The 102,160-nt window shown below is 35.8% G+C and overlaps 2 protein-coding genes and 1 long non-coding RNA gene across 3 annotated transcripts; 2 read left to right on the top strand and 1 right to left on the bottom strand.

Annotated features, from left to right (window-relative positions):
• Positions 1 to 1,995: 1,995 nt before the first annotated feature.
• On the bottom strand, positions 1,996 to 33,726 carry LOC123545944 (ubiquitin carboxyl-terminal hydrolase isozyme L5-like). Its single transcript, XM_053524664.1, has 12 exons — positions 33,578 to 33,726; positions 23,941 to 24,004; positions 21,319 to 21,424; positions 20,095 to 20,220; positions 19,295 to 19,356; positions 18,905 to 19,035; positions 15,432 to 15,498; positions 13,621 to 13,720; positions 11,194 to 11,286; positions 9,039 to 9,137; positions 6,740 to 6,821; positions 1,996 to 3,533 (listed from the first exon to the last, which is right to left on the bottom strand). Exons 1-11 carry the CDS (start codon positions 33,648 to 33,650, stop codon positions 6,771 to 6,773), a joined length of 972 nt encoding a protein of 323 aa, XP_053380639.1. The 5' UTR covers positions 33,651 to 33,726; the 3' UTR covers positions 1,996 to 3,533; positions 6,740 to 6,770.
• Positions 33,727 to 43,737: 10,011 nt separating this feature from the next.
• Positions 43,738 to 44,189, top strand: LOC128548678 (uncharacterized). Its single transcript, XR_008367224.1, has 2 exons — positions 43,738 to 43,891; positions 44,011 to 44,189. It is a non-coding gene; the product is annotated as an uncharacterized LOC128548678 (long non-coding RNA).
• A 1,216-nt stretch (positions 44,190 to 45,405) lies between these two features.
• Positions 45,406 to 53,898, top strand: LOC128548936 (ral guanine nucleotide dissociation stimulator-like 1). Its single transcript, XM_053524663.1, has 4 exons — positions 45,406 to 45,538; positions 46,518 to 46,661; positions 47,418 to 47,526; positions 48,576 to 53,898. Exons 1-4 carry the CDS (start codon positions 45,407 to 45,409, stop codon positions 48,722 to 48,724), a joined length of 534 nt encoding a protein of 177 aa, XP_053380638.1. The 5' UTR covers position 45,406; the 3' UTR covers positions 48,725 to 53,898.
• Positions 53,899 to 102,160: the final 48,262 nt, after the last annotated feature.

Genomic DNA, 102,160 nt, shown 5'->3' with positions numbered 1-102,160 from the left:
ATTTAAGGGGCCATAATTGTAGAACCCAGGATGGGATCTGGCTAGGTTTTTTAAAACAGAGATATTATGCCAATATATGTTGTGTTCAAGTACGATCAAGATTGATTGCAAAATGTGGTCTCTATCGTGTTCACAAAAAATTGTTGATGGACACAGACGATGGGCGATCACAAAAACCGACCTAAAAAGCAATCTACATACCTAGATTGCTGACAATAGTTATCCCAAACCATTTTTAACAAGAGGATCATGATGGTCCTGAATCGCTCACTTCTTCCCACATGACCCAGTTTTGAGTATGACGTCGTTTTTTCTATTATTTGACATAGTGACCTAGTTTTTGAGCTCATGTGACCCAGTTTTGAACTTGACCTAGATATTATCAAGAATTCTGACCAATTTTCATCAAGATCCATTGAAAAATATGGTCTCTAGGGAGGTCACAAGGTTTTTCTATTATTTGACCTATTGACCTAGTTTTCGAAGGTACATGACCCTGTTTTGAACTTTACCTAGATATCATCAAGGTGAACATTCTCACTAATTTTCATGAAGATCTCATAAAAAATATGGCCTCTACAGAGGTCACAAGGTTTTTCAATTTTTATACCTACTGGCCTAGTTTTTGACCGCACGTGACCCAGTTTCGAAACTGACTTGATATCATCAAGGTGAACATTCAGATCAATTTTCATGAAGATCTCATGAAATATATGGCCTCTAGAGAGGTCACAAGGTTTTTCTATTTTTAGACCTACTGACCTAGTTTTTGACCGCACGTGACCCACTTTCGAACTTGACCTAGATATCATCAAGATGAACATTCAGACCAACTTTCATACAGACCCCATGAAAAATATGGCCTTTAGAAAGTCACAAGGTTTTTCTATTATTTGACCTACTGACCTAGTTTTTGAAGGCACATGACCCAGTTTCGAACTTGATCTAGATATCATCACGGTGAATGTTCTGACCAATTTTCATGAAGATCTTGTGAAATATATGGCCTCTAGAGAGGTCACAAGGTTTTTCTATTTTCAGACCAACTGACTTAGTTTTTGAAGGCACGTGACCCAGTTTCGAACTTGACCTAGATATCATCAAGATGAACATTCTGACCAACTTTCATAAAGATCCAATGAAAAATGTGACCTCTAGAGTGGTCACAAGCAAAAGTTTACGGACGCACGGACGGACGACGGACACCATCCGATCACAAAAGCTCACCTTGTCACTTTGTGACAGGTGAGGTAATAACAGTGACCCAAACTTTCATCAAAAGATTATTCTTCAGATACTTGCTATAAACCAGAAACCACTTTTTGATTATCCCAGTGATAAATATTCTATTTTTAGTAACTGTGACCTTGACCTTGACCCAAAGGCATTAACTGACTTTTTATCACAAAAAAGTTCGACCCAGATTGGGATTTAAACCACATATCCATTCCACAGCACACATACTAGCTTTGGTCCAAAGCTCCAGAACAATGGAATTTTCTAAGTAGGTAGATTTATTAAAATATGTCGACTTTAAACTTGACCCCACTGACCCCATATACACTAGGCCACATTAAATTTCAATACATCAATGCAAACTAAAGTTACTGAACAGACACTGTTTTTTTTTCTACTTTTCACAATCGTGACTTTAACCCTAGTGACCTCGTATGATGCCTGCAGTCCAGTGACATTCCCTAATCTAATAACCAGTTACCTTGAAATATAACTACCAAGTCCCATTAAATTCTCTTCAATAGTTTTAGATTTGCATAAGTTCAAGGGAGACAATTTTGCATAAACAAGAGACCAAACTTGGCCAGAATACTCCTCTGATGATGACTGTGACCGTTTCACCTTGCTTCTGACCAAGTTTGGTGAACATCCTTTAAGCAGTTCATTAAAAGAAAGTTGTTTCTAACTTTCGAATAATGGTCCTAAAATAGGTAACCATTACAGAAAAAAAAACTGACTGAAAATAAAACAACACAAAAATAGTACATAAAAAATTTTATTTTAATTTTTTCTTGCCTACAGTTTCTGACAACAAATGTGGATCATGTACTTACAACATTTTACATGCTCTGTAAATGTTTCTAACACTCGTAACATGCTGTAGTGCATGATTTTGCCGAACTTAAAACAGTTCTATCAAAAATGATACCGCATCTCATCAAAACAGAATAATTTACTTTATAAGAAATAGAAACATGCAAAGAAATCTTTTCTCTGCTCAATACAACATCTGACAACTTTTGAACACAATCTGGCAAAAATGGGGTCCTCAGCTGATGAAATAAAAAACATATTTTTATAAGAGGGTATATCTGGAATATTTTTGTTACCATAACAAAGCTAAGTTTAAAGATAAAATGAGCCATGCCATGAGAAAACCAACATAATGGGTTTGCGACCAGCATGGATCCAGACCAGCCTTCGCATCCGCGCAGTCTGGTCAGGATCCATGCTGTTCGCTAACAGTTTCTCTAATTGCAATAGGCTTTGAAAGCAAACAGCATGGATCCAGACCAGCCTGCACGGATGTCTGGATCCATGCTGGTTGCAAACCCACTATGTTGGTTTTCTCATGGCATGGCTCAAATGTGAAATGACAGATCACATTCCTAAGCACTACACTTTTCTTTACTTTTTGTATTAGAACTTGAATTGATTTTTGATAAATCACGGAAAAACAATGCTATAATAATAAATTAAAAACAGAAAACAATGCTAATTAAAATTATTCTTAAGTTTACTGTTTGTGTTCCAAATGCAAAATGAGAATATGATAATACAGAACAGTGAACATAAGTTTTATAATATACTGTAAAATCATTTAATTTCGTGGGAATGAATTTTCATGGTTTTGGTCAAAACGGCGATTTCGTGGGGATATGAATTCGTGGATTTCAACTTTTGAACATAGAATTAATGGGAATTTTACATTTTCTTTGGAATTAAATTTCAACCACAAAATCCACGAAAATTGGTCCCCCACAAATATTAATGATTTCACAGTAATCTAGCACAATGACAATAGTCACAAGGTAAAATATGATCACAAATTCACAGTAAGGTTCAAATTCCCTTTGGCTGTACAGGACAATAATGAGAACCAGAATAGAACAGCATCAGTTTCTGATTAAGTTTCCTTAACGAAAAACTATGCTCCAAACCCTAACAGGAAACCTCACCCCTGGTATAATAAACCACACAATTCTATGTCTGAAACCTCGTAAACATAAGATGGAATCAGACTGACAAATTGCCAGCATCAGATCTGAGATCATATTTCAACACCATTTTTACATTTGTACCAATTGCCATGATAAACATTTGTATTTCATTTGAAAAATCTTTCCTGCAAGTTATCCTCTGCTATAAATATCCCTGAATTATAGAATTTAAAAATTCAATTGCAGAAAGTAAAATTGATTCATCTGTGAATCCATTTAACAAGATATAACTTAACAAAAGACTGAGACGCCATTTTCAAACCTGCTCATCATGGCATTATCTTGTTCCCTGTAAATCTGAAAAAGAAATATTTATAAATATATATAGAGAGAGAGAGAATGAGAAAATATATGTTCAAACAGTGTTAAAAGTTTAATTACAAACCAAAGCGCTTTCAGTTTTTTAACTGAGTTAGCATCTATATAGAACTATACTATCATACAGGCGGAATTTACCCCATTTTTATTGTATTGTTTTTAATTATGCTATCCTTGATAAAGGCTTTTTTAACAAGAGGACCATGATGGTCCTGAATCGCTCACTTCTTCCCACATGACCCAGTTTTGAGTATGACGTCGTTTTTTCTATTATTTGACATAGTGACCTAGTTTTTGAGCTCATGTGACCCAGTTTTCAACTTGACCTAGATATTATCAAGATAAAAATTCTGACCAATTTTCATGAAGATCCATTGAAAAATATGGTCTCTAGAGAGGTCACAAGGTTTTTCTATTATTTGACCTATTGACCTAGTTTTCGAAGGTACGTGACCCTGTTTTGAACTTTACCTAGATATCATCAAGGTGAACATTCTCACTAATTTTCATGAAGATCTGATGAAAAATATGGCCTCTACAGAGGTCACAAGGTTTTTCTATTTTTATACCTACTGGCCTAATTTTTGACCACACGTGACCCAGTTTCGAAACTGACCTAGATATCATCAAGGTGAACATTCAGATCAATTTTCATGAAGATCCATTGAAAAATATGGCTTCTAGAGAGGTCAAAAGATTTTTCTAATTTTAGACCTACTGACCTAGTTTTTGACCACAGTTGACCCAGTTTCAAACTTGACTTAGATATCATCAAAATGAACATTCAGACTAACAGATCCCATGAAAAGTATGGCCTCTACAGAGGTCACAAGGTTTTTTTTATCATTTGACCTACTGACCTAGTTTTTTAGGGCACATGACCCAGTTTCAAACTTGACCTAGATATCATCAAGGTGAACATTCTGACCAATTTTCATGAAGATCCATTCAAGGGTATGGCCTCTAGAGAGGTCACAAGGTTTTCCTATTTCAAAACCTACTGACCAAGTTTTTGATCGCAGTTGACCCAGTTTCAAACTTTAACTATATATCATCAAGATAAACATTCAGACCAACTTTCATACAGATCCCATGAAAAATATGACCTCTTGAGAGGTCACAATGTTTTTTCATTATTTGACCTACTGACCTACTTTTTGAGGGCACGTGAACCACTTTTGAACTTGACCTAGATATCATCAAGGTGAACATTCTGACCAATTTTCATGAAGATCCATTCAATGGTATGGCCTCTAGAGAGGTCACAAGGTTTTTCTATTTCAAAACTTACTGACCTAGTTTTTGACCGCACATGACCCTGTTTCGAACTCGACCTAGATATCATCAAGATGAACATTCAGACCAACTTTCATACAGTTCCCATGAAAAATATGGCCTTTAGAGAGGTCACAAGGTTTTTCTATTATTTGACCTACTGACCGAGTTTTTGATGGCACGTGACCCACTTTCGAACTTGACCTAGATATCATCAAGATGAACATTTAGACCAACTTTCATACAGATCCCATGAAAAATATGGCCTCTAGAGAGGTCACAAGGTTTTCTATTATTTGACCTACTGACCTAGTTTTTGATGGCACGTGATCCACTTTCAAACTTGACCTAGATATCATCAAGGTGAACATTCTGACCAATTTTCATAAGATCTCATGATATATATGGCCTCTAGAGAGGTCACAAGGTTTTTCTATTTTTAGACCTACTGACCTAGTTTTTGACCGCACATGACCCAGTTTCGAATTTGATCTAGATATCATCAAGATGAACATTCAGACCAACTTTCAAATAGATCCCATGAAAAATATCGCCTTTAGAGAGATCACAAGGTTTTTCTATTATTTGACCTACTGACCTAGTTTTTATTGGCACGTGACCCAGTTTCGAACCTGATCTAGATATCATCAAGGTGAACGTTCTCACCAATTTTCATAAAGATCTTTTGAAATATATGGCCTCTAGAGAGGCCACAAGGTTTTTCTATTTTTAGACCTACTTACCTAGTTTTTGATAGCAAGTGATCCAGTTTCGAACTTGATCTAGATATCATCAAAGTGAACATTCTGACCAATTTTCATGAAGATCTTGTGAAATATATGGCCTCTAGAGAGGTCACAAGGTTTCTCTATTTTTAGACCTACTGACCTAGTTTTTGACGGCATGTGACCCAGTTTCGAACTTGACCTAGATATCATCAAGATGAACATTCTGACCAACTTTCATAAAGATCCCACAAAAATGTGACCTTTAGAGTGGTCACAAGGAAAAGTTTACGGACGCACGGACGACGCGCGATCACAAAAGCTCACCTTGTCACTTTGTGACAGGTGAGCTAAAAAGCCGAAAGCACTCTGGTTTATAATCTATCTTTTGACACTGTTTGAACAACTGTGGATATTTTTTCACACCTATAATTCTATTTTTATGTTCTAAAACTTCTTGTATCCATTTGGAATCCAGTGTGTTTGAAAGGCATTCCACTGATTTTTTTTTTCTCACTTGTTACAAGACAGCCTCCTATATATAAAATACTATGTAACTTGGTGAAGAGTTATTTACCCTTCCTCTTACAGCAGAATCTAAAGTTTCTAAATCAAGTCAAGCTTCATTTAAGAAATAATAAGTTCCCAAAGGTAGTTTATCGTAGAATAACCCGAGTTTTGAGTTCATATGCGTAAGAATATATCACGAAGGCCATAGGCCTGAGTGATTTACTGTTTCGCATAAGAACGAAAAACTCGAGTTATTCAACGATAAATATCACTTGGGAACTTATTTCGATTCTAACAAGACATATTAGTATCAACATGATCAACAGTGTTAGAAAAAATGGTAACTACTTTTTACGACCATCGGATGTCATTGCACGCGAGTGGTTTATTGCAGAATAACCCAAGATAGATTTTGCTCTACATGTATGTAGGTTACTTGCTGGTCGTGTTAGAATACTCTCTAATGCAAGTATTGATACTCTTACAAGCCTTATAATTAATAACAACTATTTTCAACGTATTTTTATCGAGTAATCAAGTCATTCGGCCAAGAAAAACATTAAGCAAGGGCCATGGTAATAACTCTAACTAAACCTGGTAAATTTCTCTTCTTATCTCAAGCTGACATTTAGTAAGAAAATAATTATATCAAATATAATTAAGAAAATTTTTTACCTTAATATCTATTTGTAAACTGTATCAGGTTTTATTTTGTTTTTCCCTTTTCTTCTTTCCGCTTTTCTGCCTTTTCTTTGGCCTGTAATGAATAAAATATCACACCATTTTTGTCTAACAAATTATTTTTCACATCTATATAAAAATGTACCATCTTAAAGTGTGTACAATCAAACAGAACATGTGACCTGCGGTGACATTTCACAAAATGCAGACAATAAATAAATTCAGCAGAATTAACCAGATTTAGGTTTCTGCACTGTGCAGATGGAATACAAAATTAAACTGATGATGAAACATTTCATCAATGACAGTATGTACCTTAGTTAAGCTCTCAGTACTTGAGTACATGTATCAACTGTGCACACCAGGTAAACTCAATCCATTCCCATTACAGGGTACTGAGATACCAGCTTACATAGAAAATCTTTATCAAAAACAGCTAAGTCAAACAAGAGGGTCAGGATGACCCTGAATCGCTCACCTAAGTAATACTAGCCACATGTTTAAAATGGCACACTGATGCTAAAATATCAGAAAGTAGGTCTTTAGGTCACATTCATGGTCACTGAAAGTCAGTTTTAAGATCGGTGTGCAAAACTGTATGTGTCATCCAAATTTCAAGGCTGTATCTTACAAAACAAGAAAGTAGGTCAGTAGGTCAAAGTCACTGTCAAGTGACCTCTTATCGATTGGGGTTATCAGGTTATTTAATTAAACAGTCCAGGAAATACGATCTGGTAATCTTTTAAGTATATATTCCTATATAACAAGTGACCCCCCTGGGGCCTCTTTCCCCCAAGAGGCATAATTTGAACAATCTTGTTTCAGATCCACTAGGCAATGCTGCATACCAAATATCAAAGATTTGTATTTTTCCCCTATATAATTCTATGTTAAATTTTGGACCCCCAGGACAGGGCCTCTATTCATCCCAGGGGCATAATTTGAGATTTTGGTAGAGGACCACAAGGCAATGCAACATACCAAATACCAAAAGCCTAGGCCTTCCAGTTTCAGACTAGAAGATTTTTAACGTTTTTTTCCTATATAAGTCTATGTAAAATTTGATACCTCCGGGGCAGGGCCTCTTTTCACCCCAGGGTTATAATTTGAACAATTTTGGTAAAGGACCACAAGTCAATGCTACATACCAAATATCAAAGGCCTACATCTTGTGGTTTTAGACAAGACGATTTTTAAAGTTTTTTTCCTATGTCTATGTAAAACTTGTGACCCCCAGGGCAGGGCCTCTTTTCACCCCAGGGGCACAATTTGAACAATCTTCATAGAGGACCATTAGATGATGTCACATGCCAAATATCAATGCTCTATACCTTGCAGTTTTTGACAGGAAGATTTTTAAAGTTTTTCCTTTCGGTTACCATGGCAACCAGAGTTCCGCATGGAATTAAATTCTGGTCACAAAAGCTCACCACAAGTCTTTGGCTCAGGTGAGCTAAAAAGTGGCATAATTTTGTAAAAATGTAAAGTAGATTTATGGAACCTGTGCATGTCAGATCATCACAGTGAACAAGTGTGTTTAGTTTCAATCCATTCCCTTTAGTAGGTACTTACAACTTATATACAAAACCTTAACCAAAAATTTCTAAGTCGAAAAAGGGGCATAATTTTGTAAAAAAAGCCAAATAGAGTTATGAAACCTGTGCAATGCACGTCAGATCATCACAGTAAATAAGTGTGTGAAATTTCAATCCATTCCCAATAGTTAGTACTGAGATACCAGCTTTCATACAAAAACTAAACCAAAAACTGCTTTGTCCTAGTGACCTAGTTTTGGACAGACATTTCAGTGTTCAAGACAAACATTCTGACAAAGATTTTTGATGATTAACTGAAAGTGTTTACAAGTATCTTCTACGATCAGATCCTAATGACCTAGTCTTTAAACTCAGAAGACAAAGCAGGCATAGAGAAAAACATTCTGACAAAGGTTTTACGAAGATAGGGTAGAAAATGTGGCCTCCAGAGTGTTTTCAATTTAATTTTTGTAATATGACCAAGTGACCTAGTCTATTTTTACTCAAGAGTATATGGTTTTGAACTTGTTAGTAATTTTATAAATGAAAACAACCTGACCAAGATTCATTAATTCTGGACCAAAAAAGCATTAACATGAAAACTGTTAACAATGGATGAGACACAGGGGTATCACAATAGCTCACTTTGACCAATTAAATGTTCAGGCAAGCTATAAAATGTTTATGAAGACATGACAAAAAGGGACAACTGCTAAAAAGGACACTAGAAATAAAACTGAAATTTCTTCAGTAAATACCTTTTCAACAAGTGGTAGCAACTGTCCCTTTTCTGAGAGTATCTTCAACAATTCCATTATAAAAGGGAGGTAATTGTGTTTTCTTCGAATGTTTTCAACCTGAAAGAAACAAACATCATGTTATTTGATGTAAATAAAGACAACTCTAGAAAAACTTTAACCACAAAGACATTAACATAGAAATGTATGAACTTTATTGGGAATGATATTATCTTAATTAAATTTCAACCAATAAATACCTAATTTTTTAGGGAAACTGAATAAAAATACAGGTAAAGAAAACTATGGCTTAACAGATTTTCTACAAGAGCCATGTTTTCCAGTTATCTGCTGGATATTATGTTCATTCTCAAGAAGTGACCTTAACCTTTGAACTACTCACCCCAAACAAGGGGTCAACTACCGACCATATGCTGGATATCATCCTTTGAAGTCTGACAACTGTAAGACCAAGTGTTCTAAAGTGACTGAATTGAAATCAAATGTTTTGCAAGGCTTCGTAAATTTTCCGTCCGTTTTAGTTACATAAAGGAAGTTCTACAACTTATATTAATCACTCTTGACATCTCATTCCTAATGTAATCCATCACCAAGAGGGTATGAGAGAAGAGGCTAGTTTCCCCTTTAATACTGAGCCCCAAACAAGGGAGCTACTGGTACCATTTTTTCACGTCTGTGGTATGACGCAGCTGGGGATCAAACCCACAACTTCCCGCACTCAAGGCAGATGCTCTACCACAAGGCTACCAAAGCCCTGCAAAATATTTGATTTCAATTTAGTCACTTTAGAACTCTTGTTGTCGGTTCTTGGACTGATAAAAAAGATTTTTCAGACCGTTTTATGAAATCTGTCTGGTAAAAATATTTTCTGCAATATTTACAACTGACAGACCAACAGACATGCTTAAACAAAATACCCCATCTTCAAACAAGTGGGCAAAGGGCAAAAATATTAAAAATCAAAGACTATACTTGGTTCACTACAGCCCAGGCATCAGAATAGTATTGAAAGCATTGATGATTTGTACAAGTAACTGAGGTGTTAAAAACTATAATGTCTGGTCCATTAAATATATTCATGTTCCCCACACATTTAATATGTACTAGCTTTCCGAAGGAGGTATTCTTAAAATTTGATTTATATCATGATTCCCAAAATAAGATAGCATTTTAGTATAATTCGTATCACTTTGCCAAAGGAATTTTATAAATACAAGAACAATTACATTTTTCAAAGCTTATTGCAAAAATTAAACCCTAGCAAGAATTTCTGCTTTTACAGCATGTAGGAATATCTCACACACATTTGATTACCTCCCTTGATGTTTCTGACTGTACAAGTCCTTGTGCATGCAATACTGAAGGGGAGCTTTTCTGCATATACAGTTATTTATATTCTCTATTTGAACAACTGTGTTACCTGTCTATAAGATAAAATCAGAAGCCTAATAAAACTTCAAAAATTTAGCTGAAAATCATTAGATAAGTAAGTTTGTGGCATATGTGCAAACAAGACTGACTGAAATTTATCAGTCCCAACTTTATTTAGTTTTAAAACTTGCTTTTTGAGCCAGACTGTTGAAATATTCTGATTTTTATAGAAACAAAACTAGAAACTATACTGAAACCAAAATATTCAACTTTTTCAGTAAAAAGAAGGTAATAACAAAATTCTGTAAGTCCGTAAAACATATATTTCTGAAAGGGATCTAACTCTTTAAAAGGAACTTTTGTTGGTCTTTGTTTGTTTGTTTTGGGTTTAACGCTGTTTTTCAACAGTATTTCAGTTATGTAACTGTGGACAGTTAAGCTAACCAGTGTACCTAGATTCTGTACCAATACAAACCTGTTCTCCATAAGCAATGCCAACTTCCCCACATGAATAAGAGGTGGAGGACTAATGATTTCAAACACAATATCTTCTATCAAAGTGTCATGAAGAACATACACCTTGCCCCAAGATCAAAATTGTAACCCCCAATCCATAGATCTACACTCTCCCTACTGAGCTAAACAGGCTTCTTGGTCTTTAAATAAATCTCTAACAGAACATTCCTTATTAACTGAAAAATGTCATAAAATGTTACTTTAATGTTACTGCAGTGCTTATGTATTACCTGAAGCAACACCTTATTTACTGCAGTCTCTCTCATACCTTATATTTCTTCATTTTACGTTCCTCCTCTGCTACCAACATCTGTAACTGATTTACTTGTGACTTCAGTAAATCTGTCTCCATACCTCCTGTCTGCAGATTGTAAAAATAATATAAATAGCATACAAGGGTCATAAAACTAAAAATGAATGCATACTATCTCATCTTAAATAGATCAATTCTCATTATACAACTTAATTATTCAAATTTGGACTCAAGTTTGAATGTAACTAGGGCTTTTAGTCAAAGGGAATCAAAGTCCACATCCAGGAAAACCCAGCACTGATGTCAAATGAGGTTTGTCATGATCCTTTTTGGGTTTAAGATGGCCCTTGATCATCTACAAAAATTTTACAACTAAAACAAATAACAACTAGAAAATGCTTTTGTAAAAAAGCGCATGTCTCCCCCAATGCAAAGTCCTATAGGCAAGAAGTCAATAGGGGTCAGGAGCGAAAGTCAAAGAGACAATGATGGTTGGCTGCAATAGGGATTATCTACTTGGCATGTCCAGTCATCCCGCTAAATTTCAACACTCTTGGCCTAGTGGTTCTCAAGTCACTGTTCAGGCTTCTGTGACCTTGACCTTTGATCAAGTGACCTCAAAATAAATAGGGATCATCTACTCTGCATGTCCAATCATCTTATTAAGTTTCAACATTGTAGGTCAAGTGGTTCTCAAGTTATTTCCAAAAAATGATTTTACATGAACAGGCCACTGTGACCTTAACCTTTAATAGACTGACCCCAAAATCAACAGGGGTCATCTACTCTGCATGTTCAATCATCCTATGAAGTTTCAACATTCTGGGTCAAGTGGTTCTCAAGTTATTGATCGGAACTGGTTATCAATGTTCAGGCCCCTGTGACCTTGACCTTTAACAGAGTGACCCCAAAAACAATAGGGGTCATTTACTCTGCATGAACAATCATCCTATGAAGTTTCAACATTCTGGGTCGAGAGGTTTTCAAGTTATTGATTGGAAATGGTTTTCCATGTTCAGGCCCCTGTGGCCTTGACCTTTAACAGAGTGACCCTAAAATCGTTAGGGGTCATCTACTCTGCATGAACAATCATCCTATGAAGTTTCATCATTCTGGGTCAAGTGGTTCTCAAGTTAGTGACCAGAAATGGTTTTCAATGTTCAGGCCCCTGTGACCTTGACCTTTGACGGAGTGACCCCAAAATCAATAGGGGTCATCTTCTCTTCATGGCCAATCATCCTATGAAGTTTCAACATTCTGGGTCAAGTGGTTCTCTAGTTATCGATCGGAAATGGTTTTCAATGTTCAGGCCCCTGTGACCTTGACCTTTGACCCCAAAAACAAAAGGGGTCGTCTACTCCAGCAGCCCTACAACCCTATGAAGTTTGAAGGTTCTAGGTCAAATGGTTCTCCAGTTATTGCTCGGAAATGAAGTGTGACGTACGGACGGACAGACGGACGGACGGACGGACGGACGGACAGGGCAAAAACAATATGTCTCCTGGGGGAGACATAATTCTGGTAGACAGTTATCCGTGAACCCTTTCTTTGTAACCAGCCTGAAGATTCAGAGATTTTTAAACTTAAAGCAGAAGAAATGTGCCTGTCCTCATGCAGCTGTATATTACTTGGAAATCCAGTTGGCTTTAGCTACTTTACTACATGGATGGCAAAAGAACATTTCAAAATCCATACAGAAGTTTGGAAGAAGATGGCATTTGAAGATTTTACCCCCTTTCTTAGTTCTGGTGGTCATGATATTTTTTTATAAATTCTCATATTTTAACCTTCTTGGTATATGGTCATCTGAGGAACGTTTCTGTAATCAGTAGTTTAGGATATTTGGTTTGAAATTTTTTCTACATCTCAACAATCTTGGTGAAGGGTGACCAAAGACTTTTTTTTCTGAAACTGGGTAGGCAATTTCTGACAAGAAAACTATGTGACCAAGCAAAATGGCCACCATGTTTTTGATGAATCAAAATTATATCATAATTGCAATTCTGAAGTTCAAACTACACTATAAACATATCTGAAAAAGTGACTTGCCCCTAAACAGTCATATGTTTTGAGGAATCAGAATCATTCTACCAGACTTTATATAGGGTCACCCAAAGGACATTTCTGTGAAGTTACTTCAAAATCAGACTAACAGTTTAGGAGATGCTTTTTGAAGATATTTCAATGTTTAGCTCTCAAAGTTTTATATATAGCAGAGTGAACCTTTTCTGGATGCTTCTGAAGATATTCACACAGGAATGTCCATGCCAAGTTTCATCAATTTCCACTGAATGGTTTCAGGGCAGATGTTGCTTGAAAATGTTGAAGCCGATACACAGACATTCAACAAACAGCAAATGATCACAATAGTTCACTATGACTTTACTTTGCTCCGGAGAGCTAAAAAGTTTGAAAATACATTAAGATAACCAGAAACCATACCTCTGTTTGAGCAATTAATTCTTGTAATCTCTTCTCGTAGCAGGCTTTTCTATCTGACACAATAGCCATCAGATTAAAATGGATTTCACCAGCACTATACCTTAAATGAATATAAAAATATCATGTAAATTTACTCAACAACAAGTGAGTTCATTTTTAACTCAAAAAGTACTGGTTATGAAATTAAAACAAACTAAAAAATAATTACAATTTCATAGCAATCTTTCTCTGTATTTCACAAAACCATAGACACATAGGATGTTCATTCTGTCCTGATTTTTATCTACTGACCAAAGATCAGTGATGTCTGTACAGCTAAATCTACACATCAGGGGTGATAATCTAGAAAGGTATATCACACATCAGGCGCAAACATCTGTACAGATATATCTACACTTCAGGGGAAAAATATGTACAGGTTTATCACACATCAGGGGCAAACATCTGTACAGGTATATCTACACATCAGGGGGGAAATCTGTACAGGTTTAGCACACATCAGGGGCAGTAATCTGTACAGGTATATCTACACTTCAGGGGAAAAATATGTATAGGTTTATCACACATCAGGGGCAAACACCTGTACAGGTATATCTACACATGGGGGGGGTGGGAAATCTGTACAGGTTTAGCACACATCAGGGGCAGTAATCTGTACAGGTATATCACACATCAGGGGCAGTAGTCTGTATGAGTATATCTACATATCAGAGTTGATAATCGTACGTGTATCTAGACACAAGGTGTGATAATCTGTACAGGTATATCTACACATCATGGGTGATAATCAGTACAGGTATATCTTCTACACATCAGGGGTGAATATCTGTACAAGAATAATCACACATCATGGGCGATAATCTGTACTTGTATAATCACACTTCAGGGGCGATAATCTGTACATGTATAATCACACTTCATTTATAGGGGTTATAATCTGTACAGGTATATCTACACATCAGGTGTGAGCATCTGTTCAAGAATAATCACATTTCAGGGGCGATAATCTGTACATGTATCATCATATTTCAGGGGCGATAATCTGTACATGTATAATCACACTTCATTTATAGGGGTTATAATCTGTACAGGTATATCTACACATCAGGGGTGAATATCTGTACAAGAATAATCACACATCATGGGCGATAATCTGTACTTGTATAATCACACTTCATTTATAGGGGTTATAATCTGTACAGGTATATCTACACATCAGGGGTGAATATCTGTACAAGAATAATCACACTTCAGGGGCGATAATCTGTACTTGTATAATCACACTTCATTTATAGGGAATATAATCTGTACAGGTATATCTACACATCAGGGGTGAATATCTGTACAAGAATAATCACACTTCAGGGGCGATAATCTGTACATGTATAATCACACTTCATTTATAGGGGTTATAATCTGTACAGGTATATCTACACATCAGGGGTGAATATCTGTTCAAGAATAATCATATTTCAGGGGCGATAATCTGTACATGTATCATCATATTTCAGGGGCGATAATCTGTACATGTATCATCATATTTCAAGGGCAATAATCTGTACATGTATCATCATTTTTCAGGGGCAATAATCTGTACATGTATTATTACACTTCAGGGGTTATAATATGTACAGGTATATCTACACATCAGGGGTGAATATCTGTTGAAGAATAATCACACTTCAGGGGCGATAATCTGTACATGTATAATCACACTTCAGGGGTGATAATCTGTACAGGCATATCTACACATCAGGACTGATCTATAGAGGTACTAACAATTACAACAGAATAATACATGTATTACTTACTTCTGCATGCGTTTTTCAAGAACAGGTTTAACCATGTCTAACCAGTCTGAGCCTTCTGATATACTACCTAAAGCAGGTAAAAACAGAGAAATAATATTCCAAAAGAAAATTAACACTCCCAAGTCTTCTTCACAGTTAAAAAATATGATTTTCTAAGGAAGGTAACAATGAAATGAAAAATACATTCAGGGGATGAGTTATCAGCCCTTGTTGATCACAATAACCAAATATCACAAGTAGATATCAAATACTGTTCATTTTCATTATTAAAGAGATAAAGGTGTTTGTATCATTTAAAAGCAAATTAACTGAAATATTTTATGCTATACATCACAAACACTAGAAATCATAGTCTTTTTCATTATTATCATGAGAGATAAGCTTACATCACTGAAAATGAAAATATTCTTCAAAAGTTTCAAACTCCCTTATATCTTTTACTTAATCACATACTCATTTCTAAACTAGAAATGCTTTTGAGAAAAGCGCATGTCTCCCACAACTGCCCCTATAAAAAATGTCTAGTTTCTCTAGATGGTCTGGATGAGTGGATCCAATCAGTAATTCAAGGGCCATAAATCAAAAGTGCCTGGGCGGATTCGGCTAGTTATCGAACTTGGCTAAGGCCTTATGGCCGAACACATTTTGCTCAAATTTGGAGAAGATCGGATGAGAAATGTTCGACTTAGAGAGCGGACAAGAGTAAAAAGGTGGATTTTATGGTAATTCAAGGGCCGTAACTCCAAAATGCCTGGACCAACTTGGCTAGTTATCGAACTTGGCTGAGGTCTTATGGTCAAACACATTTTGTTTAAGTTTGGTGAAAATCGAATGAGAAATGTCCGACTTAGAGTGCGGACAAGCTTTGTGACAGATAGACAGACCAGAGTAAATCAATATTTCTCACTTATTGGACAGAAAAATCTCTATTTTTAGAAATGCTGGAAAATCTTATCTCACATGGGTTAGTCCACACTCCTGTGACAGACTACTTCAGGCACTGAATATACATATTATTTATGTAAAATAATTAACAAGAGGGCCATGATGGCCCTATATTGTCACCTGTTATCATTGCACTTGAGGTCCTCAGAAAAAATATCTAAGTCCAAAAGACAGAAACAACAATGGGAAGCAATTTAACCAAAAAGAAAAAAAAATCTTACAAGGTATAGATATGTTAAAATACACCTGTGACCTAAAAATTGGAGGTACCATCCATGTTGTACCACAGAAAACTTGTCTCTTGTTTTCCCTATGGCCAATAATAAAAAAGTTACTACAAATAAGCTATTTATAGTAACGTAAAAAGGAAGTAATTAAAAAAAAAATATTGTAAGTGGACAAAAGAAGGATCTGCCAAATAAATCTGTTGACATAAATGAAATTTCAGATCAGTATCTTCAGTAGTTATGGAGATATAACAATTTTAATTTGAAATCAAGGGAGGTAATTTGACATAAAATCAGTCCATAGTTATCTACCCTGATTGTCTCAGTCCAACTAATAACAATAATGAAATTTCAAATAAGTCCTGTAAGTACTTACTGATATAAATCCATTTTGATTCCAATCAGGGGAGGTAATCAGATATAAAATAACTCTGGAACCTATGACTGATCTGATTTGTCATGGAATTTCCCAAAATTTATGTTGTTGAAAATATTTTGGAAGTTTGTATCAAATAAAACCATAAAGACGTCTCTATATGGCTGCATAAGCCAAAATAGCCAATTTGGACCTATAAGGGGCCATAACTCTGGAACCCATGATGGAATCTGGCCAGTTGAAGAAAGGAAGCAAGATCTTGTGGTGATACAAGTTGTGTGCGATTTTGGTTAAAATCAATTCATAAATGAAGCTGCTATTGTGCAGACAAGGTCAAAATAACTAATTTTGGCCCTTTCAGGGGCCATAACTCTGGAACCCATTAAGGGATCTGGCCGGTTCAAGAAAGGAACCAAGATCTTATGGTGACACAAGTTTTGTGCAAGTTTGATTAAATTCAAATCATAAATGAAGCTGCTATTGTGCAGACAAGGTCAAAATAGCTAATTCTGGCCCTTTCAGGGGCCATCACTCTGGAACCCATAACGGAATCTAGCCAGTTCAACAAAGGAACCGAGATCTTATGGTGATACAAGTTGTGTGCAAGTTTGGTTAAAATAAAATCATAAATGAAGCTGCTATTGTGCAGACAAGGTCAAAATAGCTAATTCTGGTCCTTTCAGGGGCCATAACTCTGGAACCCATAATGGAATCTGGCCAGTTCAAGAAAGGAACCAAGATCTCATGGTGATACAAGTTGTGTGCAAGTTTGGTAAAAAAACAAACCATAAATAAAGCTGCTATTGTGCAGACAAGGTCAAAATGGCTAATTCTGGCCCTTTCAGGGGCCATAACTCTGGGACCCATAGTGGGATCTGACCAGTTCAAGAAAGGAACCGTGATCTTATGGTGATACAAGTTGTATACAAGTTTGGTTAAAATAAAATCAAACACGAAACCACTATCGTGCAGACAAGAAATTGTTGACGGACGGACGGACGGACAGACGCACGCACGGCCTGACGAAAGACGACGGACGAAGGGTGATCACAAACGCTCACCTTGTCACTATGTGACAGGTGAGCTAAAAATCAGGTACCTTTATCTTTTCTCTCCGTTCCTTATAGTGTATTTCTCGATTCAAAATTCGTTACTTAATAATAAGAACGTACCGTTACGCTACAAACGTTAAAACTAAAGCGGAACTTTGTTATTGTGCATCACTAAAATGTCATGATGTCACTTGTGCTTACGGACGTCAATTTCCCGCATTTTAAATAGTTCCATATTTTCATGTTTGTTTTTATTGTTTCTGTTGTGGTAAGTGAGAAATAGAATCCATCATTGGTGTTCGGTGAAGATCGGAAATCCCAACCCACGGGCGCACCGCTCAAGTCTTAAACTCGGTACAGCCTCGTTTAAGACTTGAGCATTGTGCCCTCGGGTTAGGATTTTCTGATCTTAACCGAAGACCAATGACAGATTCTCTATGTCTCCCACAGTGGTGTGGGAGACATAACTCCATTTAGTTGTGAAGCGAAGGAATCTTAAACATCAATATTTCATCATAATGATTTTCAAATTGTGTGACATCAATTTTATGTGTGCTATTTTGTTAAAATGTTCACTAATGACAATAGGTGGTTCCAATATTATTCTCAGGGAAAAGAATGACTTTATATCATTTATATACGGTAATATTAATTAATAAGAGTAGATGTGTACGTAATAGTGACATTTTTACACCAAGAAATATACAGTTGTGCAGTATTTCTGGACAATATACAGTTGTGCAGTATTTCTGGTGCAAAACTTGTGCATATTTCTCCATACAAAACTAATGAACTATAAATATTCACTTGAATATTTAACAGTGTAGCTTGTCTTTGAATTTTTTATTATCTCCAGAATAAACTGTTAATTACCCAAGTCTATAGGACCATCTTTAAGACCATCTAATTCATACAATCTGCCATCTATAGGAATATAACTAACAAAATGGAATACATCATCATCTTTCTTAGCCTGCTTCTCGTCAAATTCAAACATTTGCTGTCTGAAAATAAAACACATGCATACAGTAGTATCTTAATATACAGGATTTTTATAAAAAAGTCAAGAGCTATGATGAACATTTGTGGATTTTTCTATGGAAAAGATCCATACTTCCTCATTTTTTTTTTCAATTTCATTTGGTTAGTAAAAAAAAACAGTACATATTTTTTTATCAAAAAAGACATTTCTATAAAACTATTAGGAAATAATATTTCCTTATTTTATATTTACAATTTTCACTAAGAAGAAAAGCATCTTACCTAGAAAAGCTATTGTGAACTTGTTTAATAACATCGGAATTACTTAGACTTAGCCCTCGCAGCTGAAAAATAGAAAAAATACATAAATTTACATGTATCAGTAGGGTTACTGCCTAGCTTGAAAAATAATTAGTCCCTGTAACCAAATCAAGACCAATAATAAATTCAAAAATATTTCAGAAATAAAAACCACATGAAATTTATCAATTTCACCTTATATTCATACAGTAAAACAGAGCGCTCCAAGCTCAAAGGGGTTGACTAAAATGTTCTTATTTTATCCAGAGTTTGGAGTAAACTAAACATCAACAGAAAATATAAGGAAAATGCCAGGGAGCACACAAGCCTAAATGCTCAAGCCACTAATGATTAAGCAAGAGGTGTCTAGCTTCAAATGCTTTTTGTTTTGAGCTTTAAGCCATTTTTCAATAGTATTTCAGCGATGTAACGGCATGCAGTTAGCCTAACCAGTGTTCCTTGATTCTGTACCAATACAAACCTGTTCTCTGCAATTAACTGCCAACTTCCCCACAATGTCCATTATTAAATCGCCATGAAACTTTAAATGCATTTACAGATGTGTATATACAACATAAGATATGAAAGAAAAAAAGTTTAACACAAAGATACAGCATCGTACTTAAATAAAACACCAAACTTCTGCACCATCAAGTTCTTTGTAGTGCCTAATAACTAAGTTACTATTTACGCAAACAATGAAAACTCTAAAAAATGTTCTTGTAGAAGATGTAACAATTACATGCTGCTGCGGCAAAGTAATGAAGATAAGAGTAACTTACTGCAGGGTCAAAGTTCTGTGAGAATTCTTTAAAAGATGCGAGTGTTTCACCAAGGGTCAGATCTGAATGACTGCAGTTCAATAATATACTTAGGATTGCCTGTGTTGCACATGCATTATTTATAACCTGAAAAATATAGTCATGATCATGTAAAACTTACAGCCAAAATAGTCTAGTCTACAAGGTATTGTCATTGACATAAACAGAGATACTATCAAATATGAATGACCAAAAGAAATTAATTAGATTGTAATCAAGTGGCTTTAGGAATCCAAATTAGGGCCACCTTCCCTTCAGAAAAAAGGCTAGAAAGTAGAAAGAAAACTGTTCAAAACAACACAAATTCAAAATTCCTCTTAATGATAAATTTCAAACTTTCTTTTTTGACTGATTAGATATCTAATCATTTGTTTGTTAGTTTGTTTTGTGTTAAACGTCGTTTTTCAACAGTATTTCAGTCATGTAACAGCGGGCAGTTAACCTAACCAGTGTTCCTGGATCCTGTACCAGTATAAATCTGTTCTCCGCAAGTAACTGCCAACTTCCCCACATGAATCAGAGGTGGATGACAAATGATTTCAGACACAATGTCTATTATCAAACTGTTACAGAGAACATACGCCCCGCCCGAGGACCGAACTCATGACCCTGCGATCCGTAGACCAATGCTCTACCTATTGAGCTAAGCGGGCGGGTGCTACATATCTAATTATGGTTCAACATTAAAACATTAAACTATTTAAACATCTGAGCTCAAATTTTGACAGCAACCTTTGACCTACCAACCCTGTTCATAAGATGTGCACATCCTCTCATCACCACTTACCTTCATAACTTGAAGTAGAAAGAACATTACTGTGAAATTATTCTAAAATTACCAGCAGTTTTTAAGAAGACTTTCTGCTTGCCATGGCAACCAAAATTCTGCATACATTGTAGTTCACCTAGATTTGAAGGAAAGCAATAGAGGACCACCGAAGGCGATCTCCATGAAATATGGCTGAAACCGGTTTAGTGTTTTCGGATGAAAAAAATCATTAAAAAATTATGGAAAACAAATGATTTGATGGACATTATATAATTTAACCATGAGCACTTTGTGCCAAGGCAAGCCAAACAAACCTATTATTTTTCACTCTAATATTTCAATAATCCACTCGTGACTGAAAAACATTATATAAAATACAAAGTTACACAATATTCTTAACTGTTTGCCACACATACCTGTTTAGCAAAGAATATTTTCTCAAGACGACTATCTTGCACAATTGAACCATCAGGTTCTGTGTCTGGCACCCACTTGAACAGAAATATCAACCCATGCACTGGTCTGGAGAAAAAACAACCACTGTGTTGTACAATGTTAATATAAGTCTTCAAGAAAATAACTAGCAAATTATGAAAAGAACATTTTATTTGACTGACATACATTTGTGTGGAGATCAGAATTTTTGATTAAAAATCAACATAATTTGTTTGCATTGCTCTTCCAGTTAACTTAAGACATGACCCTGGTCACTGGTGGATATTTTCTTGGATTATTTAATGGTTGAGCTGTGTTTGATATAAAAAAGGATAAAAAAATAACATAAAACTTTGATATAAACATAAGAAGAAACTGACAAAATATTTATAATATATAACTTGCAAAAATGATTCACAATGATACCAGTGCATGTACACATGTATAATATTAATAACATAAAAACAAACACTGAATTTTGCAAGATAATGCTAATACATAATAAAATTTTAACATGTATGTCAGCCCAACTCTCTTGGTTTCACTTAAATTTGAACAACTAATAAAGCAATCTAGATTCTGCTTTCTAAAAATTAACTAGAGCTATCACTAAAGGTGATGAATGTACCCCCCTCATGCACTGACACAGTACATTGCAATTTGACGCACACAAGATTACGTAATTATGTCGACTGTATGTATATAGACTGTATGTATACAGTATAGTAACAAACAACAAAGTCCCATAACTATGCAGAATATTTATCTAAAAGAATGTAACATGCACCATGCACAACTTGGGTTGGTACTGATCACTTGTGTGAAGTTTCATTAAATTGTGTGCAAGGGTTTGGTAGATTAGGCATGCACAAGATTGCATATGCAGACTGTATGTACATAGTATGTTAACAAGAAACAAAGTCCCATAACTCTGCATTTTTTTTTCTAAAAGAACCTAACATGCCCCATGCACAACTGCTGTTGGTACTGATCACTTGTGTGAAGTTTCATTAAATTGTGTCAAGGGGATGAGGGGAGATTGTGTGCACAAGATTGTGTCTATGTATATTAAGTATAGTAACAAAAAAACAAAGTCCCATAACTCTGCAAATTTTTTTTCTAAAAGAACCTAACATGCCCCATGCACAACTACTGTTGGTACTGATCACTTGTGTGAAGTTTCATTAAATTGTGTCAAGGGGATGAGTAGAGATGGTGCGCACAAGATTGTGTCTATGTATATAGTATAGTAACAAAAAAACAAAGTCCCATAACTCTGCAAAAAAAATTTTCTAAAAGAACCTAACATGCCCCATGCACAACTACTGTTCATACTGATCACTTGTGTGAAGTTTCATTAAATTCTGTCAAGGGGATAAGGAGAGATGGTGCGCACAAGGTTGCATCTACGGACAGACGGCCAGACGGCCAGACAGACAGACAGACAGACAACCTGAAACCAGTATACCCCCCCTTACAACTTTGTTGTATAATAAAAATAGATCTATACGACTTTCTTTCTGTGTATCAGGAAAGTTGTACTCAGGTCCAGTGAAGTTGTACTGACAAGAGTGACATGTATTTTGAAATTTTGACGGAATACAAAATATGTGTTTTACAAGTGACCGAGTATTGCAGTGGCAACACAGAAGTGCCCTACTGGTGAAAAAAACAAGTTTACTTGACCTTCAATAGTGACCTTGACCTTTTGACACACAACCATAGGTCATGTGCACAACACATCTATAGTCTAATCAATATTCATTATTATTATTATTATTATACCAGATTTATATAGCGCCCTTTTCATGATAAACACGTTCAAAGGCGCTTTACATATACTGCAGCCACACAGGGCGCGAAATCATCCTCACAGACACAGAGCGATCTGACCAGAGGGACAGAGTGAGATAAAGCCCCCAGAACAGACAGAGAGAACTTTTCAGGTACAGACGTGTCCGGCTAACTTAGCCTAGCTCTTTTCGAATAGACAGGCTGGTTCTTTAACGTGCCCGGTGTTTAGCACCGATACACGCGAAGCCGTCATTCCTAGGAAGAACCAGTACAGGCCTCTAGTTAGGTGGGAGACACTAAAGAGCATCTCAGAAATTTCCAGTGCTTGGACTGGGATTCGAACCCCGGACCTCTGGATTGACATGGGGAACATTTCTGTATAGTAATAAAAATATCCTTCAATGCAAACATAAATAAATTTTTATTTGACCTTGATCTTTAACCAACAAGCATGGACCATGTGTTGACACATGTCTCATCATGGGGATCATTTGTATGTAGTACTAAGATAATCCATCAATGCATATAAAAGTTATGGAGCTGTCCGAGCAGAAACAATTTTTATTTGACCTTCAATATTGACCTTGACCTTGACCTACAAGCATAACTTAATATAAGTCATGTATGTGCATAATCCACATATTGCCCTCTATTCACATACCCAGTGTTATAAGCCTAGCTTGAATACTTTTTGAGTTATCACAGGATCCAGATATGCAGACAGACTGATGCAGGGCATTCCTGTATTCCCTATGGTGTTTCACCTGTAACATGTGTAGGAGACCAATAAAAGTTATGCATTCACTTACTTTAGATTTTTTAATGTTTCTTCATCTAAACTCCATATCTCTTCAACCTGCACACCTTCACAACCTAAAAAATAACAATACAACTACTATTTAAATCACATGTCCTGATGATATGGAATGCCTCGAGTGTTCCCATTAATTCAATATTTGCTTGTCTATAGTTGAGAATAAAATATCAATGTTTGAAGATAGAGACCAACAAATCTATAGTGGAGAAAATCTCTTCTACTTTTAAAGTATTAAGGTAGTTCTGAATGTTTGATAAACTGGAAGTGGTGGCACAACGTCATTTATTCGGAAAACGTAGAATAAAACCTGGATTTGGCATACAGAAATGAAAACTGTGAAACAATGAATTTATCGAAACCTGTGAGTAAATTCCAGGGGTGTAAAATTCTTTTTCACAACACTCGCCCTGCAGGACTAGTAGCTAGTAAAATCTACTCGCCCACAGTGAACAGTCACTCGCCCTAATAATTGACATTTTTAATACTGTCACGTTTTATGGAAGAAGTATTATGTACAACAAGCAAATTTCAAATATAACACATAGCTCATACTGTACACTACCTTTCCATTTTGATTATTTATTTTTGTAACTCTTAAATTTCCTTTTCACACCAGACATTTTTCTTTTTCTTTCACTAATTTTGTCATCTCCACCATCAAGTTGCTCTCCATAACTAGAACTGTCACAGGAGTGACTCATACCCCCACCATATGGTCTTGTCACAGAAGAATGGCAACCATAAGGAATCTTAAAAATACTTTGGAGTACTTCATCCTGGGCTTCCACATATAAGTAATACTAGTATAATACTAGTATAGTAATACTAGTAAATACATTAAATCTCTAATATTAGAGATACACTAAAAGTGAATACAAAAAAATGTCTTACCGACCCATGTTACCACAGAAAAATGTTTTTACTTTTTACATAGGACTTACAATAAAAAAGATAGAAAAATACCTAAAATAAATAAAAATCTAAAAATAGGATTTCTAAAAATAGACTAATTCCTGGAATTTACGGGGAAGAAACTAAGTACAAAAGTTAAAAAAAGGTTACTTCCCTTTGGCTCTAAGCCAATCAGAATGAGTTATAGTGAAAATACATCAAAATTAACCTTAAATTCTAGGTAAAAGGGGACACAATTCATGAAAAATTAGTGTCAGAGTTATGCACCTTGTGTCACATGATGTGGGTGATGAGGTGGAACATCTATTTTAAGTCTGGATCAAATCCATTCAGTAGTAACTGAGATATAGTGAAAATACATCAAAATTAACCTTAAATTCTAAGTAAAAGGGGACATAATTCATGAAAACTTGGTGTCAGAGTTATGCACCTTGTGTCACATGATGTGGGTGATGAGGTGGAACATCTATTTTAAGTTTGAATCAAATCCATTTTGTAATAATTGAGATATAGTGAAAATACATCAAAATCAACCTTAAATTTGAAGTAAAATGGGACATAATTCATAAAAAAATTATGTCAGAGTTAAGCACCTTATGTCACATCATCTGGGTGATGAGGTGGAACAACTATTTTAAGTTTGAATCAAATCCATTTAGTAATAACTGAGATAACGTGAAAATACAACAAAATTAACCTTAAATTCTAAGTAAAAGGGGACATAATTCATGAAAACTTGGTGTCAGAGTTATGCACCTTGTGTCACATGATGTGGGCACATGATGTGTGTGATGAGGTGGAACATCTATTTTAAGTTTGAATCAAATCCATTCAGTAGTAACTGAGATATAGTGAAAATACATCAAAATCAACCTTAAATTCTAAGTAAAAAGGGGCATAATTCATAAAAAAAATGGTGTCAGAGTTATGCACCTTGTGTCACATGATGTGGGTGATGAGGTGGAACATCTATTTTAAGTTTGAATCAAATCCATTTAGTAATAACTGAGATAACGTGAAAATACAACAAAATTAACCTTAAATTCTAAGTAAAAGGGGACATAATTCATGAAAACTTGGTGTCAAGAGTTATGCACCTTGTGTCACATGATGTGGGTGATAAGGTAGAACATATATTTTAAGTTTGAATCAAATCCATTTGGTAATAACTGAGATAATAGATTTCGGGACGGGACGGGACGCGACGCGACGGGACAAAACTGACTCCTATATACCCCCCTCAAACATGTTTGGTGGGGGTATAATAACTGCATCGACAGTAATAATAATCACAGTCTAACCCCTACCGTAGTTTCCCAAAGTGTCAGGAAAGTATTAAATATCAGTTATTTTTATTTTCTCAAGACTTATTTCTCGAAAAATAATTATTTTGAAAAGTGTCCTAAAAATATGGACACAATAATCATCATCCACCTACCCGTCTTGAAAGCAAAAAAATCGGTAATTATTCTGTTGATAAACTAAGTATTTGGCCTTGTTTTCATCATCAATTAACATCCTCTCAAAGAGCTAAAAGAAGTGTGTCGGTATCATAACATCTGAAGTGGAGATCAAAGCGGTACTGTTGCACGAGATTGTCATGGCATTACGTCATATTACAGTTTTCGCGCCATGTGACACATCACTGTCTAATCGTACTGCCTCAATTCTTTAAATTGATGAGAAGCAGAAATCAATAAAAAAGTTTCTTCCTTAATTTGTTATTAAAAGCGAATGTGCAATATCGCGTATAAATTGACAAGTAAATGTCTCAAACGATAGTAGTGGAAATCCTACCTCTGTGACTTATTTGCCCTCAAGGAATTTACATTTTCGTTTGAGAAGAATATCTTATCAAAAAATACATGTACAAAGATTCATTTAAAACTTATTAAAAACCGCAACAACATCATTTTGTTTTATTTTAAAACCACATTTCTATTTACGTTCACGAGTTCACCTAACCTGTCACACTAACAGAAACATTTTTTAACAAAAAAAATCGTTTTAGTCAATGTATTTAAATTACTGCCACTTTTTCATTATTTAAGATTTTTTATTCTGTTTTTTGTTCTTTCTGGTCAAAAGTCTTAATTTTATGCCCATAGTATGTATCATTTATTTTTTCTTAGAAAGAAATAAGTAATTAAGATCGCGCTGTTTGAAATTTAACAAATGATATATGAAAATTCGACCGTTTTTATACAAATTTGCTTATATTTCCGTCGATATTTTATTTAAATCTTAATAGAATTCAAACTGTATTACTTCTATTTTAAGCGGTGTTGAAAAATTGATGCGATAATGTTAAAAATTGAATGCACTACACGCGTTTTTTGTGTACGTGTCGATAAACAAAAGTGACGTCGATGTAAATTAGGTATTACGATAGGTCGCACGTACTCTCGGAATGGAAAATTACCTGCATGACGTTTTGATATCTTTACGATTCGCAGGTAAATTCCAGTCAATCAAAGTAACAAAGTCTCAAGGTTTGCTGACGTTTTTCGAGATGCAATTTCTGAATTTCATTAAAGCTACGACGTAAAAACCGGTCACACATTAAACCGGAATCCACCTAAAAACCGGAATACACCGGAATACACTTTGCATAACCGGAATACACCTGTATTTTTTAATTTAAAGGTATTTTTGAAGTGTTTTTGATATAATCCAATCATATTTATCATAAATAATTAATATACGAAAGGAAAATAAAATACGTTCACCCAAAATAATTTTATACGAGATTGAAGTTCGGCGTACGCGCCGGATATTTCCATAACCGAAATACACCCGTATTTCAATAATAAATGGTATTTTTGTAGGGGCTATTGCAAAAAATATTCGAGTATAATATAAAATAATTAGTTTACAAAAGGAAAATGAAATACTTTAATGCAAAACGATTTTATACGAGATTGAAATTCGGCGAGCTTACGGAAATGTTGCACGCTTACGTCGCTCTGACTAGATACCGGAATGTTGATTATTGGAAATTATTTAATAGTTTCTTCACATTTCATTTAAAAAATGAAAAAAAAGAAAATAATTTATGATAAAAAATATCGATATTCAATTTATAAATGAATTATAGACAAAATACGGGTCATGACATAACCGCGCTGATCGGAAAGGGCTTAACATGATCGGAAAGGGCTTGTCATATGTTTATTATTTGAAATTATTAATTGTTTCTTCATATTTCATTTAACAAATAAAAGAGAAAATAAATTAGGAATTATAAAATAGCAATTTTCGATTTTAAAATGAATTATATACAAAATACGAGTGGCATAAACCGCGCTGATCGGAAAGGACATAACATGATCGGAAGGGGGATGTCACGTGTTTATTATTGGAAATTATTTAATTATTTCTTCAGATTTCGTATAACAAATAAAAAAGAAAATAAATTGAGAAAACAATATCAATATTCAATTTTTAAATGAATTATACACAGAACACATGTCAGCGCATAAGCAGCGCTGATCGGAAAGGACCGGCCATATGTTTATTATTGGAACTAATTGAATTATTTCCTCAGAATTAATCTGATAATTTAACATGTTTAAGAAGAAAATATATTTTGAAAAATCAGTTTTCAAAAGAATTATATCATGTTCAGGCCCTTCCCCAGAAATTTTTTAAGGCGCTGGGGTAAAGTTTGCATGGTGGGATAAGGGGTGAATGCGGGAGGGGTTTCCCCTCCCGTGTTTGATTTTTTTTTTAAAAATCGAACCCAAATGGTACTATTTTTAAGTATACCATATGCAAAAAAAACACAACAACATGTATTTCATTACTTCTACATTTTTACATAATCATATAACCATCAATATATCATATACACTACACAGATGTCCACTTCTTTTATATGTATTTTCGAACAACACATATGTCCTTCCACTTCTTTTGTACTAACACTAACAACACATAGGCATTTTTGTTTTCATATACCGGTAAGTGTCTGTCTTTGGCTCTGTGCCATTCCTTTACTGCACCACTGAAATTAAAGTCATTCAATTTTTGTCCCTGTATGGACACCATGAGTAAGGCATTAAGCACTTTCATGCTCACTGGTGAATGGTGGGTGGTCTTTACACATTCAACTGCTGAAACCTCTCTCACAATCTGGAAGTACAAAAAAAAAGTATTTGTTATTTTCCCAGAGCAAGGATAACCACGGATGGATTTATATTGTAAAAGTTCCTAAGATTTGACATTTATCTTGTGTTCTTCTGCACAATGAATCGCAACAGTATTTCTGTTAAATATTTGTGGGTGTTAACAACACCATTGCAGCTTTTTTACACACAGAAGCAGGTTCTGTATTTCAAGTTTAACTATGTATTTAACTGCAAGCAGCAAGTTTCAGAAAGAACATGTATACACACCAGCTGTGGAGGTTGGTAGAAGCAGTCCCACTGTAGCGACTTTGCTCAGGTTTGGGTGAGACTCGGACAGATTACCAACAATCCACTCCATGGTGCTCAAAATGTTCATCTGTGGTAAGGGTGGCTTTCGCCTGTGCCCATTCAATAACCATCCGGTCTCCTTCAAGGGAGAAGAGTGATGAAAGAGCCTGAAATGAAACATAAGTTACAATGACATGTTTCAATGATTTGACAAAATGAATCACAACTTTTTTTGTTGTTGATAAGTTTCTTGTTTTTTTTTTCTTCTAAAATTCTTTGGACCATACATGATGCTGTAAATATAGTCAGTAAATAAATAAATAAATAAATAAATGTTTATTTAGCATAGAAATATTGACTTCCTTGAAATAGGCAGAAGAGAATTCATTCATCCCTTTTATCGACTAGCCCAGTTCTTTACGTGAGAAAGTAGGCAGTTGCTTATTTGGAACTGGTCTTTCCCAGGAACGATGGTTTGGTAACCTGCACTCAATTTTGTTATTCCACTGAAACTTGTACCATTTGGTCTTTTCATGTTTACTTTTGAGAGATACAAAAGCAAAGTGAAACAAAATATTCATAGTAGATAAAGTTTAATATTTAGAAATTAATAGCATCTTAAACAATGGTAATTAAACATCCTCGAAAAAGTTTGCTTCAGTTCATCGGAACAATGATTTCAAACTTCAGTCAAAGAATCACTGGTCATTTTAATACAGTTGCCTTTCTCTGCTAATTATTACTCGATAACTATTTGTCAATTAACTTACACATGCATGCTGTCACCAACTGTTATCCCATTTCGTTGCATCGACTATAATTATAATCTTTAACTAATTATAATCCAATCACTCCTGCTCCAATTAACCGTAAACTTGTGAAACACAGACTTTCATCAACACTGTCGTCTTTAAACCCTTATCAGTACACGGTAAACAGCTAGCTACACTGTGTATTCATAAACTTCCCCGATCGATATTTACCTGAGGTATCTCACAGTGATGAAATCGCTTACTGATTTAAGACGCTGCGCTAATAATTGAGGCACCGCGCGGGATAATTAAGCGTTGCGGGAAGCTGTATTTCGTGTTTTAAGCGCCGCGGTAGCGCGGCGCCTTATGCGGCTGGGGAAGGGCCTGTTTAATATATAAATATACAAACGCTTACTGCGTTCATTGCCATAGCACAATTAATATCCTTTAAATATATGAGGCGTAACAAACACGTGCCTCTGATTAGTCCCGATAGAGTTTGATTGGATTATCACACCTATTGATAATCAATTAATCAGTATATTTGAAAGCACACACAAGTGACATGTGACAAATAATGTCTAACGAGGGAAGTGCAGTTAAATATGATAAGCTTTTATTTAATTTCGTTTAATTATTGCAAATTGAAAAATTGAAGAAAAACAGGTACATTCAGTATAATTTTTATTTTTGCACATGAAAAGCTTATACAGCCATATACATATATACTTAGATGTATCAACACTTATTCAATGTTTTACTAAAACAGCGATGAATTGCAGATTTAATCATACATTGGCCTAATTTTTTTACGAGTTGACATTCCAGATACACCATAGAAGGCGCATTTATATATTAATGCATATTGCCCTTGGTATGATCTTCCAGGCGTGTAACGTAACTGTCACCAAATATTTTTGTCTATGGTTAATATATCACATTATTGAATGAAGCATATTTCCTCGACGGCAGATTATTTTGACAACGAAAAGCCGTAAAAACATCTTTAACTTTCTTTAAATATTTTGATTGATACTATAGCAATCAGTGTCCACTCAACATGCTCAACTTGTTGATTGACAGGTGACACCCGAATAACATGCCTGTTCGTTATTAACAATTATAAGGTACTTTTAACAGAATGATAAGCAATAAGATTTAAAAGTATTTTTCATATTGGTTATTATTAAAATTCAGTAAATAAAGAGTGGAGGAATATCATATTAGCATAAAAAGATATTTTGAAATAATTGAACTAAAAAATTGAAACTTTAAAGAAATTTACCTACCTAAGTTGAAAGCTAACAAAATTATGGTGATTTTGGTTCATCCAAGAGTGCGCAAATTTCCCGTGCGCTCAACAAATTTTCAACCTCGTATAAAAATGTTTTGCGCGTTTTAATTTGCTTTTGTAAATTAATTATTCATTTTAGATATAATTTAATTCTGTCATAAACCCTAAAAATACGACTGATTTAAGAAATACGGGTGTATATTACAGAATTTTAGGACATGGAAATTCATTCACGAATGCGCAAATTTTCAGTGCGCACGCCGATTTTCAATCATGTACAAGACGTAATGCGCAAAAGTATTTTAATACCCTTTCGAAAATTAATTATTTATGATAAATATGTTTGAATTCAGTCATAAACCACTTCAAAAATACCATTTGTTGAAGAAATACTGGTTCGGTTATGGTGATTTCCCGAGCGGTCGCCGAATTTCAATCTCGTATAAATCGTTTTGTGTTAAGTATTTTATTTTCCTTTTGTAAACTTATTATTTATATTAAACACGAATGATTTCTGAAAAAACACATTACAAAATACCAATTATTAATAAAATACAGTTGTATTTCGGTTATGAAAATTTCCGGTGCGGTCACCGAATTTCAATCTCGTATAAAATCATTTTGCGTGAAAGTATTTTATTTTCATTTTGTATGTTAATTATTTATGATAAATATGACTGAATTATATCAAAAACACTTCAAAAATACCTTTAAATTAAAAAATACAGGTGTATTCCGGTTATGCAAAGTGTATTCCGGTGTATTCCGGTTTTTAGGTGGATTCCGGTTTAATGTGTGACCTGTAAAAACCACTCGCCCGATCAGTCGAGTATTCCGCGATGTCCACTCGTCCTATCCAGACTTTAACTCCCCAATGCCAGCAGGTGAGTGGAATTTTCCACTATTTTAGTCTTTTGAGCGTTTGACGTGAGTAAAGATATTGCCCATGTGAAAAAATTATCTCAATATTTCCTTATTTTCCCAGGATTGGTCAAGTTATCCCAGACTCACCAGTTTCGACGCACATAACAGGAAACTTGGCCGCGCTTTTTCATTCAGTAACATACGTGGCTCTATTAGATGTTTCATGTGCACTAACCTTTTATGCATTGAATCATACCAATAACATCTTATTCTAAACAACTGACTGCCAGAAATCAAAAGGTAAACAACAACTAGTGTGGTCGGCCATACATTTTTCTAACACACCTATTTCGACGCATCTTACATGATACTTGTTGCGAAGCTTTTGATTGGCTTAAATATTTGTGCAATCACTGTAAGTAATGTGCGACACAATAACTGCCAGGGATGCTGCAACAAAACTTGACACAAAAGCAGATGCAAGTAGTTAATCAATATTAAGGCCAAATGATATAAATAAATCTGAAATCATTTAAACCTTCATGAACATAAGGGGCCAAGAACATAAATAGTCACTCTGTTTTTTTTAATATACACTGTTGGATGTGTTTTCTTTCATTCTTCTGGACTGTAGTGTTTACAGAGCAATTTGGCACATTTTGTTTTATACAAAAATTTAGATGGATCCAGTGTTCGCAGCCTACTTGACAAGAGAAAAAAAATTGAAGTGTGTAGTAATAATTGCATCGATATATAATGTGTACACCTTCCAAAAGAGTGCATAAAATAGTACGACTACATACGTCACATGGCAGTGATGTGACCTTGATAGCACCAATGTCGGCTGCAGACGTACAACAAAATTTCCAGTAACTTTTTTAATCTAAGCTTCCACAGGGATGTTTTTAAAATGGATGAAAATTTGCATTAGTAGAAACATTAAAACTCATGTATAGGGTAAATGTAAGTTGATAAATATCTTCAAATCCTGAACTTTCCAACTTTTTTATCGGTAAAATTTACCATGATGATTTCTGTTGTTACACCGAGCAACTACGTCATCGGAAACCCCAAGTTAATCGAGAACGAGGTCAAAACAAAAATGGCGTCGAAATAGGTGTGCGTAAAATTACGTGGTGCGACGATATGTTGACTAGTCAGGATATCAGACACAATCGAGAATCGACACAGACTACTGGCGTTGTAGTCAAACCTGATAACCACTGCACCACTGATTTCCTACTGGAGATATCGGTGATAACTATTGATTGATGTCTTACTACAGATCTGTTGATATCACACCGATTTGCGACGATCTCAGACCCGAATTTGCCCCATAAATGGCATAAATTTTAAAGTTTATTTATTTAAAATAAAACGTGCAATTACCGAATCCTTTAATTAGTTCTGTGAAAACGCCAGGGTCACTTTCAATCAAACACCAGTCCCCGGCGCTTGACATAATGCAGTAATCAGACAATTCTTCAAATTTGTATTTTTTTTTATTTAGTTTTGCTTCCCCACGTGAAGTCCAAACAAATCCGAATATGTCTACAGCTAGCTGGATAAATATTGGACCCCGCATTACGGAACTTGAAATTATCCCGTACGGTATGCTATCCGGTATCCTACTACAAGGGGTTGCGAACGCACCTCCCTATTCGGCAAAGTTTGCAAACATAACTCTACCTTTAATACCATTTTTATACGTATGCTTTCCAATAATTTGGAGTTTGGACAATGCCTGGTCTGTTTAGGAGGAGATGTTGTCGGTAAATAGCTATACATAGCTAATGTTTTCCTGTTTATATATAATTATATATGCACCGACTTTAAATAAATTTATGCGATCTGTTACGAATGTGGTCCTACAAAGCACATCCTATTATTTTACTATAATAATACATATAATATATAATATAATAGTACTGTACTGTACTGTACTGTACTGTACTGTACTGTTAAAGGAGGTTAAGGAGGTTTCCCAGTGCAGTTTTTTTAAATCATGTGAACGCATTTTGCCTGCGCTGAAGGAGTGCATTCGGGTTATCTACTCAAATATAAACTGAAACAACAAGTTGTATATACTTCGACACAAATGTGAATGGCTATCGTCGCTTGTCCTGATCCATACCAAAGAAGTATAAAATTTATTTTTATAGCTCTTTGTCCATATTCACAATTTCAAGTTTTTCGAAATGACATACTGGCTATGATTACTACAATACAATACAATACAATACAATACAATATTTTTTTTTATTTAAGTCTCACTTTTCATGACATTACATATACATCCATTGTCATAAAATATTCATGAAAACCTTTCTAAAAGAAATATGAGAGACTATTTATTTTAAAACATACATGGATAAAAATTAAAACATAAAACATTTATGTATTAATTAAATGGCTCTGTAAGATTAGTATTCAAGGTTATACTTTCCTAGAACCTGACTGATGATCATATCATATAAAATGCTTAAATGGTTTTATATGACCTACACAAAAATAATCAACTATCAGTATCTGAATACTTCTTACTCTACTTGTAACATCTATCAAACCTTAATATGACCAAAAATTTATTTGATAAATAGCCACCCTGTAAACATGAAGTCATTGGGCCAACGACGGAAAACCGTCAAAGGATAATCGTTGTTGGGCCACTGTTGGCCCAACAATGATTAATAAGTATTGTAAATACAGCTGTTGGGCCAACGTTGAACCAACTTTAAATTTCAGTCACAGATATCTCTGCATTGGCCCGATATTGATTTTCAGGGAAAGACTTATACAGAGAAAACATCGTTGGCCCAACGTTGGGCCAACGTTGGTCCATTAGAAGTAATAATATAATAATTGTATATTTTACAGGTCACTGTTTTATCACAAGCCCCCACAGGTATACACAGGTTGTGTAGCTGTAACATGCAATATTTAATTAATTATTAAACACTTTTCTGCACCAATTTGTAATCAGTTAAATTTGGGCTAATTAAACTAAAAACTTATCTGCAGCCGTAATGATATTTTGAACTATTTCAAATCTACTACCTTGAAAAAATTGTGAAAAAAGTATTGAAAAAAAACCCTTACTAACTCTATAACAAATATCTAATTTTATACAATCATAAAATGTTTACAATAAATCTGTGGAATATTCCAGAGCATGAACTCTCGTTAACCCGAGTTATGTAAGAAATCCCAGAAAATGTGGTTAATTTTACTCTCTAGGCCAGATTTCTAGCTTTTTAGACATGTGAAGTAAAGGAAACTATTATACATGTGATAGGTCTAGGTTTAACAAAAACCCAGTCTTCCAGCTATAAACTGTAAGTAGAAGTTTTTTTAAAAATATTTTTTGATAAAGTTATGGAATCTTATACAGAATTTCTTTTTATATATTTCCTGTATGCATGTTATATCCATATGACTTGAAGATATGTTAAATACTAATATCTAAAGCTGGCGGATGGTACTTGTGTTGAGTATTAAATTCTGTAAACAAAATAACTAATTTTCTTGTTATTTTTTTTTTTTTTTTTGGTTGGATTTAACGTCGCACCGACACATGATAGGTCATATGGCGACTTTCCAGCTTTAATGGTGGAGGAAGACCCCAGGTGCCCCTCCGTGCATTATTTCATCACGAGCGGGCACCTGGGTAGAACCACCGACCTTCCGTAAGCCAGCTGGATGGCTTCCTCACATGAAGAATTCAACGCCCCGAGTGAGGCTCGAACCCACATCGATGAGGGGCAAGTGATTTGAAGTCAGCGACCTTAACCACTCGGCCACGGAGGCCCCCAATTTTCTTGTTAATTCTTACATATTTTTCTCGGTTAAATACAGACAAAAATTAATTTCATACATTAGTTATTGTTATCAATTTGACGTAGATGGTTTAATCAACATTATGATTTTTGTTTTTTACAGGGTGCTGTTCAAGGGAGTAATAATGGAGTGCCTAGCACTGTGGTGCACAGGAAAAAATAAAAATATAAAAAGCTGCAACTTCAGTGAGAAAAGAAAACAAACAAATAGAACTTGGATATATAATGAGTTAATATACAGACTGTAATTCACTTTAGTAGGATTTAATTAGTGACTGCAATAAGAAAAATATTTTATTACATTTATAAAAGACTGGAAACAATATTTTACATGTTGTAGTGTTGAAATATTCTGTTATATTTCTTCAGGAAAATTGCAAACACACTTTAAATAAATGTTAGATTTCTTTTTGTTAAATGTTAACAAAATCACAACTACTTGAAAATAAAACATGTATTAAACTATGCTAGTTTTAGTCTTTTTTCAATTTCGTAATCGTTGGGATAGCGTTGGCATCCATCTTTGGCCAACAAAGAAACAGAGTTGGCCCAACGTTGGACCAACCGTGATAGACGAAAAAATGCTGTTGGCCCAATGGAGGGCCAACGATGAGTGTAGGATATCAGTTGTCGGCCCAATGGAGGGCCAACGATGAGTGTAGGATATCAGTTGTTGGCCCAATGGAGGGCCAACGATGAGTGTAGGATACCAGTCGTTGGGCCAACGGTGTACCAACCGTTGGGCCAACGTTGCGCCAATTAGCAAAATGGCGTTGGGCCAACGTCGGAAATCTTCGTTGGGCCAACGAAGAGTCTGCCGTTGGCCCAACGTTGGGCCAACGCATGTCTGCTATCTGGGAATATTTACAACAAATATGATAATCGATTGCCAAACAAAAACATTATTGTTTCCGCAAAGGCAGCTTTCATTTTGAATACTACCAAAATGTCAAGTATACGTACACAATGAAATAAAATCATTAAATCTCTTTATACTTGATACAATCTGTTATCCGATTACTTTAAACAAGTTTTCGTTTCAGAAAGGCAATCAAAAAGGCAGGTTGATCTTGCTGTTGCATATACGCCAATGATACGACCCATTTTATGTCCGTCATGAACTCGGAGCCGTAGACCTGCAACATTTCATTTTTATCATGTTTGTCTGTGGATTTCATCTATTTGCATTGTATGAGCTACGTGACATCTGGGATAGTACTACGGTATATTGAGAACTTAACAAGAAAAGGCGCATCTCTTTCTTTAGAGCATTGGATGTATATGTGATTGAGCAAACTATTATGTTGTAAAGATCGTATAATTAATACATGTAAATAAATTTGTTTGATAAGAAGAATTAGATCACACCTTCGACTCATTAATTCGAATGAAACATACAAATACAAAATAAGGAAAATTATGAAACTATTGAACATGATACCATATGTTCACGTGGCATTATATATCGTCCAATAACTTTACGCTGTTCAAAGTTAATTATTCTTTAAAATAATTGACAACAAACTGTATTTGGGTTCATCAAATTCTTATTTTACAAAAATGTAATATATACCATGCAAAAGATATATCCATAGAGAGAAAGCCTTGCTCCTAAGGTTTTATATTTATGGTTGATTTAAGAAAACGCGTATCCATTTTTACAAAGTTTGATAGAAGACAGAAGGGGAAAAGACAAAATGAGACCATTATAAATCATTGCGTGGGTCAATCAAAATAAAAAAAATATATTGAAAATAGCATGTGATGAATAAAACATTGATGAATGTTGCACCTAAGGATTCTTATTTTTTTGTGTTTATGTTATTAAGCAAAATGTACACATGTCCCCATTATTTCTTTATAAACAATCTGACCACTATCAACTATCGGCTGGAGGAATATTCTTCGTAGAGTTTCCATTTCTTTTTGTATGCTATTCGCTATGTGACCTCTGGGACAGTACTATATGTTACAGTGATAAGGTGCATGTCTTGTTTGGTTCATGTGAGCATAAATTTGCATATTCGTATTTATTATTTGTTTGATATTTCATGTATTATGTGATGGTAATAAAACATCTGTGTTTTATTCTCGGGCAGTAGCTTCAGGACAACTTTAATTTTGGTTCTATTTCATGTAGTTACAGTTAGTTCACCACATGAACTGGAAAAAGTCTACAAGAAGATCATTTGGAAGCAGAGAATGCAACCAAGCAAATTAATAGCAGTCTGTTCAACAGGAGTAATGAAATGTGCAACACAACTCATCCTCCTAGAACCAGCTTTTGAGGAAGTTAAAAATTTTAGCAGTGGACGTAACCGTATTTTAAATAATATGTACACAGGACCGTCGGAGAAAGCAAAACGCAAAAGCGCAAACAGCAAAACAAAAAAAGGCAATGATACTAAATGCAGATAACTACCATGATGTCGAACTGGGATTCCATAGATTTCAAGCCAGTATTTAGCACTCTATGATACGCATATTTTTGTACATTTTTTCTATTCAAAATTGTCATATTTCAACGTTGCATTACATGCATTAGCTATTAAACGATATCTTATAAAGAGGTTTCTTATCTGATATATCTGGTCCTCCGTGGCCGAGTTGTAGACCACGCCTGCCAGCTTGCACCTCGATGGGTTTCCTCACATTAGGAAGCTGTCCATCTGGTTAACGGAAGCTTGTAATTCTGACACCATAAAATTGTGTTAGTTTTACTTAACCACAACAAAATCTCCGAAGAAAACTTAAACAAACAAGCAAAAGCAATACGGCCGTCTGATACATTTTCATTACTCTTTTCAAATCTGTATTCAAACTTGGGATTCTCAGGACAAGGGTGGCGAGTAATCACTTTATAGCATGAAGATTGGCTCAATGTTGTTTTCTGAAAAATCTGAATTTAACTAATTATATCAGAGGAAATCACTCTTTTTTGTTGCTGTCTTAGGTCTAGGTCATTGTAGTCAAAAGACTACTGTTTATACATGTATTGGTTTTTCATTTACATTCTGCTAGGTTTAGGGCACTGCGACCTTATCTAGCCGTAAATTAGGAAGCATGCATAGAGAATAATCCTCCTCTATTAAAATAATTACTGTATAGACAGAACAAATGTGGTGTACTATACAAAGGTTAACTGCCCAGATAGCAGACATGCGTTGGCCCAACGTTGGGCCAACGGCAGACTCTTCGTTGGCCCAACGAAGATTTCCGACGTTGGCCCAACGCCATTTTGCTAATTGGCGCAACGTTGGCCCAACGGTTGGTACACCGTTGGCCCAACGACTGGTATCCTACACTCATCGTTGGCCCTCCATTGGGCCAACAACTGATATCCTACACTCATCGTTGGCCCTCCATTGGGCCGACAACTGATATCCTACACTCATCGTTGGCCCTCCATTGGGCCAACAGCATTTTTTCGTCTATCACGGTTGGTCCAACGTTGGGCCAACTCTGTTTCTTTGTTGGCCAAAGATGGATGCCAACGCTATCCCAACGATTACGAAATTGAAAAAAGACTAGAACTAGCATAGTTTAATACATGTTTTATTTTCAAGTAGTTGTGATTTTGTTAACATTTAACAAAAAGAAATCTAACATTTATTTAAAGTGTGTTTGCAATTTTCCTGAAGAAATATAACAGAATATTTCAACACTACAACATGTAAAATATTGTTTCCAGTCTTTTATAAATGTAATAAAATATTTTTCTTATTGCAGTCACTAATTAAATCCTACTAAAGTGAATTACAGTCTGTATATTAACTCATTATATATCCAAGTTCTATTTGTTTGTTTTCTTTTCTCACTGAAGTTGCAGCTTTTTATATTTTTATTTTTTCCTGTGCACCACAGTGCTAGGCACTCCATTATTACTCCCTTGAACAGCACCCTGTAAAAAACAAAAATCATAATGTTGATTAAACCATCTACGTCAAATTGATAACAATAACTAATGTATGAAATTAATTTTTGTCTGTATTTAACCGAGAAAAATATGTAAGAATTAACAAGAAAATTGGGGGCCTCCGTGGCCGAGTGGTTAAGGTCGCTGACTTCAAATCACTTGCCCCTCATCGATGTGGGTTCGAGCCTCACTCGGGGCGTTGAATTCTTCATGTGAGGAAGCCATCCAGCTGGCTTACGGAAGGTCGGTGGTTCTACCCAGGTGCCCGCTCGTGATGAAATAATGCACGGAGGGGCACCTGGGGTCTTCCTCCACCATTAAAGCTGGAAAGTCGCCATATGACCTATCATGTGTCGGTGCGACGTTAAATCCAACCAAAAAAAAAAAAAAAATAACAAGAAAATTAGTTATTTTGTTTACAGAATTTAATACTCAACACAAGTACCATCCGCCAGCTTTAGATATTAGTATTTAACATATCTTCAAGTCATATGGATATAACATGCATACAGGAAATATATAAAAAGAAATTCTGTATAAGATTCCATAACTTTATCAAAAAATATTTTTAAAAAAACTTCTACTTACAGTTTATAGCTGGAAGACTGGGTTTTTGTTAAACCTAGACCTATCACATGTATAATAGTTTCCTTTACTTCACATGTCTAAAAAGCTAGAAATCTGGCCTAGAGAGTAAAATTAACCACATTTTCTGGGATTTCTTACATAACTCGGGTTAACGAGAGTTCATGCTCTGGAATATTCCACAGATTTATTGTAAACATTTTATGATTGTATAAAATTAGATATTTGTTATAGAGTTAGTAAGGGTTTTTTTTCAATACTTTTTTCACAATTTTTTCAAGGTAGTAGATTTGAAATAGTTCAAAATATCATTACGGCTGCAGATAAGTTTTTAGTTTAATTAGCCCAAATTTAACTGATTACAAATTGGTGCAGAAAAGTGTTTAATAATTAAATTAAATATTGCATGTTACAGCTACACAACCTGTGTATACCTGTGGGGGCTTGTGATAAAACAGTGACCTGTAAAATATACAATTATTATATTATTACTTCTAATGGACCAACGTTGGCCCAACGTTGGGCCAACGATGTTTTCTCTGTATAAGTCTTTCCCTGAAAATCAATATCGGGCCAATGCAGAGATATCTGTGACTGAAATTTAAAGTTGGTTCAACGTTGGCCCAACAGCTGTATTTACAATACTTATTAATCATTGTTGGGCCAACAGTGGCCCAACAACGATTATCCTTTGACGGTTTTCCGTCGTTGGCCCAATGACTTCATGTTTACAGGGTTAGTCATTAATAACTTATATCATTTAAAATTACAACAAGGCCACTTTGATATCGCAGAAATTAGTGAAGGCGGTAACTGTAGTTGTATCTGGTTTTATCAACCTTGATACCAATCGTGTGAATTAAGTTGTTATCCGAACCGTAACATATATACTGAACAGCAAAAGAAACTATCCAGTTTTATAACTGGGGTAATTTTTATTTAAAAACTTTAATTTATAAATCACTTGTGTTTTTCATATTACATTTCACTTGAAGAACTTCACGTGTAAAAGTTTTTAAAAATCAATCAACCGTGAAGTCTGTAGTCCCACAATAGCCGTTTTGCACGATATTCAAGTGCGCCTGTAATTAACAATTTTCTTTGTGAAATTTTATTGTTGTTGCAAATATTGATAATTGGCTAACTCGAAAAACAACATAAAGTTTAAAAAATATTGTTGGTTGCACCACACGACTGAATCAAATTTAGCGCGAGCGCCCAATTGGGATATTACAATGCAACTAACGCACAGAAGATATAGCCTTTCAAACGGCTATTGTGGGACTACTGACTTCACGGTTGATTGAATTTTAAAAAATGATGAAGCAAAGATTTGGTATGAAGAAACAATTCAAATTTGAAAATACTCTTTTTTATTTCAAAATATACCAGTTATACATCTGGATAGTTTCTTTTGCTGTTCAGTATACTAATCCAAACCGTTAACTGTTTTCCGATTACTCGTATCCAAACCGTTACACATTTGATAATACGGTTGACTCCAGGTTTATTTTGTCGCAAAAATACAAAATTCCAGTTGAGAGAGACCAATGACTACATATGCAAATATGCTTCTTCTTTACAGTTTAAACGATGATGCAATTGCAAATTAAAATTTTCGTTTATCTGCACGTTTCTAAAAACATAATGATTTAATCTGGAATGCTTTGATAATTTTATATCCCATAGTTTGGAGCCAAAACAGTATAGATATTGATGTAAAACATGGGGTAATTGGTACAAATCAGCAGCAATTACGTGATGTATTTGTCTTTTTTTTACTTGTGAGAGGCCATGTTGAACAGATCTAAATACATTGGCAGCTGTCGGTGTAGTTACAATACAGTGATGATTAATGGATTTTTTTATTTGTTGTTTACGAAATACATGCAAGTAAGTGCAAGAAGGTAACAAAACTTACAAGTTACTGCTCGGCGGACAGAAATCCTTCGTATCTTTAGCTACTGAATTAAGGAGATATGACCGAAGCGTTTAAAACTCAATGTGTCTTATATCCATGCTCTCTGAAAAGGGAATATTATAAGAACTACATGCATGTATGCAAAATAATTGTTTCCTGCACACACAATTCTTTAAGATATATAACTAAGTTTAGTTCCATTGATTGAAGTTATGTCATGTATGCGTTCTATTTTCTTATCATTTTACATTTACAAATGTCTAGTGTAATTTATTTCAGATAGAAATACTGTCTTCACATACAAATGTAGAAAAAAATAAAAAAATAACATCATATGTTTGGAATGTTTCAATATCGAAAAGGTAGACGTTTCATCTCTTAATTCCAGCAATCAAACATCTATAAAAACCAAAATAACGGCATTAGGTAATCATGGTGCCAGAAATCGCTTGATCGTTGATTTTGCTGTGTAGACGGAAATGACGTAGCATGCTGGTTGTTTCCGGTGTTCCAGTATGGCGCGAAGTGAGGCTGAGCGACAGAGTTAGACGCATAATTCCTCGCTATCATTAGATATTGCAAATAGTCTGCAAATGATGGTATCAGTAGGTTAGTGTTATCGACAGGTCGTTGTGTTTCGCTTTGTCAGGGATCATCCTAGGTCAAAATTTTAGGGAGAAGTGACTTCTCCCTCCGCTGAATTTAGGGAGAAATCGAGGAATTTAAGGAGAAGAATCGGCATAGTATTCAGTTTCCAGCCTATAATTATATATTTCCACTTCCTGTGGGTCTTGCTATAAATTATAAACAGTAATTATTTAAGGAAATTGATTATTGCATTATTATTATCATGAATGTATAAATAAAGTATTAACTTAGCTATGAAAAAGTCGCCTTAAAATTTTTATCCGAAATTTACACGTCCGAAACTCGTAAGTTTATCTGGTGCACAATCGAAACGCCGCGAAAATTTTCATTCATGTTTCGATTCTCGTGCTTTAATAATGCCCGATTCTTGCATCATATTGTTCAGATTTCTACATTTAATTGATATATTTATTAATCTTTTCGAAAATAGTACCAAACTTGTAGATATTGGTGATCTTTTTGAAATAATTTTGTAGAGCAGTTCAGACGTCCGTGGAATCGTATTTTTTTTTTATCCACAGCGCCCGGGCAATTAATTTATAGTAGGGATGGGAACGAATATTCGGATATTCGAATATTCGAAAATTGGCCAAATATTCGAATATGAAAATCAAATTCGAATATTGTAAGTTAGTGTATATTAAGTAGTTTATTTAAGGCAATATAAACATGCAATTTTTTTCAGAATAAAACCGTTTGTTCTGTCGTGTCCAAATTAATAAAGATGTCCAATTAACAAGAAAAATGCAATGCATAATTGGCAGGGGCTACCGTTACGGATTAACAGTTTGTAACAGGTGTAAATGTGATACATGTCAAAAATTGTCCAATTAACAAGAAAAATGCAATGCATAATTGGCAGGGGCTACCGTTACGGATTAACAGGCTACCGTTACAGATTAACAGTTTGTAACAGGTGTAAATGTGTTGCATGTCAAAAATTGTCCAATTAACAAGAAAATTGCAATGCATAATTGACAGGGGTCATCGTTACGGATTAACAGTTTGCACCAGGCGTACATATGATATCTTTTTGTCTTTTGTTCATTTTTATTGGCGCCTGTTATATGTAACAAGTTTTAGAATTATTTTTTTTTGAAAACAATACCAAACTTGTAGATATTGGCGATCTTTTTGCAAATTTTTGTAAGAGATTTCATACCGTCCACAGAATCGGTTTTCATCCACAGCGCACGGGCAATCGGCTGTATTTGAAATAAATTTTAAATTTGTTAATAATAAAATCAAGAAATAATATATGATCAGGTTGAAGAAGGCTTAAGTCTGCCTTCGTTTAATTGTCGGCTTTGACACGCCGATTGAAAATTTCCAAAATGGCGGCGGTAATACAACACCGCGACACGTGCTTAAATTGGACGACCTGCTATTTTTAGATAAAGTTGCGACGGTCTAAATTATCTTCGATTTGAATGTTTCTTCTAAAAATCTGAACTAGTTAAATATGTTCATGATTATACTGACAGAATCGTGAAATAAAACACTACGGTCGGCGGGTCTAACTAGGTAGGGTCGGGTTACCCGAAACAAACCTTTTTATGCCTTGTAACGTACGACGATTCACGTTTTAAACAGCGGATTATATTGTGTATATGTCAATCACTTAATGAGAATTTAAAAAATCCATTAAAACATGTCGAATATTCGAATATATTCGAATATGGCAAACCGAATATTCGAATATTGATTTCAGTATTCGTTCCCATCCCTAATTTATAGAAATTGGCCGTATTTGAAATATTTTTTGAAGTACGTTTTAATAAAATCAATAAATAATATACTGTTGATGCATAATATCATGCACTCGTTAAGTTCATCGGCTTTTTACACGCCGATTGAAAATATTCAAAATGGCGGCGGCTAACAGTGTTATTGATTAACACTGTGGGATATTAACGATGCGATTGGCTGAAGTTTGACAGACAAGTAGGCGGGGTTGACTATGGATTTATCGGTAATTTAATCTAGAATATGCATCAAGTTTTACAACTTAAAGTAAACAGATTACAACACTCAGAAAAACTTGGCAATTCGGATTTCGCCTGGAGGCGATAATTAGGCGAAGTGGCTGACTTTAAAGCGACGATATCGCTCAAATCACCTTGTAGGATGATCCCTATTTGTAGACACAAATGGCATATTCCTGTCTTTTAAGTTACAACTTAATTTAACATCTGTATGAAATTCGCAGAAGATTTTGTTGAATTCTAGTGGAGTGTTTTTTAACATTCCATATATCATTAATTTTAAGAAGGAACATACTGACATATTTTCTACATAATGTGTATTTTAGTATGAGTCAACGACCTGGGAAGAACGACTCTAACAGATTTTCTCTGTTTATGTGCGGTGGCCTTAACTTGGATGACAAGTCCAGTGTAGCCAGTAGCTCTAACCTTGACTCACCAGTTTCGCCTAATGCAGGGGTAAGCCTCAATTTTATTCACTAGACATTTTGATATTTTCTTAATTGGAAGTAGTATCTGTCATAAATTCTTTTTTTCATATTAATTGTAATTCAGTAGCTTTTAACTCTAGGTTTACAGGAAGGGCATTGATTTTCTGTTGTTAATTCTGTCTGCTGGTCTTCTGAAATCATTTAAGGAAATTGAAGAGATTTTAGAATCAATTTAAAAATGAAAAAGATTAAAATATTAGAATAGCAGAATAAAATTATATTTAGATATTTATTTGACCTGTAAGATTTACCAATAGAAATATTTTACATGTACTACTAACAAGTTTTGTCCTCAGCCAGGTTTGTGACTGTTGCACAGACTTATAATAGTACAAGAATAATTTACAAAAACATTTTGAGGGGTTTCAGCAGTATCATCACCTTTTGGATCTGGACATTGGGTGAACAACATAGGCAAAACAGATTTTCTTTTTTCAATTTCATAACCCCCAGATTGGCCCTAAAATGCTTCATTTTAAGCTCTAAATTTAGTCTTCATTTTAACCTCTGTTAAGCAGTTACTCTCCAGTAGAGTTAACGGCAGTCAAATAGTGTTCCCTGTCATAATTTTTCTCTCTGAGAAGTGACAGTTGATATTTAGAACAACTAAATTGACTGATCTTGTATGTAAAACTTACTCCTCTGAAGGAGAACTTGTCATAAAATGCTTGCTGTATCAAAACAACATACAGAACTCCATTTCCAGTTAACTGCATTTAGACGCTTAACAGGCATTATTTCATGTCTATTACATATCTGTGTAGCTTGTATTATTAAAAAAACAAGGTGGTGTCATCATTTGATCATCTGCATTAGCTTAGAATTTTATTCAGGTCTTTTTAACTGTAAACTACCATATGAGTTATAGCTTTGTAACTTTGTACATTTGTTTACCTACATTTTGATCTTGTTGTCACTCTGTTAGTTTGTTCTGTTGCTTGTTTCAGTTGTCCCACTCATCATCTACCTCTTCTATACAATCATACGACAGCGACAACTCTACGCCATTCAAATCTTCTGATGCCTGTGTTATCAAAGTTTCCCTGGAAACTGGTGCTACACCAAAATCTCATGTTTATAAAAGTATCATGGTAAGAAATCTATTTAAACTTTATTTTTAAAGCACCACCCAGTGAAGCTTGGAGAGGTCCTATGTTTGGCAGTTGGAGTGCAAGTTCTTCAGTCTTTTTCTGGTTGAGAAGTTGTCAGTTATTTGCTCTTAATTAATGTGTAAATGTTTAGAGGAAAAATTTTCCTCTTACCTGATTCTATTAATGTAGAAAAATTCTTTGTACTTATAAAGTATCACTTATACTTCAGATAATGGATACAGTAAAGACTGTCTACAGTGACCAACCTTTTGAGAATTTGAAAAAAGATCATTGTATACAGGTAGTCTCTATATACGGTCTGACTAGGAGAGGTTTTGGTTTAAAGCAAAAAACACGTTTTATTAAGGACCTTACCTTTAAGCTCTCGGATAAAACACGAAATATATTTAAACTCTGCTTCACTTAATTTTCATCAATAAGACGATGACAGAGTTATTTAGATCAAGAAACACACTCAGTGATTTGTACAGGAAAAGTTTTCTCCCTTTGAGAGGAGTGGTCAAAAAGTTGTTATAAAGGTCCAAAGTCTGGATTTGGGGCTAAGAAATCATGGTCACTGTACGCATCAGACAAGGGGTCACTAGAAACAAGCCAATTTTAATGTGAAATGCATCAGGAGGAAATAAAAGGTCATTGTAGACAGAACGTCACTGAGAGCAAGGGGTTGCTAAGGCAATCTGTACTGTATTTAAAACTGGTTAAAATATTATATTTTAATTTTATTCTGTTTACTAGTTACATAACACAGACCATACAAACACAGTGATACAAAGAATCTTGGATAAATATGATATCAAGGGGAAGGAAAAGGATTACTGCTTGTTACAAGCTCTTCCTGATGGAGGTAAGATAAGTAAACTCTTTCTGATGGAGATAAGAAAAAATAACTCTTCCTGTTGATGGTAACTTAAGTAAACTCTTCCTAACAGAGATAGGAAAGTTATGCTCTTCTAGTTTAAGTAATAAAAAGATAGCTCTTCCTGATGAATGTTAGTACAGCTTTTGCAAATAGGTAAGATATTGTCGGAAGTTAGATCAGGTAAGTTAAAAACAGGTTGGCAGCTAGTAAATATGAGAAATGTGAGGAATTGTTAACATCTTCTATATAAAGTGCCTCTCTGCCAAAGAAAGGAAGAAAAGTCTTCTTAATGAACTGTATTATAAATTTAATCCAAATAAAGACATTTAAGTGGCACAATAGCTCAATGGTAGAATTTTGGCTTTTTGTGTGGGAGGTTGGGGGTCAATTCCAGGGCCATGTTATACCAGATATGTGAAAAATGGCACTGGTAGCTTCTTTGCTTGGCACTTAATATATAAAGGGTTATACCTGGAGGTAAAATAAGTCAATGTAAGTATCAGTTACTAGATACCATGTTTGTGGAACAACAACTTTGTAGCTCATGTTGTCTGTTGATCATATGCAATGTTAATTAAAACTTATCTTTACTTTTTATTTAAGTCAAGTTAAAGCTTGACCATTTTTATGGGGTGATATACAAGAAATTTCTTTATTTGCTTTCTTTCACTGAAACATTCTGAGTTGGACATGAAGTAAATTAAACTTGAAACATGTAGATAAGACATCACCTCAATTCCAGAGTGTTCTAACAGGTCAGGTGGTCATTTTGAGAAAATCAACTTGAAATGTTTGATTTTTTGGTCTTTTTAACAACTGGAATATAATTGAATGATAAATTTCTCCATAAAATGAGTTATGTTTTAAGTGTTAATGTAGATCTCAGCAAGAGCTTTCTTTTGATATTCTTAACTCCATTATTATCAGAATGTAACTACAAACATTGTGGAATGAGATGGGGAAATGTAGGAAAGAGTTCCATAGAAAAGAAATAAGAAAAGATATTGTTCTAAATAGATATTGTTATATTTCAGAGTTGGTGATACCAGAGAAAGCCAATGTGTTTTATGCCATGAACAATAATGGAGATTATAATTTTGTGTTACGGACGAAAAAAGAACAAGATGCTCTTACACAGAGTAAGAAACGGAATAGACGTCGGCTCAAACTGCCATTATCATAGCAGTGCTTAAAATGTGCAATAACAGTAACATATCCTGTCAGATCCTGTCACATATCTTGTGAGATTACTACAAAAACAACACGACTGTAGGCAGTGATACTCTTCAAAAGCTGGAGTTGTGATTTAATGTGAATTGTTCCATTATTGGAAAGGCTAATGTGAAATCATGTACTGAAGAATGTACTTTAAGCATTGGGTGCCTGCACCGAGGGGCATGTTTATAGATTGTATAAACTAAACAAAAGCAGTACTAGCAGAAAGGAATCAGAAGTGCTATAAGCTGAACCATGTTCTATAATACTCCAGTGCTTACTAATCAAGTGCGATCAGTCATATGTGCTACATACTCAAAATGGATGCTTAATTCTATAATACTCGTGGTGCTGCTGGACAGTGCAATATGTCGGGGCAGTTTTGCCCATTTCTGTCTCGTATATGGTGTAACCTAGTCATTTTTAGGCAGTAGTAAACTGATCCTACTTGTTCATCTGTACTTACTGCATAAGTGTAGGATTTAGTCAATTTTTTTTATTTTAGAAATACAAAATGTATTCAGTTTAGATAGAGTCACTTAGTATATCAATGTTTTAAATGTACATGTAGGTACTTAGATTTTAAATTTTGCAAGGAATGCATAAAAAACATAGCTTTTGCCTGCCCATCTTTCCTTGGAATGACTAATTTTCTAGGACTCCATTTTAAAATGTCAAGTCAGTCATTTGGATATATCGTTTTAAGATAAATATTCTTTTCAAAAGCAGATCATTATGAGATTGCCATCTTGTGATGAAAATTAAAGTGGAATTATGCACATTTTTCAAGTAAAAACCCAGCTGAAATAGATGTGTGTGTAAAAAGGATGGAGGAAATTACAGCTTTTAACCCAGTATGCCAAACTCTTTGTGTTACCAGTACGAAATAAGTCTCCAAACATGACTTTTCTCATTTTGACTGGGGCAGTCTTTTTAAGGAAAGTCGAACTGCATGCTGGAGTTGCTTCCCATCAATTTCAGAAATTATCTACTGTATGTAAGGCAGGTCACTGCGTAGAAGATTGAAGAAAAAAACTATTATTTTATTAGTCTGATTTCTTTATTTTTAAAGCATCAACTTCAAATACTTATGTGGCATTACCATTAATTTAACACATTTAAATACTCTGTAACCGAAAATTGCTTTTATAAAACATTCACCAAAAACACATGTGCAGTAAGATGTGCATAATGTCACTTTAAAGTTAAGTGTCACATTTTTTGACAATACCAATTCTTGTTTTTGTTAATATATATATATTTGTTTATTTATTCTAAGAGATCCTTATTGCGTCATTTCATGTTAGCTGGATATTACAGTGATACATGCTTGTTTTTCGACAGGCACCAGGAATGAACAGAAGTATAAATTATTATGCCATAAATTTAGAGTGATGCCAGTAGTTTAAAATGAAATAATGGGCTTCTGGTCTTGTAAATAATTTGTTAACAACTCTTAGCTTTCTGCCATGTTTTTTTTCCTAACATTTCTGTGAAGAAGTTATGATAGTATGGGGAACAGTCAAAATAACTTGTCCAGTGGAGATATAACGGGAATCAGCCAGTTTGTTAAATAGGCTGGTCGAGATAAAAATAGGACCGAGTCATACATCTGTTTCTGAGGCAGAAATGTGTTAAGTATAAATAAAATGGGAACTACTCAATATCGACATTGTGGCTGAAGTATGTTTAGGATGTACATGTAGGATTTATCAAAGATTATTTACTAGTGAACCAGACCATGATTTCATATTAACACTGGTTGATAATTTAGTTGTAGCTCATACATCTTGTGTGCAATAAATTATTTTATAGGGTAGTTCTAGAAGTTGTGATTTTACAATACAGTATATATTTTGAAGAACATATTGTACATTTTTTGTCTATTTATAAGTAGATATTTAGTATACATTTCAGTTGTTTTACAGTGTATCGTATTATGCTACATTTTAAAGAACCCTAGCTGCTTTTAAACATTTGTCAGTATATTTATTGTTATAGAAATCCTTTTCAACTTGTTATTGATGCCCCTGTTATATATGCATCTTTAATATTAAACCATGCTTTTCTCCAGACTCCAAGATTATGAGACCAGTAAAAAAAATTCTCTCTTGCCATTGTCAATATTAGGAATGAGCTGAGGATCAGCCAATCAGATGGTTTTGTTTTTAGACTGTTCAGTAACCTTGGAGTCAAGTGAGACAGTGCTATGTCCCTGATTTTTTCTGCGGTCCAGCTGGTCTGGATACAATATGCTTGATGAATTATAAGACAAATATATTTAAATTTTACCCTGTCATCTGTTACAGTTTATACTTAATGATTAAAACACACCCAGTTTATGGCTTATCCTTTAACATGTCATTGTTAATACCTGTTTATGTAGTACAGCTTACCATTATATACTTGAGTTACATTTGTTTATTGAGGGAAGAAATCAAGATTTTGAAGCTTGTTATAATATGAGACAAGTGTTGTTGCAAATTAAAAGATCTTTTTTACTGTCATATTGATGGAGTAAGTTTCTACTACTTTTATTTGTAACAAGTGGTTTTTAATGATACAGAAATTAGAACCCTCTCAAATATTTTTTAGAGTTTTGTTCAAAGAATGTATCAAGGTTGATTATGGACCTTTTTAAACTATCAAACATTCATCATAATTAGAAATTCAGTTTACAATTATGTTTCTTCTCCTTTCTTTTGAGAAAGCAAAATAATAATGCAATATGAATTAACAGTTTTTTTGCTTTGTTCATAAGATTGGAACCTTTTGACCCATGGCAGTATTCACATTGGCCTTACAATCCAAAAGTAATAATTTATTATGCAGGTGTTTTTTTTTTCACATTGATCTACTGGCCTGATAAATTCTAAGCTATATCAGGCTGGTAGATTATGTAGTAATTTTTCATTTTTTACATAAAAGAGAAAAGATAAAATACCTTAATGGCTGCACTCTGCTCCTAGTAGTAATTTTTTTGATGCAGAAAAACACACAACATCATGCTACACATTATGAAAGTTAACAGAAATTGAATTATGTTTTTCTCCTTTAGACTGCCATTAGGTCATTTAGTTCCTTGTTGTATTGTTAAAAAAAGGGAAAAGTTTTATGTTCTGTAAGTTTGATAATTATATAAAGAAATTTATTTAAGAGAAAAATGTAGTCAATGGTTTTGTACTTTGTGGACTAGAGAAAACTTCAGTTTTGTTAAATATCCATGTAGTGTAACAAGTAAAAAAATATTAACATGTTTAAAATTCATACATTATCAATGCACAGTGGCCATCAGAACTTTTATAACCCCAATATTGAAGCAAGTGTATTACTCATATTGTGTTCATTGTTTATACATACATTTAAAAATACATTTTAATACAGTGATTTTCTTTTATAACAATTCTTGTGAGCTTGTTACTATATTCAAGTTTTTAGTATTTATATTATGTTAATTTATTGAAACAATTTTCCAGATTTTAAAGTAGACTTATTATATATGGTATTAAGGTAGTTCTGCACATTTGATTAACTGTAAGTGATGGGGGTAACATCATTTATCTGGAATATCTAGAATAATGCCTTGTAACGACTGAAGATGTAGCATATATGCTGCTGAGAATCTATTATATCCCATGTATCAAGTGTTAAACCCTTTCCTCAAGTTGATTTTAACAAAAAGTTCATTTTGGTGTAAAATAATTAGATATATCTACACAAATTCATATTTGGCAAATTGTGAAAAATTAAGCAAAAATAGCTATACTTTTTGTTTGGCTATATGATTGAAAATAGATAAATCTACAAGTACAAAATTTTTCATTAAAATCTGCATTGTGGAATGTCTTCTGTATATGAAAATGTCATCCAAAGTGTGATTTTCCCATAGAAGTCCATTGTGAAAATTGAGTGGACAAATATTTTCACATTGGTCCAACAAAATATCAGGCGTTTCTTTTTCAAGGTGGGACTCAAAAATTGCTTTGGGTACAATGTTGCTTTGAAAAAAATATGGTTTAATAAAATTCTGCATTGCAGAAAAATTTGTTTAAAATCTGCAGAATTTCCTTAAAGTCTTGTATAAAATAGATATCAGTACAATGATAGCAGTGGTTGGCAGTAAAGTCCTGTATGGCTAACCTAGAAATTTAGGTAGGTGTACAAAAAACATTGAAATACATTTGATCAGTCACAGGTTTTTCCCAGTTTATTGACAACATAGTGTACTTTCACTCTCAGTTTTTACATACCCGTGTTAAAATTTAGCCCTTCCGCTTAGCTCAGGAGGTAGAGCATTGGTCTATGGATCGCAGCGTCATGAGTTCGATCCTCGGGCCGGGCATATGTTCTCCGTGACTATTTGATAAACCACATTGTGTCTGAAATCATTAGTCCTCCACCTCTGATTCATGTGGGAAAGATGGCAGTTACTTGTGGAGAACAGGTTTGTACTGGTACAGAATCCAGGAAGATTGGTTAGGTTAACTGCTCGCCGTTACACGACTGAAATACTGTTGAAAAAATGGTGTTAAACCCAAAACAAACAAACTTACCTCTTTTTCCTCTTTCCTGTCACATCTGTATTACATTAAATATTGCTTTAGAATTTCTAAAACTGAAACAAGAAATGTTGTGGAATGTTCCTTTGATCAGTTGTGAGAAATTGTGGTTTAGTAACTGCTAATGTTAGCCACTAACAGGGCTGTACTGCTTGCCTATGATAGGGCCTTACTGCTAGCCACAGACTGCTGGCTACTCAAAGGGCTGTACTGCAAGCACAGCTGGCTGCCTTCAAACAATTCTTAACAGTAGGGTTTTGTTGAGAAGTTACTTGTGGCAAGAACAATAAATTAAGTAGAATTTTTTTTTTATGAGGAAATCAAAGAGATCTTTTCAATACTGTTTACCAAGTACTTATATTAATTATTGTCAAGAGGTCATAGTTGATTCATCCTATATGGACACCAAATGTTTTCTGTGAAGCGGTTCTAGTCTGACCATTATGAAATGTAACATACTCTTGTTGGTAGCAATATAATTATGTAGGTGCTACTGTGTTGTCTCTTGATGAAATGTTTACAACATGTCCAGTTATAAACTATGAATAAACTCATGGACAGTAATAAAAGAATGAAATACAAATTGTTTGCTTTTCAATGAGAAATTTAACATTGGGGAAGTAAGATTCACTTACCCCAATTTGTATGTTTCGTTTTTGTTTGGTTAAACATCACACTGACACAATGATAGGTCATATGGCGACTTTCCAGATTTGATGGTGGAGGAAGACCACAGGTGCCCCTCCATGCATTATTTCATCACAGGTGGGCACCTTGATAACCACAAACTTTTCATAAGCCAGTTGGATGGCTTCCTCACATGAAGAATTCAAAGTCCCGAGTGAGGCGTGAGGCTTGAACCCTCATCAGTGAGGGGCCGCAGCAACCTTAACAACTTAGTCACAGGCACCTTATGGCTTTTTGAACTAATTACATAGGGGAATCCTATGTATGTCATTTGTCGACCATTATGCACAATTAAATTTGCGTTTTGAACAATTAGTGTATGGGACTGATCCCAAGTCATTCATTTTTTTGTCAACCATTGTCCACAGTTTTGGCCCAGTCTTAATGAAACTTGGTAAGAACGTGGACGTGTTTATTATTGGGTCATAATAATGGGTATTGGGTACATGTGTACTGTAACTAATAAATGTGTAAATTCATATGCTACTAAAATAAAATAGAGCTTGAAGTTTTCTAATTCAAGAAACTATGTTACGATCAGTGTCATTAATGCCTAAACAGTTACCTTTGAGCAAGAGAGAGATAGGATTCTTATAGTCTATATGGAATCTAGGTGAAGTTTGTAACAGGAACTACACCACTAGGTAAATAATCAAAAACCCTTAAAACTATGTCCATTGCTATTGGTGAAACTAGCTGATGCTTATTTGCATAGCGTGATGTACCTTGTTTTAGAAATGTACCAGTGGAAAATTCTGCTACGACATAGGTTATAGCATTGCAGTTCTTTAAACTTCAAATAACATCCCTTAATTACTCTTGAATATGTACTAAAGACAAGCCTGACTTATACTTATTTAGATTGACAGAACCAGAGAGAAGGGAACTTTGCAATAAACTGAAGATGAATTTTGACTCTTGCATCTGGACTTTTTACTGGGGGAGACATATTGTTTTTGCCCTGTCTGTCTGTACGTCACACTTCATTTCCATTCAATAACTGGAGAATCATTTGACCTAAAACCTTCAAACTTCATGGGCTGGTAGGGCTTACGGAGTAGACCCATTTCCGATCAATAATTTGAGAACCACTTGACCCAGAATGTTGAAACTTCATAGGATGATTGGTCACGCAGAGAAGATGACCCCTATTGTTAAACGGGTCACTTTGTTAAATGTCAAGGTCACAGGGGACAGAACATGGAAAACCATTTCCGATTAATAACATGAGAACCACTTGACCCAGAATGTTGAAACTTCATAGGATGATTGGACATGCAGAGTAGATGACCCCTATTGATTTTGTGGTCACTATTAAAGGTCAAGGTCATAGTGGACAGAACATGAAAGTCCATTTTCGGTCAATATTTTGAGTACTATTAGACCTAGAACCTTCAAACTTCATAGGGCGATATGACTTACAGAGAAGAAATTGATGACCCCTAATGTTTTTGGGGTCACCCTATCAAAGGTCAAGGTCACAGAGGGCTGAACATAGAAAACTCTTTCCAATCAATAACTTGAGAACCACTTGACCCAGTATGTTGAAACTTCATTGGATAATTGGACATACAGAGTAGATGACCCATATTATTTTTGGGGTCTCTCTGTTAAAGGTCAAGGTCACAGGGGACAGAACATGGAAAACCATTTCCGATTAATAGCTTGAGAACCACTTGACCCAGAAAGTTGAAACTTCATAGAATGACTGGACATGCAGAGTAGTTGAACCTTTTTGATTTTGGGGTCACTTTAATAAAGGTCAAGGTCGCAGCGGATAGAATATGGAAGTCCATTTCCGGTCAATAACTTGAGAACTATTTGACCTAGAACCTTCGAACTTCATAGGGCGATAGAACTTCCAGAGTAGATGACCCTTAATGTCTTTGGGATCACTCCATCGAAGGTCAAGGCCACAGAGAGCTGAACCTAGAAACCTCTTTCGAATCAATAACTTGAGAACCATTTGACCCAGAATGTTGAAACTTTATAAGATGACTGGACATACAGGGTAGATGACCACTACTGATTCTGGGGGTTACTCGATCAAAGGTCAAGGTCATAGGGGCCTGAACATGGAAAACTGTTTCCAATTCATAACTTGAGAACCACCAGGCCCAAAATGTTGAAAATTAGTGGTATGATTGGACATGCCAAGTAGATAATCCCTATTGCAGCTAACCATCAGTGTCTCTTTGACTTTCGCTCCTGTCCCCTATAGACTTATTGCCTATATGACTATGCACTGGGGGAGACATGCGCTTTTTACAAAAGCATCTTCTATTTTTCAATTTATCATTATGTAAACTTCCCTGAAATTTATTTCAATCGCTGCAAAGTTACTGCAAAAAAAAATGAAAAAAAAAGCATAAGAAGGGGGATAATTAAAGTTCATATCAAAATTGCTCTTCATTTTCTTCAATTAATATTCAAAGTTTCATGATTTTTTTTTCTTTAATTTTGGAGTGTGCATGATTTTGTGTGGTAGGGACTGGGGGTAGAGGATAGTATGAAATGGTATTAAGAAACTGAACTAAAATATGAAATGGGATCCGGAAACTTCATAGGGAGGTTGATCATGATCAGCAAATGACCCCTACTGACTTTTGAGGTCAGAGGTCAAGGTCACAGTGACCTGGAACAGACCATTTCTGGACGATAACTTGAGACCACAGGGCCTAGGATCACGAAATTTAATAGGGAGGTTGATAATGACCAGCAGATGTCCCCTATTGACTTTGAGGTCAAAGGTCAAGGTCATGACCCAGAGCAGTAAAATTTTTATTGCCAGAGAATGATTTGGTCTAAGATCACATTTGATATGGAGGTCACTTATGACTGGTAAATGACCTATAATTATTGATTTTTTTCTTCGTTTGCTTGTTTTTAGTGTGTTTAATGCCGCTTTTCAACAGTATTTCACTTATGTAATGGTAGGCAGTTACTTCTCTAGTGTTCCTGGATTCTGCACTGGTACAAACCTGTTCTCTGCAAGTATCTGTCAACCTCCCCACATGTATCAAAGGTGGAGAACGAAAATAATGAAACTGTCTAACTTTACACGATTCATATCCCACTACACTTGAGAAATGTGAAATTGGATCACTAAATCAAATTTCATTTCGGAACACAACAATTTGCCTGTGGTCTAAATTTGAAGCCTGTACCTTCAAAAATGTGAAATAGGTCACCAGGTCAATTGTCAAGGTCAAAGTTTATTTCGGTACATAAACCTTTGAATGTGGTCCAAATTTGAAGGGTGTAGCTACAGAAATGTGAAAGTAGATCATTAGGTCAAAATCAAGGTCAAATTTCATTTCGGAACAAAAAACTATGCATGTGGTCCAAATTTGAAGTCTGTACCTTCAAAAATGTGAAAGTAGGTCACTAGATCAATATCAAGTTCAAAGTTTGTTTCGGCACACAAACCTATGCATGTGGTCCAAATTTGAAGGCTGTAGCCACAGAAATTTGAAAGTAGGTCACTAGGTCAAGATCAAGGTAAACTCATGTCAAGGTTAATCTAGCCACTCAAAACTATACATGCGGTCCAAATTTGAATGCTGTAGGTTACAGACAAAAAGATTTTCAAAGTTTTTCCCTATACAAGTCTATATAAACCATGTGACCCCCGGGGCGGGGCCATATTTGACCCTAGGGTGATAATTTGAACAAACTTGGTAGAGAAGCACTAGATGATGTTACATTACAAATATCAACGCCCTATGCTTTGTGGTTTGGACAAGAAGATTTTCAAAGTTTTCTCCCTATATAAGCCTATATAAACCATGTGACCCCTGGGGCGGGACCATATTTGACCCTAGGGAAATAATTTGAAAGATCTTGGTAGAGGACCACTAGATTATGCTACATACCAAATATCAAAGCCCTAGGCTCTGTGGTTTTGGGCAAAATTTTCCCTATATAAATCTATGTAAATATAAAAATAAACAAAGGGCTATAACTCACTAAAAAATGATGATGGTGGGCTAAAAATTCAGTACCTGGACCAAGATTCAAACCCCAGACCGCTGAATTGCCAGTCGAGTGTATTTCCACTACACACTCTTTGTGTACACCAAGTACCAAGGTCAGTAAAACAATGTATTGACAGAAAGCGAGCTCGTGTAAACATACTTGTAGTCCAACAAGGTTAACATTTTAGTTGTTAGATTGTAAGTTTTTTCAAATCTGACCTTTTTTGAGTGGTTGCAATAAATTGGCATACAAATATAAGAAGAGACTGAAATGGGAACAAATTACTCACCTGAAGATGACCTTGACCTTTGAACCATGTTTCTGAACATGTTTGGTGAATATCAAAATTATTATCATTTAACAAGCTTAGTTTCAAATATGCCACCGGAAGTACATATCATCATCTCAGCACAAAATGTGGGTTACAGTGCTGACATAGATCTATGGATCACAGGGTCATGAGTTCAACATCAAGGCGAGACATATATTCTTTGCTAAGACATCTTCGTCTTCCATCTCTGACTCGTGTGGGGAAGTTGGCAGTTACATACAGAACACAGGTTTGTACCAGTACAGAATCCAGCTGCACTGACTAGGTTAATTGTCCACCATTGCATAACTGAAGTATTGTTGAAAAACGGCATTAAACTAAAAACAAACAATCTTATCCACTTCTTGTGCCGAGGTTAGAATCATCATGCTACATACAAAATTACCGGTAGACACAATCTTGTGGACAACACTCCAGATCCTCCGAAGTCATTTCAGATTTGCCAGAATAGATGACCTAACAGTACAATAAAATCTCTTGTAGTAAAAGATAAAAGGTAAGGGTAGACTTCTCAGAAGCATGGAGCACTACAATCACAGCCCCAGAGCCACGCATTTGCAAAGTAGGCCCACAACAAAAAGATGTAACAGAAAAATATTACAGACGGGTTGCTTCAAAAAACTAACAAGTAAATATAAATTTATGCCAAATATAGAGGGGGAGGAAGTGGTAAGGGGTAGAAAGTGGGTGGGGGAGGAGGTTGAAGGGGAAAGTAGAACAAGGATGAATATACAAAGAGAATGCCACGTTCCTTAATCACAGTTACACTACAACGTAAACCACAATAGCGCAGACATTCATGTACCAAAGATAAACACACAACCACACCCAACTAACTAACAGCAAAACAGACTAGTAAGATACAAGAACACTGCAGGGCATCACTTTAGACACACAAGCACACACCTACAAGCAGGAAAAAACAAGACCTGCCAGTGGACAGCGGGCTCGACCATTCTCAGTGCTTGATAGTATAATATAAGCTATGAGTAAAACTTTAACATTACAATAAGCATATTCTAAGTCGAAAAGGGGCCATAATTCAGTCAAAATGCTTGATAGAGTTGCCTCCTCCTTTTTACAGACTGGGGTTATGATGGTAAACAAGTATGCAAAATATGAAAGCAATATCCCAATGGACATTAAAAATATTTGGGTGTTACGCAAATTCTAACATTTATTCTAAGTTGAAAAGGGGCCATAATTCAGTCAAAATACTTGATAGAGTTGCCTCCTCCTTTTTACAGACTGGGGTCATGATGGTAAACAAGTATGCAAAATATGAAAGGAATATCTCAATGGACTCTGAAAATATATGGGGTGGTATGCAAACTTTGACGCCAGGGCGAGTAGAATAGCTCCCCTATTCTTCAAATAGTCGAGCTAACAATCGTGCATCACCTAAGGACCCCGGTAGCCAAAATAAAGGGGGGGGGGGGGACATGAAAACCAACCCATAGTAAAAGGGGGAGGGGACGCTAAAAAACAGTGTAGCACAGATGCAAGGGAAAAGGAGGGGGCGACAGGGTGAGCAAGGAGGAGGGAAACAAGAGCTGTCTGTTGACAGCGCGCTCGACTATTCGAAGCATTGATAGAAGTATACGGTCAAAATATTACCTGAAATTTTCAGACAAAAGAAAAGGAACAGATAAGATAAACACTGTACTTGCATTTGTGGATTTGGATAAGTTTTGCACTATAATGCAATGTGTGACCACATTGGTAAGCAAGTGTTCAAAGTGTCAAAGCCATATATCAAACAGTTGATAGACAAAATATAAAATGGTATGCGAAACCTAACTAATTTCTATGTCCAGAGAAAGGCCATAACTGAGTTCAAGTCCTTGTCCTGGGTAAGTAGACTATGAAGGTAAACAAGTGGTCAAAGTTTCAAAGCCATATGACAAACAGGTTAGGTATAATATAGATTCGTACGAAAAACTTTACTGATTTCCAAGTCAAAAAAGGGCCATAATTTAGCCAAAATAGTTGAGAGAGTTATGTACTCTTGCCTACAGATGGAAACCATGATGATAAACAAGTGTTAAAAGTTTAAAAGCCACATATTAAATAGCTTTGACAAAATGTTGACTTGTATGAAAACTAAACCAATTTTCAAGTACAAAAAGGGCCATAATTCAGCCAAATTAGTTGACAGACTTATGTATTCTTGCCTACAGATGGAAATCATGATGATAAACAAGTGTTCAAAGTTTCAAAGCCACATGTCAAATAGTTTTGACAAAACATGGACTTGTACAAAACTGAACCAATTTCCAAGTCAAAAAGAGCCATAAAACAGCCAAAATAGTCGAGTTATGTACTCTTGCCTACAGATATAAATCATGATGATGAACAATTGTGCAAACTTTCAAATACTCATAGTTGACAGAGTTATGTACTCTTACCTACAGATATAAATCATGATGATGAACAATAATTATTATTGTGCAACCTTTCAAATCAAATAGTTTTGACAAAACATGGACTTGTACACAAATTGTACCGATTTCCAAGTGCAAAAAGTGCCATAATTCAGTCAAAATAGTTGACAGAGTTATGTACTCTTGCCTACAGATAGAGACTGTTATAATAAATAAGTGATAAAAGTTTCAAAGTCAAACACTACACAAAATGTGAACTGGTACGAAAAACTCAACTAAGATTTCTAAGTTAAAAGGGGCCATAATTCAGCCAAAATCTTTGATAGAGTTACGAACTCTTGCCTACAACTGGACATGGTGATGGTAAACAAGTCTTGAACGTTTCAAAGCTTTATCTCAAAAAGTGGACTTGTATGAGAAACTTAACCAAGGTGTGACGACGACACCGACACCAACGCCGTGGTGAGTAGGATAACTCTTAATTATTCTTTGAATAGTCAAGCTAAAAACGCTTACAACAAACAAGACAACATACGCAACAGAAAATACAAGACAGACAGAAAACCAGCCTACTTGTCAACAAACTTTTTGATCTTTGAAACACTGGCCTCAATATGATGTAAATCAATCTATACTGCAGTGTTTTTAACTTATTCTGGCTGAACAAGACCTATCACTAATGGTGATGAATACCCCAAGACAGCATGTTATTGTCAGAGGAACAGGAGTATTAAATCTATATTGCAGAGGGAGAAAATGTACAAACAATCAACGAGTTATACTTAACAGGATATGAAATATATTAGAAAATAATTGAAGTTTTTTCCAGTGCAACTCTATTCATACTTGAAACAAATATAAGGCCCTAACTTCGTGCAAAATTATCCAAATGGCACCTGCTTCGCACACAGCTTGGCTTAATACTGATAATAATTACAAGGTTTTATGGAAATCTGGCAAATAATTGCTGAGAAATAGCCCAGACAAATTCCGTCTATAGATAGACAGACGTATCATCCCCATTGTGGATGGCAGATTTTGTTTTATCAGTTTTTTAGTATGTAAAAAGAAAGACTCTGTTAGATATGAACATTAATTCCTTTAAGTCGTGCATCTACAGTGTTTTAGTACATTGCAAGTGTACTCTGATAGCAAGTTTGTAGTAATTCTGACCAGAAGTCTTGTAGTAGAAGATATCTGTTTAAGTTATATTGCGGACAATGGACACTGGACAATTTACCTACACATGGTTCAGGCCTGCTAATAAATGGTGCAATAAGAACAAAAACTCAATTTCTTTTATCAATGACATTATTTCTAGATGATTATCACAGTGTTGCTGGTTAAATATAACTCATACAAATATATACAATGAAATTCAATATCACAGTCAATATCAAATGATTAAGGACACTTTCCACACTAGCTGTAAATCTATGTCCTAGTTCCACTGTATAAATCACAGTTTTATTACAACTATATAAATAAGTACAACTTGTTTCAACAGCCACTGTTTGCCTTTAAACGTTTGACAAAAAGCCTTACCTTAACTGTTACATGTAGTATTTAGTAAAAGTACAAAAACACTTAGTAATAAAACAACTGCATAACAGCTCCGTAATGATTGTCTGATCAACTATATTTGTGACCCTTCCACATAATACTAATTTACAGGTAAAAAGCTCTACCAAAATCTTCTAAGTTGAAAAAGGGGCATAATGTTGTAAACTCTAAATCAGACATGTGGAACCTGGTTAAGAATAGCCATTTGTGATGTGGAAGACTTCTGAAAGAATTCAATACAACAGTTCCTGACAAATCTATTTACATGGAAAACTTCCACAAAATTGTATGTTAAAAAGGACATAATTTTGACAGCCAGAAAGCTAGTGTTTAGTAAGTTTGATAAGTTTGTTTCAAATATTCCATTAGGCCAAAAGGCCCATGAGGATTTACAATCAATGTAATGGCGAGACAAATAATACATTGATACAAACATTTAAATGGAGAAGGTTGTATGGTACTAAATCACTATACATACAATAATTATTACGTATTAAATTGTCTAGTGAAGATTTACTGAATTACAGAAACGGCATAATAGCTAAACAAGCAACTGGTGTTACGTAGCATACCATGTTTACATGATACTATTATCAAATGCTTATTCAACTAATTTAATTAATTATCACAGTGCGTATGTCAAAAACGACAACGATTAAGACAATTTTATCTTGAATCCATATAACAAACGCTGATCTTGTCGAAACGAAACACAAGAACAACGTTTGGAATCTGTGAAATATACGTTTTGAATACGACTTTTCAAGTAACTTAATAAAATAGTATGCCACGTAACATTGCATGTAATATGTTACAATAACAGTATGATTAAAGTGAAATATTATTCTCCTGATAAGACATAAAATTATAAATATGTTATCGCATGATAACCATCATATTGTAATCACTGATTATAGACTATATCAACTTTGTATAACTGGTTTTTGACAAATAAACAGAAATCGATATATGGTAAATAAGCAGTCAGAAACATTGACAGACATAAACAAAGGTCATAATAAATGTTAAGGTTCAATTATCTTAACATGATTGTAAAAATTTAGTAAGTGCATATTGTTTGGAAATAGAAAACAACAACAAACAACATTTACCATAATCTTCAAAACTGTTGCTTGTAGAAATGTTATAAATCATGTTTGCATCCATGTTTAGATTCAAAAACACAATATGTCATTAAAGCTTGTATATATACACCAAAATATTCCAAAAAACAGCACTTTATTAAAAGGTTAAATCATAAAATATTATTTTCCCTCCGTTCAAAAATTTATTGACCTGCATTGTCCGCCATATTTAATTGATTATTTAGTATCTTGTCCTGTTTAGACATCTCATGATGCATATACAAGTAAGAAGTGTGAAAGCATTTAGGCTTAGTAGTTTAGGGAAACTTGCCTACATGCAACACTTGTGATGTGGTGACAAATGGTGACAACAAAAGCACTAATATCTAAACAAATTTAAAAAGTTGAGTTAAAATTGAGATTCAAAATTAAATCTGAAAAGAATTACTTAACAAAGATGTATATATTACATAATGACTTACATGAACTGTAAAAACATTCAATTATTCACGTGTAGCTGTGTAGATTGGCTGAAAAGCAACAATCTTTAATAGAATTATTCACTAATAAAGACATCAAAAAACTTTTTTTAAATCAAATCCAAGTGCAATTTCTCCAAAAATACTAAACTGATTTTAAACAACTTATACAGTGAAGCTGCAACATGTGATATGAACAGTCACAAAAAATTTTGAATTATACATAATTATATGACTCCTGACAGACCAGATTATTTTTGACAAATGCATTCAGAATTTTCACAATCATACCAAAGAAATTGCTCTATCAACAGATCCTCCATGTAATACAATAGCTATTAGCTTATATAAAGAGATATACATGGGTTTTGCAGCAGAAATATTCTGAGACTTTAGGAGCGCAACATTATTCCACAAAAGAAGGGCAGTGCATATTTTTCAGTGCAAAGCTAATAATCTTTTTATTATATAAGTAACTGTAAATATTAATATTATTACTGAGCCTGAATAAAATTTACAACACTGATGTAAAAAGAACAAGCGGGCCATAGTGGTTCTAGGTCTCTTACCTTATCTTGACTATTTGACCTTGAATATATGCATGACACTCTGAATCATGAAAGGTACATCTTTATTTAGCACACCAAATATAAAACAGGTAAAGTGCCCCCACTGGAATATATTTTAAGGAGGACCTTAAAATGATACTACATAACAAGTCTGATAGAGATCTATCACATGGTCCATGAGAAGTTGTTTATTGATCTTTTTCTAATTTTAGCTCTAATGTCCCCTTTAACACCAAACGTCCCAATTTGATAAAAAGAGCTGTCTGAGGAAAGCAATGTCTGACTATTCAACAGCCTTGTCAATTGAATGATTATAAGAGGAAAAAGGGGAACAATTTTGTAAAAGTGCAAAAGTTGTGAAACCTATACAAAACATGTCAGTTTATCACAGTAAAGAAGTGTTTAATGTTTCAATGCACTCCCATTAGTGAGTACTGAGATACCAGCTTACATACAAAAACTTAACCAAAAATTGCTTAGTCAAAAAGTGGGCATAATTTTGTAAAAAAAAAAAAAATGCAAGACAGAGTTATGGAACCTGCGCTTTGCATGTCAGATCATGACAGTGAACAAGTGTGTGAAGTTTCAATCCATTCCCTAAGTGGGTATTGAAATACCAGCTTAAATTCAAACGCTTAACCAAACACTGCTTAGAAAAAAAAAAGAGCTGTTGGAGGACAGCAACGCTTGACTATTCAACAGCCTTGTCAATGAATAAATACAAGTCGAAAAAGGAGCATAATTTTTGTAACAAGAGCTGTCGAAGGACAGCAACGCTTGACTATTTAACAGCCTTGTCAACTGAATAAAGATAAAAGTCGAAAAAGGGGCATAATTTTGTAAAAATGCAAAGTAGAGTTATGGGACCTGTGCAATACATATCAGATCATGACAGTGAACAAGTATGTGAAGTTTTAATCCATTCGCATTAGTGGATACTGAGATACCAGCTTACATACAAAAACTTAACCAAAAAATGCAAAGTGGAAAAAAGGGGCATAATTTTGAAAAAAAAAACAAACACAACAAAGTAGAGCTCTGGGACCTGCTTAGTGCATGTCAGATGATGACAGTGAACAAGTGTGTGAAGCTTCCATCCATTCCCATCAGCGAGTACTGAAATACCAGCTTACATACAAAACCTTAACCAAAAATTTGAAAAAGGGGCATAATTTTGTAAAAAAGCAAAATAGAGTTATGGAACCTGTGCAATGTCAGTCAGATTATCACAGTGAATAAGTGTGTGAAGTTTCAATCCATTCCCACAAGTGGTTACTGAGATACCAGCTTACATACAAAAAATTTAACCAAATCGGGGGCGCGACGCGGACGCCGACGCACGGGCGTGTCCAATAGTTCTACTATTCTTTGAATAGTCGAGCTAAAAAGGCATTATTTCGTAAAAATGCTAAGTAGAGTTGTGGAACCTGCCCACTGAATATCAGATTATGACAGCGGATAAGTGTGTAAGGTTCGCCAACATTAACTCATACAAGAGGGCCATGATGGCCGTATATTGCTCCCCTGAGTTTAATTGCTTGCTTGAACAAATATCTTTGCAAAAGCTTCAAAAACAAAAAAAAAACTAGGTGAGAAGGTCATGGTAAAGATTATTCAAGATAACTACTGAAATCTGTTAAAAAATTATACAAGTGGTCCAAATCTCTTTGCTGTAGCTTCAAAAACAAAAAAGTAGGTCAGAAGGTCACGGTTAAGAATATTAAAGATGAGTACTGAAATCTGTATCAGAAGTTATACATGTGGTCCAAATTTCCATGGTGTATCTTCAAAAACAAGAAAGTAGGTCATGATTAAGCCTATTCAAGATGAGTATTGAAATCTGTATCAAAAATTATACAGGTGGTCCAAATTTCTATACTGTAACTTCAAAAATGAACAAGAGCTGTCTCCATAGGATGACACATGCCCCCGATGGCACTTTGAATGAATAGTTATGGCCGATGTTAGAGTTTAGGACCTTTGACCTACGGAGCTGGGTCTTGCGCGCGACACGTCGTCTTACTGTGTCACACATTCGTGCGTAGTTATTTTAAAATCCATGCATGAATGACAATGATATGGACCGGACACGCCAATCAATGCACTATCATGAAAAATGACCTTTAATGTCTAAGTGTGACCTTGACCTTTGAGCTACGAACCTGGGTCTTGCGCGCGACACGTCGTCTTACTGTGGTACACATTCATGCCAAGTTATTTGAAAATCCATCCATCGATGACAAAGATATGGACCGGACATGCCCATCAATGCATTATCCTTTAACGTCTAAGTGTGACCTTGACCTTTGAGCTACGGAGCTGGGTCTTGCGTGCGACACGTCGTCTTACTGTGGTACACATTCACGCCAAGTTATTTGAAAATCCATCCATCGATGACAAAGATATGGACCGGACACGCCCATCAATGCACTATCCTTTAACGTCTAAGTGTGACCTTGACCTTTGAGCTACGGACCTGGGTCTTGCGCGCGACACGTCGTCTTACTGTGGTACACATTCATGCCAAGTTATTTGAAAATCCATCCATCGATGACAAAGATATGGACCGGACACGCCCATCAATGCACTATCCTTTAATGTCTAAGTGTGACCTTGACCTTTGAGCTACGGGCCTGGGTCTTGCGCGCGACACGTCGTCTTACTGTGGTACACATTCATGCCAAGTTATTTGAAAATCCATCCATCGATGACAAAGATATGGACCGGACACGAAAATTGCGGACAGACAGACTGACAGACCGACAGACGGTTCAAAAACTATATGCCTCCCTTCGGGGGCATAAAAAGTAGGTCAGTAGGTCATGATTAAGACTATTCAAGATGAGTATTGAAATCTGTATCAAACATTATACATGTGGTCCAAATCTTTTTGCTGTAGTTTCAAAAACAAGAAAGTAGGTCAGTAGGTCAGGGCTACGAACATTAAAGATGAGTATTAAAATCTTTATCGAAAGTTATAAACGTGGTCCAAATTTATATGCTGTTAAGATCGATGTGCAAAACTGTATATGTCATCCAAATTTCAAGGCTGTATCTTTAAAAACAAGAAAGTAGGTCAGTAGGTCAAGGCCACAGTCAAGTGACCTCTAATTACTTGGGGTCATCAGGTAATTATAATTAAACAGTCTAGGAAATATGATCAGATAATTTTTTAAGTATTTTTTCCTATATAACTCATATAAAAGTGACCCACGGGGTGGGGGTCTCTTTTCACCCCAGGGGCATAATTTGAACAAACTTGTTAGAGAACCACTAGGCAATGCTACATACCAAATATCAAAGGCCTAGGTTTTGAACTTTAAGACAAGAAGATTTTTAAAGTTTTTCCTATACTATGTAAAACTTGGGACCCCCAGGGCAGGGCCACTTTTCGCCCCAGGAACATAATTTAAACAATTTTGGTAGAGGACCACTAGAAAATGCAACATACCAAATATCAAAAGCCTAGGCCTTGCAGTTTCAGGCAAGAAGATTTTTAAAGTTCTTTCCTATATAAGTCTATGTAAAATTTGGGACCCCCGGGGCGGGGCCTCTTTTCACCACAGGGTAATAATTTGAAAAATCTTGGTACAGGACCACAAGGCAATGCTACATACCAAATATCAAAGTCCTAGGTCTTGTGGTTTCAGACAAGAAGATTTTTAAAGTTTTTTCCTACGTAAGTCTATGTAAAACTTGGGATCCCCCGGACGGGGCCTCTTTTCACCCAAGGGGCATAATTTAAACAGTCTTAATAGAGGACCGTTGGATGATGTCACATGCCAAATATTGAGCCTTGTGGTTTTGGACAAGAAGATTTTTTAAGGTTTTCCTTTCGGTTGCCATGGCAACCAGAGTTCTGTGTGGAATTCAATTCTTCGAACATTTGAAGGGGACTACCCAAGGAACGTCCAGGCCAAGTTTCGTCAACTTCCACCAATTGGTTTTAGAAGAGATGATGTTGAAAGGGAAGTGTGGGTGGACGCCGGATGGACGTCCGGACGACTGACGGATGCTGTACAGTGAGCGATCACAATAACTCACCCTGAGCACTTTGTGCTCATGTGAGCTAAAAAGGGGCCAAAGCCTCCATTTGAACAAACTTGAAAGGGGACTTTGCTGGGATACTATACTACAGCAATAACTCTAGTACCAAGAGTATTAACAAGCTTTTCCTTTGATTTGAGCGTGTGACCTAGTTTTTGACCCCACATAGCCCAGATTCAAAATTATCCTAGAGGTCATAAAGACAACCATTCTGACCAATTTTCATGAAGATAAGGTCATAAATGTGACTTCAAGAGTGTTAACAAGTTTTCCCTTTGATTTGAGCAAGTGATCTAATTTTTGGCCTCACTTTTGAACTGGGCATAGGAATCATCAAGATAAACATTCTGCCAAAGGTACATGAAGATAGGGTAAAAAAATGTGGCCTCTAGGGTCCTTTGATTTGACTTGGTAACCTAGTTTTATGACCCCATATGACCCAGTTTCGAACTTGGCCTAGAGCTCATCAAGATAAATATTCTGTGCAAGTTTGTAGCAAATCAAAGCATAAATGAAACCTCTATATGGCTGAAAGGGGCAATAACTCTAGATCCATGAAGGAATCTAGCCAGTTTTCACAAGGAACTGAGATCTTACTGTGACATAAGTTGTGTGTAAGTGTGGTTAAAATGGAATGTAAAATGACACTTCTAACGTGTTCACAAGGTAGAAATTAAACAAATTTTGGCTCCTTCAGGGGTCAGTCAGGGCCATAATGCCAGAACCTATGACTGGATCTGATGTGTTCATCATGAGATCCAAGATCTATTGTAGTTAAAGGTATTTGGCAAGTTTGTATCAAATCAAAGCATAAATTAAGTCTCAACATGGCTGCAAAAGCCAAAATAGCAGATTTTGGCCCATTAAGGGGCCATTACTCTGGAACCCATGATAGGTTCTGGCCTGTTTTCGAAAGGAACAGAATTATTATGACAATACAAGTGGTGTGCAAGTTTGATGAAAATATATTGCAAAATATCTGTCGTGTTCACAAGCCAAAATAGCAAATTGTGGCCCTCTAAGGGGCCATAACTCTGGAACCAATGACAGGATCTGGCCAGTTTTCAAAAGGAACCAAGATATTATGACAATATAAGCTGTGTGCAAGTTTGATTAAAATCGGTTACAAAATGCCGAGAGAGCCAGACAATGTAAGAAATTGAATGCAAAAACTGCCCTTATAAAAACTTTTTTTATCTTACCAAAGAAGTATTACTAAGATTAAGATTAATGTACTAAAATATATTGTACATTCTTGGCAGTACAGCCCAGAAGACAACAATGTCAAGCCTGTAATTTGTTGACACACCTCAAAGTTTCGATTTTATAGATACAAATAGACAACATCAGCTATGTATTGCTATTGACTGACAAAAATATTAAAAGTACATTTTATAACATAATAAAATTGTAAGTAATAAATAGAATAATAATATTAGCACATCACAGTACATACAAATTTGTTTAAACCTGAAATACACCTGTTAATCATGGCACTGGCCTAAAAACTAGTTAAAGCAAATAAAGGTTAAAACACTGACATAAAATTATCACTAATTATGGGCTTTTAGAAAATGGTTTAAGACATTTACCACATCAAATCAGATTTGTAATGGACTGACTAACAGTTGCATTTTAGAAGTCAATAAAGGAATAACCGATTATAAGGAATAGATAACAGACAAATCAAAATAAAAGGTACTTGTAGCATACTAAAGTAAATGTAAAGCAACACTTGAGGACAACTAGTTCTTGCAGTATTTCTAGCCCTGTGATATGACTATTATCCATTTTACAAATTATATACAGTTCTATATTAATTCGCTGCTATCCCTTATCGCCAACTGCAGTGGCAATATATTCCAACGACAAGAAAGATTCTCCACAGCCTTATACAAGCATATTACCCTGTGTCCCAAATGGTGTATTCATAAGATTACAGAGAAAAAAGTGGAATTAAACATTTTAATACTGTAAAAGTCATACTGCCGAGACTCCTAGACTGGTGTTTAGAGCCACATATATGACATTTCAAACAAGTGAATGAAGTATTGCCATGCAATACAAAGTCCCCTACTGGAAGGCACCTAATTTTCTCTACTGCAGTTTAGCATAACAGTATGCTATAAACAAAGACTTGGATTAAAATTTGTATATATAAAACCCTATAGTTAAATGAAGTCTGTAATATATTTATATAAAAGGTAATGTTATTTAAAGTAAAAAAAAACAAAAAAAAACTAGAAATGTGTCCATGGGACACAGATGCCCCCACTACATGACATTAAAATGACAATTTTTTCCCAGGTCAGGGGCCAAAAATGACAATTTTTTCCCAGGTCAGGGGCAGAACTCCTACAATACTGAATGAATCCGGATGCGAAACCCCAGGTGCCCAACTGCACATGCTGACCAACATTCCTGTAAACTTTTGTGACTCTAGGTCAAATACTTTTGGAGCTACACACGACACAACATTAAAATGACCAATTTTTTACTAAGTCAGGGGCCATAACTCCTACATGACTGGATGAATCCGGACGCAAAACCCCACGTGCACAACTGCACATGCTGACCAACATTCCTGTAAACTTTGGTGACTGTAGGTCAAATATTTTTGGAGCTATGCGTGACACAACATTAAAATGACCATTTTTTACTAAGTCAGGGGCCATAACTCCTACATGACTGGATGAATCCGGACGCGAAACCCCAGGTGCACAACTACACATGCTGACCAACACGCCTGTAAAGTTTTGTGACTCTAGGTCATATACTTTTGGAGCTAGGCGCGACACAACATTAAAATGACCAATTTTTACAAAGTCAGGGGCCATAACTTCTACAAGACTGAATGAATCCGGACGCGAAACCCCAGGTGCACAACTACACATGCTGACCAACATTCCTGTAAAGTTTTGTGACTCTATACGTCAAATACTTTCAGAGCTACGCGCGACACAACATTTTCGGAAGGACGGACGGACGGAAGGACGGACAGACAAGAGCAAATCTATATGCCCCCCCCAAAGTGGTGGGGGCATAAAAATCCATGTAAGTCCACACAAAACTCTTTACCAGGTAGAGATAGGTCAAAATACACCTAAAAATTGGATGTAACATGCATGTTGTACCACAGAAAACTGGTCTCGATTTTTCCCTACGGCCTGTAATAAGTAAGTTACAATATAAGCTATTTATAGTAACAACAAAGGGAAATAACTCTATAAAACAATCTGTCTCATGATAGTGAACATTTATGTCAAGTAACATCAAAATCCCTCCATGCATGAAGAAGAAGTTTTCCAGACAAAGTCATTCTTGAATTTGGCATCTGAGTGTGACCTTGACCTTCAACCCAGGGACCAGGTTCTTGTGCATGACACTCCCTCTCATAGTGGTGAACATTTGTGCCAAGTAATATTCAAATCCTGTTTTGCATGACAAAGTTATACACCGGACAGGAAAAATGTCCCATTAACCTTTGATCTCAACGTGTGACCTTGACCTTTAAGCTAGGGTTCTGGGTGTTGCGCACGACACATCGTTTCATCATGGGGAACATTTGTGCCATGTAATATTAAAATCCCTTGATGGATGTCAGAGTTCTGGACCGGACAGGAAAAAAACCCTATTGACCTTTGATCTCCAATTGTGACCTTGACCTTTGAGCTAGGGGTCAGGGTTTTGTGCAGGACACATCATCTCATCATTGGGAACATTTGTGCCAAGTAATATTAAAATACCTTCATGGACGGCAGAGTTATGGACCGGACACGAAAAAGACCCTGTTCATGCCATATTAACATTTGACTGCTAAGTGTGACCTTGACCTTTGAGGCAGGGGTCTGAAAGTTGTGCATGACACATCGTCTTATTATGAGGTACATTTGTGCCAAATAATATTAAGATCCCTTCATGGATAACAGAGTTATGGACCGGACAGGAAAAAAGCTCTGTTGACCTTTGACCTCAAATTGTGACCTTGACCTTTCAGCTAGAGGTCCGGGTTTTGCGCATTACACGTCGTCTCATCATGGGGAACATTTGTGCCAAGTAATATTAAAATCCCTTCATGGATGACAGAGTTATGGACCGGACAGGAAACAGACCCTGTTCATGCCATGTTAACATTTGACAGCCAAGTGTGACCTTGACCTTTGAGGTAGGGTCTGAAAGTTGTGCACGACACATCATCTTATTATGAGGTACATTTGTGCCAAGCAATATTAAAATCCCTTCATGGATGGCAGAGTTATGGACCAGAAAGGAAAAAAGCCCTGTTGACCTTTGACCTCAAATTGTGACCTTGACCTTTAAGCTAGGGGTCCGGATTTTGTGCATGACATGTTGTCTTATCATGGGGAACATTTGTGCCAAATAATATTAAAACCCTTCATGGATGACAGAGTTATGGACCGGACAGGGAACAGACCCTGTTCATGCCATGTTAACATTTGACAGCCAAGTGTGACCTTGACTGTTGAGGTAGGGTCTGAAAGTTGTGCACGACACATCATCTTATTATGAGGTACATTTGTGCCAAGTAATATTAAAATCCCTTCATGGATGACAGAGTTATGGACCAGACAGGAAACAGACCCTGTTCATGCCATGTTAACATTTGACAGCCAAGTGTGACCTTGACCTTTGAGGTAGGGGTCTGAAAGTTGTGCAAGACACATCGTCTTATTATGAGGTACATTTGTGCCAAGTAATATTAAAATCCCTTCATGGATGGCAGAGTTATGGACCAGAAAGGAAAAAAGCCCTGTTGACCTTTGACCTCAAATTGTGACCTTGACCTTTAAGTTAGGGGTCCGGATTTTGTGCACGACACGTCGTCTCATCATGGGGAACATTTGTGCCAAGTAATATTAAAATCCCTTTATGGATGACAGAGTTATGGACACAACAGGAAACAGACCCTGTTCATGCCATGTTAACATTTGACAGCCAAGTGTGACCTTGACCTTTGAGGTAGGGGTCTGAAAGTTGTGCATGACACATCGTCTTATTATGAGGTACATTTGTGCCAAGTAATATTAAAATCCCTTCATGGATGGCAGAGTTATGGACCGGACAGGAAAAAAGCCCTGTTGACCTTTGACCTCAAATTGTGACCTTGACCTTTAAGCTAGGGTTCCGGATTTAGTGCATGACAAGTCGTCTCATCATGGGGAAATTTGTGCCAAGTAATATTAAAATCCCTTCATGGATGACAGCGTTATGGACCAGACAGGAAACAGACCCTGTTCATGCCATGTTAACATTTGACAGCCAAGTGTGACCTTGACCTTTGAGGTAGGGGTCTGAAAGTTGTGCATGACACATCGTCTTATTATGAGGTACATTTGTGCCAAGTAATATTAAAATCCCTTCATGGATGGCAGAGTTATGGACCAGAAAGGAAAAAAGCCCTGTTGACCTTTGACCTCAAATTGTGACCTTGACCTTTAAGCTAGGGGTCCGGATTTTGTGCACGACATGTCGTCTCATCATGGGGAACATTTGTGCCAAGTAATATTAAAATCCCTTTATGGATGACAGAGTTATGGACACAACAGGAAACAGACCCTGTTCATGCCATGTTAACATTTGACAGCCAAGTGTGACCTTGACCTTTGAGGTAGGGGTCTGAAAGTTGTGCATGACACATCGTCTTATTATGAGGTACATTTGTGCCAAGTAATATTAAAATCCCTTCATGGATGGCAGAGTTATGGACCGGACAGGAAAAAAGCCCTGTTGACCTTTGACCTCAAATTGTGACCTTGACCTTTAAGCTAGGGTTCCGGATTTAGTGCATGACAAGTCGTCTCATCATGGGGAAAATTTGTGCCAAGTAATATTAAAATCCCTTCATGGATGACAGCGTTATGGACCAGACAGGAAACAGACCCTGTTCATGCCATGTTAACATTTGACAGCCAAGTGTGACCTTGACCTTTGAGGTAGGGGTCTGAAAGTTGTGCAAGACACATCGTCTTATTATGAGGTACATTTGTGCCAAGTAATATTAAAATCCCTTCATGGATGGCAGAGTTATGGACCAGAAAGGAAAAAAGCCCTGTTGACCTTTGACCTCAAATTGTGACCTTGACCTTTAAGCTAGGGGTCCGGATTTTGTGCACGACATGTCGTCTCATCATGGGGAACATTTGTGCCAAGTAATATTAAAATCCCTTTATGGATGACAGAGTTATGGACACAACAGGAAACAGACCCTGTTCATGCCATGTTAACATTTGACAGCCAAGTGTGACCTTGACCTTTGAGGTAGGGGTCTGAAAGTTGTGCATGACACATCGTCTTATTATGAGGTACATTTGTGCCAAGTAATATTAAAATCCCTTCATGGATGGCAGAGTTATGGACCGGACAGGAAAAAAAGCCCTGTTGACCTTTGACCTCAAATTGTGACCTTGACCTTTAAGCTAGGGTTCCGGATTTAGTGCATGACAAGTCGTCTCATCATGGGGAACATTTGTGCCAAGTAATATTAAAATCCCTTCATGGATGACAGAGTTATGGACCAGACACGAAATTGCGGACGGACGGACAGAATGACGGACGGAAAAGTGCATTCCTATAGTCCCTGAAACTGGTTTTCAACCAGTAGGGGACTAATAAAATACTACCTGATGATATAAAGCAAGCCTTTGCAAACAATATTTAGTCCTGTTACAGACCAACTCAATTTTTGTCTTTTTCATTGTAAATTTCTAATGTTTGGCGGGTTTTTTTTAAAACTCATTGAGAAACAATACTGATGCTATTTTCTGATGCTGTTTACTCAATGCTATTTTTTGTCTCAGTTTTTAATAGAAACCAGTGATAGTTGGATTATGAATGGAAAATATTTAGATACCAACTTTCAGTATCTTTTTGAGCAAATAATTCATAATAATTCTAAATGTTACCTATATATGTGCTGTTTGGTGAAGATCATGCTTAAAATAAGTTTGTTCTATATTATCAAATAAAGGTAATACTATTATTCTTTCAAGTCAATGTGAAACATGGTACCAACATTTGGCTGTGGAGCGATGATACTATACCAGCTGACTCCATGTATAGCCTATCACTGTAAAGCGCTTGAGCAAATATGCGTTAAGTAGAAAATATGGCATCTAGAGTGTTAACCCAGTTTTTCTGTGATCTGACCTAGTGACCTAGATTTTTATCTTAGGTAATTAAGTTTCAAAACTGAGATTTCATAGAATCATACATTCCGACATATACAAAAAGTCTACTAAGTTCAGGTGAGCTAAAAATGGTGTTATTTTAATGCTCAAAAGTATCTAAATCCCTTGAATTAAAGTTCAAATTTCAAAGAAATTGCATTTTCATAATTCAAACATGCACACATGACTTTATAAGTCTTTGACAAATACAATTACAAGCATATAGGTATATACAAAAAAGTATTCAACTTATGAATAGTTGGATATTAATGTGACATCCATTCTCTGTCAAAATCACAAATATATTCCTTTTAAGTTCAACACATGCCTTTTACATTACATGTGTATTTGACTTCCTAAAAACAACGGAATCTGACAGACTTTCCTTCAAAACTGTTCACATTAACACCCATAGAAGCAATGATCATGAATATATCTTAAATATTCCAAACTTCATATTTTTTACTTGTCCCAGTATGACCACATAGGAGAAACACACACTCCATACAAATTTTACACAAGAGCTGTTCCTTCAGTTTTTTTTTTTTTATTTTCTGCTTTGATTGCATTTAATCCTGAAATACAAAAAGTAAATGCAGTTATTTCTATTTAACGAGATGTCCAAGATAACCCTATATGGCATTTAAATATTATCATCCATTAAGCAAAGTTGTAAATGTCTCACATGCAAGAAATCAATGTGTTATGGTGACATGGTTTGTGCCAAGTCACTTGAATATCCATATATGCAAAGTAAAGTAACTGACCAGACACCCAACCCCCCCCCCCCCCCCCCCCCCCCGCAAAAAAAGACCTCTAAATTGAGTGTGATGAAATCTGACATATGTGCCTGGGTCTTGCGCCTGACATGTTGTCTCACTATAGAGAGCTTTGTAAATCCCTCAATGAATAGAGAGGTTACTGACCGGACATGAAACTGAAGCTCCTTACCTGGATCTCCACATGTGACATTGACCTCTAGGCTAGGGATTTGGTTCTTATGAACAACACGTCGATTTATTTTGGAGAACATTTGTTCCAAGTAATTTCAAAATTCCTTGATGAATGACAGAGTTATGGACTAGACAGGAAACAGACCTGCTGTAAACCATTGACATCTAAGTATGACTTTGACATTTGACCTAGGTGCCTTGGTCCTGCGCATGTCACATCATCTCAATATGGGGATTCCCCGGGAATATTTTTGCCAAGTTACTTAAAAACCAGCGTAATGGACCAGACAAAGCTAACTACATACCAAGTTTAGTGACATTAGGTCCATCCAAACTGGTTATTGAGTGGAAACAATCCGTATGACATGCCAGGACAACACCATACCTCAGTCTACTAACTTTGTTAACAGAAACATTCTTCCTTTGAATCTGTTTTGAAGTAAAAATACACTTTCTTACCTCTGCAACCTAAGGGAAAATTTGCAAGAGGGCCATAATAGCTGAAAGTCCCTGAAATGAACTTTACTAGTGGTTCATTCTATAGACAATTTAAGTTAGATGAAGATCCATTTAGTAGTTTATGAGAAAAAGTTCCAAGGTTTTTTCTATTTCTAGCTCTAGCGGTCCCTAAACTACCCAAATTTTAACAAATAAGGACAGGAACTTATTATGATGCTACACACTATATTGTTTAGCTCGATGAAGGTCCACCAAGCAGTTCATAAGAAGATGCTTAAAGGTATTTTCAATCTAGCTCTACCATTTTTCTATTAGAATAAAGTTGGAATTTCTTAAACTGATGCTACAGACCATTTGTCAAGCGATTCATGAAGAGAAGTCGTTTAAAGGTTTTTCTATTTCAAGAGGCCAAGTGCCCGTAACTAAACAAACATGGTAGAAGACCTTATAATGATGCTACAGACATGGTCTGATGAAGACCCATCCGTTAGTTAAGGAGAAGTAGTTGTTTGGCTAAAATGCATGTCAGAATTATGGCTCTTGATGCTATCACCTAGTTTTACGACCCCGAAGACACGCGAAGTTTCAATTGAATATCTGCATTAGTTTTGGAGATAGTAACTTGCATGTAAAACTTTAACCAGGATTTTCTAAGTCCAAAAGGCGGCATAATTTGGCCAAAATACATGTCAGAATTAAGGAACTTGACCCAGTGAGGTTGGTAATTGACCCAGAAAAAGAAACAAGAGGGCCAAAATGGCCCTAGGTCGCTCACCTGAGAAACACACCATAATACACCATAACAGTGTAAACATGTCTGACCTAGTGATTTTATGGAAAAACAAGTATTTTCTTTGATTTGACCTAGTGACCTAGTTTTTGGCCCCAGATGACCCATATTCGAACTTGACCTAGATTTCATCAAGGCTATCATTCTGACCAAATTTCATGAAGATCAATTAAAAAATACAGCCTCTATCGCATACACAAGGTTTTTCTTTGATTTGACCTAGTGACCTAGTTTTTGAACCTAGATGACCCATATTCAAACCTGACCTAGATTTTATCAAGGCTATCATTCTGACAAAATTTCATGAAGATCAGTTGAAAAATACAGCTTCTATCACATACAGGAGGTTTTTCTTTGATTTAACCTAGTGACCTACTTTTTGATTCAAGATGACCCATATTCAAATTCTACCTAGATTTCATCAAGGCAATCATTCTGACTTATTTTCAGGAAGATCAATTGAAAAAAAACAGCCTCTATCACATACACAAGGTTTTCCTTTGATTTGACATAGTGACCTACTTTTTGACCCCAGATGACCATATTCGAACTTGACCTAGAATTCATCATGGCGATCATTCTGACCAAATTTCATGAACATCAACTGAAAAATACAGCCTCTATTGCATACACAAGGTTTTTCTTTGATTTGACCTAGTGACCTACTTTTGACCCCAGATGACCAATAATCAAACTCAACCTAGATTTTATCATGGCAATCATTCTGACCAAATTTCATAAAGATCAACTGAACAAGAGGGCCATCATGGCCCTGTGTCGCTCACCTGAGTACTATTGCTCAAAATGATATGATCATTTCAAACCAATCTCATTAGAAGCTGCTAAGGTGTATTCATTTAGATAAATAATAAAGGAGGTAATCTGTCATAAATTCAGTCAATATATATCTTCACTGATTGTCCAATGCCATCTGTTGACATAAATGAAATTTCAGATCAGTATCTTCATTAGTTACGGAGATATACCCATTTTAATTTGAAACAAGGCAGTCTGAAAGACAGCTAAATCCCCCGCCACTGCTATGGATAGTGAAAGGGTAAAACCTTTGATTTTAGCTGTGACCTTGACCTTGAACTGACATGGCTGACTCATGAATTCTGCACAACGTCTTGATGAGGTGATCATTTGACCAAAGTTTCATGAAAATCCTTCAAGGGGTTTAGGAGATACAGAGCTGAAACCTTTGACCTTCAGTTGTGACCTTGAACTTGAGTTGACATGGGTGACTCATGGGTTCTTGATGAGGTGATCATTTGACCCAAGTTTAATGAAAATCCTTCAAGGGGTTAAGGAGATACAGAGTGGACACCAAATGGAAGGCTCAAACCTTCGATCCTTAGTTGTGACCTTGACCTTGAGCTGGCATGGTTGACTCATAATTTCTGCACATCGTTCTGATGAGGTATTCATTTGACCCAAGTTTTATAAAATTCCTTCAAGGGGTTTAGGAGATATAGAGCGGACACGAAATGGAAGGCTCAAACCTTTGACCTTCAGTTGTGACCTTGACCTTGAGCCGACATGGCTGACTCATAAGTTCTGCACATCACCTTGATGAGGTGATCGTTTGACCCAAGTTTGATGAAAATCTTTCAGGGGGTTTAGGAGATATAGAGCGGACACTAAATGGAAGGCTCAAACCTTTGACCCTAAGTTGTGACCTTGACCTTGAGCCGGCATGACTGACTCATGGGTTCTGCATATCGTCTTGATGAGGTGATCATTTGACCCAAGTTTTATAAAATTCCTTCAAGGGGTTTAAGAGATATAGAGCGGACACAAAATGGAAGGCTCAAACCTTTGACCTTGAGTTGTGACCTTGACCTTGAGCCGGCATGGCTGACTCATGGGTTCTGCACATCGTCTTGATGAGGTGATCATTTGACCCAAGTTTTATAAAATTCCTTCAAGGGGTTTAGGAGATATAGAGCGGACACAAAATGGCAGGCTCAAACCTTTGACCTTGAGTTGTGACCTTGACCTTGAACCGACAAGGCTGACTCATGGGTTCTGCACATCGTCTTGATGAGGTGATCATTTGACCCAAGTTTCATGAAAATCCTTCAAGGGGTTTAGGAGATATGGACCAGACACAATTTTGTTACAGACGGAAGGACGCACGGAAAGACGGACGGACGGACGGAAGGACGGGGGATTAATAAAGGGAGGTAATTTGACATAAAATCAGTCCATAGTTATCTACCCTGATTGTCTCAGTCCAACAATGAAATTTCAAATAAGTCCAATATTACTTACTGATATAAATCCATTTTGATTACAATCAGGGGAGGTAATAAGATATAAAATAACTCTGGAAACTACGATTGGATCTGATTTGTCATGGAATCCAAGATTTATTGTTGTTGAAGATATTTTGGAAGTTTGCAAAAGCCAAAATAGCCAATTTTGGACCTTTCAGGGGCCATAACTCTGGAACCCATTATGGGATCTGGCTGGTTTAAGAAAGGAACCAAGATCTTATGGTGACACAAGTTTTGTTTAAGTTTCATTAAATTCAAATCATAAACGAGGCTTCTATAACTAGTGCAGACAAGGTCAAAATAGCTAATTCTGGCCCTTTCAGGGGCCATCACTCTGGAACCCATAATGGAATCTCCCAGTTCAAGAAAGAAACCAAGATCTTATGGTGATACAAGTTGTGTGCAAGTTTGGTTAAAATAAAATCATAAATGAAGCTGCTATTGTGCAGACAAGGTCAAAATAGCTAATTCTGGCCCTTTCAGGGGCCATAACTCTGGAACCCATAATGGAATCGGGCCAGTTCAAGAAAGGAACCAAGATCTTATGGTGATACAAGTTGTGTGCCAGTTTGGTAAAAATCAAATCATAAATAAAGCTGGTATTGTGCAGACAATGTCAAAATAGCTAATTTTGGCCCTTTCAGGGGCCATAACTCTGGAACCCATTATGGGATCTGGCCAGTTCAAGAAAGGAAATGAGATCTTATGGTGTGCAAGTTTGGTTAAAATAAAATCATAAATGAAACCACTATCGTGCAGACAAGAAATTGTTGACGCACGCACAGACAGACGACGGACGAAGGGTGATCAGAAAAGCTCACCTTGTCACTATGTGACAGGTGACAGGTGAGCTAAAAACTAGAAGATGCTTTTGTAGAAAAGTGCATGTCTCCACTAATGCATAGCAGGGCTCACACTGGCCTCCGAGAAATAATAGCCAACTTTTGAAACTATAAAAAATAATAGCCAAAACTGATGCGGACTTTTGCATGTAATGTTTATAATTAAAAAGAACAAGTTTTTTTTATTGCTTTGAAAAGTTGTAGCCCCAACAGGGGTGTGGGAATTGGGGATTCATGGAAATTACCTCATATTGGGGGCTCCCCCCTCCCCCTTAAATGCTTTAATCTGATAGATTCTGAAGGCATTTACTGTACACATACTTATAGCTTGCATAAGGCTGCTGAAATGATTGACTCTGTCTGACATTGCTGACTGGGCAATAGCTCAAACCCCATTCGTGCACACACAGTATGGGCACAGTTGCACAAAAGGGAAAGTTTTGAGTATCAGTCATGTTTATACATTTTCTTTTTATATATCAAAAGTGTTTCCATGATTCTTTTGACCACAACAGTTAACTGCACTTAAATTGCCCCAAAAGTACAAAACAATCGGGTCGCAAAAATACGTGATATTTGGCACACTATTTAATTACAGCTTTTTGTCAACATGTTTCCAAGGCTTTTTTCAATATTAAATAGTATTTTTATGTGTTTTAGAACGTTTCTACTTATGCTAATGACAGTATGCAGGCAAATTTATTTGTTGATTTTTTTAGCTTGCCCGTATCGGCCATGTTACTAAAAATAGAAACAAGACTGGGTTTTTCGATTATTTCTGGGTTTAATGTGCAAAACAGACATTTATTAATCTTGGTAAAAAAATATCTGGCCTGTAATATTTCAACATGTACATTCGCGTTCTTTTCAAATTAAGGAAAATAAAAAAAACTTTGAGATTTTGTCACTTAAAACAATTGCATTTCAAGATAAAAAAAAATTGCCGGTACAAATTGGTTTGTCGTCTGCCGACTATTGAGTTGAAGAAAATTTGCGTTGGCAAGTGTTCTTAAAAAGTAGCCTGCCAGTTCAACGTGACTTAAATGCTGGATTAGTAAGATTGCATTCCGGTTATAATCGGTTTAATTGTCGTCTGCATTCTACTGCCTTAGGCAACGTTATCGGCATAGTTGACACGTGTTTGGAATACACGAGGCAATAAACAGTACGCTTTATCGATTTTTCCACGCTAGCTGACCGCGGGTGGCATAATTATTTATGCAGCTATCAAATAAAATAATCGTCAGTTCAAGTCGCCAAAATGAAAAAATATTCGCCATTTAAATAAAATAATCGCAAATGGCGATAATGGCGACTGACAGCGTGAGCAAAACGTAAATAGGGGACAGAAGCGAAAGTCAAAGATACACTGATGGTTGGCTGCAATAGGGATCATCTACTTGGCATGTCCAATCATCCCACTAAGTTTCAACATTCTGGGCCTAGTGGTTCTCAAGTTATGAACTGGTAACAGTTTTCCATGTTCAGGCTCCTGTGACTTTGACCTTTGACAAAGTGACCCAAAATCAGTAGGGGTCGTCTACTCTGCATGTCCTATCATTCTACTAAATTTCAACGTTCAAGTTATTAATCGGAAAGAGTTTTGTATGTTTAGCCCCCTGTGACATTGACCTTTGATGGAGAGACCCCAAAAACAATAGGGGTCATCTACTCTGTAAGTCCTATCACCCTATGAAGTTTGAAGGTTCTAGATCAAATGATTTTCAAGTTACTGACCGGAAATGGATTTCCAATTTCTCTCTGCTACGACTTTGACCTTTAACAGAGTGACCCCAAAATCTGTAAGGGTCATCCACTCTGCCTGTCCATTCATCGTATGAAAAAAGTTTTTCCACGTTCAGGCCCCTGTGACCTTGACCTTTAATAGAGTGACCCTAAAATCATAAGGGTTCATCTATTCTGCATGTACAATCATCCTATGAAGTTTCAACATTCTGGGTCAAGTGGTTCTCAATCTATTGATCGGAAATAGTTTACCATGTTCAGGCCCCTGTGACCTTGACCATTAACAGAGTGGCCCCAAAATCGATAGGGGTCATCTACTCTGCATGACCAATCATCCTATAAAGAAGTTTGAACATTCTGGGTCAAGTGGTTCTCCAGTTACTGATCGGAAATGGTTTTCCTTGTTCAGGCCCCTGTGACCTTGACCTTAAAAAGAGTCACCCCAAAATCAATAGGTGTCATCTATTCTGCATGTACAATCAACCTATGAAGTTGAACATTCTGGGTCAAGTGGTTCTTAAGCTATTGATCTGTGATCTTGACCTTGAACAGAGTGACCCTAAAATCGATAGGGGTCATCTACTCTGCATGTCCAATCATCCTATGAAGTTTGAACATTCTAGGTCAAGTGGTTCTCAAGTTACTGACCGGAAATGGTTTACCTTGTTCAGGTCCCTGTGACCTTGACCTTTAATAGAGTGACCCCAAAATCAATGGGAGTCATTTACTCTGCATGTCCAATCAATCCATGAAGTGTTAACATTCTGGGTCAAGTGGTTCTCAAGTTATTAATTGGAAATGATTTTCCATGTTCAGGACCCTGTGACCTTCACCTTTGACAGAAACCCCAAAATCAATAGGGATCATCTACTCTGCATGACAATCATCCTATGAAGTTGCAACTTTCTGGGTAAAGTGGTTCTCAAGTTATTGATCGGAATTGGTTTTCCATGCTCAGGCCCCTGTGACCTTGACCTTTGATGGAGTGACCCAAAAACAATAGGGGTCGTCTACTCTATAAGCCCTGCCATCCTATGAGGTTTGAAGGTTCTAGGATAATTGGTTCTCCATTTATTGATCAGAAATGAAGTGTGACAGATGGAAGGATGCATGCAAAACTTTAATCAAGGTGTGACGCCAACGCCAGGGTGAGAAGAATAGCTAGACCATTCGAAGGAGCTAATAATGATCTTCTAGACCTGGTTTTCTGAAGATCCATCAAGCAGTTCATGAGAAGAAATTGCTTAAAGGCATTTCCAAATTTAGCTCTGGTAGCCCGTAAAAGGGGCTAATCGTCCCTATTTAAATAAAGTTGGGAGATGCCTTAAACCATATTTGATGAAGATCCATCCAGCAGTTCCTTAGGGAAGTCATTTAAAGGTATTTCTAACTTTAGATCTAGCTCCCCCTAAAAGGAACCAAGTGCCCCCATATGCATAAAATTGGGAGAGAACCTTTTAATGATGCTACAGAACAAGTTTGATGAAGATCCACTAAGCAGTTCCTGACAAGTCTTTTAAAGTGGTTTTTTTTTCTATTTTTTAATCTCTAGTGGCAAAAGGGGCTAAGTGTCCCCATTTGATTTTGTTTGTTTGGGGTTTAGAGCCGTTTTTCAACAGTATTTCAGTTATGTAACTGCGGGCAGTTAACCTAACCCGTGTTCCTGGGTTCTGTACTAGTACAAACCTGTTCTCCGCAAGTAACTGCCAATTTCCCAACATGACTCAGAGGTGGAAGACACATAATTTCAGACACAGTGTTGTTTATCAAATCGTCACAGAGAACATACACCTCACCCAGGCTTGAAATCACAACCCCGAGATCCGTAGATCTGCGCTCTCCCTATTGAGCTAAGTGGGCAGGCTGCCATTAGAACAAACTTGGGACAGAACCTTGGATGAACCTATAGATCATCAAGATTAACATTCTGACCAAGTTTCATTAAGATATTGTCATAAATGTGGCCTCTAAAGTGTTAACTATCTATTCCTTTGAATTGACCCCGTGACCTAGTTTTTGACCGGACATGAACCAGATCCGAACTTGACCTAAAGATCATAAAGTTTAACATTCTGACTAAGTTTCATAAAGATACAGTCATAAATGTGGCCTCTAGAGTGTTAACAAGCTTTTCCTTTGATTTCACCTAGTGACCTACTTTTTGATCCCAACTGACCCAGATTTAAACTTGACCTAAAGATCATCAAGATTAACATTCTGACCGAGTTTCATTAAGATATGGTCATAAATGTAGCCTCTGAAGTGTTAACTAGCTTTTCCTTTGATTTGACCCGGTGACCTAATTTTTGACCCGACATGACCCAGATTCGAACTTGTCCTAAAGATCATCAAGTTTAACATTCTGACTAAGTTTCATGAAGATACAGTCATAAATGTGGCCTCTAGACTGTTAACAGGCTTTTCCTTTGATTTGACCTAGTGACTTAGTTTTTGACCCCGCCTGACCCAGATTTGAACTTGACCTAAAGATCATCAATATTAATATTTTGACCAAGTTTCATTAAGATATGGTCATAAATGTGGCTTCTACAGTGTAAACTAGCTTTTCCTTTGATTTGACCGTGTGACCTAGTTTTTGACCCTACATGACCCAGATTCAAACTGGACCTTAAGATCATCAATATTAACATTCTGACCAATTTTCATGAAAATATAGTCATAAATCTGGCCTCTACAGTGTTAACAAGCTTTTCCTTTGATTTGATCTGGTTACCTAGTTTTTGACCCCAGATGAACTAATATCAAACTCATCCAAGACTTTATTGAGGGTAACATTCCGACTAAGTTTCATTAAGACTGGACCAAAATTGTGACCTCTAGAGTGTTAACAAGATTTTCCTTCAGTTTGATTTGACCTGGTGACCTAGTTTTTGACCCCAGATATCCCAATATCGAAATCGTCCAAAATTTTATTGAAGGTAACATTCTGACCAAGTTTCATTAAGATTGGGCCAAAATTGTGACCGCTAGAGTGTTAACAAGTTTTTTCCTTTGATTTGACCTGGTGACCTAGTTTTTAACCCCAGATTACCCAATATCGAACTCGTCCAAGAGTTTATTGAGGGTAACATTCTGACCAAGTTTCATTAAGATTGGGCCAAAATTGTGACCTCTAGAGTGTTAACAAGCTTTTCCTTTGATTTGACCTGGTGACCTAGTTTTTCACCCCAGATGACCCAATATCAAACTCATCCAAGATTTTATTGAGGGTAACATTCTGACCAAGTTTCATTAAGATTGGACCAAAAATGTGACCTCTAAAGTGTTAACAGTCAAATTGTTGACGACGGACGATGGACACAGGGTGATCACAAAAGCTCACCTTTGAGCACTTCGTGCTCAGGTGAGCTAAAAATTGATAGAGAACATTATAAAGATGCTACACAACCACGAAATCAACGAAAATTAGTCCCCCACGAATAATAATGATTTCACAGTAGCTAATGAGTATTTTAAGTTTCAAGTCAATAGCTTTGATAGTAACAGATATTTGACTTTATCAAAAACTTTAACCAACGGTGATGCTGACGCCGAGGAGAGTGCAATAGCTCTTCTTTTTCTTTGAAAAGTCATGCTAAAAAAGTTGTCACTGTGACGACGGACAATGGATGCAAGACCATCCACCTATACTACCAGCTCACACTGAACAAAGTTCACGTGAGCTTTTGTTCAGTATGAGCTAACAATATTAAGAGTGCAAACAGATCAGCAAACTTGATTAAATTGATTGGACTTCAAATACGTCCAGTTACTGTGAAATCATTAATATAATTTCGTGGGGGGACTAATTTTTGTGGATTTCAAGGTTGAGTCAATCCACGAAATTTAATCCCAACGAACAAGTAAAATTCCAATTCATTTTTTGTTCAAAAGTTAAAATTCACGGATTCATATCCCAACAAAATTGCCATTTATACCAAAACACGAAATTTCATGCCCACGAAATTAAATGATTATACAGTATTACGGATAGAAAACAGTCATATGTAATGCCGAAAATTATGTGATGGAATGTTATAAAATATAATAGCACTAATGGCATTAACTTATTATGTCCAAATAATAAAACACAGTTCCAGATTTTCTTCTTTATTTTTCTTCAGTGGAAAACCACACAGTTTAAAGAAACAATTAACAGTTCTCACACGGATATCCGTAGAATATAACAATTAGAAAAAAGCTTTAAATATTAAAATATCATATGTTCTAGTGGAAAACCACAATGTTTCTACTTGGAAATCCAAAGTTATTCTCCCAAAACTTGCTGTCTTCAAAATATATTTTTTCTCAGCATATCATAACTGACCAATTGAACTGATCCTTATTGTAAGTGCAATTAACAGTATAAACCAATCAAATTCAAGAAAGCATACAGGGTAATAAAAGTACAAGTATTTGAAATATTAAGAAGTTTTGACAGCAATCAACATCTTATCAGTCAGGAAGTCTTAACATTTAAATTATCAAGTCAGTCACAATGACCCTATCACAAATAGATTTAGAAGCCTTTTAGCACATTCTGGACTATCTAAGATTAAAGTGCATAAATGTGTCAAAGTTGAGATAACAATAAAGTTTTGACAAGTGTCATGAAAACACAAGAGGGCCAAGATGGCCCTAGGTCGCTCACCTGTGAAACACACCATAACAGTTTAAACATGTTTGACCTAGGAATTTCATGGAAACAAATATTCTGGGCAATTTTCATTAGAATTGGACCAAAAATGTGGTCTCTTGAGTTTAAACAAGTATTTTATTTGATATGACCTAGTGACCTAGTTTTTGATGCCAGATGACCCATATTCAAATTTGACTTAGATTTCACCAAGGCAATCATTCCTTGATTTGACCTAGTGACCTAGTTTTTGACCCCAGATAACCCATATCTGAACTTGACCTAGATTTCATCAAGGCAATCATTCTGACCAAATTTCATAAGGATCAATTGAAAAATACAGCCTCTATCGCATACACAAGGTTTTTCTTTGATTTGACCTAGTGACCTACTTCTTGACCCCAGATGACCCATATTTAAACTCGACCTAGATTTCATCAAGGCAATCATTCTGACCACATTTCATGAAGATCAACTGAAAAATACAGCTTCTATCGCATACACAAGGTTTTTCCTTGATTTGACCTAGTGACCTAGTTTTTGACCCCAGACGACCCATATCTGAACTTGACCTAGATTTCATTAAGGCAATCATTCTGACCAAATTTCATAAGGATCAATTGAAAAATACAGCCTCTATCACATACACAAGGTTTTTCCTAAATTTGACCTAGTGACCTAGTTTTTGATCCCAGATGACCCATTTTCGAACTCGGCCTAGATTTCGTCAATGCAATCATTCTGACCAATACTCATGAAGATCAATTGAAAAATACAGCCTCTATCGCATACACAATGTTTTTCCTTGATTTGACCTAGTGACCTAGTTTTTGACCCCAGATGACCCATTTTCAAACTCGGCCTAGATTTCATCAAGGTAATCATCCTGACCAAAATTCATGAAGATCAGTTGAAAAATACAGCCTCTATCGCATACACAAGCTAAATGTTGATGGACAACAGACAGACGACAGACGACGGACGCCAGACATCAAGCGATCAGAAAAACTCACCTGAGCATTGCTCAGGTGAGCTAATAAAAAGAATGTTCATTATTTAAAATTTTAGCAACATAAACTTATTGAATAATTTATCCTTAGTGTAGTTTCTATGTTAAAAGATATACATTTTTGTGCTATCTGATTTTTTAACGATTTTTCACTGCACAACACATATCTTGATTTGAATGCAAGTCTAAATTTTCAAATTTTTTGACAACACAACATTATTTATATTATAATTACCCTAATTACTGCTGGCTGTTGTCTGCTGTAGATTGTTCAGGATTTCTAGAAGTAGCTCATTTTGTTGATCCATCCGTTCACTCTGCTGATCCATACGTAGGTGGATTTGCTGATTTTGCTGTTTAATGACCTGTAGTTCCTGATGAAGGAGCTGATTTTGTTGATCAGTAAACCTACTGTAATTTATGAGAGCCTCATTTCTTGAAGGCATGTTACAATAATCACAAAAAGAAACTGGCTCTACTCTACTTGACATTTTTGCTATAGAGTGGTAGTAGTGGAAGGTTTTAGTACCACAGTTGTGGGTAAATCCAAGCCATATCTGTCTTATCACTGAAAATAAAACAAGAGCGTCATAATGGCCCTAAGTTGCTCACCTGACCTTGACTTTTTGACCTTGAATATATACATATGACACAATGAATCATAAATGGCAACAACAGTATTTAGTATAAAGAAGAAGGCAATGATGGTCCTAGATCGTTCCCCCAAGTTTCATAGCACAAACATGTTTGATTAGGGATATGGTTTTTAACAATTGATATGATTCAATTATTTAAGTCAGGCACTTAGCTGCCTTTGCGCACATCTATGCAGTTGCGTAGTGAAAATCTAGTAAGCAAACAAATAAAATGGCCAATCTAAAGCATTGTATCTATTTGGTTATAACAAGGAGTCTACATCATGCAAATGAGATTTGTTGCTTCGTATGCAATCATTGCTTTCTTCATATTGAAGCTTGTACACAATTTTGTTTTTGGTGTACACATATATTTATTTTTAAAAAATATTCAGAATTTTTTTTTTCTAAATTATAAACTATAAAGATGAAAAACTTCTTGATGACCTATCATGAAAGTGAACATAATTATAAAATATCAATAATTCATATTTTCAATGAGCAACATTTTGCAGAATATGTTTTTTTGTTGAAAAAAAATGACAAGCAAAAACAGTGAGGTTCCTAAATGCAGCCAAGTAGCCATTCAACAAGAGCTACCAGTATCTAATGTAAGTGCACTCCCCTGTATATGAAAACAAGGAAGAATATCCAACAGGGAAAGCTACATTCTAAAACGCAGCCTCCCCAAACGCAAACACAGCACACACGATCAACACACATACACACACACACACACACACACGCACTCATGCACGCACGCACGTACACACACACACACAAAGCAAACATACAAGGACAAAACAAACAAATTAAGGAACACAGTGGGCACCGCCTTGGAACGGTCAGTGGCAAAACCAAGCACAAAATTTGGAGAAAAAAACGGCGTTTTTCGGCACGAAAATGTGGCTTAAAATATTAATGCAAATAAGTTATTAATTTTATAACGGATTTCAGTTACGCGCCTGACTGATCATGACAATAGTCCCAATTTTGTTCTTAAATTTCAAGCAGTTTCATAACACTAAGGATAAGGATATCATGTGGTACATGTCTCGGGAAAACAGGTTTTAAAAACACTTTTATTAAATATGGGTATAACGTGAAAATTACCACTTTGTGATATATGTTGGACATCCGATTTTTAATATTGATGATTGTTATTAATAAGACACAAACTGTTTAGAAAAGCATAATTATGAAATATTAATTTTCCAGGTCTAAAAAAGTCTTACTTGTGTTTTGATTAAAGTATAAATAGAATTTTTGACAATAGTTGCTCAATGATCTTGTCAAAAGTATTTTGAATGCCAGCATTAGCTTTAAATAAGCTCACCAATAAGATGTTTAGCAACCTATAAAAAGCTGTCTGAGATGCAAACTGGCTTTGACCACGGGATGATTCAACTGAAAAATGGGTACAATTTCCATTTGCACAACAGTTAATCCAATTTGTTTGTAAAGTCTTTGCAGAGAAAACATGTGACATGTAAAAATTGCAGTTAAGGATTTTTTAACACTGAATCACATATTTGTGAACAGTCCTCATAAAACATGTTTCGCTACGTATGTGACACTTACATGAATCAGACACTGATACCTTTCTGTCAATGTCGTAACAAATGCCTTATTACCGATGACAAATACATGTTTAAGTAGAATGTGTCTGTAGGACACAGGGTGTGCCCCCATTGTTACATCTGTCACAAATAAGGGGCAATAATTCAAATGTTTGCAGTGTTAATGGGGTTTAGCCTAAACAAACATTTTATGAAAAGGATTCATTATTCTAGGCCATATATTTTTGAGCTATGAGCATCACAAACAAAAAATCCACTATTTTGGCTATTTCAAGGGTCATAACTCTGTAATAAATGCAAGGATCCTCAAGAAGAATGCCAAGTGTGAAAGGTCACATCATGATAAAGACTCAAGCAAGGTTTCATGAATTTACATTAAATACTATTTCATGGGCCATAACTTTAAAAATAGGGGGTGGAGCCAGCCAAAAAAAAGGTGTGCAAGTTTATATCATGATAAAGACTTAAGCAAGTTTTCAACCATTTATATTAAATACTTTTTGAGCTAGGTGCGTCAAAAGGTGAAAATGCGCATTTTTGACTAATTTAGGGGCCATAACTCTGAAAATAGTGGGTGGAGCTCAACTAAAAATAGTAGGTGCACAGGTTCATATCATGGCAAAAATTCATACAAGGTTTAATCAATTTGTATGAAATACTTTTTGAGCTAGGCACGTCACAGGGGTCAAAACTCTGAAAATAGGGGGCGGAGCCAGACAAAAAATAGGAGGTGCACAAGTTTATATCATGATAAAGACTCATACAAGGTTTAATCAATTTATATGAAACACTTTTTGAGCTAGGCGCATCACAAGGTGAAAATGGGCATTTTTGCCTATTTCAGGGGTCATAACTCTAAAAATAGGGGGCAGACCAATATGAAAAATAGGAGGTGCGCAAGTTCATATCATGATTAAAACTCATGCAAGGTTTCATGAATCTATATCAAATTCGATGAATTGGTATCCCCCGCCGAAAGGGCTTGAGGTGAGGAATGGCAATAAAATATTTCTGGCAAAAAGTTAAGGATGTTACTAAGAAGCAAATAATTTCATTTGTCAAAATCATTTTAACAGAAAATGAATGCCTTTTTTTTTTTGGGGGGGGGGGGGGGGGGGGGGGGGGGGGGCGGGGGTGATCGGGTGAGGGCACAAAATTTCACCTGTTGATTATAAATATTGATGGAAAATTTAAAATGAAAAAAAAAGAAAAGAAAAACAAACTGGGTGGGGGATGGGGACACATGATCGGGGTGGTGGGCAAGACCGAGTGAGGTTGTGGAAGGGTACAACTCTGCATGCTAATAGATATTCATGGAAGGTTTAAAAAAAAATAAACAAGAGGGCCATGATGGCCCTATATCGCTCACCTGTTATCATTGCACTTGAGGACAAGAACGTCCTTAGAAAAAATATCTAAGTCCAAAGGACAGGAACAACAAAGGGAAGAAATTTAACCAAAAAAAAAAAAAATTCTTACAAGGTACAGATATGTCAAAATACGCCTAAAAATTGGAGGTACCATCCATGTTGTACCACAGGAAAGTGGTCTCGGTTTTTCCCTACAGCCAATAATAAAAAAGTTACTAAAAATAAGCTATTTATAGTAACGTAAAAGGGAAGTAATTAAAAAAAATTTATTGTAAGTGAACAAAAGAAGGATCTGCCAAATAAATCTGTTGACATAAATGAAATTTCAGATCAGTATCTTCATTAGTTACGGAGATATACCCATTTTAATTTGAAATAAAGGGAGGTAATTTGACATAAAATCAGTCCATAGTTATCTACCCTGATTGGCTCAGTCCAACTAATGACAATAATGAAATTTCAAATAAGTCCTATAAGTACTTACTGATATAAATCCATTTTGATTACAATCAGGGGAGGTAATCAAAATAACTCTGGAACCTACGACTGTATCTGATTTGTCATGGAATCCAAGATTTATTGTTGTTGAAGATATTTTGGAAGTTTGTATCAAATAAAACCATAAATGAAGTCTCTATATGGCTGCAAAAGCCAAAATAGCAAATTCTGGACTATTAAGGGGCCATAACTCTGGAACCCATGAAGGAATCTGGCCAGTTCAAAACAGGAATCAAGACCTTGTGGAGATACAAGTTGTGTGCAAGTTTGGTTAAAATCAAATCATAAATGAAGCTGCTATTGTGCAGACAAGGCCAAAATAGCTAATTTTGGCCCTTTCAGGGGCCATAACTTGGAACCCATTAAGGGATCTGGCCGGTTCAAGAAAGGAAGCGAGATCTTATGGTGACACAAGTTGTGTGCAAGTTTGATAAATTCAAATCATAAATAAAGCTGCTATTGTGCAGACAAGGTCAAAATACTTAATTCTGGCCTTTTCAGGGGCCATAACTCTGGAACCCATAATGGAATCTGGCCAGTTCAAGAAAGGAACCAAGATCTTATGGTGATACAAGTTGTGTGCCAGTTTGGTAAAAATCAAATCATAAATGAAGCTGCTATTGTGCAGACAAGGTCAAAATAGCTAATTTTGGCCCTTTCAGGGGCCATAACTCTGGAACCCATAATGGGATCTGGCCAGTTCAAGAAAGGAACCGAGATCTTATGGTGATACAAGTTGTGTGCAAGTTTGGTTAAAATAAAATCATAAACGAAACCACTATCGTGCAGACACGAAATTGTTGACGCACGCACGCACGGACTGACGACGGATGACGGACGACGGACGAAGGGTGATCACAAAAGCTCACCTTGTCACTATGTGACAGGTGAGCTAATAAAAAGGAATGATTTTTTTTTTGGGGGGGGGGGGGGGGGGGGGGGTTTGGGGGGGGGAGGGTGTGTGACCAAGGCCAATGCAAGGTGCTGACCAGGTGTGGGTACAAAACTTCGCATGTTTATACTAAATGTTCATGGAAAAGAATAAAAGAAGTTTAATGAAATTCTACCAATGGGTTGATTTGTTATGTACAAATCTGTAGATTTTTAAACAATTAAAGGGCAATAACTCTAAGGAAAATTGACCAATTAAAAAACAAGAGCTGTCGGATGACAGCGCGCTCGACTATTCAAAGAATTGATTGAAGAATGGGGTCAAAATATTTCCGTAGATTTTCAGACAAAAGAAAAAAAGGGATTAAACAAAACATGCTCCTGTATTTGTGAATTTCGATTAGTCTTGCACTAAATGGCAATGTGTGACCATGATGGCAAATATGTTAAGTTATATGTTAGGCAAAATATGGACTTGTATGAAAAATTTAACTAATTTTCAAGTCCAAAAAGGGTCATAATTCAGTCAAAATAGTTGACAGAGTTATGTACACTTGCCTATAGATGGAAATCATGTTGATATACTAGTGTTAAAAGTTTCAAAGCCACAGTTCAAACAGTTTTGACAAAAATTTCAAAGTCCAAAAAGAGCCATAATTCAGCCAAAATAGTTGTCAGAGTTATGTACTCTTGCCTACAGATGGAAATCATAATGATAAACATTTAGTGTCTAAAGTTTCAAAGCCATATGTCAAATAGTCTTGACAAAACATGGATATATACGAAAACAGAACCAATTTCCAAGTTCAAAAAGGGCCATAATTCAGCCAAAAAAGATGACAGAGTTATGTACTCTTGCCTATTGATAGAGACTATAATACTGAACAAGATATAAAAGTTTCAAAGCCATATGTCAAACACTTTACACAAAATATAAACTGGTATGAAAAAATTAACCAAGATTTCTAAGTCAGAAGGGGCCATAATTCAGCCAAAATGCTTGATGGAGTTATGTACTCTTGCCTACAACTGGACATTGTGATGGTAAACAAGTGTTGAAAGTTTCAAAGCTTTATCTCAAAAGACTTTGTCAAAATGTAGACTGGTACGAAAAACTTAACCAAGATTTCTAAGTCAAAAAGGGGCAATAATTCAACCAAAATGCTTGATGGAGTTATGTACTCTTGCCTACAACTGGACATGGTGATGGTAAACAAGTGTTGAAAGGTTCAAAGCTTTATCTCAAAAGACTTTGTCAAAATATGAACTGGTACGAAAAACTTAACCAAGATTTCTAAGTCAAAAGGGGCCATAATTCAGTCAAAATGCTTGACAGAGTTATGTACTCTTGCCAATAACTGGACATGGTGATGGTAAACAAGTGTTGAAAGTTTCAAAGCTTTATCTCAAAAGACTTTGTCAAAATGTGGACTGGTACGAAAAACTTAACCAGGGTGTGACGCCGACGCCGACGCCGTGGTGAGTAGGATAGCTCTACTTATTCTTCGAATAGTCGAGCTAAAAAAATGACCAGCATCATCGAAGTATGTTGTTTCATATTGATTTCAAATTTCATGAAATTCTACCAGCTTGTTACTGAGAAATGGCTGCAGATGTAGATTTTTCATTAAATCAAGGGCAATAACTCTAAGGGAAATTGACCAATCCAATAAAAAATTTGACTTCATTGATTCTCATTACCTGTGTGCACTCACCGTGACATAATTTGCTGATCAAAAAATCGTCGAGGCATGTCAACAGGAAAATTGGCGGGATTTAGCAGAAGATCAAAGGCAAGAGGGCACATTTTAAGGGCAGCGTGGCGCCAGTAAAAAAGGGCAGGGCGGGGCACCCCGCTGCGTCGCTCTAGAAATAACACTACTGAGTGACATATACACTACACATGAGGTATCTCACGGGGATGAAATCGCTTACTGATTTTAGACGCCGCGCTAATAATTGAGGCACCGCGCGGGATATTTAGGCGCTGCGGGAAGTTGTATTTCATGTTTTAAGCGCCGCGGTAGCGCGGCGCCTTCTGCGGCTGGGGAAGGGCCTGCTGTGTACTGTGATTTATCTTCGATTATTTTGGTCCTTCAAAGTTTTCACATTTAGACTGCCAGTCACAATTAAAAAGCAATCTAAATGTCAAATTATTTTGACTACCACTGCGGTGTGTCCTTGGGAAAGGCACTTGATTACGATTGCTGCAAATGGGTACTAACAAATTGCTGGGGGTAAAATATTATTAGTTTTAACTGTTCTTAAAATAGGGTAACTCAAAAGCTGTATAGATCTACACAGCTCATGTTCATTACTGTATAATTTATAGCAGAGCTACCGGCGCCGCTTCAACAGCGTCGCATTACAGTTACACATATATCAGTAAATTCACAATGGTTTTGTAGAATAATATAAATGTTTTATACGCTGTTAAATTTTCATGTAAAACAATGCTTTCTTTCTATGATTTGATGACGTTCGAATTTTTTTCTCCGAAACATGGACCTATACCTTAAAAAAGAACGAAAACTTAAATTTTCGAGACATTAATAATATTATTATGGATAGTCTATTATGTGAAGTGGAATAATTATTAAATCTGGAACCACGCTTTTAGTTTTTTTCGGAAGTTACACTCTCGCGATATTTTGAAAAGAATTTTTTTTAAGGGTAATTATGTTTTTCTCTTTCTTACATATTTGCTGAATTACAAGAGTAATTGATACTTCTTGTTGCCATGCTTATTTACAATACTTATACCAGTCCATTTTTCTTTACCTTAAATACTACATTTATTGTTGACAAAAGCGTTTCGCTTACTGCTTTGAGCGTTGAATAAAAATGTAAATGAGTGTCAGATAATAAGAATTTAGTGGTAAATACATTTTCTACAAAGAAAAAAAGATAAAATACAATATTTTCATTGTGAAACGACTTTCGTCACGCTGCCATAACTGAAATTTATTATATATACTTATATTTGTGTTGATGACGTCATACTTCCGCATTTGTCCAGTGGTTAGCGAGTTCGTGTTGAGAACCAAAGGTCGGGAGTTCAATTCTCAACAGAAGAATTTTTTTTTTTAATTTCTTTTGTATTTCAGTTTTTATTTATTTATTTATTGTGAGTTTTGAAAGTATTGTAAAAAATAAAGGTATTCATAAGAAATTTAAGAAGTGTTTTGTTAATGATGTCAGGTTCCAATGTACAGTAATCAGTAGATATATATATTTTTTAACTCATTTTGCCCGCACAACGCATTAATGCGTCGATCAGTTGTTATCTGAATACCGCGTGCCGCTTCTAGGCGGTGTTGTTATCTGCATCTGGAAACCGCACGCCGCGTACATGCATCTTTACAGTAATAGCTCTGAATTCCGCATGACGCATTCAGTCGTCACATTTCATTGGTCTTAAATAAAATATTTTAGTTCTTTCTAACAAGTTGGACCAATCAAATTTTTTGTTGCGTAACATTTTAAAAACATAAATAAAACCGGATGTTGTGAAAAAATAAAATGCTTTCGTTGAAGAAAGCTGTAAAAGCGAGCGTCGTTCGAGTTATAATATGTGATTTCTCGAAGCCTGAAAATTACGGATGATTCTTTATATGATCGAATCATAAAACAAGAGCTGTCGGAGGACAGCAACGCTCGACTATTCAACAGCCTTGTCAATTGAATGAATACAAAAGTTGAAAAAGGGGCATAATTTTGTAAAATGCAAAGTAGAGGTATTGAACCTCTGTACTGCATGTCATATCATGACAGTGAACAAGTGTGTGAAGTTTCAATCCTTTCCAATTTGTGGATACTGAGATACCAGCTTACATACAAAAACTTAACAAAAAACTGCTAAGTCAAAGGGGCATAATTTTGTAAAAATGCCAAGTAGAGTTATGGGACCTTCACAGTGCATGTTAGATCATGACAGTGAACAAGTGTGTGAAGTTTCAATCCATTCCAATTAGTGGATACTGAGATATCAGATTACATACAAAAATTTAACCAAAAACTGCTAAGTCGAAAAAGGGGCATAATTTTGAAAAAAAAGAGAGTAGAGTTATGGGACTTGCTTAGTGCATGTCAGATCATGATAGTGAACAAGTATGTGAAGTTTCAATCCATTCCCATTAGTAAGTACTGAGATACCAGCTTACATACAAAACCTTAACCAAAAATTTCTAAGTCGAAAAAGGGGCATAATTTTGTAAAAAAGCAAAATAGAGTTATGGAACCTGTGCAATGTAGATCAGTTCATCACAGTGAATAAGTGTGTGAAGTTTCAATCCATTCCCACAAGTGGTTACTGAGTTACCAGCTTACATACAAAACCTTAACCAAAAATTTCTAAGTCGAAAAAGGGGCATAATTTTGTAAAAAAGCAAAATAGAGTTAAGGAACCTGTGCAATGTAAGTCAGTTTGTCACAGTGAATAAGTGTGTGAAGTTTCAATCCATTCCCACAAGTGGTTACTGAGATACCAGCTTACATACAAAACCTTAACCAAAATCGGGACGCGGACGCGGACGCAGACGCCGACGCCGACGCATGGGCGAGTGCAATAGCTCACTATTCTATGAATAGTCGAGCTAAAAATGAATAAATAAATAAATAGATACCAACAAATATTCATTGAGAAATGACAGTTGAAATAATGCAACCCAAAAGTATATACTTTTTCACTCGTCGCTATGCGGCAAATATTGCCATCTGCGGGATCAAACAATTTTACGGCTAATTGAGTTCATTCTCATTATCATTCTTACGTTTTATTACAATAAAATTATCATTAAACATTGTGCCATTTCATTTAAATCTGTCAAAGTTTAAGAGAGCTATGGAGCTATAACGGGTGTTGAGTATATTCTTTATAAGTACTTTTCTAAACATTTGAGTGCGGAAAGAAATGAATTATAAATGATCGGGTATTGTTATAAAAAATACACTTCAGTAAAGACAGACGTACATAATTACTGCACAAAAATAACGTGTAAGTATCATACCGAAATGCAAAACAAAACTTTCATAGAATTATTTTACACTTTCATACCGTGTGAACATTGTCACATCTTTGCGTCGTGACAATGCACACAACACTGCCTGAACAAAACTGGTAGAATTGTGAATTATATCATTGAAAAGAAAAGAACTAAAATATTTTCTTTTACATGTAAGATTAAACTATCTTCAACTCATGCACACCAGATCTTTAATTTTTACCTATGCCATATAACAATGCTCATGTGTGTATGAAAAAGTAAAAACATCTTCATTAGTATTTATTTATTTATTTATTTTGTTGTTAAACTTCGAGACTGTCTCTTGATCTATAGAATAAAGTGTTAATAGTAACTCAAACATTTCGTCAGCTTGTTTGTGATACTTTAGAAACTCCACAAAATTGTTTCAAAATTCAAATTTTTATAAAGTACATGATTGTACATGTTTTCTGAATATTAGCCCATAATAATCTCATTTTCAGCACAATAGTTTCTGTCCAAAATAGCTAAAATATTCATTTTATTACATATTCATACTAAACACATACGCTATTTTCTTATGAGAAATAACTTTATTTTGATGCGTTTTGATTGCCTGGATGCGTATAAATGAGTAAATTCAGTGTTAGAAAATGACAATAATATGTATTTAAAATTATTTTAAGAATTATTCATATTTGTTGTTTAAATATGTGCATGATAAAATTTAGCATTTTATAAATGTTGTTTGGCCAAAACTGGATCTGATGAGAGAATACGGTCATTTGTTTTGTGTCTTTAATTCAACAGTCTGTTGAAATGACTGTACTACAAAGTTGCATGAAATTAACTTTGTTGCGTAGCTACTTCAATTTACTTACAAAGAGTGCAAATTCCATACCTATTAGCACATATTTGATGTCATCTGTCACTAATTAACAACAATATCCCAAGCAAAAAACTACAAAATCAATGTTATCTCTCAAAACATCTCTAGGTATTCAGGGTAGATTAGCTTATCAGCCTCCTAGGTGGCTGGAAGATAAATATCAGCAGAGTAGAAGCGGAGATAACGCTTTAGGGCAGAATGAGTTAAAAAAGGTTTTTGGATAAAATATACAGGTACTGAACTGTGAAAAGCACATAATGCTCTTCTCCCCATTCACATATTTCATCCACAAGCTTAAAAATCACTGACCAGAGTTTATTACTAGGAAAAAAACTGTTGACTATGAATTATCAATAAACATCAAAAAGGCTCCTACTACCATTCCTATTCTATACCAATAGTGCTAAAAGATTAACCATAACAAGAGGGCCATGAAGGCCCTGTATCGCTCACCTGACCTATTGACCTAGAGATCGTCAAGATTAACATTCTGACAAAGTTTCATTAAGATATGGTCATAAATGTGGCCCCTAAACTAGCTTTTCCTTTGATTTGACCCCATGACCTAGTTTTTGACCCAACATGACCCAGATTCAAACTTGACCTAAAGATCATCAAGTTTAACATTCTGACTAAGTTTCATGAAGATACAGTCATAAATGTGGCCTCAAAAGTGTTAACAAGCTTTTCCTTTGATTTGACCCCGTGACCTAATTTTGGACCCAGATTCGAACTTGACCTAAAGATCATCAAGTTAAACATTCTAAGTTTCATGAAGATACAGTCATAAATGTGGCCTCTAGAGTGTCAACAAGCTTTTCCTTTGATTTGACCTAGTGACCTAGTTTTTGACCCCAGCTGACTCAGATTTAAACTTGACCTAAAGATCATCAAGTTAACATTCTGACCAAGTTTCATTATATATGGTCATAAATGTGGCCTCTACAGTGTTAACTAGCTTTTCCTTTGATTTGACCAGGTGACCTAGTTTTTGATCCTACATGACCCAGATTCAAACTGGACCTAAGACCATCAATATTAACATTCTGACCAAGTTTCATGAAGATATAATCATAAATGCGGCCTCTACAGTGTTAACAAGCTTTTCCTTTGATTTGACCTGGTGACCTAGTTTTTGATCCCAGATGACCCAATATCAAACTCGTCCAAGACTTTATTAATGATAACATTCTGACCAAGTTTTATTAAGATCGGGCCAAAATTGTGACCGCTAGAGTGTTAACAATCTTTTCCTTTGATTTGACCTGGTGACCTAATTTTTGACCCCAGTTGACCCAATATCGAACTCGTCCAAGATTTTATCGAGGGTAACATTCTGACCAAGTTTTATTAAGAATGGGCCAAAATTGTGACCTCTAGAGTGTTAACAAGCTTTTCCTTTGATTTGACCTGGTGACCTAGTTTTTGACCACAGATGACCCAATATCAAACTCGTCCAAGATTTTATCAAGGATAACATTCTGACCAAGTTTCATTAAGATTGGGCCAAAATTGTGACCTCTAGAGTGTTAACAAGCTTTTCCTTTGATTTGACCTGGTGACCTAGTTTTTGACCCCAGATGACCCAATATCGAATTCGTCCAAGATTTTATCGAGGGTAACATTCTGACTAAGTTTCATTAAGATTGGGCCAAAAATATGACCTCTAGAGTGTTAACAGTCAAATTGTTGACGACGGACGACGGACAGACATTAAATAATACAAGAGGGTCATGATGACCCTGGATCGCTCACCTGAGTAATATGAGCTACGTGTTTCAAATGTCAAACTGATGATTTTAGAATTTTTTTGGAAGATTTTCCGATGTACAATCAAGTAACCCCTGGGGCGGGACCAACTTTACCCCGGGGGTCATGATTTGAACAAAGTTTGCAGAAGTCTACTAGGCAATGTTACATATCAAGTATCTAAGCCTTCTGGTTTATTTTAGCAAATTTATGAAGATTTCCCCATGTACAATCAAGTAACCCCTGGGGCTGGGTCAATTTGACCCTAAGGGGTCAAGATTTGAACAACTTTTGTAGAGGTCCACTAGGCAATGCTACATGTCAAATATCTAAGCTCTAGCCCTTCTGGTTTATTTTTAGAAAATTTTGAAGATTTTTCTTTGTACAATCAAGTAACCCCATGGGACGGGTTCAATTTGACCCTGGGGGTCATGATTTGAACAAATTTTGTAGAAGTCTACTAGGCAATGCTACATGTCAAATATCTAAGATCGAGGCCTTCTGGGGTGGGGTCAATTTTGACCCCGGAGATCATGATTTGAATAAATTTTGTAGAGGTCTACTAGGCAATGCTACACGTGAAATATCTAAGCTCTAGGCCTTCTGGTTTATTTTTAGATTTTTTTTTAAGATTTTCCTATATAATATCAAGTTACCCCTGGGGCGGGGTCAATTTTGACCCCGGGGGTCATGATCTGAACAAAGTTTGTAGAGGTCCACTAGGCAATGCTACAAGTCAAATATCTAAGCTCTAGGCCTTCTAGTTTATTTTTAGAAAATTATGAAGATTTTACTATGTACAATCTTGTAACCCCATGGGGCGGGGTCAATTTGACCCCAAAGGTCATGATTTGAACAAATTTTGTAGAAGTCTACTAGGCAATGCTACATGTCAAATATCTAAGATCTAGGCCTTCTGGTTTATTTTTAGAAAAGTTTTTAAGATTTTCCTATGTAAAATCAAGTGACCCCTGGGGCGGGGTCAATTTTGACCCCGGAGATCATGATTTGAATAAATTTTGTAGAGGTCCACTAGGCAATGCTACACGTGAAATATCTAAGCTCTAGGCCTTCTGGTTTATTTTTAGAAAATTTTCCTATGTAAAATCAAGTGACCCCTGGGGCGGGGTCAATTTTGACTCATGGGGTCATGATTTGAACAAATTTTGTAGAGGTCCACTAAGCAATGCTACATGTGAAATATCTAAGCTCTAGGCCTTC

Source organism: Mercenaria mercenaria, chromosome 15, assembly GCF_021730395.1.
Source record: "Mercenaria mercenaria strain notata chromosome 15, MADL_Memer_1, whole genome shotgun sequence".
NCBI lineage: Eukaryota > Metazoa > Mollusca > Bivalvia > Venerida > Veneridae > Mercenaria > Mercenaria mercenaria.
Note: the sequence above shows the minus strand (reverse complement) of the source record. Positions and strands in the feature narration are given on the sequence as shown.

What these genes read in the sequence shown, in the direction of transcription:
- LOC123545944 (XM_053524664.1), bottom strand. Translation starts at nt 33,650, where the DNA reads ATGTCAAGCGCCGGGGACTGGTGTTTGATTGAAAGTGACCCTGGCGTT. An exon ending in AGAACTAATTAAAGGATTCG is followed by an intron (nt 24,005 to 33,577) that starts GTAATTGCACGT and finishes GTTATTTTTTAG; the next exon opens with GTTGTGAAGGTGTGCAGGTT. An exon ending in AATTAATTGCTCAAACAGAG is followed by an intron (nt 11,287 to 13,620) that starts GTATGGTTTCTG and finishes TACAATCTGCAG; the next exon opens with ACAGGAGGTATGGAGACAGA.
- LOC128548936 (XM_053524663.1), top strand. Translation starts at nt 45,407, where the DNA reads ATGAGTCAACGACCTGGGAAGAACGACTCTAACAGATTTTCTCTGTTT. An exon ending in CAGTTTCGCCTAATGCAGGG is followed by an intron (nt 45,539 to 46,517) that starts GTAAGCCTCAAT and finishes TGCTTGTTTCAG; the next exon opens with TTGTCCCACTCATCATCTAC. An exon ending in ACAAGCTCTTCCTGATGGAG is followed by an intron (nt 47,527 to 48,575) that starts GTAAGATAAGTA and finishes GTTATATTTCAG; the next exon opens with AGTTGGTGATACCAGAGAAA.